Genomic DNA, 144,179 nt, shown 5'->3' with positions numbered 1-144,179 from the left:
ATTTGGTCTGGACATTTTTTTTTTTAATCCATCACTAAAGGAAAGCTCAACTATGAGAAGAGTATTTTTGTTTCTCTTTTCCTCACTTGTACATAAATTCTTGTTACAAAAGACTACTATTCCATTTCCTAAGATTTGCTAAAATCTGTTTTTTCCCCTTAAATATTACCCTGTTTTTGAATGGGACATTGTCTACCTATACATGAGAAATTATAGAAAAGTGGTTTGAGAGGTTAGAAGAGAGATCATCATGTTCAGTGGACACTGAAAAAGTATACCTAAAAGAGTCAAAACTTCTATTTGAACTTGAATATTTAATACAAATATAGCATTTGAGTTTGAGTATTCTTTTTTATTTTAGATAAACAATTTAGCTGTAACTAATACTATGGCACATAATTAAAATAAATGATTTAATGCTAACATTTGGAGTAAGATTCATAGTTTCATTTTTTATTTAGTGGTAAGACTATTAGAGTATGAATATTTATAAATTGTTATTTTGAAGTATACTAGTTTGAGAACTGAGTATTCTATTAAGCATTGCTACTCATTCAAATTTCTCACATGCTGCTTCTGTTTACTAAATGGTATCCTAACCTTGCAAATTCTAATGAATTTTTAATTGTGAAGTGGTAAAATGGCTTTCTGCTAACACTCAAAAGCCATCCATCATTAAATATATTTTATAAACCAGATCCCTTCATCTCCTGATCACCTGAAGCTTACCTACTCCTTTGACAACTTACCATTTAACTTGCTTGAAATAAAACAAGAAATACATTATTTTGTTTTTGAATTTCTTAGTACTTTAACTTAAATTGCAATTTCTCATTTACATACAGTAACAGCTTAATTGGATTGTTATCTTAGTTTCTCCCTGGAAATCCTCTCTGCATAAGAAACTACATTTTGTACTCACTGGTGTTGATCCTGTTTATTTGGAAACATATATCTATTTATTATTCATTGAAAAAGTGAATTTTGCATATTCTCATCTTTTAAGCTGAATCTTTGCAAATCATTTAAATATGTTTAAGATTCTGTCACTTTCCCAATTAAAAAAGTGCTGTTAGCTCTACCTAAAAGATATCCTAAGATTAGTTATGAATATAATTTTCCCACTTCTACATTTGAATAGTCTGCTTTATAAATTAGCATAGCACTAAGCACATAGGCAATCAGAGAATATATGCACTGTATAAGATCAAAGTATTTTTATTAATATGGTGTTTTGGATCTTGTGATTTTCAGATTTTAATTTAGAACATTATTATAAGAAAGGAAAAAACTGATTATGAAAAGGTAAAAAGTGAGAGAAATATTAAAATGAGAATAGTTTCAGACATTGGAAGAAGCACAAGAAAAGATTCCTAAATTCAATAAATTGCTCTGCATCTTGGAGTTAGATGATTCAACATTTTAATGTGAATTTCAGGTTAACAAATAACTATTCCTTAGAAATAATTTCAGTTAAAAGTAACAAATTTTGTGTATATTTAACCCTAAAAAGCATCAAATTTTAATTTATAATCAACAAGGACAACAGAATTTTTCCTATTTTATATGGATATGTATTAATCATCTACTGTAGTGGTGCGGGAGCCACAAACGGGTCATGGTGGAGAGGTCTGAGAGAATGTGGTCCACTGGAGAAGGGAATGGCAAAGCACTTCAGTATTCTTGCCTTAGATAGCACACTGAAAGGTGAACTCCCCAGTTTGGTAGGTGCCCATTATTCTACTAGAGATCAATACAGAAATAACTCCAGAAAAAAATAATTCCAGAAAGAAAGAATGAGCCAAAGCAAAAACAACACCCAGTTGTGATGTGACTGGTGATAGAGGAAAAGTCCAATGCTGTAAAGCACAATATTGCATAGGAACCTGGATTGTTAGGTCCATGAATCAAGGCAAATTAGAACTGGTCAAATAGGAGATGGCAAAGTGAACACTGACATTCTAGGAATTAGCGAGCTAAGATGGACTGGAATGAGTGAATTTAACTCAGATGACCATTATATGTACTATTGTGGGAAGGGATCCCTTAGAAGAAATGAAGTAGCCATCATATTCAGCAAAAGAGTCCAAAATGCAGTATTTGACTCAAACTCAAAGTGACAGAATGATCTTTGTTCATTTCCAAGGCAAATCATTCAATATCATGGTAATCCAAGTCTATGCCCTGACCAGTAATGCTGAAGAAGCTGAAGTTGAGTGATTCTATGAAGACCTACAAGACCTTTTAGAACTAACACCCCAAAAGATGTCCTTTTCATTATAAGGGACTGGAATGCAGAAGTAGGAAGTGAAGAAATACCTGGAGTAAGAGGTAAATTTGGCCTTGGACTACGGAATGAAACAGGGCAAGGGTAATAGAATTCTGTCAAGAGAACACACCAGGCATAGCAAACACCCTCTTCCAACAACAGAGGAGAAGGCTCTACACATGGACATCAACAGATGTCAATATCAAAATCCGATTGATTATATTTTTTGAAGCCAAAGATGGAGAAGCTGTATACAGTCAGCAAAAACAAAACCAGGAGCTGACTGTGGCGCAGATCATGAACTCCTTATTGCAAAATTCAGACTAAAATTGAAAAAGTGGGGAAAACCACTAGGCCATTCAGATATGACCTGAATAAAATCCCTTATAATTATACAGTGGAAGTGAAAAATAGATTTAAGGGCCTAGATCTGATAGATAGAGTACCTGATGAACTATGGTTGGTAGATTAGGACATTGTACAGGAGATGGGGATCAAGACCATCCCCAAGAAAAAGAAATGCAAAAAAGAAAAATGGCTGTCTATGGAGGCCTTACAAATAGCTGTGAAAAGAAAAGAAATGAAAAGCAAAGGAGAAAAGGAAAGATATAAGCATCTGAATGCAGTATTCCAAAGAATAGCAAGGAGAGATAAGAAAGCCTTCCTCAGTGATTAATGCAAAAAAAAAAAAAAAAAGAGGAAAACAATAGAACAGAAAAGACTAGAGATTTCTTCAAGAAAATTAGAGACACCAAGGGAATATTTCATTCAAAGATGGGCTCAATAAAGGACAGAAATTGTATGGACCTAACAGAAGCAGAAGATATTAAGAAGAGGTAGCAAGAATACACAGAAGAACTGTACAAAAATATCTTCATGACCAAGATAATCACGATGGTGTGATCACTCACCTAGAGCCAGACATCCTGGAATGTGAAGTAAAGTGGGCCTTAGAAAGCATCACTATGAACAAAGCTAGTGAAAGTGATGGCATTCCAGTTGAGCTATTTCAAATCCTAAAAGATGATGCTTTGAAAGTTCTGCACTCAATATGTCAGCAAATGTGGAAAACTCAACAGTGGCCATAGGACTGGAAAAGGTCAGTTTTCATTCCAATCCCAAAGAAAGGCAATGCCAAAGAATGCTCAAACTACTGCATAATTGCACTCATCTCACACGCTTGTAAAGTAATGCTCAAAATTCTCCAAGCCAGGCTTCAGCAATACGTGAACTGTAAACTTCCAGATCTTCATGCTGGTTTTAGAAAGGAAGAGGAACCAGAGATCAAATTGCCAACATCTGCTGCATCATGGAAAAAGCAAGAGAGTTCCAGAAAAACATCTATTTCTGCTTGATTGACTATTCCAAAGCCTTTGACTGTGTGGATCACAATAAACTGTGGAAAATTCTGAGAGAGATGGGAATACCAGACCACCTGATCTGCCTCTTGAGAAATCTGTATGCAGATCAGGAATCAACAGTTAGAACTGGACATGGAACAACAGACTGGTTCCAAATAGGAAAAGGAGTATGTCAATGCTCTATATTGTCAACCTGCTTATTTAACTTACATGCAGAGTACATCATGAGAAATGCTGGACTGGAAGAAACACAAGCTGGAATCAGGATTGCTGGGGGAAATATCAATAACCTCAGATATGCAGATGACACCACCCTTATAGCATAAAGTGAAGAGGAACTAAAAAGCCTCTTGATGAAAGTGAAAGAGGAGAGTGAAAAAGTTGGCTTAAAGCTCAGAAACATTCAGAAAATGAAGATCATGGCATCTTGTCCCATCACTTCATGGGAAATACATGGGGAAATAGTGGAAACAGTGGCTGACTGTATTTTTGGGGCTCCAAAATCATTGCAGATGGTGACTGCAGCCATGAACTTAAAAGACACTTACTCCTTGGCAGGAAAGTTATGACCAACCTTGATAGCATATTGAAAAGCAGAGACATTACTTTGCCAACAAAGGTCCATCTAGTCAAGGCTATGGTTTTTCCTGTGGTCATGTATGGATGTGAGAGTTGGACTGTGAAGAAAGCTGAGCACTGAAGAATGGATGCTTTTGAACTGTGGTGTTGGAGAAGACTCTTGAGAGTCCCTTGGACTGCAAGGAGATCTAACCAGTCCATTCGGAAGGAGATCAACCCTGGGTGTTCTTTGGAAGGAATGATGTTAAAGCTGAAACTGCAGTACATTGGCCACCTCATGGAAAGAGTGACTCATTGGAAGACTCTGATGCTGGGAGGGATTGGGGGCAGGAGGAAAAGGGGACGACAGAGGATGAGCTGGCTGGATGACATCACTGACTCGATGGACGTGAGTCTGAGTGAACTCCGGGAGTTGGTGATGGACAGGGAGGCCTGGAGTGCTGCAATTCATGAGGTCGCAATGAGTCGGACACAACTGATCGACTGAACTGAACTGAACTGAACTTAGAGCTTACTCCATGCCATTCAAGTTTTAAATGCTTAGATCGTTAATGTTTTAAAGTCATTCTGTTATCAGTAGGTATTACAATAAACGAAATACATCTTTCAATGATATCTATTTTAAAAATTTGAGAACACTATTACTTGACAGTTTTGTGTGGCATAATTTCATTTTTCCTTTTTTAATTGTTTCAGTCATGAACTGTCTGCTTGATATGTGCCTTAGTTGTTCATTGTGATTAATAATTTAAATGTTTTTGTTACAATTTTAGGTTAATAAGCAGTTGAAATGTTATGTGCTCTCTTGAAATTTTTTTATCCAGTGAGCCATGGCACCTGTGAATCTCTATCTATATCTGGTCTACTGTTTAAAATAAAATTCATCTTATTGTAATAAAAGGGCTTCCCTGGTGGCTCAGAATCTTCCTGCAATGCAGGAGACCTGTGGTTATCCCTGGATTGGGAAGACTCCCTGGAGAAGGGAATGGCTACCCACTCCAGTATTCTTGCCAGGAGAATTCCACAGGCAGAGGAGTATGACAGGCTGCAGTCCATGGGGTTGCAAAGAGTCGAATATGACTGAGCAACTAACACTTTCATTTATTTTATTATATATCTTGTAACAATATAAAGATTAAATCAAAGGACACTAAATCTACATAACAGCATACTGATACATTATCTTGCACCTTAAAATTTTTCTAGGAACCTCTGAAACGATGACATATAAGGGGTATCAGTTTGAGCTTAGTTCATTTTTTCAAATTCAATTAAAATTAACTGCATAAAAATAACATCTGTACAATAGATATATAAGAATATTTATGTAGCCTCTCTCTTTTTTTAAAACAATATTTCAGATCTCTACTCATTTTTTAACTGTAAAATGTGATTCCTGACAAGACACAATGTCCATGCCCATCTGTGTGTGTCACTACAAATGACTATTCATTTTTTGTTTTTTAGGTTCTTATATTTTCCTTTCTTCAGTTTAAAACACACACACACACACTTATGTTAATTTACCTACTTTAAAATTATTTACAGATATTTTGTAGTTACATTTAACAAGGGGAATTTTTTAGTGAAATATAAAATGCTTTCATATTAACTGACGTTTCTGAGTGATTTCTCAACTGACATTGAGGTGACAGTGTCAAAGGAAATGTGGCTTGTTGGAAATAATAGTGGCCTGGCAAGTCATTCTAACATCACAATAAAAAAGATATTTGAGATTTATTGAGCTATTAAAATTTTCTGAGTCTAGTTTATCACCTATAAAGTGCGGATAATTGTCACTACACCTGTCATATAAGATTGTTACAAAGATGATAAAGATGAATACAGAAACATTTTTCTACATAATCAAGTAATGAAGAAAATATAAGGAAAGGTACAGATGTAAGAAATCCCCACTGTACTGAGACTCAGTTAACTGACTAAAATATTAAGTTTATCATTAATATATTAACAGTTAATAATTATTATCTTAAAATAATACTGTTAATCTTTTATCTAAACTTTTTGTCACAAAATATTTAATTACACTAATTTATTTTTTTAATATTGTAAATTTAAAGTAATCAGTATCATGGGGCTTCCCTGGTGGCTTAGCAGTGAAGAATTGCCTAGAGTGCAGAAGAAATGAGTTCAGTCCTTGAGTCAGCAAGATCCCCTGGAGAAGGAAATAGCAATCCACTCCAATATTCTTGCCTGGGAAATTCCATAGACAGAGGAGTCTGGCAGGCTACAGATGAAGCACCTGCAAATGAGTCAGATACAACTTAGTGACTAAACAGCATCAATATCATATTTAATACATCAATATTCAGTTCAGTTCAGTTCAGTCGCTCAGTCGTGTCCGACACTTTGCAACCCCATGAATCGCAGCACGCCAGGCCTCCCTGTCCATCACCAACTCCCGGAGTTCACTCAGACTAACATCCATTGAGTTGATGATGCCATCCAGCCATCTCATTTTCTGTCATCGCTTTTTCTTCCTGCCCCCAATACCTCCCAGCATCAGGGTCTTTTCCAATATTAATAGATAGCAACAATATTACTTAAATATTTCATTAAGCTAGTTGAGAATAAAATAGGTATATTACTATTTATATAAATGCAAATGAGTAAAAGTGGTAATATATTAATTATCCATCTAAACAAAACAATTTAACTTTTAAGACAAATACAGCAATTCATTAGGAGAGGAAGAGAAGGACACTTCATTAGGAGGAGAAGGGGACCATGGCAGATGACATGATTGGATGGCATCACTGACTTGATGGACATGAATTTGAGCAAGCTCTGGGAGTTGGTGATGGAGAGGGAAGCGTGGCATGCTGCAGTTCATTGGGTTGCAAAAAGTTGGACACGAATCAATGACTGAACAGTACTGAACATTTCATAATTGAACAGATGGCTAAGATAAATTGAAGGATCATAGAAAAATAGAATGGATAAATTTATTTTACAGATATTTAAATATCTGAATTTCAGACAGTGTCATCTGTGCAAACAATAATTTGTAATAAAATAAAATATTCTTTAAATATTTCATTGAAATTTTAGTAGTAGTGGTTTTAGCTTTCCATGTTGTTATTTTAAAGTTTTCAATTTTCTTTCTATTGATGTTTTTTTTTTCTTTTTAGACACAATTTGATAGTTTAAATTATATGTTCATATACCCTAACCTTATAATTAAATCAAAGGATATCAATTCTAAGGAGTTATAGCTGTCAATTCACAGAGACACATAAACTCCCTTGATGCTGAACATGTACTCAGTAGTTTGCTCTTCCTCAGTAATACCAAATATGAGGAGAAGATAAAGGAAAAGTGACTGAAGTGACTTAGCACAGGACACAAAGGAGACTTCAGTTCCCCAAACTTCAATATGTACACAAGATTAACCTCACTTATCTTAACCAAGACTCTTGAGAAGTGGTTCATGGAGTGAGGTAATTTAGTGGGGATTAATGAGCTAGGAGGGCTTCCCAGGTGGCTCGTTGATAAAGAATCTGCCTGCCAATGCAGGAGAAATAGGACACAAGGGTTTTATCCCTTGTGGTTTTTATCCCTGGGTCAGGGAAATCCCCTGGAGTTGTTGTTGTTGCTTAGTCAGTAAGTCGTGTCCAACTCTGCGACCCCATGGACTGCAGCACACCAGTCTTCCCTGTCCTTCACTGTCTCCCAGAGTTTGCTCAAATTCATGTCCAGTGAATCAGTGATGCTATCTAACCATTTCCTCCTCTGTCGTCCCTTCCCCTCCTACCTGCAATCTTCCCCAGCATCAGGGTCTTTTCCAATGAGTAGGCTGTTCACATCAGATGGTCAGAAGACTGGAGCTTCAGCTTCAGCATCCATCCTTCCAATGAATATTCAGGTTTGAGTTCCTTTAGGATTGACTTGTTTGATCATGCTGTCCAAGGGACTCTCAAGGATCTTTTCCAGCGTCACAATTCAAAAGGATCAATTCTTCGGGCATTCAGCCTTCTTTATGGTCCAACTCTCTCATCAGTACCTGAGTAGGAAATGGCAGCCTACACCAGTATTCTTGCCCTGGGAAATTCCATGGATAGAGGAGCCCAGTGGGCTCCAGTCTACAAGGTCGGGAAGAGTCGGACATGACTAAAGGACTGAGTATGAACACATTCAATGAGCCAGGAAGAGGGAAATCTTATAAACCAAGAAAAACAAAAGAGGAGGGGTCATCTGTAATCTAACAAAACAAAATATATGAAAACAAAAGAAATGTTTTCTCATAGTGTTTTTCCTACATATATATTTTTTCTAAAACAGATTCTTTATATTACCCTGATTTCCACACCCATATATGATTAAATACTTCTGTGCCCCTATACATTTTTGTAAATCATGCTTTTAAATGATGATAGTTGCAATGGTTATTTAACTAAGCAGTTTTATATAATGTACTTAGCTTATTTCAAAGTATTTGCTATCACAAGAAATACTTATTTCAGTTCAGTTCAGTTCAGTTCAGTCACTCAGTCATGTCCAACTCTTTGCGACCCCATGTATTGCAGCACACCAGGCCTCCCTGTCCATCACTAACTCCCGGAGTTCACTCAAAGTCACGTCCATCGAGTCAGTGATGCAATCCAACCATCTCATCCTCTGTTGTCGCCTTCTCTTCCTGCCCCCAACCCCTCCCAGCATAAGAGTCTTCCAATGAGACAACTCTTCCCGTGAGGTGTCCAAAGTACTGGAGTTTCAACTTTAGCATCATTCTCTCCAAAGAACACAAGGGACTGATCTCTTTTAGAATGGACTCATTGGATCTCCTTGCAATCTAAGGGACTCTCAAGAGTCTTCTCCAACACCACAGTTCAAAAGCACCAGTTCTTTGGCACTCACTTTTCATCACAGTCCAACTCTCACATCCATACATGGCCACTGGAAAAACAAAAGCCTTGACTAGATGGACCTTTGTTGGCAGAGTATTGTCTCTGCTTTTGAATATGCTATCAAGGTTGGTCATAACTTTTTTGCCAAGGAGTAAGCGTCTTTTAGTTTCATGGCTGCCATCACCATCTGCAGTGATTTTGGAGCCCCAAAAAATACAGTCAGCCACTGTTTCCACTATTTCCCCATCTATTTCCCATGAAGAGATGCGACCAGATGCCATGATCTTAGTTTTCCGAATGTTGAGCTTTAAGCCAACTTTTTCACTCTCCTCTTTCACTTTCATCAAGAGGCTCTTTAGTTCCTCTTAACTTTCTGCCATAAGCGTGGTGTCATCTGCATATCTGAGGTTATTGATATTTCTCCCAGCAATCTTGATTCCATCTTGTGCTTCTTCCAGCCCAGCATTTCTCATGATGTACTCTGCATATAAGTTAAATAAGCAGGGTGACAATATACATTCTTGACATACTGCTTTTCCTATTTGGAACCAGTCTGTTGTTCCATGTCTAGTTCCAACTGTTGCCTCCTGACCTGCATATAGATTTCTCAAAAGGCAGGCCAGGTGGTCTGGTATTCCCATCTCTTTCAGAATTTTCCAGTTTATTGTAATTCACACAGTCAAAGGCTTTGGCATAGTCAATAAAGCAGAAATAGATGTTCTTCTGGAACTCTCTTGCTTTTTCAATGATTCATGAGTTATCTAGCCTAAAATTTTTATTCATCACCTTGCATAATTTGATACTAGATTTTCATCAGAGTACTACATAATTCATCTCATTACACTATCATCAGTTCAGTTCAGTCACTCAGTCATGTCTGACTCTTTGTGACCCCATGAACCACAGGACTCCAGGCCTCCCTGTCCATCACAAACTCCTGGAGTAAACCCAAACCCATGTCCATTGTGTTGGTGATACCATTCAACCATCTCATCCTCTGTCGTCCCCCTCTCCTCCTGACCTCAATCTTTCCCAGCATAAGGGTCCTTTCAAATGAGTCAGCTCTCTGCATCAGGTAGCCAAAGTATTGGAGTCTCAGCTTCAACATCAGTCCTTCCAATGAACATCCAGGACTGATCTCCTTTAGGATGGACTGGTTGGATCTCCTTGCAGTCCAAGGGACTCTCAAAATTCTTCTCAAACACCAGAGTTCAAAATCGTCAATTTTTCAGTGCTCAGCTTTCTTTATAGGTCAACTCTCACATCCATACATGACTACTGGAACAACAATAGCCTTTACTACATGGACCTTTGTTGGCAAAGTCATGTCTCTGCTTTTCAATATTCAGTATAGGTTGGCCATTACTTTCCTTCCAAGGAGTAAGTGTTTTTTAATTTCATGGCTCCAATCACCATCTGCAGTGATTTTGGAGCCCATAAAAATAAAGTCAGCCACTGTTTCCACTGTTTCCCCATCTATTTGCCATGAAATGATGGGACCAGATGCCATGATCTTAGTTTTCTGAATGTAGACACTATCATCATGGAACATTATTTGACAAAGAGTGGAGTGATTATCCATAATGTGCATATGCTTTATTCACAAGAAAATCCTCTGAATATTAGGTTGGTGTAAATGTAATTGCAGTTTATCCATTGTTGAAATTTGTTGTTTGATATGGAATACATTCTCAGTAAATGTGCTTGTGTTATGCATCATTTAATGCACATATCTCACTTTTAGTTTTTTTTACTAATGACATTACTCACTGTTTACTGTATATTAATAGTTCTTTTAAACTATGAAAATGATATTAAACAAAAAGCAAATATGAGTAATTTTCTTGAGTTCAAAATGTGTCATAAAGCAGTAGGAACAACTTGCAACACCAGTAATGATTTTTTTTAAACCATTTATCATTTATTATTATTATTTTTTTTACTTTAAATATTCTATTGGTTTTGCCAACAATGCCTTTGACCCCAAACAAACATACAGTTCAAGAAGTTTTGAGAAGGAGGCAACAACTTTGAACATGAGGAGCACAGTGGCCAGGCATCAGAAAGTGACAATGACCAACTGAGAGCAGTCATCAAATCTGATCCTCTTACATCTATGTGAGAAGTTGCTGAGGAACTCAACGCCAACCATTCTATGGTTGTTTGGCATTTGAAGCAAATTGGAAAGGTGAAAAGGATTGGTAAGTGGATGTCTCATGAGCTGACTACAAACAAACAAAAAAAAAATCAATGTTCTGAAGTGTCATCTTCTCATATTCTATACAACAACGAACGATTACTTGATCAGATTGTGACATGTGACTAAAAGTGGATTTTATACAACAGTTGGCGATGACCAACTCAGTGGTTGGACCAAGAAGAAGTTCCAAAGCACATAGCAAAGTCAAACTTTCATCCCAAAAAGGTCATGATCACTCTTTGGTGGTCTTTTGCCAGAGTGACATACTATAGCTTTCTGAATCCTGGCAAAACCATAACATCTGAGAAGTATGCTCAGCAAATCAAGGCAATGTACTGAAAACTGCAATGCCTGCAGCCATCATTGGTTAACAGGATGGGCCCAATTCTTCTCTATGACAACACCTAACTATACATCACACAATCAATGCTTCAAAAGTTGAGTGAATTGTTTTGCTATGAAGTTTTGCCTCATCTGCCATACTCATTCAGTCCAGTAGCTCAGTCATCTGAGTTGCCATATTCATCTGACCTCTCAGCAACTGACTACCACTTCTTCAAGCATTTCAACAACTTTTTGCAGAGAAAATCCTTCCACAACCAACAGGAGACAGAAAATGCTTTTCAAGAGTTCATTGAATCCACAAGCACAGATTTTTATGCTACAAGAATAAACAAGCTTAATTCTCATTGGCAAAAATGTGTTGATTTTTAATTTCTCCTGTTTTGATTAATAAAGATGTGTTTGATCCTAGTTATAATGATTTAAAATTAATGGTCTGAAACTGCAATTACTTTTGCACCAAACTAATATATTCTGAAGTGTAAGTGAAGTGAAAGTCCCTCAGTTGTGTCTGATTCTGCGATCTCAAGGACTATACAGTCCATGGAATTCTCCAGGCCAGAATATTGAAGTGGGTAGCTTTTCCCTTCTCCAGAGGATCTTTCCAACTCAGGGATCGAACCCAGGTCTCTCTCATTGCAGGCAGATTCTTTACCAGCTGAGCCAAAAGGGAAGCTCAAAACTCAGTTCCAGAGGCTGTGGTGGTGGTGGTGGTTTAGTCACTAAGTCATGTCCAACTGATTGTGACACCATGGACTATAGCCTTCCAGGCTCCTCTGTCCATGAGATTCTCCAGGCAAGAATACTGGAATGGATTGCCATTTCCTTCTCCAGGGGATCTTCCCAACCCAGGAATTGAACCTGAGTCTCCTGAGTTGCAAGCAGATTCTTTACCAATTGAGCTATGAGCAAAACCCAGGCAAATAAATAGATAAATAAATAAATAAAAAGTGAAAGTCGCTCAGTCCTGCCCCACTCTTTTTAACCCCATGGACTATACAAGTCCATGGAGTTATCCACGCCAGAATACTAGAGTAGGTTGCTTTTTCCCTTCTCCAGCAGATGTTCCCAACCCAGGAATCGAACCAAGGTCTCCTATATTGCATGTGGATTCTTTACCAAATGAGCTATGTATTTCTCCAGGGCAGTATACTGGAGTGGGTAGCCTTTCCCATCTCCAAGGGATTTTCCCAACCCAGGGATCAAACCCAGGTCTTCTGCATTGCAGGTGGATTCTTTACCAGCTGAGCTATCAGGGAAGCCTAATAACTTCTAGCTCTATTCAAATAACAAAAAGACTACCAGAGAATAACCTAATGCCATTTTTAACTAAATTAAATGAGTAATAGGCAATTTTACAGAGTTTGAAGAAATTAATTATAATACATATTTCATACTTAAAAGAGAGTTTTTAAAATCTCATAAATTAATAAGTACTAGCTTACTTTACATAATTACTATGAGCATCAGAGTAGTATTTAACCATTTGCTAGTTTTGTTACAGAATTTCTCATTTGATTATGCATTGCTGAGAATTATTTGATTTAATGTTTCCATCCTGTTTGTAATTTATGTCAAAACATCATTCTCTGTACATTAAACACTAGGTTAAAACTTTATTTTGTAAATGAGAAATAATCTTTCCATCATTTCAAAGTTCAGTTCAAACTCTTATTTTAGCTATGATTGCATAGTTTAAAAGATTCTGAAATATAATCCACAGAATATATGTTTAGCACAGTAATTTTGCCTATTTTCTCTTTAGTACAGACTGATTTATAAATTTTATTATTTACTTTATTAATATGATGCTTTGTTACAGTACTTTATAAAAGTATCACTTATACATTATTAGCAGATTTCATCCAGTATAAAAATAATTCACACTCTAACGAACATACATGTTTTTAAACATTTTCATGTTTGGCAACTATTCCTAAAATATTTATTTGTTTTAGAAACACTTAAATGTACTGGCACTTTTCAAGCCTCTACTTTTTTTTTTTTTTTTGCCTTGAATTGTCCCATTTATGTGACCTTCTATTAGCCTTTGAAAATACTCTATTGACACTCAGCTCACCACTGGGTTCCAATTTGTGATACACAGAGAGAACTCTAGGAGTTCATTTAGATGACAGAGAGAAACATGTTCTTTTTCTTTCACTGAATGTCACTTTAAGAACATAATAAGGGGAATGTCATTTTCAACATGTCCCTGAGTTCTTAAGAATTCTGCGTTCAGCTAAATCTAGCAAAAACCAGAAGACTAGATAGTTGATTTCTGCAAATTCACTCAAATGCACCAAGTAAATTTTGCATATTACATTTCTTCAATATCAACTGCTAGCTTTCTGAAGTGTGCAACTATTGAATTCATGTGTTTTCAGATCAACTGTAATTAACTTCTTTCAAGGTTCTTATTTACTTATTTTTATTTCCATGATTGTCTATTAAAATATAGTCTATATTTAGAGATAGCCCATTAACCTAATCAAAATAATTAGAAAACAATCATTTGTATAGACTTTATTCCTCAAAAACAAACTATATGTTGAAATGTTGGTTAAGAAAACATTTTAATAATACTTAATAATCTCCATACTTTCTTATAATTAATGAAGTTAATTGAATTTCTTCTCCAGTTTGGGTCAGTTTGCAATCAAATTGGATTTGAAACAGCCTTCTATAGTCTCACCCTGTATAGTATCTGACCTAAGGTGTCCTTGTAAAAAATGCCTATGGACAACAGTTTTGAGATTACATGTGGTCAATATGCAATCTTTGTAGCAGTAAGAGAAAGGTTCTTCCTCAGCAGTGAACTGGTGAGGTGAATAATTCAAGTAAGAACTGACATTGCTGGAGGCCAAATTGCTGAAATATTTCTCGATTAGAATTATAAGAGCATGAGGGATTTTTGGAGAGCAAATAAAGGTCATTTGGTCCATCAAGGCATATACTTTTTAGTACTCCATTTCCCCAAGGATGGCATCTAATTGTTTCTTGAATGACATTCCTGCTTTTTGCCTCAACAACTTTGCCTGCAGGCTCTTCTAAAGCATTTACTATTCTCTACATGAAAAGGTACTTTCTGAAATATGTGCTGAATTTATTTTTTAATTTCCATTTATGACTTCCTGTCCTATAATCTGCGTTGAAATGGAAATAATAATTTGGGTTGACATTATCTGCGGCAGTTAAGACTTTATATGCTTCAAATCAGACAGCTCCAACCCTGTCCTTAACATTATATGCCCAGATTTATGGTCATAACAACCAGCACTGCATAACAAACAGTGGTAGGGGTTCCAGTTACAGCACTTAATATTTCTAAAATTCATAACCTCTTGAGTATATGTTTTTCTCTGCACAATAGGGACTTATACCAAAAATGTCTAAAAAGTTGAATTCACTGATGTATATTCCCTGTCACTTGTTTATATATGAATATGTATTATGCATACACACATAGATATGCATATCTACACTAGTATATATATGTATGTGGGTATATATGTGTATGATACACACACACATACACAGCTGTGTATATATATTGTGTCTATATATATGTATAACATCCCCTGATTTTCTCCCAGAAGTTTAGTAATGAGAAAAGAGACTAGAACTTTAGTGCTATTATCTAAACAGATATTTGATTCTGTATTTTTTTCTTACCCAAGATTAAATAATGATTTTATTGTCTTTGACTAAATCTTCCCAACATAAAAATTGTAATAATTAAAATTCTTACAATTTTAGAAATATGCATGTAAAATGCATTATATTTTGAAGTAAATTGAGTGTAAATTAGAGTAATAGCTATTTTATAGAAACAAAGAAGCCTGAAAACTCACATTTAGTGTGTTTCTAGACATTAACTAACAACATGTTTGTTTTTGTAAATATTAAGAGAAGATCACTGCTTACTCAATATACACCTCCCTCTTAACATTAACTAAATTTTAGAAAACCAACCATTCTGTTTTACTGATACTTTTGTTAAGTCAAGCATTATCATCAAACCTCCAGTACAATGATATTTATATCTCGAGTGAGCAGTAATCCAGGTTAAGTCATTTAATTAAACTAAACATCTCCTGATATTATACTGGCTACAATAATTGGTTTCAGTTTATCCAATAAGACCAAAGGTCAGATTTTGTTCGAACTTGTGGAAAACAATTATTTGTTTTACTGTAGGACTGAAGAAGGAAACATGTAGCTTATAAATGGTGACAGCATATTGCCAATCCTGAAGGAACCCAGGGCACAGCTAATGCATGTATGAGCGAGCCAGAGACCCTCTCAAAGTGGAAAATGGAGGCTTGAAGCCCAGTATAAATGTCCATTTGTCATTTACATAACCAGTAAAATTGTATATTGTTTAAAAAAAAATCTAGTGGGGTTTTAATTGCAAAGGAAAGCACTCAAGTTGATAATTTAAATTTCATTTTTAAATTAAACTGTGCCACTTTTGCTCCTCTGGTTGTTACATATTTTTTTAAGTACTTCCTATCTGTTTGTGTCTGGATATCATTACTTGCCATCACTCTACCTCATGACATGTTTTGAAGGATCATCATAAAATCATTAGGAATAATTAAGATACTACCCTAACAACAATGTATAGGTAGGCAAGGCACACACACGCAAGTCATGCACTAATCTTGACCATTCTTTAAAAATTGTACAGGATGTTCAATATCAACCCAGTTATCCCAAATAAACTTATCTGTGGGATTGACTGTTCTTTTAGAATATACTGAAACAGAATGTCAGTTTAGACTTCTCACTTATATGTTATTTCTGATGTAGGACATAGGTGAAGAAAACTTTCACTTTTTATTATCAGAGATCTGGTCATTAGTTTTTTATTGTCACAAGAGGAGGAGAAATTTTCTATGATCATAAGAGATACTTTAATCATAAAGGAAGGGGAAAGTTATGAAAAGTGCTTTTTTTTTTTTCTTTCTTTCATCACAAGAGCAGCAGGACTCCTCCTTTATCATGAGCAAAGTGAATTTATTTTCCCATATCTCCTTTTGAAACAAGTTTTGGAATAAGAAGGTCATGAAGTTTAGGAAGGAAGACTGATTTTGAGACTGTTTAGAACTCCCATGCCTATTTTCTAAGGTGAAATAGGATTTGAATCTCTAAGATTGCTTATTTCAACTAAAAAAATCTACTTAACATCTTAATCCCCAATGGTCAAGTCATTTAAAAAAGTGAAAAAGACAGTGATTCATAAATTCATTTCCCCACTCTTGTTTTCTTTCGAATTCAGCAGGGTACTCTAAGGGGACTTGAATACTAGAGCTAGGATATTCTAATACCTTAAAACATGTGATATGTGCAGAGTAAACTAACATAGGACATCAGAGTAAAAAAAGGTGCTTCTGAAAATTAATCAGCAGTCATTGGTCTGAAATGACAAGTGAGAATTGGCTTCTTAGTAGATAAATTATACTTTATAACTTTTATCACACTGCATGAACTATGCAGACAATCCAACTGTGATAAATTTTACTCTACTCCCTAATATGGCACATCAGTAATTTTTTGAAACTAAAATAATAATAATATGACTTACTCAACCCTTTCATTAAAAATTATGCTATTTCTGTGAATAAATATAGGAATAAAGGGCTTCCTTGGTGGCTCAAACAGCAAAAAAAAATCTGCCTGCAATGCGGGAGACCCAGGTTCGATCTCTATGTCAGGAAGATCCCCTGGAAAAGGAATGATAACCCACTCCGATATTCTTGCCTGGAGAATTCCATGGACAGAGGAGCCTGGCAGACTACAGTCTGTGGTGTTGGAGAGTCGGACATGACTGAGCCACTAACATATTCACTTTTAGAAAGATAAGAACTGTGAATTCAGTAAATTTGCATCATACTAATTATTTTAATATTTAAAGGCATCAAGCTTTCACTTTCAAAATATTTTAAAATACATTTTTGCTGTACAAATAAAGCATAAAGTAGAAATAAACATGCACATTTCTGAAAGTTTTAAATATTATATATAGTATTCAACTGCTTCCAATGGCTAAAAATTTCATATACTTAACAGAGTGTCAGCATAAAGACCCTTTATTTGCTAATATGTTTGTAAAAGCCTAACATTATAAGTGTAATAAGAGAATTATATATATTCCTGCTTTTAATAATTCAATCTAAGCAGTCAGTTTATATTATTTGAAATAAATGATGATATATTTGCTCTTTAGGTGATAATTAGTTGAGCACAATTATAAATTGCTAATTTACAATGAAATATAAAGAACATTGCTATAAAATGAGGTTTCTGCTCACCACATATCACAGTTGTTCGCATAAATTACACCAGATTTCTAAAGCAAATAATTATCTGTAAGTAAATTGTACATTGGCTTGACACTGCCTCCCACAGAAGCTTGCGTATCTCTCATCAATCTCTTCCTTTTCCCTGGTCTATTCCCTTTCAACGAACACATTTAACAGCTGTGGATACAAACAAGGCACATTTGGCAAAAGTAGGAACCAGATGCCAAAGTCTGAATGTGCGTTCTATTCAAAGCACTGGGGCCCGTGGCTAACTCCTTGGTGTCACTTCTGTTGGCTCCTTTCTCAAATGAATACTGGCAGGCCTCAGAGGTGCATCTGGAGATATTGTTGATGTCATGCAGCTGTGGTCTGGCCTTGGCTACCTTACGAGATTGCAATCATTTTGAGGTGGTTTCCTCTTTCTCAGAGTATTCTGGTAGAAAGTCATTTTCAGATCAGTGTATACACTGTTTTGAAATATTACTGATGCTCATTGAAAATAAAATCCCCAAATTTAAGAACTTCAATATCTTGCTAAGAACAAAACATTACTATCTGAAACAGTTAAGACACATCATTACAAAGGTGTTTGAACAGTGTAAAATACAAATTAATATTATGACCTGCATATGAATGGCATCACCAACTCAATGGACATGAGTTTGAGTAAACTCTGGGAGTTGGTGATGGACTGGGAGGCCTGGCTTGCTGCGATTCATGGGGTTGCAAAGATTTGGACATAACTGAGTGACTGAACTGAACTGAACTGAATAAATTATTTAAGTTACCTGGGCAGGGGGTTAGCATCTTATCATAGATCAGATTTTCTTATGTCTAAGGTCAGCTTGCATGTATAGCCTTTATTTGGAGGTTGATCCCAGAGCAGAAGGAAGAAGTCATGAGTTTTGTGTATAGAAGAGGTGGCAAATCAAACAATAGGGTAGGCAACTCCTGATTAGTGGTGGATCCCCCAGGAATTTCTGAAGACCCTTTTGAAATATTTATTTCAGAGATGCTTCTCTGAGAGAAGAAAAGAAAAGGCATTGGTTTTTACTCCCCAGTGAACAAAAATAATTTCCTACCATCTCCTACCATCCTGGAACTTAGGTATTGTGCATGTGAGAGTGTTCATCATATTCCTACGGCCTTCCTTATTTTGTGGAATGGGAGAAGAAAGCAGTATTTTATATGACATGGACATATATGAAGGCACTGTAAAATCACAACCAAAGTGAAGTAGTTGGTTTCTGAAGTCAAAGGTGGGCATATGAGGTTTAAAGTGGTAAATAAGCAGCAAAACACACAGATTTTAATTTAATGTTCATTAATAAAAAATTTGGACCAGAAATCATACAGAAATAGTTCATACTTGACAAAAATATTTCTTTAAAGAACATTATTAATCAAAGTACATTTAGATTGCCTTGATTTATTTAAGACTATGTATATAGATTAAGGGGCTTCCCTACTGGCTCAGTGACAAAAGTCTGCCTGCAAAGCAGGAGACACTGGAGAAGCGGGTTTGATCTCTGGGTGGCGAAGATCCCCTGGAGAAGGAAATGGCAACTCACTCCAGTATTCTTGCTTGGAGAATGCCATGGACAAAGAAGCCTGGTGGGCTATAGTCCATTAGGTTGCAAAGAGATGTACACTACTGAAGCAACTGAGCATGCATGCATGCATCAAGAATCAACCTTAGTTCTTTAAGTATATTGTTACTGTATTTCTCAGAATAACTCTAAGAGTAGACATTCTTATCATTATTATTCCATTTTACAGTTGAGGAAACTAAGAATACTAAAAAGTAAGGCAGTTTTCTCAGTATCTACTCACATGATAAATTTCTTATGGCTTTCCCAAGAAGACCTAAAAATTAAACCACAGCAAAATCAAACAAACAGAAAAAATATAGATATTCATTTGTTTCTACATGAATGATGGGTGCTGCTAACTCACTAGAAAAGGAAGAATGAAGAAAAAAATAGACAAAAATAAAGGAAATAGATCATCAGTACTACAACCTACCATAACTTTATGTGTTGGAGAATAACTGATTCCTACAAACTATAACTTTAGGATTTCATTACATGTAAGTTTGGAAGCAAGAAAAGAACACAACTGACATTAAATATGCATTGATTTTGCATAGATAATTTGATTTATCTAGCATGGTGACATGTAGTATAAATTAAGGAGTTGTGGGTGTGTGTAGAAGAAGGCTAACAGTTGTCTTAGTCCAAGAGAAAGTGGAATTTGCAGAGGGGAAATCAACTAGTTCTACAGAGGATATCCTAGCCAGCTATGTTAGGGTTTCTGTGACTTAAAAAACTGAATGATGGAAATAAGAGAAACAACATAGCTAAAGTCAAATATGAGTTGGTGGGAATCAAAATTTGTCAAAGACATGATTGCAAAGATTTATTGACAAAAGAATTTATAAAATATACGCTGCTGCTGCTGCTACTAAGTCACTTCAGTCGTGTCTGACTCTATGTGACCACATAGATGGCAGCCCATCAGGCTCCTCTGTCCCTGGTATTCTCCAGGCAAGAATAATGGAGTGGGTTGCCATTTCTTTCTCAAGAAAATATATGAATATACATAATTTTAGGATGGTTCTTAGAGATCCAAGACTTATTTAGAGTAATAGAGACATTATATGAGAGTGAAAATTCCAGAGAAAATGTGTGATGCACACTATTTTTATTGTTTTAAACTTAGGTTGCTATAATTAAATCAGTTTGGATTTGTAAATGAATGAACAAATGAATCAATAAAATTAGTAATGGGTAGAAAAAATGAATGACTCTTAGAAAACCCAGGGGGATACTATGTATTAACTAAGCCACCCACCCCACACCCCCTAGAAAAAAGGAAAAAGAGTGTAATGTTCATTATACTGCAAGCCTTTTGATGTTTTTAAAGTTAATGGTTAAAGAGAAAATAGTTAAGATGAGAAAGACCATGTTTATAAATAGCATAGGAGACTCAGAGATGTTACTGATATAGAAAAAATAGTGGCATTGGCATCCAATCCTGTAGAAAACATCCAAAAATTATGGAAAATAATTCTTGATGTGAAGTAACTTGACCTCAAAAAACGATTCCATGACACAGAAAGAAGGAGCACTGGAATATAAAAAATGAAGAAGGCATATTGAGGAATATAATGGAATACTCTATCAAGTTGATTTTATGCTAACTCAGGAAAAGTGCTTTGCATGATTCATCTTCAGATCTCCCCAAATGCATTGCAGGAATACTTGAATAAAGCAACTTCTTAATTAGAGCAAAATACTTTTATTGCAATGTATTAAAGTGAGAAAAATACATAAAACATTTAGAGGTACTTCCAAAAGATGCATGAAGTGTTAACACACTGAGACAAAGATTATACCTAAAGAGGAGTAATATATTAAAATATAAGACAATATGCTAAGATTTATAGATGTTTGCCAGGTAAAATATGCATAATCCTTCAGTTGTGAATGCAAAATTTTAACTTATAAACAAATGAAATTTTGATATATAATCACTCGTTTTGTCCAATCTGCTAGGTAACATGACTACATGCATTTCAGTAGAATTTTTCAGTAAAAGTTAACAAAGAGGAAGCCATTCTATGTCCTATTGGAAAATGGTTTTGATGTTCTAAGACTTTTGTTTTAACATCATCCAGTCTGAACTTAAAAATACTAAGGATTTCAGGGCTCTGAGAAGTGTTAATAGGAAAGTATGAGTTGTTATTTTAACATTCGAAACAATAAAAATGTCTATTCTCAACTTGCTTTCAGGTTAATTAATATGCTGATATGACAGTAATATGTCATTTCTTTTTTATCATGAAGGAATTATTTTGAATATGAAACTACGTTTTACTGATTAAGAAAATATATGAAAATTAAAGAAGTTGTTACATGAAAAACACAAGATTATCGGTTTAAACCAGTAATTCTTAAGCTTAAAATTTCATTTTCTTATACATGTAGGCAATATACTAAAGAAGCATGGCTTTTAGAAAATGTTTCCACTAAATACCTTATTTAATACTTGAATTATAACTGTTAAATACCCTTGTTATTTAAAAAAAAGATTTATTTGAACACCAGCCCACAATGTAGTACTGTCTGCAGGTTGAAGAATTTTTTAAATTATATTTTATTTTTTAATATAACTGTATTTATTTTAATTAGAGGTTAATTATTTTACAATATTGTATTGGTTTTACCGTACATCAACATGAATCTGCCACAGGTATGGATTGGAAGAATCAATATAGTGAAAATAAGTATACTACCTTAAGCAATCTATAGATTCAATGCAATCCCTATCAAGCTACCAACGGTATTTTTCACAGAGTTAGAACAAATAATTTCAAGATTTGTATGGAAATACAAAAAACCTTGAATAGCCAAAGCAATCTTGAGAAAGAAGAATGGAACTGGAGGAATCAACCTGCCTGACTTCAGGCTCTACTACGAAGCCACAGTCATCAAGACTGTATGGTACTGGCACAAAGACAGAAATATACATCAATGGAACAAAATAGAAAGCCCAGAGATAAATCCACACACCTATGGACACCTTATCTTTGACAAAGGAGGAAAAAATATACAATTGATTAAAGACAATCTCTTTAACAAGTGGTTCTGTGAAAACTGGTCAACCACTTGTAAAAGAATGAAACTAGAACACTTAGTAACACTAATCACAAAAATAAACTCAAAATGGATTAAAGATCTAAATGTAAGACCAGAAACTATAAAACTCCTAGAGGAGAACATAGGGAAAACACTCTCTGACATAAATCACAGCATGATCCTTGTATGATCCACCTCCCAGAATATTGGAAATAAAAGCAAAAATAAACAAATGGGACCTAAGTAAACTTAAAAGCTTCTGTACAACAAAGGAAACTATAAGCAAGGTGAAAAGTTTGTTTGTTTTTTTTTTTAATATTTTAAAGACAAGATTTGTAGGTGGTTGCAAGCAATATTTTGGCAATTTTAAAATAGAAAACTTTTATCTTCTGACTACTAAATGGTCAAGAACTAAACACGAAGGGATGAAAAAAAGAGCAGCAGATGGGGAGGACATCAAGCCAATCATATTTAAGGAGCTGATTAAATATGCACTGAAAGCTCTTTCACAGCAGATCTAAAATGGAAAGCAATTATAATAATAAAATACCATAGCTGATAGCTCCTAAGGACCCTGGAAAATCAGGAAGCAGTAAGAATGTAATGTTAGCACCTTAATAGGCAATTTATGAGTAATTCAAGGACAGACTGTTTCTGTTTTTGGACTCAAGATTGAACACTGGATGAAATGGAAACCAATTGAGCAGTGGTATTAGTCTGTGCACTAACCACATGTTCAGATAGCTTTTATGGGACTGAAATTGGCAACAGGTTAAAGATGGAAGATTATTGCTTGTTAAAGATTTAGAAAATATAAAGTTGTGTTCCTCCAGGGAAAGGAAATTTGATTTGTGGAAAAACTAAGAGTTGCTGAACAAGTAGTGGGTCATTTCCACAGTTTCTTTATCAGTCTATGGTGGTAGAATTCAGACTTGTATTAAAAATTAAAGAAACAAATATATAGCTGTGTACTTTACAAGATACATTGAAGGAAAGGAAATAATTTTCATCTAATAAAAGCCTCAAAACCACATTCCAAATAATTTCCCAGTACTTACCTTTGATGTAAAATAATTCATATATTGTGTAGGTTTTAAAATATGCATAATGTGATTTGCTTTCAGTTTGAGTCCTAGTATATTTCTGAGAACAACACGGTAGGATATATGATCATAGTTAGATGAGATGGCTAATTTCATTGTTTAAGATACTTAATTTTTATAAATAAGTAAAGTAACAAAATATTCCTCTTTGTTAATTATTTAAAATAATTTTAACATATTTATTATAACAGCATTCCCTCAAAGTTCTTCTGGGAAATATCATTCAGAAGTCATACATTATTCAAATTGGTTGCACATCAGATGTTTTGAAGTATATTTTCTCAAGCTATTTATAATAAGGTTACACATTCATATTCATCTACATAGACTGAACATTCATATATGGAAATAAAACAATGTAATTGAAATTTAAACATTGTGATTGAAATAAACTTTGGGGAAAGTCAATTAAGAAAACATGTTCTGCCTCTTTGACTTAATACATACTAAACCTACAATATGTTAACTAAAAATTCTCTAGGAGTGGAATATCTGTCTATATACGAAGATTAAAATCCTAGTTTACCTGGTCGTTCATTTTATGTTGAGTACAAAAGTAATCACAGATGACTGTCGATTTTAAACCTGGAAGCTTGTCAATACATTTAGGTTAGTCAGAAATTGTATAGTATTTTTAGACATTCTAGATTATAATGAGAATAAAATGATCACTATACCCTCAATAAATACTGATATATTTGAGCATCTAGGCTTCTGAAACCTATATTGAACATTATCTAGGAACTATGAAAATTTTCTAGCTTCCTGTAAATGCTTTAAAATATATAATTAAAATTAAATATTGAAAAATATATATGATCTCAAAGATCATGAACAATGTTATCTTCACCTTAATACTTTAAATATTACTATTAATGCTTTCAATTGGAGAAAAACATGGATGGAAATGACAGAGTTTCATGTTTAGTCTTTCCATTTCTTTATAGTTTTTCTTTACAGAAGAAAAAATAAGTAGAAACAAGAAAGTCCATTTTTTGTCATGGTTCTGTTAAAATATCAATGTATAAGAATTTAGATAGCTTGATTGGACCTTGCCTTTCCCATTAGATTATCTAGATTTTTTTCAAATTTCTAAAATATAGACAATGTAATTAACCAGCTATGCTGGAGACAATTGCACCAATCTTAAAGGGGGATTATAGCATCACAGATATTTAAATGAGACAGAGTAATTTCTTTTTAGTTAACCCCTATCAGAGAAAATGGAATATGTAATTAGAAGTAAAATTTTGTTCTCTTTTTTAGCTAACATAAAAGTGTCAAAATAATCTCTCATTTATGAGTGCTAATTCCCATCCTACTCCCTTGAATTATTAGTACTAAAAATGTACTTGTCCCTTCCTCAAAAATTGTGTTTTTGTTTTCACAATGATTGCGGAGAGGATGTACTACTGGTGGTTGATTGTCTGCATTTTTACATTCTCTTCCATTATAGATATGATAAGATACTGAGTGTACTTACCTGGGCTATTAATAGGTCCTTGTTGGTTATCTATTTTAAATATAACAGTGCATATTTCAATCTAAAAACCCTAATTTATCCCTCACCACCATGTGAGGGAGTAGAGCATGAGTCTACTTCTGTTTTGTAAATAAATTCATTTGTATGATATTTTTAGATTCCACATATAAGTGATATCACAATATGTGTCTTTGTCTGGCTGATGTCACTTACTTTGATAATCTCTAGGTTCATCCATGTTGCTGCAAATGACTTTATTTTATTCCATTGTATAATAATATTTTATTATAAATATTGAACTATAAAAATGAAAGCTGGTGCTTTAAAAATATATCATTTGGAGTCTATTGAATTCATCCACAGATGTGTGAATAAAATGAAAATCGTTTTTGAAAGGCTCCCAAGGCAAGAATACTGGAGTGAATAGCCATTCCCTTCTCCAGGGATCTTACCAACTGAGGGAACAAACCCTGGTCTTCTGCATTGCAGGTGGAGTCTTCAGTGTCTGAGTTATCACAGAAGCAGCTTTCTGCATAGTACATCATGTTAAATGCCAGACTGGATGAACCACAAACTGGAATCAAGGTTCAGTTCAGTTCAGTTCAGTCACTCAGTCATGTCCAACTCTTTATGATCACATGAACCACAGCACACCAGGCCTCCCTGTCCATCATAAACTCCTGGAGTCCACTCAAACCCATGCCCATCGAGTCGGTGATGGCATCCAACCATCTCATTGTCTGTCATCCCCTTTTCCTCCTGCCCTCAGTCTTTCCCAGCATCAGAGTCTTTTCAAATGAGTCACCTCTTCACATCAGGTGGCCAAAGTATTGGAGTTCCAGCTCACCATCATTCCTTCCAATGAACACCCAGGACTGATCTCCTTTAGGATGAACTGGTTGGATCTCCTTGCAGTCCATGGGACTCTCAAGAGTCTTCAACACCACAGTTCAAAAGCATCAATTCTTTGACGCTCAGCTTTCTTCACAATCCAACTCTCACATCCATACACGACCACAGGAAAAACCATAGCCTTGACTATACAGACCTTTGTTGGCAAAGCAATGTCTCTGCTTTTGAATATGCTGTCTAAGTTGGTCAGAACTTTCCTTCCAAGGAGTAAGCGTCTTTTACTTTCATGGCTACAATTTCCACCTGCAGTAATTTTGGAGCCCCCCAAAATAAAGTCTGACACTGTTTCCACTGTTTCCCCATCTATTTGCCATGAAGTGATGGGACTGGATGGCATGATCTCAGTTTTCTGAATGTTGAGCTTTAAGGTTACTGGGCGATGTATGAGGAGGATAAAGCATCTCTCTGCAATGCAGGAGATCCGGATTCGATCCCTGGGTTGGAAAGATCCCCTGGCGAAGGAAATGGCAACCCACTCCAGTACTCTTGCCTGGAAAATCCCATGGACAGAGGAGCCTGGTGGGCTACAGTCCCTGGGTTCACAAAGAGTTGGACAAAATTGAGTGACTTCACTTATCACTTATATCAGTAACCTCAGGTATGTAGATGAGAGGATTTATCTGGTAAAAAAGTGAACAGGAACTAAAAAACCTCTTGATGACAGTGATGGAGAGGAGTGAAAAAGCTGGCTTAAAATTCAACATTCAAAAAACTTAGATCATGATAACCAGTGCCATGACTTCAAGGCAGACAGATGGGGAGAAAGTAGAAATGGCGGCACATGTTATATTCTTGGGCTCCAAAATCACTGCGGATGGTGACTGCAGCCACAAAGTTAAAAGACTCTTGCTCCTTGGGAGGAAAGCTATGACAAACCTAGACAGCGTTATTAAAAATGGAGGCATCACTTGGTCAACAAAGTTCCATATAGTCAATGCTATTGTTTTTCCAATAGTCATGTACAGATATGAGAGTTGAATCATAAAGCAGGCTGAACAGCACAGAAGCAATGCTTTCTAAATTTTGATGTTGGAGAAGACTCTTGAGAGGTCTTTAGACAGTGAGAGCCCAAACCAGTCAATCCTAAAGGAAATAAACACTGAATATTCATTGGAAGAACTGATGCTGAAGCTGAAGCTCTAATATTTTGGGCACCTAATGCGAAGAGCTGACTCATTGGAAAAGACCCTGATCCTGAGAAAGACTGAGGGTTGAAGGAGAATGGGGTGACAGAGGATGAGATGGTTGGATGGCATCATGGATGCAGTGAATATGAGTTTGAGCAAACTTCAGGGATATACTGAAGGACAGGGAAGCGTGTCTGCGTGACTGCAGTCCATGGGGTCACAAAGATTTGTACACAACTTAGAGATTAAACAACAACAACAAAATACATTTAGGCATTGCTTTAACTGTTTTGAATTTAACTTTGAAAACCAAATAAATCACAAAATATTTGAAAATCCAATCATTTAAGTCACTCACATTCACATTCACAGTTTCTGGGAAGTATACCGAAAAAGACTTTTCTTAGACTTATCAAGTGACTATTAATTTCATTTTGTTACTATCTCATTTTATTGGCACATTTTAAAAGAAGTCATACTCAAAATTTTTCTGAAAATTTGAAGAAAAAAGTTCTTTTTTGTATGTTTTTGACTAACTTCAAAAGTGGAGATTTAGCTCTTTAGAATTATGGAAAGTGTTTGTCATATAACATAATTTGCGTTAATAATTAAATAAACCAGACTTATTTTTACTATTAATATTTCTCCCTTTGAAGCATGTCTGTCTGGGTTAGGGAAGATGCTCTGATCACACATTATTTAAAATTGAAACTACATCTCTAGATAGCTAGGTCTTTAGAGTCCTTCTTTTATACTATACAGAATAATGATTATTTTATTTGTTATTAAATCTTGTATTATTAGGGACTAAAAGGACACATGAGAACCTTAACTTCTAATTTAATAGAAATATTTCATATACTCCCTGGTGGAGTTATTACTCCCTTGGTTACCAGTGAAACTTCTTAAATTAGGAAATCTCATATTCAAGGTCAGACTTATTAAATCCACAGAGTCTCTTAAACCAACTGAGTCCAATCTTTGAGGTCAGAGAATAAAATAAACATTTTGCAAATAGTTTTGGGTTGGAATAGTGATATATAACACCTCCAGTTCTTCTCTGCAGTTCCTGGACTCTTTCATTCTGGCTCCAGGGCAAACAGCATATCCTCCACTGGTTCTTAGGATATAGGGCTTAAAACCCAGCTCCTAAGTTTATTCTCACAGTAAGCAGAGAAAATAAGTACTGAGTAAGCTATTGAATAACTCTTAACACAGTTGCTATGGAAAGAGTTGCTATGAAGAAAGGCACCTATCAGTGGTGGCAGCCATGACAAAGATTTGGTGAAAGGAGACTATGGTCTTGAACTCTTGCCTAACCTATACTCTTGTCACCACGTCTACTTTGTCTATAAATTCATGTCTGCATGTTATGAGATAATTAGTGACTCCCAAAAACTTATATGTTGAAGTCCTAGTCTACAGTAACCTCAGAATGTGACTTTATTTGGAGATAGGACCTACAAGGAGGTTGCTGTTCAGTCTCTAAGTCATGTCCAACTCTTTGTAACACCATAGACTATAGTATGCCTAGTCTTCAGCAGTACATGAACTGAGAACCTCCAGATATACAAATTGGGTTTCAAAGATTCAGAGAAACCATAGATCAAATTGCCAACATTCATTGGATCATAGAAAAAGCAAGGGAGTTCCAGAAAAACATCTACTTCTGCTTCATTGAATGCACTACAATCTTTGACTGTGTGGATCACAAAAAACTGGAAAATGCTTAAAGAGATGGGAGTGCCAGACAACCTTACCTACAAAGAAATAATTAAGGTAAAGAAGGTCATATAGGTAGGCCATAATCTAATGCGATCAGTGTTTTTCTGTTTGTTTGTTTGTTTTTTAGAAAACAAGATTTGGATATAGATAAACACAGAGAGGAAACCATAAGAATACAAAGAAAACAGACATTTCCAAGCCAAGGAACAGCCTGAAGTAGAAATGATCCCAAATAACATCTTGATCTTGGACTTCCAGCCTCCAGAAATGAGAAAAAATGAATTTCAGTTGTTTAATTCTCCAAGTCTTTGGTGCTTTATTATGGCAGCCTTAGATGACTGTTATCCTGGGGGAGGAAGAGGTGAACTATATCCACAGGTTGTCATTGTCCATTTGACTTCAAAAGCCATCTCCTAGGGAGCCTTCTGTTATATGCCACCACATTCTCATATTCTGGGCTTGTTTTCAAAGATCTATCATTTTATCAGAACCCCTGATTCCATAAAAAATTATTGTGTTTTGGTTTCTTCTAACAGGGCACAGTTTCAAGTCAAGATTTATTTGACATAAAAGGAAGAATATTCTATACATCTGTGTCTCTTTTGCTGTCTCGCATACAGGGTTATCATTACCACCTTTCTAAATTTCATATATATGCGTTAGTATACTGTATTGGTGTTTTTCTTTCTGGCTTACTTCACTCTGTATAATCGGCTCCAGTTTCATCCACCTCATTAGAAATGATTCAAATGTATTCTTTTTAATGGCTGAGTAATACTCCATTGTGTATATGTACCACAGCTTTCTTATCCATTCATCTGCTGATGGACATCTAGGTTGCTTCCATGTCCTGGCCATTATAAACAGTGCTGCAATGAACATTGGGGTACACGTGTCTCTTTCAATTCTGGTTTCCTCGGCGTGTATGCCCAGCAGTGGGATTGCTGAGTCATAAGAAAGTTCTATTTCCAGTTTTTTAAGAAATCTCCACACTGTTCTCCATAGTGGCTGTAGTAATTTGCATTCCCACCAACAGTGTGGGAGAGAGAGAGGGTGGGATGATTTGGGAGAATGGCATTGAAACATGTATAATATCATATATGAGACGAATCACCAGTCCAGGTTTGATGCATGATACTGGATGCTTGGGGATGGTGCACTGGGACGACCCAGAGGGATGGTATGGGGAGGGAGGAGGGAGGGGGGTTCGGGATGGGGAACACATGTATACCTGTGGCATATTTATGTTGATGTATGGCAAAACCAATAAATATTGAAAAGTAATTAACTTCCAAGTAAAATAAATAAATTTATGTTAAAAAAAAATAAGGAAGAATATTGCTCCGGAGTCCTTGGGAACATTTACTCTAAGTTTCCTATTCACATCACTATTTATTTTGGTTGTACAGGTAAAATTACACATCTGATTCATTCCAAGAGAATAGATGATCAATAAGCCACTAGATCAGAGCTTTTTAAATATCATTCTGGCCTGATACCTATTACATTAACTTTCCCTTCTTGTTCTTCTCATTAAATTATCTTCTGCCTCCATGAGAGCCTAATCCAATGACAGCATCTCTCCTTTTATTAATACCATGTGGAAAAGATCTATTACATTGATTTTCTAGAAATACTGGTACAATCCTCAACTATATGATTCTCCAGTGTATTTCTCCTTGTGAAGATTTTTCTCTAGCCTTTTTTTTCCTTTTTTTTTTAATACATGTTTGGGTGTCAGTTGCTCAGTTATGTCTGATTCTTTGCAACCTCATGGACTGTAGCCCCCCAAGCTCCTCCCCCATGGAATTCTCCAGGCAAGAATATTGTAGTGGTCTGCCATTTCCCTCTCCTTTGAATACATGTGTGATGCTATATATTTTATAGGTTAAAAATGTGATAGTGTTTATATTGTCCTAGGTCTTTGAACCTTTCTGCTACATCACACCAAGACAGGACAAGCTCCAGAAAAAAATTGAACTGAATGAACTCAGAGGCCTCCAAAATTGGCTTAATATTCTCCTATCCATGAGACAATGCAGCATGCACATAAGCACAAGCCCATTTTAAACCATCCAATTCAGTTACTCATCATTGAGGTTTCTCCACTGATGATCACATGATCACTGATTCACTGCATGAATTAATAAACTGCTTCTTTTTATTTTGTTGATTTGTGTTTTGTTAATCTAATATGCAGGGTCCTATCTGGAGAACCTCTGAGAGCAGAGGGAAAAAGTATTCCCTCCACTACAAAGGTAAGAGCAACAGTTAAATATATCTCAATGTTAAGTTCAAAATAGTTATGTTTTCTTTTATTGGTATTAATATAATAAAGTTAGTAATCATTTCCACATGTATTTCCTATAATTTTATTGACTGTAGATATAGATATTGATATCTATTATATATATCTGTATATCATATCTATCAGTCTATCTGTCAATCAAGTTGTTGGTATAATTTTTCTGAATTTGACTTCATGATCAACTATTCAAAAAATACTTGACAAACCTAGAAAGCATATTAGTTCGCTGACTAGGGGTCATTACTGTGCCCTTGGCAGTGGAAGCTCAGTGGAGCCTAAACCACTAGACCTCCTGAGTGTTCCCAAGAATATGTTTTAAATATAGTTGACCCACTGGGGTTTCTCTTGGCCAGCTCTAACTGTAAATGCTCTTACATGGCCTGCTAAAAATATGGGAATTAGTGTATGGTAGGTATGTTGCTCTTTCACCTACTTATCTCTTTAAGCAAGGATGTTTTGCCTAGTTTTAGAAAATGTAGTCCACAGACAGCTTTTAGCTATTAGTTTCTTCAGTGATAGCTCAAATGTGTAGTCACGTTTCCCTAGGTTCCACTATTCCAGGAGAGGCCTTCCTCTGATGGTCTGATGGCTGAATGAAGACAGGTACAGATAATGGGCCAATTTTTCCTAACAAATGATAACTTCAACAGGCAACATTTACCCCAGAATACATTGCTGGATTGACCAAGACTTTATCAGGCTTTTATAGTGTTCTCCATCTGCCTAATCCTTCTTTCTTTCACAAGTATTGATCCTTAATATAAATCCCAGACCCCAAACTCTAACTTCTTTTCTGAAGAACTCAACCTGAAGCACAATAGACATTGATCCCTTGTTGACGAGAGGCTGAGTCATTCCAGCCTCTCACAGTATCCAACAGGAAAGCTACTTAGACCAAGAAAATTACTAACTGGGGATCTAGAATCCCTGGTTTAGGAAGGCAATGATGACTGCCAATCATGGCCTTGGGAACAACTGCACCATAAAAAGTACTGTAAATCATCTTACTAACAATCCTCTTACAATGCTTGTTTTCTACTACTGTAAAAAAAGGTGAAAGTAAAATTCATTTTATACATATTCCCTCATGTGATCATTGATGAGAAACAAGTTCCAAGACAGAAAAAACATTGGGTTAGCTTGAAAGGTATTTGTAAAGGTTTCAAATTATGAGAGGAAAAATCAATGGCTTAATCACTGTACTTAACCATGACATTTTTTCTAGTTTATAAATATTTAGTTTCACTTTGTAGTACATTTATTAATTCAGTATTATCTTTTCTACAAATTAATACAATTTGAGTGAAGATAGGAACTATATTTCTCAAATGGTGCCCAAAGTAATTTATAACACTAGAGAAAAGTAGAAGTATGAGAAAGGTTTGGCAAATTAATGAGAGTCTTGATAGGAGTATTCTTGTGGACTATTTTCAATTTAGTAAGGTATTTCCAAGTTTATACTAATAAATAATTTCTATTTATTTAAAGTGTTGAGAAAGAACAAAAGAGACATAACATGTGCATTTGTTTCTGAAAAAAAAAAAAAAATCGATAATTTGCTAATGTAACACATGTCCAGAGAACACACTGATTATCTTTCAAGGGCGTTGCACTTCAAATGACATGACCTTTAGCCTGTGAACCTGAAATGATCACTCTTTTGAACAGCATGGGCATTGATATCATGTTCTCCCACTTGAAGGCACATTAACCAGAATGATTCATCCATTCATTTCATTATTATTTATGCATGTGTGTGTTCAAACTTTTGTTGGTTGTTTCCTTACCATTGACTATGACCCAGACAGTTCTGTTAGTATGAATATTTTCATGAACAAAACAAAACAAAACAGAATGCAGTCACTTTGTTTCTGCTTTAAGTAAAGTCATTCTCGGTTTTGTTTTGTTATTTTATCAATAAAATGATTAAATATGTGATTTTTAAAAAAGAAGTTGATCCAATATCTTCAGGTAGTTATTCTGTACAAGAGTTTGTTTCAGTTTCAACTTCTGCTTATCCAAATATTAAACTCTTAAGTCTCTGGTCTTATCACTGTGAATCATGAAATTATTTCATACTATAAACATCAGAAGAATGAAAACAGAAAACAACAGGTGAGAGTGAAATGCATTTATTCATCTAGTACAGAGCCAGGGAAGTAAATCCAGATACAAATGTTTCCCGGTGGGAGGAAAGAGCATCCAAAGATGGAGACAGGGCTTTCCTGATGGCCCAGTGATAAAGGATCCACCTACCAACACAGGAGACACAGGTTTGATCCCTGGTCTGGGAAGATCCCACATGTCACAGAACAACTAAACTTGAGCAGCCCATGTGCTCTAGAGCCTGTGGTCCACAGTGAGAGAAGCCATCACAGTGAAAAACCCATGCACTGCAACTAGAGAAAAGCCCACACAACAACTAAGAGCCAGCACAGCAATTAAATAAATAAATAAAAGTATTAAACAAGCAAAGCAGAAATAGGAGTGTGGCAGGTAGACTTTAAAATGGCCCTGTGATCTCTACCTCTTACTGTTAATGAATTCATATAATTATCACCTCCCTATGCTACTTGACCTGACTTTAAGCTTAGGCAGGACCGTGATTAACCAACACTATGGCAAAGGGCTACCTTAAGTAAGATTCTGTCTTGCTAGCAGGTTCTTTCTAGTTTCTCTCTCTCTGCCTTTGTTGGAAATAAGAAAGCTGCCATTAATCTTAAAGTCACAAAGAACTGAAGGCAGGCTTCCCTGATGGCTCAAACAGTAAAGAATCTGCCTTCCATTGCAGCAGATGAGGGTTCCTTCCATGGATCAGGAAGATCCCCTGAAAAAGGGAATGGTAACCCACTCCAGCATTCTTGCCTGGAGAAGTTCACGGACAGACCCTGGTAGACTATGGTCCATGAAGTTGGAAAGAGACATGACTGGGCAACTAAGATGCAGACACAACAGTCATAGGTGTGGCAAAGCAAAAGTTTTCCTTGTCAACCCTACAGATGAGATGCCAGAGCTGATGTCACCTGCTTTGCAATTCTGTGAAAACCTCTGCAGAGAATAGCTATGCCATGCCCAAACGCTGACCCAAAGAAACTGTAATAATACATGTTTGGGGACTTTCATGGGACTTTACCTGCATTCCAATGCAAGGGATGTGGGTTCAATCCCTGGTTGGGGAACTATGATCCCATATACTTTGGGACAACTAAGCCCATGCTCAACAACGAGAGAAAAGACCACTTGCTGGAACGAGAACCCAGCTCACCCAAAAAATAAAAACTAAATGAAAAATATTTGTCATGTGTGTTAAGTTGCTTTAGCCATATCCAACTCTTTGTGACCCCATAGACTGTAGCCTTCCAGGATCCTCTGTACATGGGGATTATACAGGCAAAAATACTGGAGTGGGTTGCTAGTCCACTGGATCTTCCCAACCCAGGGATGGAACCCGCATCTCTTACGTCTCTTGCATTGGTAGGTGAATTCTTTACCACTAGCACTACTTGGGAAGCCCAAATGAAAAACACTTATGTGTTATTTTAAGACGCTGATTTGGTGGTAGTTTATTATGTATGACAATTTTTTGGCTCTCACCAGACTAGCCACAAAGAAGAGAGAATCAGTTCTAATGAGATGGATGAAACTGGAGCCGATTATACAGCATGAAGTAAGCCAGAAAGAAAAACACCAATACAGTATACTAACACATATATATGGAATTTAGAAAGATGGCAATGATGACCCTATATGCAAGACGGCAAAAGAGACACAGATGTGTAGAGTGGACTTTTGGACTCTGAGGGAGAGGGAGAGGGTGGGATGATTTGGGAGAATGGCATTGAAACATGTATACTACCCTGTAAGAAATGAATCGCCAGTCTATGTCCAATGGAGGATACAGGATGCTTGGGGCTGGTGCACGGGGATGACTCAGAGAGATGTTGTGGGGAGGGAGGTGGGAGGGGGGGTTCATATTTGGGAATGCATGTATACCCGTGGTGGATTGATGTCAATGTATGGCAAAACCAATACAGTATTGTAAAGTAAAATAAAGTTAAAAAAAAAAAAAAAGAGTAAATGAGACCTATTCCATGCATTGAAATCTGAATCTAAGTAACGATTGGTAATGAGAAAAAAGAAGTGCCTTCTCTCCAGGGCAGACGTTTGCCCACAGAAGCAGTATCTCACCATTATAAACCCACATTATTGTTGTTCAGTTGCTCAGGCATGTCCAAATCTTTGCCACCCCATAGACTGCAGTATGCCAGGCTTCCCTGTCCTTCACCATCTCCCAGAGCTTGCTCAAAATCATGTCCATTGAGTTGATGATGTCATCCAACCATCTCATTCTCTGATGTCCCTTTCTCCTCCTGCCTTCAATCTTTCCCACAATAAGGGTCTTTTCCAATGAGTTGGCTCTTCACATCAGGTAGCCAAAGCATTGGAGCTTCAGCCACAGCAACAGTCCTTCTAATGAATATTCAGGATTGATTTCCTTTAAGATTGACTGATTTGATCTCCTTGCAATCCAAGGGACTCTCAAGAGTCTTCTCCCACACCACAGCTCAAAGGTATAAATTCTTTGGCACTCAGTCTTCTTTATGGTCCAACTTTCAACATCCATATATGACTACTGGAAAAATCACAGCTTTGACTAGATGGACCTTTATTGGAAAAGTGATATCTCTGGTTTTTAATACACTGTCTAGGTTTGTCATAGCATTTTTTCCCAAGGAGCAAGAGTCTTTTAATTTCAAGGGTGAAGTCATCATCTGCAGTGATTTTGGAGCCCAAGAAAATAAAGTCTGTCACTATTTCCATTGTTTCCACATCTAATTACCATGAAGTGATTGAACCAGATGCCATGATCTTCATTTTTTGAATGTTGAGTTTTAAGCCAGCTTTTTCCACTCTCCTCTTTCACCTTCATCAAAAGGCTCTTTAGTTTTTCTTTTCTTTCTGCCATAATGGTGGTGCCATCTGCATATCTGAGGTTATATATTTCTCCCAGCAGTCCTGATTTCAGCTTGTGCTTCATCCAGCCTGGGAGTTCACATGATGTACTCTGCATGTAAGTTAAATAAGCAGGGTGACATTATACAGCCTTAATGTACTCCTTTCCAAATTTGGAGATAGTCCATTGTGTCCTTGTCTTGTTCTAACTGTTGCTTCTTGACCTTCATACAGGTTTCTCAGGAGGCAGCTAAGGTGGTCTCTGGTATTCCCACCTCTTTAAGAATTTCCCAAAATTTGTCGTGATCCACACAGTCAAAGGCTTTAGCATAGTCAATGAAGCAGAAGTGGATAATTTTTGGAAATCTCTTGCTTTTTCTATGAACCAGCAGATGTTGGCAATTTGATCTCTGGTTCTTCTGCCTTTTCTAAATCCAGCTTGAACATCTGGAGGTTCTTGGTTCACTAACTGTTGAAGCCTGGCTTGAGAATTTTGAGCTTTACTTTGCTAGCATGCAAAATGAGTGCAATAAATCTAAGTAGGCCATTCATATTCCTTCAAATGCTTACATGGTTTTCAGTTTCTTTTTATAACAAAATCATCAGAAAGTTTCACAAAAACCTGTATGGAGCTCTCTTCTTACCTTATCAAGCAACCTTTGTACTTCAGCCACGTTTCTGAGAAAAACATTCATACTTGACTCCCCACAAGATCTCACACTTCTAATGTCTTGAACTACGTTCTCTTCACATTGCCTAATAAAATTTTTACTGACTTTTTATACCTTTTAAACAACCATGACTTTCTGACAGGTACTTTTTTTACTTTAGAGACTAGGTCACATACTTTTACTTATTACCTCATTTGTCTCTATGATATCTCTACATGTTATCTCACTCTATAAAATCTAGTATCTCCTTACACATCCCAGAGGGTAGGCATGTGAGTGTAGAAGTTGAAAACATAAAAGAAAAGAAACAAAGTCTTGAAGACTATCTGCTCGCAGAATTTAAATATACAAGCATGATTGCTTATATTGGCTAAATATTCATTCTCAAGTACTAAATAATGACAAGGAGAGCACTTTTCAGAGTGACAAACAAATCTGAAGTCATTGGGAGAGTTGGAAGTGGTAAACTTCCAAAGACTTCTGGTAGCAACTCAAATATATTGATGTTTCACAATCCATTTAATGTGGCAATCAATATAGGCTTGTCAGTAGAAAAATATCTTAAATCATTCAAAATATTTCAGGTTGCTTTAACATGTGTCAAGGACATTATATTCAAGGAAATATAAAACACATATTACAATAGTCTGGTTTTCTTCTAGCATGCTGAACTATTACATGCTTAAAATACAGCATTTTTTGATAGCTACAGATTTGAATGATTCAGGGAAGTATTTTTTCCCCCTGAGATTTGTGTTTTTCTTTTGTTTTTCTTAAGTGCATTGAATAAAAATGCTCTCTCCATCTCACAAATATTGTTTAATATGTACTATATTCTAAGAATTGTATTTTTAATTTAATTAGAGATAATAATTTCACAATAATAGTATACCCACTGTGGTGAAAGTCAAGTGTTAAGAAAGTGTCAACTGTTTCCAAAGTACACACTAACAACTGTTACCTAAGAATATCACCACTGACAAGTCATCTTTCTCTTGACAGTGTATTCATTTTATAAAGCCTATTGACTAGCTACTATTTGCTACATTTCTAAGCTGGAAAGAGTAGCTATTCAACAGCTATGCCTTAAATAATTTTCTTTCCTTTTATACTCAGTTTAGGCTGAAGTGTATGGTTCTTCCTGACTTGATCTTGAAATATGCTGAAACAGCATAAGTCAGCATTTATTGAACGTTTTCTGATCTCACCATGCAATAAAAGAATTCTTTTTAAACAGACTGCTATATGTATTATTTATTTTTATATTTTATGTTACCTTCCAGAAAAAAAAAAAAAAACAACTCCAATCATGTGTACCTGAAATTTTAAACAGGTAAAATACAAAATCAGTAAATAAAAATCAAGATGGGATTATGAATAAGGAAAAATATATGTACTGAGGGAAAAAAAAAGAAAAGAAATAAGATTAAAAGGAGAAAAAAGTGTAGTCTTGAAATAAATGAGTGAATGTTTAGATTTTGTTCAAAAATACTTGTTAACATAGCCTACCTTTTGGCATTTTTGCAGAGCAAGTACATGGCTATTTTCAGATAATATATCCAATAAATTCCAAAATAATCAACATTTTTATATAATGTTCAACATCCCTTTCAAGACTTTGTAATATTCATTATTTTTAGATCTCTATTGTCCACATTTGAAAGATATGTGTACTGTTTCCAAAGTTCATAATCAGACATGCTGTCCTGGCAGTCCTAGAATCCTATGACCTCTGAAGTTTTAAATTCTTGATAAGAAAACAGAGATTAAAAATGTTATAACTGTATTTATAAACACTATAGGAATATTTGGATCTAAATCTAGAAGATGTTTTCTTATTTCTGCCATAACAAATTACCACAGGTTTGGTGACTTAATCTTTCTTTGAGGCTCAGAGAGTAAAGTGTCTGCCTGTAATACAGGAGACCTGGGTTCAATCCCTGGGTCGGGAAGATCCCCTGGAGAAGGAAATGGCAACCCACTCTGGTACTTTTCCCTGGAAAATCCCATGGACCGTGAAGCCTGATAGGCTATAGTCCATGCAGTCACAAAAGTCAGACAGGACTGAGCGACTTCACTTTCATTTGGTGACTTAAACAGTACCCTCAACAGTTTTCAGAAGTCCAATGAACTCATGCTGGAACTCAGCTTAGTCACCCAAGACTGAAATCAAGAGATCCACAGGACTGTGTTCCTTTCTGCAGGGTCTGGGGAAGAAAATGCTTCCTGATTACTGCAGATTATTATCAGATTTCAGTTAAATGCTGAAATGGAACTGAGGTGGGACTGAGGTCCTGAAATTATCTTACTGGTCATTGACAGGGTGTCCTGAGTTTTGGGGGGCTGCCTTCATTCCCTGTGTGACAGCTGTTTTCATCTCAGAACTTCAAAGGTATGTCAGGTCCTTGAATACTTGATATCTCACTGATCTCTCTTTCAGCTTCATCTGGCCTCTGCCTCCTCTCCTGTAGCATCTCTCAGACTGACCCTTCTGCCTCTATCATTCATCTTTTAAGGACCCTTGTGGCTACTTAGGGGGCATGGAAAATCCAAGATAACCTGTTTAAACTTCAGCTGATTTTCAATTTTTTTCCTAAATGCAAAATCTCTTTTGTCACGTAACTACTTTGTTCCAGGGATTAGAGTGTGTACATCTTCAAAGTGGGGCATATTTTGTCCTACACACATATATACCCTCATGAATATCATCTATTTGTATAGTATCTAGATAGGTAGATAAAATATTCTACACATCAGCCAAACTTAACATTATTAAGCATTGTTTTTAAACCAAAAGAAGATGTCACTGCTTTTAATGAAAATATTTTAAAGTGAAAATAGTTGCCATTTTAAAGAAGTACTTGGTTATTATTAACTGTAATTTACTCCTGATCATAAATCTGAGTTGAGGGCTTTTCTTTGCAGGTGTGCAGAATCGTACTTATCGTCCTAAGAATCCTAGACTATTGCTATCAGCAATATGACTTTCTCCCAGAAAACTTTATACCTGCTCTCTAATACTTAATTTACATATTTTAAAATACTTTCACTATGAATTTATTGAAAATATTACTCTAGATTACTAGTGATATACAATGTAATGTTATGATTAATTTAATTTTAATAAATATTTAATATTCAAAATGCATGTAATCATTGAATGTGAACAAAATGTATGTAAAATATACATTTGTGATCTGAAGTATTGGAGACAATACAATAAAAAGTTCTCTCAGTGAGATTACATTTTAGAATTATTATCAAAAACTAAATTAAAATACTAACAAAAGTTAATGGCTGAGAATTTTCATTACATTCATGAATGTAATGTTATCTGATATAGGCCTTCAATAATGGATACAAGGAAAAATACACAAGTGATATGAATGGACATTCTTTGAATGGAATCTAAAATGTGGAGCTGCCAGAGTGTAATGTCTAAATTTGCCATTGATTAGAAAGTAGATTCAAGTAATATTTGGCAACTGAAACTTTAACCTCATATCAGAGTATGTAAGCATTCTCTGTGCATTTTCACTGTCACTCCTCTTTATAAAGTCAACCTACCAATTGGAGAAGGGAAAGGCTATGCACTCCAATATTCTGGCCAAGAGAATCCATGGACTATATAGTCTATGTGGTCGCAAACAGTTGGACACGACTGAGTGACTTTCACTTCACTTCACCAAGTGGAAGTATCTCCTCTGCCTCAGAAACCTATCTCTGTGTTCTTTCTTCTACCCTTACTACAACATTCAAGACCTTGCTCTTTGCAACTTGCCTTCTTTTTTATCTGGTCATTGATTGCTCTCTGCAAGATAGTCTTTTTCCTTTGGTTTTCAAATATTTGGGAGTCCAGTATCTGCTTGTTCCATCATCATCATGATGTGCCTATTGTTGTTGTTCAGTTACCACATTGTGTCTGATTCTTCTCAATCTCATGGACTGTAGCATGCCAGGCTTCCCTGTCCCTCACCATACCCCAGAGTTTCTCAAACTCATGTCCATTGCATTGGTGATGCCATCCAACTATCTCAATCTCATCCTCTGTCACTCCCTTCTCCTTCTGCCTTCAAAATCATTCCCAGCATCAGAGTGTTTTCCAGTGATTCAGCTCTTTGCATCAGGTAGCCAATGTACTGGAGCTTCAGCTTCAGCATCAGTCCTTCCAATGAGTGTTCCAGGTTGATTTCCTTTAGGATTGACTGGTTTGATCTCCTTGCTGTTCAAGGGATTCTCAAGAGTCTTCTCCAGCACCACAGTTCAAAAGTATCAGTTCTTTGGTGCTCTGCCTTTTTTATGGTCCAGCTCTCACAACCATACGTGACTACTGGAAAGACCATATCCTTGACTATATGGACTGTTGGCAAAGCAATGTCTTTTTTTAACACACTGTCTAGGTTTGTCATAGCTTTCCTGCCAAGAAGCAGTCGTCTTCTAATTTAATGGCTGCAGTCACCATTTGCAGTGATTTTAGAGCTCAAGAAGAGGAAATCTGTCACTGCTTCCACTTTTTCCCCTTCTATTTGCCATGAAATGATGGGACCGGATGTCCTGATCTTGGTTTTTTTAGTATTGAGTTTTAAACCAACCTTTTCACTCTCTTCCTTCACACTCAACAAGAGGTTCTTTAGTTTCTCTTCGTTTTCTGCTGTTAGAGTGGTAACACCCGCATATCTGAGATTGTTGATATTTCTTCCGGCAGTGTTGATTCCATCTTGTAACTCATCCAGCCTGGCATTTCTCATGATGTGCTCTGCATATCAGAGTTTTATCAGAACTCTCCATTATGACCCTCTGTCTTGAGTGGCCTACAGGGCATGGCTCATTTCTTCACTGAGTTATGCAAGCCGCTTTGCCGCAACAATGCAGTGATCCATGAGGGGCATGTGCTTATAAAAACACTGTATTCGCTGAGATCAAAATTATTTGATTTAAACTTTTTGATTCTCCTAATTTGTATCACAATTTAAGGTGGTCACTCTCTAACTTTTCTATTCATTTAATTGTTTCAATCCCATACTGAAATGATTTCTACAAATCTAAAGCTTCACTTGAAATCATTGTAATTAACTTTTGAACAAAAAGCTATGACCAAAGGTGTGCAGATTCATCTGATAGAAAGTATCTTTGCCTAAACCATCCAGCACAGCAGGATTTGCAAGTGTGATATTGCTCATAAAAGGGGCTTGCAAATGGAGGCAAGTGGTTGAAATTTACAGCATAACAGTTAAACATTTCACCAGCTTGGCCAATTGACAGTGTACTTGATAAATGTTTAATGATGATGAAGAATATTGGGTCTAGACTATTTTTTTGACTATCCAACACCACACTGAATTTTTGTTTGAGAGTGGAGCAGAGGAAAAAAAAAATTGTGAATGGGAAGAAAACAGTTGAAAAATAATAATGTCCCTTTTTCAAAGAAGCTTCTTTTGGCAAACTACAACACATTTTTAATAGATTGTTTCATAGTCAAGTGGCTTTTGTGCACAGGAAGGTATCCTTATAATTATTTTCTTGGTGAATACATTAATCTTATGAATTAATTCCATACCAAGTAACCAGTCATGAGATAATTTTTAAAATACAGTTCCATTTTATGTGACAGGTTTATGATATATAAGACTTACTTATGGATTTTAATTTTTAAAATACAGATCTTTCCCTGAACTGAGGTCCTTATATTTGCTTTCACAGTATTACCTGACCCATTGTGCTATATTCATGATATAATAATCTGATCTGTTTTTTTAAATGCTTTATTATAATTAGAAGTATCATCTAGGCTCTCCTAGGGAATTGAGGCTTATCTATGGAGTTATCTTTCTTCTAGGCACTTGGTTATTTTATCATTTTTGAACATTTGTACTCTTTCTGCTTCTTTCTACATAGACAAGTGGTTTACATATGAGAGGTTGTAACCAAAGTCAAAGGAAACTGCCCATCTTGGCACATTACTTTTTTTGTTTAAAATATTACTAAGTTTACTAATATTTAACACTGCTCCTCTTTTCTACTTTCAAAGACTAAAATGCATAGATACATTTAAGCAGATTCTTCAGTCATTTAGAACTCAGTCTTAATGCTGTTACATGGATATTTGCTTTCTGGCAACAACAAGATGTCCCAGATACAGCTAGTGTCTTTTCTGCCTCAAGTCATAAAAATGCTCTCCAAAGATTAATATTAGTTATTTACAAATTGACATTGACTGATTCTTTTTAAGGTTATATTATTAGCTCATAATAAGAACAAAAATATGCTTGCCAACTTGTATAATAATAATTATAATAATAAGCAAGAAAAATATAAAAATCCTTTTTAGACCTCTTGTGCTTTAGGCACACTCTAAATGCTTTTAAGATACATTCAGATTTTTTAAAATTTATTTATGGATTTATTTTTGGCTGTGCCATTTGGCTTGCAGGATCTTAGTTCCCTGACCAGAGACTGAACCTTGGGCCATGGTAGTGAATGTGCCAAGCTCTAACAATGAATCTCCAGGGAATTCCCAAGTACATTCACGTTTGGATCTCAAAACAACCAATTAGGTAGTTTTAAAAGGGACTCAAGAACTGCCTGAAAAAAGTTATTCAGTTAATTAAGGTAGAAACATCACAATATTTATTGAACAGTGTTTCTGAAATTCTTAAAGTGTTTAGGAAGACTAAAGTTAGTAATTAATTAATAAATTTTTTCATAAATTTAAAATTTTGTACACTGATGTGTTTCAATAGTATTTGAAAAGCTGATCATTTAAGGCCTGAAATTAACTAACTATTGATATCAAACCTAGCCTCTAAAATTTTAATTTTCCCTTTTCAAGTCTCGCAGTATGCCACAAGTTATCACTACTTCATCAAATAAATGATTAATTTTACCTAAATGCTATTCAAACTTTTCAAAATATGAGCTACTGTGGGCAACTTTCATCACCCTGCCACACACATACACACCCACAAACAACAGTAACATATCTATATACCTAGGGTTCCAAATTTTACTCTTCCTTCATATTGACAAGAAGGAAAAACTACTAGATTCAGAAACAAAGAAAGCAAAAAAGGGCTGAATTTTATTTTTGCTTTTAAATATAGTTGTTATTATTTATTTATTTTGGCTGTTATTTGTCTTTCTTATCTCTCAGGCTTTCTCTAGTTGCAGGAGAACGAGCGCTTCTTTTTGTTGCGGTTCAGGGGCTCATTATCTTTTTTTGTACAGTTCTTCTGTATGTTCTTGCCACCTCTTCTTAATATCTTCTGCTTTTGTTAGGTCCATACCATTTCTGTCCTTTATCAAGCCCATCTTTGCGTGAAATGTTCCCTTGGTATCTCTAAGTTTCTTGAAGAGATCTGTAGTCTTTCCCATTCTGTTCTTTTCCTCTATTTCTTTACATCGATCACTGAAGAAGGCTTTCTTATCTCTTCTTGCTAGTCTTCGGAGCTCTGCATTCAGATGCTTATATCTTTCCTTTTCTCCTTTGCTTTTCTCCTCTCTTCTTTTCACAGCTATTTGTAAGGCCTCCCCAGACATCCATTTTGCTTTTTTGCATTTCTTTTCCATGTGGTTTCAGTGTGTCTGCCCTCTGATGCCCTCTTGCAACACCTACCATCTTACTTGGGTTTCTCTTACCTTGGGCGTGGGGTATCTCTTCATGGCTGCTCCAGCAAAGCAGAGCCATTGCTCCTTACCTTGGATGAGGGGTATCTTCTCACTGTCACCCTTCCTGACCTTCAACGTGAGATAGCTCCTCAAGGCCCTCCTGTGCCCGTGCAGCTATCATTCCTTGGACATGGGGTTGCTCCTCCCGGCCGCCGCCCCAGCCTCGGACGCGGGGTGGCTCCTCCCTGCAGATGCCCCTGTCCTGGGACGAGAGGTAACTCCTCTTGGCCGCCACCCTTTGGGCTTGGGGTCCTCCCAGCTTCTGCCCCTTACCGCGGACGTGGGGTAGCTCCTCTCGCCACACTTAGTGTGCTGGTCGCAGTTGCCTACGCTTAGATCTTGACAACACAGATAATCACGATGGTGTGATCACTCATCTAGAGCCATACATCCTGGAATGTAAAGTCAAGTGGGCCTTGGAAAGCATCACTAAGAAAAAAGCTAGTGGAAGCTAGATGGAATTCCAGTTGAGCTATTTCAAATCCTGAAAGATGATGCTGTGAAAGTGCTCCACTCAATATGCCAGCAAATTTGGAAAACTCAGCCACGGCCACAGGACTGGAAAAGGTCAGTTTTCATTCCAATCCCAAAGAAAGGCAATGCCAAAGAATGCTCAAACTATTACACAGTTGCACTCATCTCACATGCTAGTAAAGTAATGCTCAAAATTCTCCAAGCCAGGCTTCAACAATACGTAAACCATGAACTTCCTGATGTTCAAGCTGGTTTCAGAAAAGGCAGAGGAACCAGAGATCAAATTGCCAACATCTGCTGGATCTGGAAAAAGCAAGAGAGTTCCAAAAAAAAAAAAATCTATTTCTGCCTTATAGACTATTTCAAAGCCTTTGACTGTGTGTATCACAATAAACTGTGGAAAATTCTGAGAGAGATGGGAATACCAGACAATCTGACCTGCCTCTTGAGAAATCTGTATGCAGGTCAGGAAGCAACAGTTAGAACTGGACATGGAACAACAGACTGGTTCCAACTAGGAAAAGGAATATGTCAAGGCTGTATATTGTCACCCTGCTTATTTAACTTCTATGCAGAGTACATCATGAGAAAAGCTGGACTGGAAGAAACACAAGCTGGAATCAAGATTGCTGGGAGAAATATCAACCTCAGATATGCAGATGACACCACCCTTATGGCAGAAAGTGAAGAGGAACTTGAAAGCCTCTTGATGAAAGTGAAAGAGGAGAGTGAAAAAGTTGGATTAAAACTCAACATTCAGAAAACAATGATCATGGCATCTAGTCCCATCACTTTATGGGAAATAGATGGGGAAACAGTTGAAACAGCGTCAGACTATTTTTGGGGGCTCCAAAATCACTGCAGATGGTGATTGCAGCCATGAAATTAAAAGATGCGTACTCCTTGGAAGAAAAGTTATGACCAACCTTGATAGCATGTTGAAAGGCAGAGACATTACTTTGCCAACAAAGGTCCATCTAGTCAAGGTTATGGTTTTTCCAGTAGTCATATATGGATGAGAGAGTTGGACTGTGAAGAAAGCTGAGCACCGAATAATTGATGCTTTTGAACTGTGGTGTTGGAGAAGACTCTTAAGAGTCCCTTGGACTGCAAGGAGATCCAACCAGTCCATTCTAAAGGAGATCAGCCCTGGGTTTTCTTTGGAAGGAATGATGCTAAAGCTGAAGCTCCAGTACTTTGGCCACCTCATGCAAAGAGTTGACTCATTGGAAAAGACTCTGATGCTGGGAGGGATTAGAGGCAGGAGGAGGAGGGGACGACAGAGGATGAGATGACTGGATGGTATCACTGACTCGATGGATGTGAATCTGAGTGAACTCCGGGAGTTGATGATCGAAAGGGAGGCCTGGTGTTCTGTGATTCATGGGGTCGCAAAGAGTCGGACATGACTGAGTGACTGAACTGAACTAAACTGGTGCTAATATCATTAATGATGACTGCCTAGGTGAGGGTGGAAATCAAAATTCATTTAAGAAACCATGGCAAAACTAAAACCCTTTGCTGCACAGATATAGTCAAGAACCAGCAGCATGGTCATCACTTACAGTCATGCTAGCAATGCAGAATCTCAGAATCCGACTAGATTTAGTGACTCAGAACGTGTATCATGACAGTAATTCTAAGCAATTATTGTACACATTAGGTCGAGAAGTACTGAAATGTTATTCATTGTATTTAAATTTGTAACATGTCAATTTCCATAATTACAAAGCATAGAATTTATAATTAAAAATCAATAGAGATCTTTAATTCAAAAACTGAAATACTTTATGGGAAAATTGAGGCCCAGAAGTATTAGGTGGTTACTGCAAAGCCACGTTGCTATTTAGTTGTAACTGCTTTAATAATTGGAGAAGGCAATGGCAACCCACTCCAGTACTCTTGCCTGGAGAATAATGGGTTTTCCCAAGGTAGTTTCAGATTTTTAGCTTTAATGTTTGGAAAGCATTGTACTATTCGGCTTGAATCTTAGTCTTATGCTAATTATATGTCATCTGACTTACATATAAGTAGAAAAGAGAATTCTTGTCACGATTTATAAAATAGAGGAACCCAGAAGAAATATTGACTGATATTTTTAAACTAATATACAAATGCATTACATATATCTACATGAATTAGTTCGCTAGGTCTGCCATAACAAATGGGGTAGAATAAACAAAAGAAATGTATCGTCTCATAGCTCTGGAGGCTAGAAGGCTGAGATCAAAGTGTCATCAGGGTTGGTTTTTCTGAGATTCTGGAGAAGAATGTCTTAAATGTCTTGCTACTAGCTTCTGGTGTTTTGCTGGCAGTCTTCTGTGCTCCTTGACTAACAGAAGTATCAGCTCCATCTCTGACTTCATCTTCACATGGTTCTCCTTGTGTATGTATGTCTCTGACTCTAAATTTCCCCTTTTTGACAAGGACACCAGTCACATAGGATGATGACACCCCCCACAATAATTTCATCTTAATTAATTGCATCTGCAACAATGTTATTTCCAAATAAGTTTACCTTCTGTGGTACTCAGGGTAAGTTCAACATATGAATTTTAAGGGGACTTGACCCAAAACAACAGGTTTTAAGCCTCCTTAAGAAGGGGGTGGGCATAATTGAATTCAAAATTTGAAATACTTTATTAGAGGCTGCTAAATTAAACTGGAATTGTGAAAGTCTTTTTTTTTAATGAGGAACTTTCTTTCTTATGTGGAAAGAAGCATTCAGAATATAAAACTGATTTTTACAGAAACTTTTAAAAACATGTCTCAATTTTTTCTTAAAATATCTTTATTTATGTTTGTAAAAGAACAATATATAATCAAGCAACTGAAAAGCAATTGTCATATAATTATTTGAAATTCAAGTTTTTATAATAATTTTAGCATATTTTTAATCTGAAGCCTCAAAATCCATTACTCTAAAATGTCTTTTTTTCTACAATAATTTTGATTATAAGGACGCTCATTTCTCTGGGTAATACCTTCCTAAGTCAAAGTTCATATGCTTGGAGAGGAACAGAGAAAACACCTGCTAATCAATGAATAGATGGTATTACAATGTACACATTTTCCAAAAGGATTTTCAGAGGCCAAATATACTCTCTCCTCTTCCTTTTCACCAATGTCTTAATGTTTTTATTCAGTTGCCAAGTCGTGTCCAACCTTCTGCAACCTCATGAACTACAGCACGCCAGGCTTCCCTGTGCGTCACTATCTCCTTGTTCATAAACTCAAGTCCGTTGAATCAATGGTTCCATCCAACTATCTTATCCTCTGTCACCCCCTTCTCCTCTTGCCCTCAATCTTTTCCAGCATCAGGATCTTTTCCAGTGAACTGGCTCTTCGTGTCAGGTGGCCAAAGTATTGGAGCTTCAGCTTCAGCATCAGTCCTTCCAATGAATGTTCAGGGTCAATATCCTTTGGGATTGACTGATTTGATCTTCTTGGTGTCCAAGGGACTCTCAAGAGTCTTCTACAGCACCCAGTTTGAAAGCAATGTCTAATCAAAATCTAAATTGATATTCTGCCTCTTCCCAAATTCTCCACATAGCCACTCTAGATCTGTCATTGTTACTTCTTCTCTTTAATCAGTTTTTTATCCCTCAAGTTTTTCTCTGTACTACAAATAAGTTTGTTTTCCAAACCATAAGTATGATTATGTCACCCTCCTGGTAATATCTTTCAAGAGCCTACAGCATACCCTTTACAAATGTAGCCTATGATACTGAACTGCCAGCATTGGAATCTTAGCTTTAATGTTAATTAGCTGAGTGAATCTGACTTCATAGAAATTTATTTTTACTTATCATTATTAATTTCCTCACCTGTAAAGCAGTAGTAATTGAAAGTATCACCTTCTTGATGGGTTTATTATTAAGAATAAGACAGACATGCAATATGTATAAAAGACATGAATGAATTACAGAAATGTCATCAATCATTTTCACCATTACTGAAAAAGTTGCCTTAAAACTTTTTCATGTAAAAGTTGCCTTAAAAAAAGAATGTAATCAAGAAATTTTTGGCTCTTAAGGCAACAATTTAGCAACAGACCTCATTGTGAAGGCACAATTCCTATGTTTATTTATGGTGATCCTAGTGTCACCGTTTTTTAATCCTAATTATTACTAGCACACACTTTCACTGTAAAAAGCAATAAAGCACATGGTGACCTAATTTAAATACTCAATTGCTCTTTCCACAAGGATTTGATATACATGTATTTAAGTCACAAAACCTTAGCTAGGGATGACATACGAGTAACAGTTTTAAAGCAAGTCCACCTCATCTGCTCCATTCATCTTCAGATCCATCCCTCTATTCCAATGTGGAAGTATGCTGCTCCCCATACTGTTTATGGAAATGGCAACTGATTTCATTATCACAATAATCCTAAAATGTAATATGTGCTATTTTAATCTCCAGTTTACAGAGAAGAACACTGAGAGTTTAAATATCTTGGGTCTCACTGGTAGTCATTTGCAAAGCCAGCATCTGCTCCTGGGTGGTTAACACCTGAGTCCATACAGACAGTAAGTATTCTACTTCACTATACTATTTATTCTATACCGAATAATGTTCTCCACCTAAAAGTGATGGTCAGGAATGTCAGGATAAATGCTTTCCAATGACCAAGGGCCTCTCCAAGCTTTTCACTTTCTTGATCCTAGTTGTGGGGATTTCCTCAGATGTCAAGTAGCTTCTGTAATATTTATCTCTTCAGTTGGCAGAAGTTGTTTATTTCATTCTCTTTTCAAAATTGATGAATTCTTTTTAAAATTCCTTAGCAGTATAAGAGAAACATACAATATGATGACATTAATAAATACCAATGTTCTATGTTTCTCTGTGAACAGCTCATCTGGTAGGTGTTTCATCTCTTCCTTGGCTGCTTTATAAAATCTGAGACCTGACTGACCTTGCCATCTAGCATCATTCACAGTTTTTTTCTGAAAGTATGGAAAAGTCTAGCTATAAATCAGTAAACCAAACTAAAATGTAAACTATTTACATGATTTTCACCTTTTGTCCTGTTTCTGCTTATGCATTCACCCTCTTTTCTCACAATGACTTTTCTGTGTGTCCCCTCAGAAATCTCTTTTCAGTTCCTTGATGGCAGTGTTCTATCTCTAGCCTCCGATAGCTTGAACCTACTGTTCTCTATCCCTGTAGAACTCTTCTCCACATTCTTTGCCTGGCTAACTCCTTTTTTTATCTTGAGTTTGGTGTATGTGCAGTTTATTTTGTAGATCCTTTAGGTGACTCCAAGTTGCCAAGTAAGTCAACAGATCCACAGAACATGACTCTTCTATAGGACTGATACTTCCCAGGTGCTTAAGAGTAATCGCCTACTAACTTATTTTACTCTCTTTTATGTATTCTATGCTTCACTGGGAATAGTCATGCCATGTTTTCCACTGAAATAGCTCCTAGTAGTATATTAACTAATGGTCAATAGATGTATTAGAATACATGGCTTATTCTAATTCTTTTATATGTCATATAGGTATATATATATAAATGATCTCAGTATTTAAGCTATGTATACACAAGAATATAGTATAAGAATAATCAATGGAAAAAAGATATTCAGGTAGTCTGAGATTAAAATAAAATACAATATTAATTTAAGTGAAAATATCACCACGAAAATGATTAAAATAGTGTGACTCATAATGGTCCTGCTAACATAAACAGGGGCGGTAGCTGCTACTTTCATTTAGCTATAGAAAGAGAAGATGTAAGAAGATGACATCTGATTAAGGCTTTCTAAAGAGTCCTAGTTTAGTTATTCCCTCCCACTACTCCTTCCCCAATCTAAAACTGCCAGTTTACTTGACCTACAATTAAGGCAACACAAAAAGTGGCACTGAGGAATGGAAGTAAGAGACACATTATTACAAATCTAGGAAGAATTAGAAAAGTGTGGTATAGAAACAGCAGGTAATAGTTCAAGAGTTGGCCTCTTGTGATATCTGTGCTTTTAATCTAGTTTTAATTTTATTCAAAAAGTGAACATTCAGAGAATGAGAGTGGGTAGGAAGAAAAAAATGAAAGCTTTAAATTTTGGACAAGACCAAGTTATACTGTAAGAATGACAAATTGATAGTGAATACTGTATGTTTGACAAATATAATAAAACATAATCCTATAATTCCCAAGGCTTCCCTGGTGGTTCAGTATTAAAGAATTTATCTGCCAGTGCAGGAGACATGAGTTCAATCCCTGAATTGGGAAGATCCCCTGGAGAAGGAAATGGCAACCCTCTCCAGTATTCTTGGGAAATCCTATGGACAGAGGAGCCTGGCAAGCTACAGTTCATAAAGTCACAAGAGTCGTACATGGCTCAGCTATTAAACAACAACAAACTTCCTAATTTTATATGGCTTGGAAAATATCTGTTATATAGTTTGAAAGCCATTAAACAATAATAAAATTATCTCATTAATTACACATAATAACACTATGTGTAATACATTAATATCAACATTCATAATGGTTTTTATGTTATGTAAAAGTATATATTAATCTCACTCTAAAAGGAACATAATCCTCATTGTTTAAGTCATTTTCTGGCCAGGTTTGGAAATAGATAATAGCTGCTATCTACTTATTTTATCTTTATTAGTGTTATCTTTTAAAAATTATGAGTATTCTGAGGCTTAGGTTGATTATGTGAAAAATTTTTAAAAAAAGATAATATAGTCAAAATTTAAACCCAATTCTGTTTGTTCTCTTAGCCATTAAATTATAAGGTGTTTGGAGTTTTTCAAAAATAAGTTGAAAAATGGATGTATAAATATTTTCCATTAGCACATTTCTTACAAGGGTTCCCATTTTACTTACAACCACATTTTTTTCTCACCAATTAATTTCAGTAATTTGAATTAATCTATATTTTTCCAATATAAAATATTAACTGCAAAGCAAAATGTAAGGCCTATCAGATGATATTGAAATGATTTATCTCAAGATAAACACTGTTGAGACATAGAATCACAGCAATATTAAATATCTAGGATCTTAATTTTCAGTAATTGTTTAAAATGTGATACCCACTTTGGAAATATTTTTAAAAATAGATCAATACATCAGGTTATGACAATGTTCCACACCCAGCTGTGACAACAGGGTAAAGGGGAAGTCCTTTGTGGGTGTCTTATTTTCTTGAAGAAACTCAAATTTCAAAAAAAAATTTTTTTAATCAAAATAAATGATTATTAGAGAAGTTCATAATAAAATGATTAAACAAAGATTTCCTTTTCAATCCAACTTCATGCTTACTGATAGGCAAATATGATATTTTTATTAATACTTGCATTATTTTTTGATAATAGCAACTTTACTGGTGTGTTCCCAACCAGTAGAAATATTTAATAATGGTTTTGGTATTTAAATTCAAATGCTTCCAAAATAAGAATACTAGCCACTGGCACAAAATTAAATTATTTTAACATTAGTTAATTACAGATTACACATATCCCTAGCCTCCATCTCACTTTCTTCGACAATAATATGTAAAGAAAAATTTACCTTACTAGCTCCTAGCTCAGTTGTAGAGAAAGGGATTGGTTTCTATTGTAAGAATATCCTCAAGCAAGTCTCTTTGGATCTTCTCTCTAAAGGAATAGCTAGCTATGAGACAAAGTCCACCCAGAGGAGCACAGTCTCCTGTGGGTTTACAGTCACTTCTGCCAATCTGTTCTACCTCTGAGTTATCAGTCAATTATGTAGACATCAATTGTCACAAATTAACTTGCAAAGCCATAATGAAAAGAGAGGAAGAAAGAATATATTCATCCACTTTTCTCTTTTCTTTTTTCTGTTCTCCTTCCTTCTTTCCTTTCTATTTTCCTTCAATTTTTATTCTAATTTTTCTTCTTTCATTTTCTCTTGTTTGTTTCTTTTTCCTCTTTTATTTATCCTTGGTCTCTGGTCAATTTCTCTTGCTGTTTTGCATTGGTTGGTCAGAAACCTGATTATAAATTACATGTCTACTAAATATTAGGTCATATGAGAAGAGAAAGAAAATGGAAATTTAAATTAAAATACAGATACAGTCTGTTCATTTGGATGTTTTTTCCCCTTCTTTTTCCAAATATATGTTCTTATATTGCAAACAGATAAAAAATAAATAAATAAATGTTATGGTCATGAGGCATAAAGGACCTGTATTCTTTTTTTTTTTTTTTTTCCAATCATGCTAGTCAGAGAACTGACATTTGAAGGCACAGCATTTTGGGGTACCTCCCCCCAAAACTACAAGAGATAATGTTGATCTTTTAGATTTTGTGATCAGGATGTATAGTTATTTTTAAATTATTTGAAATTGGTAGATTAAGTTTAATTTACATATGATCAAACGTAGGTTATAAGTAACAAAACAGATATTAAATAGGCCTCTATATATGTCTTTTATTTCAGTTCATCAGTTAATAGGGTGATACACTGTCTAATAATATTTTCTTATTATCTCTATGCTAAAAAGTGCATATTTAATAAGATTGTGCTATTTTTCTATAATGCTGAGATTAATATAATGTACTCTGGAGAAGCCTTACACAAATCTATATCTTATTCTAGCTACAGTGCAAAGGGTGTTTTTCAGTGAAGGAAATGATTAAGCAAATGTGTTGAGAATTATAGCTGCTTGAGAATAGATTTTTACTTTTTGTTGTTATTATTTGTTGGTTTTAATGTAGGTCTTTGCACTCACTAAAAAAGAAAATCTTGAGAGTAAAAGAGAAGATATAATACACATTCAAAAAACAAAAGTCATTATGCAAAGGCATTGGCTTTTAAATACATAGGAGACAACATATTTCCCAAATAAAAATGTAAAATCAAATGCCTCCCATAGCTATTTTCAGAAATGTCTTCTGTCAGGACTTTGAAACAAAATATTCATAATGGCAAATTAAATTGAATGTATCAATAGATAGATCTTCATAAGAATTAGAAAATAAATTCAATCTCTTGTAGAGGGTTGCAAAAATATGTCACATGCTTTATTTGAAAAGCTCTTAATTTTTTTATTAGTACATTTTTAAAGACTGAATTATACATATTGTTTATTTTGAAAGACTATAGTAAGTTTGTGTGTGTGTGTGTGTGTGTGTGTGTGTGTGTTTTCAGAAAAGAGACTAGCTTCAAATTATAATTATACATCAATGTCCCTATGATCTTAATTTAGTAAAATATAACCCTCCTTTCCTAATTTTAAACTTGGTAAAATCAATTTCCCCTGGTCCTTACTGACTCATTTTTTAAAATGTATTGTTTGCTAGCTTAAATTTTCAAATAACTTTATTTTATTTTCATGTGGTAGCAAAGTTATTTTTAAGAAGCTATGGATTTAGTCTACTGACTCCTAAATAATGAGCATAAGCTTATTCTTTTCCTGTAAACAGATCATTAAAATAAAATTGAGTTTCCACTTTAACAATATTAGCTAAGTCAACAGTATTATACAAGTTGATAGTGTTTTAGGAGGTTATGATCTAAAACTTATAACTAGCTGAGGTCTTATAGAAAAGAATTAATAAATTAATTGTTTTGGTAATTAGGCTTTTTTGTAATTACATATATATATATATATATAATATATGTAACCACATATGTATATTTGTATTATATCCTCAGATATTTTTAATCTTATTGCTGAAGGTTTGTTCACTTTTACCAACTTCTCCCTATTTTCCCAACACCCCTGGACACCGCTTCTCTATTTTGTTTCTATGAGTTTGGCATTTAAGAAAAATATTCTACCTATAAGGAATACCAAGAAATAATTGTCTTTTAGTTTCTGATAATTCCATAGGGTTTCCTCGGCACTAGAATGGTAGATGCTTCCTATAGTTATCTTTCGGTTGGCCCAGAGTTTTTTTGGTGGTTATATGATACAGAGTCCAAACCATACTATTTTCTCATGGAACATAAATTCCTAGTAAATCATGCAAATGACAAACTACTTAAATATACATACAATCAAGAATAAATTAGAAGTGCTTAAAGCCAGATTGAAGGGTGTATGGGTACTAAGTCTCTTCAGTTGTGTCTGACTCTGTGACCACATGGTATGTAGCCCTCCAGGCTCCTCTGTCCATGGAATTCTCCAGGCAAGAATACAGAAGGGGTTGCCATTTCCTCCTCCAGGGGATCTTCCCAACCCAGGGATCAAACTTGTGTCTCTTACATCTCCTGCACTGGCATTGTCAAGCAGGTTCTTTACCACTAGCACCACCTGGAAAGCCACTGAATCCAAATTAACTATGTATGTTTTAGATCTTAAGTTGGAAATGGTAGTATGCTGTGATTCAGAATGTTTATAAATAATGCCACTCCTCATCATAGTAAATTATGCTGGTCATGTTTCTAGTTGTCCTTTCTTTTGATCACAAATGTCATATTAATATCCTGGTAATGTCTGCAAAACAGACTTCCTGATTTATAAACCAAACTTTTGCCAATTTATTGTTACTAAATCTATGGCCCTATTATTCTGTAAATGGGTAAGTAGTCCTTTCAGTAAGCACATACTGAAACAAAGATATATAAGCCAATTACTTGCCTAGTTTTCTACCCATCCTTTATCCTTCACAAAATGGTTGTCTCTTCACTTGGAAAAAGGCTCTTGAATTAGCAAACATTAGGAAACTCTATGCCAGATCTGCTTGAATATAAAGCTCAGGGTTTTATGACAGTTGGCAGATGGACTAAAACAGGAGTGTGTATATAACCAGGGGTTTGATTTGGGAATAGGGTCAAGTGTTTACAGGCAGGTAGAAGAGCATGCTTCCAAACAGAGTTGAGAACTAAAAATGATTTACAGATATAAAAACAGACGGCATTATTACCATAATTGAACGTTTCAGACCAAAATCAAATACCCATATGTCTTAATGAACAGGGTCATGGAATGCAAGCAGGAAAAGTCTAAAAGATTGAGTAATTGTTCCAGAATGGCAATTAGCATCACAGAAGTCAGATAATTTGTATTATGTTATGCTTACAGTGAGAATGGAATTTCAATGGAGAAAACTAAGCAGTAAAACTTAAGGGTAGATAAAAGTTTTATCAGGATTTGAGTATAAAAACAGAGCCCAGTTACAGTCAGAACTTTATTATACTCATTTGTTATTTGACAATGTGAATAGACTGTGTCTCATTGAATGAATATGATTTTATTGCACACAGACCTTCTTTGGCACTCTGCGACTGAGATGTCACAGATTCTGTAAAGGTTCAGAAATGTGACCATGGACATTGATCTTTTAATTTTCTTTTGACCTAATCATCATGGAGGGAACCAAACAAATTATCTCTCCTGTTTGTGAGGCCAAAAGTGATATTAAACCAAGCTGTTACAGGGTCAGACATTTCTTTCCTCAGAAGGTATACCTTCTTTCAGATTTTTCGTAACTTCTCAAAGATTAAAAAAACAAAAAAAAGCATATCAGAAAAATAAGTACAATGAACAGCCACATCCAGTTAATATCCAAATGTGTCTGCATGTGTGCTAAGTCATTTCACTCATGTCTGACTCTTTGCTTCCCTATGGACTGTGGCCCTTTAGGCTCCTCTATCCATAGGATTCTCCAGGCAAAAATGATAGAGTGGGTTCCCCTGCCCTCCTCTAGGGGATCTTCCTGACCCAGGGATAAAACCTGCATCTCTTACATCTCCTACATTGGCAGGTGGGTTCTTTATCACTAGTGCCACCTGGGAAGCCCACCAGATATTTCTGTGTGTCACTCAGTCATGTTCAACTCTTTGTGACACCATGGATTGTAGTCTGCCAGACTCTTCTGTCAATGGGGATTCTCCAGGCAAGAATACTGGAGTGGGTTGGCATGATCTCCTCCAAGTGATCTTCCCAACCCAGAGACTGAATCCAGGCCTCCTGCACTGCAGATGGATTCTTTACTGTCTGAGCTATCAAGGAAGCCCCCAAGACATGCCTACTTCCTACATATTTCTGATCAATACCAAGTCTCTTTGTTGTAGATCCCATAGCTGGGAAATTAAGTGTATTCAGTTGTTCTCTACGTTAAATTCATATGCTAGCACATTTTGATACCATACTTAATTTTCCTATTGCCTACACACGTAGATAACTCCACTAAGGGCTAAATTCTGATCTATAATTTATTGAGATTCCTAACTATAAACATTGCCATAACTTCTGTAGACTATAAAATATAAATAAACTGAAGCCCTTGATTTCACAAAGTTTAGGCTCTAGTGAATAATGATAGGTATTCTTGACAGAGAAACTAAGGAAACAAGCCAGGGATTCAAGCACAGAGAAAAATAGACATGAGATTTCAGAAAGAATTATTCCTGGCTGTCTCCTTTATCCCCTATGACTTAATCTTCATTTTTTCCAGTTCAATCTACATATATATTTTCTTTGACCAGTTTATGTTACACAGTTTTAGGAAAGTGGGATAAATCAGAGATGAAAAAGTTTATTTTGAGCTCTTGCTAGATATCTTTACTCAATGAAAGTGAAAGTGTTAGTTGCTCAGTTGTTTCTGACTCTATGCAACCTCATGAACTGTAGCCCACCAAGCTCCTCTGTCCATGGAATTCTCCAGAAACGAATACTAGAATGTGTAGCCACTCCCTTCTCCAGAGGATCTTTCCAATCCAGGGACTGAATCCATGTCTCCTGTCTTGCATGTGGTGATTTTACCATCTGAACTACCAGGGAAGCCCAACTTCAGGGTGTTGCAAACTGAGTTAATCACTACACCTTCTTTCGATTCCTCAAACCAGTATTTTTTTTTTTTTTCTTGCATTCCCTCACCTCAGTCAGTGTTCCCATGTTTATCCACTTGAAATCTTTGAGACATCTTAGATCAATCCAGGTCCCTGATTTTCCAAACGTTGCTACCCAGGTTGTTTCCAATTAAAATACTGTTCTGTTCATTCTTTTTTTTCCTGCATCGCCATTGTTCTCTCTTTTTGTAAAGCTATTGTTTTCAGTTGGCTTCATAATGTTCTCCTCCTCTTATTTCACTTTTTCCAATCAATATGAAACAACAAAAGTTTCTGTTATGTTTTCTTTTCTTTTTTTTAATGAAATATTTTCCCCCAGAACTTCTCATTTATAAATGCATAAAACCCTCCACATATGAATCATTGTGATATGGCTTGGACCAGCTATCCAATCTGATCTCCTCCAATACCTCTATTACACTTATTTGGCAATATGTAACTACAAACTTGTTATGAACTCATTCGTATGTCAGACCTTTGCACATTCGCTAGAATATGCTCAGATTTGGTGTTCAGTCAGAGAATTTACTCCTCTCTGTGAAGTTTTCCTTTAACTCCCTCAAGCAGGGATGTGATTTCTGTTTTCACTCTTTTTGTATGTATTTAAATTTTATCAATGTTGTTGTTCAGATGCTAAGTTGTGTCAGACTCTTTGAGACCCCATGGACTGCTCACACCAGACTTCCCTGTCCTTCAGTATCTCCTGGAGTTTACTCAATCTCATGTACATTGAATGGGTGATGCTATCCAACCATCTCATCCTCTGTCTCACAGAGAATTAAATCAATAATCACACTGATTTCTTTTTTTAATATTTATTTGGCTGCATCATGTCTTAGTTGTGGCGTATGGGTTTCTCTAGTTGTGGTGAATAGGTTTTTCTCTAGTTGCAATGCGCAGGCTCAGTAGTTGCTGCACCCAGGCTCAGTAGTTGCAGTGCTTGGGAATAGTTGCCCCAAGGCATGTGGGATCTTAGTTACCAGACCAAGGAACGAACTGATGTTCCTTGTATTGCAAGGTTCATTGCTAACCACGGGGCCATGGGCCAAATTGGTTTAATATAGTGTCACTGGACTTCCCTGGTGGCCCTGTGGTTAGCAATGAACCTTGCAATACAAGGAACATCAGTTCGTTCCCTGGTCTGGTAACTAAGATCCCACATACCAAATCATGTGTATTTTGGAGAAGGAAATGGCATCCCACTGCAGTACTCTTGCCTGGAAAATCCCATGGATGGAGGAGCCTGGTGGGCTGCAGTCCATGGGGTCGATAAGAGTCGGACACAACTGAGCCACTTCACTTTCACTTTTCATTCTCATGCATTGGAGAAGGAAATGGCAACCCACTCCAGTGGTCTTGCCTTGAGAAATCCCAGGGACAGGGGAGGCTGGTGGGCTGCCATCTATGGGGTCCAACAGAGTCAGACACAACTGAAGCGACTTAGCAGCAGAAGCAGCAGCATCAAGCCTGTTAGTTAAATGGTGTTTATCAAAACATTCAGTTCAGTTCAGTCGATCAGTCATGTCCGACTTTGCGACCCCATGAATTGCAGCACACCAGGCCTCCCTGTCCATCACCAACTCCTGGAGTTCACTCAGTCTCACATCCATCAACTCAGTGATGACATCCAGCCACCTCATCCTCTGTCGTCCCCTTCTCCTCCTGTCCCAATCCCTCCCAGCATCATAGTCTTTTCCAATGAGTCAACTCTTTGCATGAGGTGGCCAACGTACTGGAGTTTCAGCTTTAGCATCATTACTTCTAAAGAAATCCCAGGGCTAATCTCCTTCAGAATGAATCTCCTTGCAGTCCAAGGGACTCTCAAGAGTCTTCTCCAACACCACAGTTCAAAAGCATCAATTCTTTGGTGCTCAGACTTCTTCACATTCCAACTCTCACAGTCATGTATGGATGTGACTACTGGAAAAACCATAGCCTTGACTAGACGGACCTTAGTCAGCAAAGTAATATCTCTACTTTTGAATATGCTATGTAGGTTGCTCATAACTTTTCTTGCAAGGAGTAAGCGTCTCTTAATTTCATGGCTGCAATCACCATCTGCAGTGATTTTGGAGCCCCCCAAAATAAAGTCAGCCACTGTTTCTACTGTTTCCCCATCTATTTCCCATGAAGTGATGGGGCCGGATGCCATGATTTTCGTTTTCTGAATGTTGAGCTTTAAGCCAACATTTTCACTCTCCTCTTTCACTTTCATCAAGAGGCTTTTTATTTCTTCTTCACTTTCTGCCATAAGGGTGGTGTCATTTGCATATCTGAGGTTATTGATATTTCTCCCGGCAATCTTGATTCCAGCTTGTGTTTCTTCCAGTCCAGCGTTTCTCATGATGTACTCTGCATAGAAGTTAAACAAGCAGGGTGACAATATACAGCCTTGACGTACTCCTTTTCCTATTTGGAACCAGTCTGTTGTTCCATGTACAGTTCTAACTGTTGCTTCCTGACCTGCATACAGATTTCTCAAGAGGCAGGTCAGGTGGTCTGGTATTCCCATCTCTCTCAGAATTTTCCACAGTTTATTGTGATACACACAGTCAAAGATTTTGAAATAGTCTATAAAGCAGAAATAGATGTTTTTCTGGAACTCTCTTGCTTTTTCCATGATCCAGCAGATTTTGGCAATTTGATCTCTGGTTCCTCTGCCTTTTCTAAATCCAGCTTGAACATCAGGAAATTCATGGTTCACGTATTGCTGAAGCCTCGCTTGGAGAATTTTGAACATCACTTTACCAGCATGTGAGTTGAGAGCAGTTGTGCAGTAGTTTGAGCATTCTTTGGCATTGCCTTTCTTTGGGATTGGAATGAAAACTGACCTTTTCCAGTCCTGTGGCCACTGCTGAGTTTTCCAAATTTGCTGGCATATTGAGTGCAGCACTTTCACAGTATCATCTTTCAGGATTTGAAAGAGCTCAACTGGAATGCCATCACCTCCACTAGCTTTGTTCATAGTGATGCTTCCTAAGGCCCACTTGACTTTACATTCCAGGATGTCTGGCTCTAGATTCGTGATCACATCATCATGATTATCAAAGTCGTGAAGATCTTTTTTGTACTGTTCTTCGGTGTATTCTTGCCATCTCTTCTTAATGTCTTCTGCTTCTGTTAGGTCCATACCATTTCTATCCTTTTTCGAGCCCATCTTTGCATGAAATGTTCCCTTGGTATCTCTAATTTTCTTGAAGTGATCTCTACTCTTTCCCATTCCGTTGTTTTCCTCTATTTCTTTGCATTCATCGCTGAAGAAGGCTTTCTTATCTCTTCTTCCTATTCTTTGGAGCTCTGCATTCAGATGCTTACATCTTTCCTTTTCTCCTTTGCTTTTCGCCTCTCTTCTTTTCACAGGTATTGGTAAGGCCTCCCCAGACAGCCATTTTGCTTTTTTGCATTTCTTTTCCATGGGGATGGTCTTGATCCCTGTCTCCTGTGCAATGTCACGAACCTCAATCCATAGTTCATCAGGCACTCTATCTATCATATCTAGACCCTTAAATCTATTTCTCACTTCCACTGTATAATCACAAAGGATTTGATTTAGGTCATACCTGAATGGTCTAACGGTTTTCCCTACTTTATTCAATTTAAGTCTGAATTAGGTAATTAGGAGCTCATGATCTGAGCCACAGTCAGCTCCTGGTCTTGTTTTGTTGACTATACAGAGCTTCTCCATCTTTGACTGCAAAGAATATAATCAATCTGATATGGTGTTGATCATCTGGTGACATCCATGTGTAGAGTCTTCACTTGTGTTTGGAAGAGAATGTTTGCTATGACCAGTGCATTTTCTTGGCAAAACTCTAGTAGTCTTTGCCCTGCTTCATTCCACATTCCAAGGCCAAATTTGCCTGTTACTCCAGGTGTTTCTTGACTTCCTACTTTTGCATTCCAGTCCCCTATAATGAAAAGGGCATCTTTTGGGGGTGTTATTTCTAAAAGGTCTTGGAGGTCTTCATAGAACCGTTCAACTTCAGCTTCTTCAGCATTACTGGTTGGGATATAGACTTGGATTACTGTGATAGTGAGTGGTTTGCCTTAGAAACGAACAGAGATCATTCTCTCATTTTTGAGATTGCATCCAAGTACTGCATTTCAGACTCGTTTGTTGACCATGTGGCTACTCCATTTCTTCTGAGGAATTCCTTCCTGCAGTAGTAGATATAATGGTCATCTGAGTTACATTCACCCATTCCAGTCCATTTGAGTTCGCTGATTCTTAAAATGTCGACATTCACTCTTGCCATCTCTTGTCTGACCACTTCCAATTTGCCTTGATTCATAGACCTGACATTCCAGGTTCCTATGCAATGTTGCTCTTTATAGCATTGGACCTTGCTTCTTTCACCAGTCACATCCACAGCTGGGCATTGTTTTTGCTTTGTCTCCATCCCTTCATTCTTTTTGGAGTTATTTCTCCACTGATCTCCAGTAGCATATTGGGCACCTACTGACCTGGGGAGTTCCTCTTTCAGTATCCTATCATTTTGCCTTTTCATATTGTTCATGGGGTCCTCAAGGCAAGAATACTGAAGTGGTTTGCCATTGCTTTCTCCAGTGGACCACATTCTGTCAGACCTCTCCATCATGACCCACCCATCTTGGTTTGCCCCTTGGGCATGGCTTAGTTTCATTGAGTTAGAGATGGCTGTGGTCCTAGTGTGATTAGATTGACTCATTTTCTGTGAGTATGGTTTCTGGGTGTCTGCCCTCTGATGCCCTCTTGCAACACCTACCATCTTACTTGGGTTTCTCTTACCTTTAGCATGGGGTATCTCTTCATGGCTGCTCTAGCAAAGCACAGCCGCTGCTCTTTACCTTCAATGAGGGGTATCTCCTCACCACCGTCCTTCCTGACCTTCGACGTAGGATAGCTCCTCTAGGCCCTCCTGCGTCAGTGCAGCCACCGTTCCTTGGACATGAGGTAGGTCCTCTTGGCCGTACTTAGTGTGCTGGTCACAACCGCCTGGGCTTAGTGCACCGGTCGAAGCTGCCTGCGCTTAGTGTGCAGGTCGCAAATAGCTAAATGTTTCTGATAGATTTTAAATTAGTGACCTTATCTCTCTTCTTTATAGAAACATAATAATTTTAATTTTGTGAAGATAGTCAGTGGAATGGAGTAGTCACATCACATTCCCCAATCAGGAATTGGGAAAAGAAAATTCTGTGAATCAGAATGAGCTAATTTATACCAGGCTGACAACTCTGCTCCCACCTCCACGTTTCTGTAGTTTAATCATTAAACTTACCTTTCACTCTTCAACTTAGCTCTTAATATGAGTGTCCTTCTATGCCAACTCTCTTCTGTGAGACTTCTCAGCAATCCATATTGATGGAGTCTCCACTGTACAGATTCTCTGTTTCCACAATCAGTATGAAAAAGAAAAGAGAATGGAGAATTGTCCATTAATTCTGTATTTCACTGGCTTATTTTTCATTTACAAAAGTGAGTCTTACAGCTACCCTAAACTTTAAGGGGACAGAGAAATGTAATCATCTCATATGTCTAGGAGGAAGGAAAGCAAGAAATATTGCTTTCTACCATAATGATATAGGTGCTAAGTAATCAACAACCATTATTTAAAAAAATATTTAATATTAAATATTTGCATGCCATTTTAATGTATTACAGTGAAACCATTTAATAATTAACCATATATTAAAGTGATATAGTAAAAAGAAAAATATGGTTGACTCTTCCATGTTTCTAATTAGATCATGTTTATTAAGGCTAGGTAAGATCAAAAAAGAAATACTATAACTTAACATGACAGGAGAGCTTTCTTTCCAAAGACTGGCAAATTTGTGGCTAAAACATCTGAGCGTTATGGAAACTATATTTATAACTATATTGTAAATGTATGTATTAAATTTTCGTATCAGTTTATATAATCATTAAGCATATTTTTTTTTCAATTTATAAAACTGAGTTTGAAAATGTACTTGTATGGTTGGATCATATAATTGTTATTTAGATGTGTATCCTTGCTAAGTCGCTTCAGTCATGTCTGACTCTTTGTGATCCTATGGACAGTAACCTGCCAGGCTCCTCTGTCCATGGGTTTCTCCAGGCAAGAATACTGGAGTGTCCTCCTCCAGGGGATCTTGCCACCCAGGTATTAAACCTGTGTCTCTTATGTCTCCTGCATTAGTAGGTGGGTTGTTTATTACTAGCAACACCTGGGAAGCCCTGTTATTTAGATGTGGGAGAGTTTAATCATTATAAAATGTTAATCCTTGCAAGCATAATTTTATAACCATAAATCTTGCATTCATGTTTCTACACTTAAGATATTGAATTTTAAAGCAGTTATTATTACTACATGAATTAATATGCAAATAGTATATTATTTCTCATTGATGGAGTTCTTTCTACATTTTGGTGTATGCTTTTAGTAATTATGTCTTAAGAACTATTTCAGCTCTCTTTGTGACTATATTGAAGTTGCCCTTTTGTATAACTAAAAACAAAACAATTTTTTTTTTTTTTGTCAGTAGCACTCTAGGTTGTCCAGCAGTCAATCTTTTGTTGATTTTATATTTGGTATTAATTTATTTGAATAACTACTAAACCGTCCCATATCCTCAAATACTTTGATTTGTTAGAATGATAGCAGATGTTCTGTTGAGAAAATCCCTGCAGTTTTGTTTCTGCCTCTCCTCCCTTTATTAGTCACACATCAAATACGACAGTTAACTAACTTTCTCAGAAGGTGACTTGAATTTTCTCTTCCCAGCTGCTTCTAAACAGTTCTTTATTCACCTCCCCCTCCCCCAAAGATAGAGGATTAACAATTTTCTCTTACTCTGCTCTATATCTTCCAATTAAGGATATTCATTGGTAAGGGCCATCATACATCATAATTCAACTCTGCATTTCAAGCTGAGAGATATCTATAGTAAAGTTATAAGATCTCTTCTTTAGGAATACTGAGAATTTGAAGAGTCTCTAGAGAAACAAAATTGAAAAATTCTTTTAGAGGGATTCTTTGCATGTTCTCTTATTCTGTCTATTATGTGTTAATCTTTTTCAATTTTCTCCTTAGTTAGCATTTCATTTTCAGCATGTTATTAGGCTGCAAAATGATAACTCTATAGGCCCCTGAAGGTGTTAGTTGCTCGGTCATGTCCAACTTGTTGCAACCCCATAGATTGTAGCCTGCGATGCTCCTCTGTCCATGGGATTTCCCAGGCAAGAATACTGGATTGGTACCCATACCCTTCTCCAGGGGATCTTCCTAACCCAGGGATCGAACCTGGGTCTCCTGCATTGCAGGCAGATTCTTTACTGTCTAAGCCGCCAGGGAAGCCCTTTACAGGTCCCTGCTGATGCTGCTCAGTTGCTTCAGTCATGTCCAACTCTGTGCGACCCCATAGATGGCAGCCCACCAGGTGCCCCCATCCCTGGGATTCTCCAGGCACGAATACTGGAGTGGGTTGCCATTTCCTTCTCCAATGCATGAAAGTGAAAAGTGAAAGTGAAGTCGCTCAGTCGTGTATGACTCTGAGGAACCCCATGGACTGAAGACTTCCAGGCTCCTCAGTCCATGGGATTTGCCAGACAAGAACACTGGAGTGGGTTGCCATTGCCTTCTCCATTACAGGTCCCTAGCCAGCCTAAATGTAATAAAATCTTTAATGTATGATAGCTCTAGATCCCATCAAATATTGGTAAACTCTAGTAGCACCTTGGAGACCTCTGAGAGAGATGTGCGATGTGGACTCTTATCAGATACCATCAATGCACTTTCACATGTTACTGTAGAAGGACTCTTGTTTTGAAACATTGTTATTCAAAAACAACAACAACTAAAATCATTAAATACCTGTTTAGAAAAGACCTGTTTAGAGATTCATTTAATTTGTAATACTTCTTTTTAAAATTTCATGAATTGCCTAAGCATGCATCAGATATAAGTTGCTTATTCTTAAATTTACCCTGATACTTTAAAAGAGGATGCTGTAATATTTCTATATGCTCATTTTTTGTTGATTAAATGCTTTTGCACATATTAGATGATACAGAGTAGAAATAGGTTTTATTTGAAAAAATTAATATGGGCATGAGTACATTGTGTATGCTTTTGTATTCATAAATTGATTACCTTTATTGAAGATACGTGATTTTTTTCTCTTTTCTTTGTTAATATTTACTAAAAAAAATGTTCAACTGATGGCTTCTATAATTATTATCCAAATTACTATTAAATTCTCTCAACAGAATTTCTTAAGGGATGCTGGAAAAACATATTAACAGAAAAATTGCCATCGAAAATGTCCAACTGATGAGGTAATTTTACTTATTGCAAGGCATCATGTCAATGATTATTTTAAGATGCTAGTAAAGGAAACCAAGGGGTTTCCCAGATTGCACTAGTTGTAAAGGACCAGCCTGCCAATGCAAGAGATGTAAGAGACTTGAGTTCAGTTCCTAGTTTGGGAAGATCCCTTGAAGGAGGGCATGGCAACCCATTGCTGTATTCTTGTCTGGAGAACCTCAAGGATAGGGGAGCCTAGCAGACTACAGTCCATAGGTACACAAAGAGTTGAACACAACTGAAGTGACTTAACACACACAAAAGAAAACCAAAGGGGCAACATGCATACATATGTATAAACAAAGTTTTATATTTTCATTTAGTGTACAGAAATCTTCCAAGTTCCCACTTTACCAGTGGATTGTGAGTGGTTAAGGTGACCTGGATTAGATTTTACACCAGTGATCTGTGTTCATAATCAAAAGTTAATATCCCACTGCAACAAATTTAACTAGTGAAAGAAAACATTTATTTTAATGAAGTTCAATGATAATTTTAGAAGTAATAAGCAGTAATTACCATTTATTCAACATTTGCCCTGACACTTTATTTACATTTACTTTATGTGATAATTACTGCTGTGCATAATCTTTATATACAGAAATATTTAAAATAATTTCACATTGTCTGCCTAAGAAGGGCTATGAATAAATACTTCAGTATAGTGAAAATCAGTAATTAAGCCTCCACGGAAAGCAGAGGAGGGGATGCATTACCTTTTGTAGTAATTTCTTTCTTTTATCAATACAGCACACTGGTAGCTAACATGGCACAATGTGAAAGTAGTACAATACTTTGCGTTTTTGTTTTTTTTTTTCCAATTCTGAAATATTTCATGCTTACCAGAGAATCAAATTTGTATTTTGATTTTCCATTTTCTTCATTGTCTTGGGGCTAGTGCACTGGGATGACCCAGAGGGTTAGTACAGGGAGGGAGGTGAGAGGTGGGGTTCATGATGGGGAACATGTGTACACCTGTGGCAGATTCATGTTGATGTATGGCAAAACCAATACAATATTGTAAAGTAATTAGCCTCCAATTAAAATAAATAAATTTTAATTAATAAAATAAAAATAACTTTTGAGTATTATTTCAATTAATGTTTTCAACTTTTGGTTGGTGGTTTTGGTGGTAATAATATCAGGCTGCAGATAATACACTTTCTGTGATGAAAGCCTGTTCTATTTTTATATTTTATTCATTTTCCTAAGAAAACTATTATGACTTGGCTAGCAATGATTGCAAGTAAAATTTTCTTATAAATATTTCAAGACAAGACACATTTTATAAGGCTTCCATGGGATATCTTTGTCATTGTTGATCTGTTGACCTTCACTGTGGTCTCCTTAAATTTATTTAAGAACTAAAATTATCTAATATGTCATGAACTTTAATTTATTACATTTGCTATTTATTTTGACACTTGCTATTATTTTCATTGAAACTGCATCTATATAGACCACTAGCTTGACTAGGATGACTGAATTTAGTGACTGCCATTCAGCTAATAGTTGTTCAATAAATCAGAATGTTTGTATTGCTTGCATGTGTGCAAATTAAGCTACTATGCACTGTAGTCTTTTGCCAAAAAAAGTTTGATAAATAATTATATTTGAATGGCTGAGATCCAGTTTTTCAGATAATATGAAATTCTTGTGATCTGGAAGCTGAAAAATGGCAAATATGATTTCAGAAAGTACACTCATACTGCGATTCTTATTCTCAACAGTTCATATTTTTTCAAAAGTGATATAAAGAAAAGAAGTTAGGAATGTATGATTTTCTTCCTAAATAAAAATGTACTGATTTTAGAGTTTTTAAAAACAATTCCAGCTGGATCTGAGTCAGCATCAGGCACTCTCCAGTTTGGCACAGGCCAGCAAAGTTGGCACCCTTTATTCTGCTAAGGCCCAGAGCTTGACAAGTGCTTTTGGATGGAGGTACAGTGGCACAGCTGTTTGGGGGGACCTTATGGGGAATGTGTCTAAAATATTTTTCTAGACAATGTTAGCTACCACTTCTCTTTTTCTTTTTCATAAATATTTATCAAAGTAGGAACAAATATAAAACAATAAAGTGATACTGCTGGAATTAATTACATTTATTATCATTATAATTAAAAATAGTAATATCAATATCAGAAAAAGGATAAAAAGTAATATCAATAAGAAGTCATGTAAAGAGGAAGGTGTGTGTATGTGTTTGAAGCATTAAATACATTTTTCAGCATTTAGTTTTTTCACCAGCATTTCTAGCTAAAGTTAAGGTCATGCTTATTCACTTTGTACAAAACCAAAGTAAAACGGCAGAGTAATGTCCATTTTATACTTAAAATTTCAGAGTTGCAAAAACAGTTGAAAAAAAATCCAACCAGTTATGACTTATTAATAATTTTTAAAAGGAATATCAGACACTTGAACATATTTGTTCAACAATAGGTAAATTTTAATTGGATGTGTGGCTTCCCTAGCAGCTCAGATGTAAAGAATCTGCCTGCAATGCAAGAGATGTAGACATGATACATGGGTTCAATCACTGGGTTAGGAAGATCCTCTGGAAGAAGAAATGGCAACCCAATCCAGTATTCTTACTTCAAAAATCCCAATCCATGGGGTTGCAAAAGTTAGACATTACTGGATGATTGAGCACAACAAATGGAAGTGTGTGAGCAAAAATTACTTTATAGTATTTTCAATCTATTTCCTAAAGTTTCTTGGGAAAATAAATTGGAGAATGATAGAAAATATAAATTGAAAAAAATTTTCAATATTAATAATTTTTCCAAGTTGTTTGAATATAATCAATGACGATTAAGGTTGCCTTACTTTTTAAATGGCAGTTAAAGATTTTCAACTTTGATTTTTTTAACAATTCATAATATATGAAATGAGAATTAAAAGTATATAAACTTATCTGCCCAAAGAAAAAGAAGTTGTAATATATTTATTTAAAACTCTTTGACATAAAAATATTAATAGGTTTTTTTAGTGCATTAGAAGAATGTCAAATGTAGCAGAATATAATTTGTATGGTAGTTGAATTAGCATATGTAGACCCTATATCAAAGGGTCTACATTAGTCACTGGAGATATAAAGATGAGAAGGACTGTGTGCTTGCCCCCACTGAGATTACATTCTAGTGAGAACCAGTGAAATTAGCCTTGAGAGAAAATGCTATGATTGTGAAAATAAAATTATACCATAGTAGTGTTAGCATTAAGAAAGATAAAAATCTGAAAATAAGGGGGATTTAGCCAGAGACAGACTCAAAGATAAAAATCAACTTCAGAGAAAATAAACATATGTATGGCTAACTACAAAATTACCCTGACCTTCCTTTCAGCCCACATTCAAAACCTTTGCTATGCAAAGTTGCAGAACCCTCTCACTTTGACTCTGAGCCACTCAGTTACCATTCATGTGACTTACTTTTACCTGTGGGCTATCAGCAAGCTAGTTGTAAGCAGAGACTTGAAAAGGCCCTAGCCTTTTCCCATTTTGCTCTTGCTTTCTGAAATTTAGACACACACAAAAAGAGCAACTATCAGAATGAAAGAGGAAGGGAGGAACATGTAGAAGAAATTCTTCATTCCAGTGTATCAGTTTCCTGGTTGGCTTAGGGCAGCAGAGATTTATTCCTCAAAATTTATTACTCTGAAATCACTGTCACTAGGCCAAAATCAAGGTGTTGGCAGAGTCACAGATCCTCCAAGTGCTGTAAAAGAGAATTTATTCCAGCTTCTTCCAGCTTCTGGTGGCTTCCAGCATTCCTTGGTTTGCAGTCATGTCACTCCTATCTCTACCACCATGGTCACATTCTCTTCTCTGTATTCTTTGATAACCTTACCCTGCCTCTCTCTTATAAGGATACCTGTGGTTTCATTGAGGGCCCTGACAGATAATCCAAGGATTATTTGGATTTGATAATTTGATTATCCAAGGATTTGATAATCCATCTCACAATCCTTAAATTAATCATATCTGCAAAGATCCTTCCCAAATATTTACAGCTTCTAGGGATTATCAGATATACTTTAGCATTTTTTTTTTTTTTTTAAGATTCTACCACAGTCTTTCCTTTGGTCTAAAGGATTTATATCCATGACATATGGAAAATACATTTATCACTTTCCAGCACTCCCAAATCTCATAATTGATTAAAGTATAGGTCAATTTCAAGATCTACCAGCATACCATTAGATTAAAAAGTATCAAATCTCACAGTTTATATCATTTAAATCAGATATGTGTGAGACTATGTATGATTCATCAAGGAGAAAAAAATCCCTCTCTATCTGTGGACACATGAAACTAGAAAGCAAATTAGATGTTCTGAAATACAAAGTAAGAGGAGCAGGAATAGGAAAATAGTTATAGACGTTCTATTCCAAAATGGAGAAAAAGGAAGGAAGGAGATCACTATTCCGAAGCAACTTAAACTTGCTAGCAGGACAAATCTACTAGATTTCAAGGCCTCAGAATAAACTTGTGAGGCTCAATGTTGCAGCCTCTGGGCTCAAGGCTCTGACCTCCAGGCCTATGGCTTTGCCTTCTCTTTTATAAGGAGATGTGAGATCAAATTGCCAACATCGGTTGAATCATAGAAAAAGCAAAAGAATTCCAAAAGATATCTACTTCTGCTTCATTGACTATGCTGAAACCTTTGACTGTGATCACAACAAATCGTTGAAAATTGGGAATACCAGATCACCTTACCTGTCTCCTGAGAAACCTGTATGCAGGTCAAGAAGTAGTAATTAGAACTGGACATAGAACAATGGACTGATTCCAAATTAGGAAAGAAGTATATCAAGGCTGTATATTTTCACCCTGATTATTTAACTTATATGCAGAGTACATCATGGGAAATGCCAAGCTGGAATTAAGGTTGCAGGGAGAAATATCAATAACCTCAGATATGCAGATGATACCAATTTAATGGCAGAAACTGAAGAGGAACTAAAAAGCCTCTTGATGAAGGTGAAAGAGGAGAGCGAAAAAGCTGCCTTAAAATTCAACATTCATAAAACTAAGATCATAGCATCTGATCCCATCACTTCATGGCAAATAGATAGGGAAACGATGGAATCAGTGACAGCCTTTATTTTCTTGGGCTCCGAAATCACTGCAGATGGTGACTGCAGCTATGAATTAAAAGATGCTTGCTCCTTGGAAGAGAAGCTGTGACAAACCTAGACAGTGTATTGAAAAGCAGGGGAATCACTTTGCCAACAAAGGTCTGTCTAGTCAAAGCTATGATTTTTCCAGTAGTCATGTGTGGATATGAGAGTTGCACCAAAAAGAAGTCTGAGTGCCTGAATTTAAGTTTTGGAACTGTGGTGTTGGAGAAGACTCTTTAGTGTTCCTTGGACTGCAAGGAGATCAAACCAGTCAATTCTAAACAAAATCAATCCTAATTATTCATTAGAAGTATTGATGCTGAGGCTGAAACTCTAATACTTGGCCAGCTGTGTGAAGAACTGACTCAGAAAACCCTGATGCTTGGAAAGACTGAAAGCAGGAGGAGAAGGGAAGAACAGAGGATGAGAGGTTGGATGTCATCATCACTGACTCAATGGACGTGAGTTTGAGCAAGCTCTGGGAGGTGGTGAAGGAGATGGAAGGCTGGCATGCTTCAGTCCACAGGGTCACACATATTCAGACATAACTGAATGACTGAACAACAACAACAAGATTGGATTTTAGGCCTATCATGCAGGTAGTCCAGGATAGTCTCTCCATTTCGAGATTCTTGGTCATATCAAGATCCTTAACATAATTGTATCTGCAAAGATTCTTTCTTGATACGGTGATTTACAAGTATCAGGGATTAGGACCTTATATTTCTTGGAGTGTCCTTTTTCAGCCCACTGTGTGCAGTCATCTTACCCAAGGCTGACCTAATAGACTTGAATTTAATCGATCCAGTACAGATCAGTAAGTACATGCAAACTAAGACCAGCCTCAGTCACAGTCTCATAGACTCAAGAACAAATAAATGTTTAATGGAGACCATGAAAAGTTGATACCCTAGTTGTTCTACCAGTTAAATAATCAGGGTGACAATATACAGCCTTGACATACTTCTTTCCTAACTTGGAACCAGTCCATTGTTATATGTACTGCTCTAATTATTACTTCTAACCTGCATTCAGGTTTCTCAGGAGGCAGGTAAGTGGTCTGGTATTCCCAATTTTTAGCAGTTTGTTGTGATCACAGTCAAAGGTTTTAGCATAGTCAGTGAAGTAGAAGTAGATATCTTTTGGAATTCTCTTGCTTTTTCTATGATGAACCGATGTTAGAAATTTGATCTCACATCTCCTTATAAAAGAGAAAGCAGAGCCATAGACCTGGAGGGCAAACTCCAAAACATAGTGGAGGACAGGGAAGCCTGGCATGCTGTAGTACATAGGGTTGCAAAGAGACATGACTTAGAAACTGAACAACAGCAGCCAAGGCCAATATAGATCAGTAAGTACATGCAACTAAGACCAGTCTCAGTCACAGTCTCATAGACTCAAGAACAAAGAAATGTTTAATGGAGGCCATGAAGAGTTGATATCTTAGTTGTTCTACCAGCTTCTCAGAAAGAACAGTTGAAACACTGTGATGAACTGTGCACTGTGGAGTTCTTAATCTACAAACTGCAATCCCTCAGGCAGTGCTCTCTGACTTCTCTGTTTGACATCTGAAAGATACAAAGTTCTTGTTTTTCTGAAGCTTTGAGTGTCTGAGATTAGGCTAGTGTTGAATTCATTCTGGTTTTAGAACTGGACATGGAACAACAGACTGGTTCCAAATACGAAAAGGAGTACATCAAGGCTGTATACTGTCAACCTGCTTATTTAACTTATAAGCAGAGTATATCATGAGAAACGCTGTAGAAGAAGCACAAGCTAGAATCAAGATTGCCAGGCAAAATATCAATAACCTCAGATACGCAGATGACACCATCCTTATGGCAGAAGGTGAAGAGGAACTAAAAAGCCTCTTGATGAAAGTGAAAGAGGAGAGTGAAAAAGTTGGTTAAAGCTCAACATTCAGTAAACGATGATCATGGCATCTGGTCTCATCACTTCATGGGAAATAGATGGGGAAACAGTGGAAACAGTGTCAGACTTTATGTTGGGGGGGCTCTAAAATCATTGCAGATGGTGACTGCAGCCATGAAATTAAAACATGCTTACTCCTTGGAAGAAAACTTATGATCAAACTTTATAGCATTTTGAAAAGCAGAGACAACTTTGCCAACAAAGGTCCATCTAGTTAAGGCTATGGTTGTTCCAGTGGTCATGTATGGATGTGAGATTTGGACTGTGAAGAAGGCTGAGCACCAAAGAATTGATGCTTTTGAACTGTGGTGTTGGAGAAGACTCTTGAGCGTTCCTTGGACTGCGAGGAGATCCAACCTGTCCATTCTAAAGGAGTTCAGCCCTGGGATTACTTTGGAAAGAATGATGCTAAAGCTGAAGCTCCAGTACTTTGGCCACCTCATGGGAAGAGTTGACTCATTGGAAAAAGATTCTGATGCTGGCAAGGATTAGGGGCAGGAGGAGAAGCGGATGACAGAGGATGAGATGGCTGGATGGTATCAATGACTAGATGGACTTGAGTTTGAGTGAACTCCGGGAGTTGGTGATGGACAGGGAGGCCTGGCGTGCTGCAATTCATGGGGTCGCAAAGAGTCGGACACGAATGAGCAACTGAACTGAAATGAATGTTTCTTTTGCTTCAAATGCCTCAATGCTTTTCCGTTGTACTGGTAATAATTATAAATTTTAAATGCCGTAATGTGGCTGAACTGAGAAACCAGTTTCCTTCAGAAAGCAGTGCTTTTGGTGGGAAGAATAAATCTTTTCATACTTCAACATTTTCTAATTACTTATTTATTGTATACTGATGTATGGCTTTAGGAAGCCAGCATCTCAAATGAAAGCTTTTAAAAGTTTTTTTTATTTTTTTTCTCCCTCAGCATTATGAGGAAAAATATGTTTCCAGAATTCATGAGAAGGCCAAGGCATCCTAAAACCAAGTGGAGCCCTGTGGGACTCCCAGGCACAGAGACCTCCTCTCCCACATTTCTTGTATGCCTGACTCCAGCCATTCTAAACTTCTCTGAGTTATAAGGGCTTCCCTGGTGATTCATTCAGTGCAGGAGACCCGAGTTTGATTCTTGGGTCAGGAAGATCCCCTGGAGAAGGAGATGGAAACCAACTCCAGTATCCCTGCCTGGAAAATCCCATGTACAGAGAAGCCTGGCATGCTACAGTCCATGGGGTCATAACAATGAGACTAAACCATCATTGAACAGTTGCTTATCAAGGGAGAAACAGCCAAGAAACCACCTGAAGCAAGATTAAAATGACAAGAGAAGTGCATTAAAATTAGCTAACTGACCCCCTGAGATGAGATTAAGGGAGTGCAAATCCTGCTTACCCACTGCAGTATTCTTGGGTTTCCCTTGTCACTCAGTGGTAAAGAATCTGCCTGCAATGCAGGAGACCTGGGTTCAATCCCTGGGTTGGGGCAATCCCCTGGAGGAGGGAAAGGCCACCCACTCCAGTATTCTGGCCTGGAGAATTTCATGGACTATCCATGGGGTTGCAAGGACATGACTGAGCAACTTTAACAACCCTCTTACACCCTAATCTCATCAGAGACTCTACCTTTGACTCAGTGTTATGAAAACCTTCATCAGTGTCTCTGGGGTGGAAACACAGGTTTTCAAGGCAGCCTTTGTTTGGCAAAGCAGTAAAGCTATCTTTTTCTGTTTCACCCAAAGCTCTATCTCCAGGTATTTGATTGGTGTACAGATATCGAGGATTATAATAAAAGCCCGCAAGGCTCCTGTGTCCATGGAATTCTCCAGGCAAGAATAGTGGAATTGAACCTGGGTCTCCAACATTACAGGCAGGTTCTTTACCATCTGAGCCACGAGGGAAGCCAATAAAGTTTGAGTTAGATATATAGAGGATCTGTGTAACATTAATTAAAAGCAAGGCAGAGATTTTGTTGCTGACCATGGCTGATATGGAACAGACAAGTCAATTTATTTACATGCTATTCCTTGACTGCTTGCCAGAAGAAGATGCCCTTCAGGATATATTTTTGAGGTGTTTCTTTTTTCTTTAAACTTATGTTTAGCTCTCATTTCCAACAATTTAATGAAGAACTAATAAAATGATAGACTTTAACTTAAAAGACAGGAGGAAAAAGAGACAAGCTAGGGGGTCCAGTTTTCAGGGTATTGAAATAATACATGTCAGACACATTGGAGGATATAAAGAAGACTATACTAGATGATTCAAGTATTACTCAGGCTACAGAGTTGACAACATTTAAAAATTAAGAAGAGAGGAAATTACAGATAATTAGCTTCATTTCAAAATTTAAGAAACCTAAATAAAGGAAAATAACAGAATGGGAAAGACTAGAGATCTCTTCAAGAAAATTAGAGACACCAAGGGAACATTTCATGCAAAGATGGGCTCGATAAAGGACAGAAATGGTCTGGACCTAACAGAAGCAGAAGATATTAAGAAGAGGTGGCAAGAATACACAGAAGAACTGTACAAAAAAGATCTTCACGACCCAGATAATCATGGTGCTGTGATCACTAATCTAGAGCCAGACATGCTGGAAAGTGAAAAGCAAGAGAGTTCCAGAAAAACATCTATTTCTGCTTTATTGACTATGCTAAAGCCTTTGACTGTGTGGATCACAATAATCTGTTGAAAATTCTGAGAGAGATGGGAATACCAGACCACCTGACCTGCCTCTTGAGAAACTTGTATGCAAGTCAAGAAGCAGCAGTTAGAACTGGACATGGAAGAACAGACTGGTTCCAAATAGGAAAAGGAGTACCTCAAGGCTGTATATTGTCACCCTGCTTATTTAACTTCTATGCAGAGTACATCATGAGAAACGCTGGGCTGGAAGAAACACAAGCTGGAATCAAGATTGCCAGGAGAAATATCAATACCTCAGATATGCAGATGACACCACCCTTATGGCAGAAAGTGAAGAGGAATTAAAGAGCCTCTTGATGAAAGTGAAAGTGGAGAGTGAAAATGTTGGCCTAAAGCTCAACATTCAGAAAACGAAGATCATGGCATCCGGTCCCATCACTTCATGGGGAATACATGGGGAAACAGTGGAAATAGTGTCAAACTTTATTTTTTGGGGCTCCAAAATCACTGCAGCTAGTGACTGCAGCCATGAAATTAAAAGACGTTTACTCCTTGGAAGAAAAGCTATGACCAACCTAGATAGCATACTTAATAGCAGAGACTTGACTTTGCTGAATAAGGTCCGTCTAGTCAAGGCTACGGTTTTTCCTGTGGTCATGTATGGATGTGAGAGTTGGACTGTGAAGAGGTCTGAGCGCCGAAGAATTGATGCTTTTGAACTGTGGTGTTGGAGAAGACTCTTGAGAGTCCCTTGGACTGCAAGAAGATCCAACCCATCCATTCTGAAGAAGATCAACCCTGGGATTTCTTTGGAAGGAATGATGCTAAAGCTGAAACTCCAGTACTTTGGCCACCTCATGCAAAGAGTTGACTCATTGGAAAAGACTGTGATGCTGGGAGGGATTAGGGGCAGGAGGAGAAGGGGACAACACAGGATTAAATGGCTGGATGGCATCACGGACTCGATGGATGTGAGTCTGAGTGAACTCCAGGAGTTGGTGATTGACAAGGAGGCCTGGCGTGCTGTGATTCATGGGGTTGCAAAGAGTAGGACACGACTGAGCAATTGAACTGAACTGAACTGAATTGAATATATGGAATGCAATATTAAATATGAGAAGAACACATTTTTCAAAACAAGATAAAAACAAAGAGTTAAGTTTTGTGTATGCTAGGTTTAGAGCACCCATAGATTTAAATAACCAATAGACTACCAGTTATATATGCTTAAGAAAGAGATATAGGGTGCAAAACGTTTCGGAATTCATCATTAGATGGAGGATAGTGATGTATAGGACTGAACGAGCCTATTCAGGAAAATGTGTGAAGTACATCAAGATAGATTCTGATAAACATTAAATATAACAGGATACGGATAAGAAAAATCATCCTTAGAAAAGAGTGAGAAGGAGTATAAGACAGATGGAAAGAAAGTTATATGTGTGTATTTTCAAAATATCTGAGGGAAGATATTTTTAAAGAAAGAAATGTCCACAGTTGTCTTGATCAGTGATCCTAATTTGGTTGCCAAGACAGGCCAGCAATTATTCTGTTTCCTTAGACTATTCTTAGCCCATTTTTTACCCCTAACACCTAATTCAAACATTTATAACCACCTTGAACTTATTATGTATATAATTATATGCATCTCATATCTCATTCTCAAGAAGACTTTGTCTCTTAGCTCACAGGATTTTTTTTTTTTTTTCAGAGAAATTGTTTCAGTTTTTTGTCACCAGTGAGGTTCTTTGTGTCAGTTTGTCTTGTTGGTTATTTATTAGAGATCACCATCTGTTGAAGGAGGAGGTTGAAAGCAAGACTGAAATGAAAGAGAATTAGAAGTGTGATCTTAGACAGTCCTGTGGGAAACTGGAATATGTATGCTACAACAAAGTTGTCCTGTATTTGCCTCAGTCAAACATTGATGTGGGCTATCCTGGGAAGGCCACTTCCTTAAGCAAGAGGAGGTGGGTCTCTGGAGCTGGGACAGAAGGGGAACCAAATAGCTGTGTTAATCAATACTTCCTTGAAGACAGGCCTGTGTTTTAATGGGCATATTAACATACCATAACACTTAAATGCACATCTCTCTTTCCTTCTTAACATTATATAGATTCCCTATCACTTCAGTATTCCTGCCTTGAGAACCCCATGAACAGTAGGAAAAGGCAAAATGATAGGATACCAAAAGGGGAACTCACCAGGTCAGTAGGTGCCCAAGATGCTACTGGAGATCAGTGGAGAAATAACTCCAAAAAGAATGAAGGGATGGAGACAAAGCAAAAACAATACCCAGTTGTGGATGTGACTGGTGGTAGAAGCAAGATCCGATGCTGTAAAGAGCAATATTGCATAGGAACCTGGAATGTCAGGTCCATGAATCAAGGCAAATTGGAAGTGGTCAAACAAGAGATGGCAAGAGTGAACGTCGACATTCTAGGAATCAGAGAACTATAATGGACTGGAATGGGTGAATGTAACTCAGATGACCATTATATCTACTACTGCATGCAGGAATCCCTCAGAAGAAATGGAGTAGCCATCATGGTCAACAGAGAAGTCTGAAATGCAGTACTTGGATGCAATCTCAAAAACAACAGAATGATCTCTGTTCGTCTCCAAGGCAAACCATTCAATATCACAGTTATCCAAGTCTATGCCCCAACCAGTAAAGTTGAAAAAACTGAAGTTGAACGGTTCTATGAAGACCTACAAGATGTTTTAGAACTAACACCCAAAATAGATGTCCTTTTCACTGGAATGCAAGAGTAGGAAGTCAAGAAACACCTGGAGTAACAGGCAAATTTGGCCTTGGAATGCGGAATGAAGCAGGGCAAAGACTAATAGAGTTTTGGCAAGAAAATGCACTGGTCATAGCAAACACCCTCTTCCAAAAACACAAGAGAAGACTCTACACATTGACATCACCAGATGGTAAACGCTGAAATTAGATTGATTATATTCTTCACAGCCAAAGATGGAGAAGCTCTATACAATCAACAAAAACGAGACCAGGAGCTGACTGTTGCTCAGATCATGAACTCCTTATTGCCAAATTCAGACTGAAATTGAAGAAAGTAGGGAAAACCACTAGACCATTTCAGGTATGACCTAAATCATATCCCTTATGATTATACAGTGGAAGTAAGAAATAGATTTAAGGGTCTAGATCTGATAGGTAGGGTGCCTGATGAACTATGGAATGAGGTTTGTGACATTGTACAGGAGATAGGGATCAAGACCATCTCCAGGGAAAAGAAATGCGAAAAAGCAAAATGGCTGTCTGGGGAGGCCTTACCAATACCTGTGAAAAGAAGAGAGGTGAAAACCAAAGGAGAAAAGGAAAGATATAAGCGTCTGAATGCAGAGTTCCAAAGAATAGGAAGAAGAGATAAGAAAGCCTTCTTCAGCGATCAATTCAAAGAAACAGAAGAAAAGAACAGAATGGGAAAGACTAGAGATCTCTTCAAGAAAATTAGAGATACCAAGGGAACATTTCATGCAAAGATGGGCTCGATAAAGGACAGAAATGGTCTGGAACTAACAGAAGCAGAAGACATTAAGAACAGGTGGATAGAATACACAGAAGAACTGTATAAAAAAGATCTTCATGACCCAGATAATCATGATGATGTGATCACGAATCTAGAGCCAGACATCTTGGAATGTGAAGTCAAGTGGGCCTTAAAAAGCATCACTATGAACAAAGCTAGTGGAGGTGATGGAATTCGAGTTGAGGTGATGGAATTAGAGTTGAGATGTTTCAAATCCTGAAAGATGATGCTGTGAAAGTGCTGCACTCAGTATGCCAGCAAATTGGGAAAACTCGGCAGTGGCCACTGGACTGGAAAATGTCAGTTTTCATTCCAGTTCCAAAGAAAGGCAATGCCAAAGAATGCTCAAACTACCTCACAGTTGCACTCATCTTACATGCTAGTAAAGTAATGCTCAAAATTCTCCAAGCCAGGCTTCAGCAATATGTGAACCGTGAACTCCCTGATGTTCAAGCTGGTTTTTAGAAAAGTCAGAGGAACCGGAGATCAAATTGCCAACATCCACTGAGTCATGGAAAAAGCAAGAGAGTTCCAGAAAAATATCTATTTCTGCTTTACTGACTATGCCAAAGCCTTTGACTGTGCGATCACAATAAAATGTGGAAAATTCTGAGAGAGATGGGAATACCAGACCACCTGACCTGCCTCTTGAGAAATCTGTATGCAGATCAGGAAGCAAGAGATAGAACTAGACATGGAACAACCGATTGGTTCCAAATGGTGAAAGGAGTACATCAAGGCTGTTTTTTGTCACCCTGCTTATTTAACTTCTATGCAGAGTATATCATGAGAAACCTTGGACTGGAAGAAACACAAGCTGGAATCAAGATTGCCAGGAGAAATATCAATAACCTCAAATATGCAGATGATACCACCCTTATGGCAGAAAGTGAAGAGGAACTAAAAAGCCTCTTGATGAAAGTGAAAGAGAGTGAAAAAGTTGGCTTTAAGCTCAACATTCAGAAAACGAAGATCATGGCATCCAGTCCCATCACTTCATGGGAAATAGATGGGGCAACAGTGGAAACAGTGTCAGACTTCATTTTTGGGGGCTCCAAAATCACTACAGATGGTGAGTGCAGCCATGAAATTAAGAGACGCTTACTCCTTGGAAGAAAAGTTATGACCAATCTAGATAGTATATTCAAAAGAAGAGACATTATATTGTCGACTAAGGTCCGTCTAGTCAAGGCTATGATTTTTCCTGTGGTCAGGTACGGATGTGAGAGTTGGACTGTAAAGAAACCTGAGCACCGAAGAATTGATGCTTTTGAACTGTGGTGTTGGAGAAGACTCTTGAGAGTCCCTTGGACTGCAAGGAAATCCAACCAGTCCTTTCTGACGGAGATCAACACTGGGATTTCTTTGGAAAGAATGATGCTAAAGCTGAATCTTCAGTACTTTGGCCACCTGATGCGCAGAGTTGACTCATTGGAAAAGACCCTGATGCTGGGATGGATGTGGGGCAGGAGGAGTAGGGGACTACCCAGGATGAGATGGCTGGATGGCATCACTGACTCGAGGGATGTGAGTCTGAGTGAACTCCGGGAGTTGGTGATGGACAGGGAGGCCTGGCGTGCTGTGATTCATGGGGTCGCAAAGAGCTGGACACGACTGAGCTACTGAACTGATCTTAAGCTACTTTCGTTTCTGTCAGCTTTGAACTTTCAAGTTTCTTTCAATTCAGTTCAGTTGCTCAGTCATGTCTGAATCTTTGTGACCCCATGAATCACAGCACGCCAGGCCTTCCTGTCCGTCACCAACTCCCGGAGTTCTTTCAGACTCATGTCCATTGAGTCATTGATGCCTCCAGCTGTCTCATACTCTGTCTTCCCCTACTCCTCCTGCCCCCAATGCCTCCCAGAATCACAGTCTTTTACAATGAGTCAACTCTTCGCATGAAGTGGCCCAAGTACTGGAGTTTCAGCTTTAGCATCAGTCCTTCCAAAGAAATCCCAGGGATGATTGCCTTCAGAATGGACTGGTTGGATCTCCTTGCAGTCCAAGGGACTCTCAAGAGTCTTCTCCAACACCACAGTTCAAAAGCATCAATTCTTTGGCTCTCAGCTTTCTTCACAGTCCAACTCTCACATCCATACATGACCACAGGAAAAACCATAGCCTTGACTAGACGGACCTTTGTTGGCAAAGTAGTGTCTCTGCTTTTGAATATACTATCTAGGTTAGTCATAACTTTTCTTCCAAGGAGTAAGCGTCTTTTAATTTCATGGCTGCAATCACCATCTGCAGTGATTTTGGAGCCCCCAAAAATAAAGTCTGACACTGTTTCCACTGTTTCCCCATCTATTTCCCATGAAGTGATGGGACCGGATGCCTTGATCTTCGTTTTCTGAATGGTGAGCTATAAGCCAACTTTTTCACTCTCTTCTTTCACTTTCAGCCAGAGGCTTTTTAGTTCCTTTCACTTTCTGCCATAAGGGTGGTGTCATCTGCATATCTAAGGTTATTGATATTTCTGCCAGCAATCTTTATTCCAGCTTGTGCTTCATCCAGCCCAGCATTTCTCATGATGTACTCTGCATGTAAGTTAAATAAGCAGGATGACAATATACAGCCTTGATGTACACCTTTTCCTATTTGGAACCAGGCTGTTGCTCCATGTCCAGTTCTAACTGTTGCTTCCTGACCTGCATACAGATTTCTCAAGAGGCAGGTTAGGTGGTCTAGTATTCCCATCTCTCTCAGAATTTTCCACAGTTTATTGTGATACACATAGTCAAAGGCTTTGGCATAGTCAATAAAGCAGAAATAGATGTTTTTCTGGAACTCTCTTGCTTTTTCCATGATCCAGTGAATGTTGGTAATTTGATCTCTGGTTCCTCTGCCTTTTCTAAATCCAGCTTGAACATCAGGAAGTTCACGGTTCATGTATTGCTGAAGCCTGGCTTGGAGCATTTTGAGTATTACTTTATTAGCCTGTGAGATGAATGCAATTGTGCAGTAGTTTGCGCATTCTTTGGCATTGCCTTTCATGGGATTGGAATGAAAACTGCCCTTTGCCAGTCCTGTGGCCACTGCCGAGTTATCCCAATTTGCTGGCATATTGAGTGCAGCACTTTCACAGCATCATCATTCAGCATTTGAAAGAGCTAAACTGGAATGACATCACCTACACTAGCTTTGTTCATAGTGGTGCTTTCTAGGGTCCACTTGACTTCACATTCCAGGATGTCTGGCTCTAGATGAGTGATCACACCATCATGATTATCTGGGTCCTGAAGATCTTTTTGTCCAGTTCTTCTGTGTATTCTTCCCACCTCTTCTTAATATATTCTGCTTCTGTTAAGTCCAGACCATTTCTGTCCTTTATCAAGCCCGTCTTTGCATGAAATATTCCCTTGGTGTCTTTAATTTTCTTGAAGCAATCTCTAGTCTTTCCCATTCTGTTGTTTTCCTCTATTTCTTTGCATTAATCGCTGAAGAAGGGTTTCTTATCTTACTTGACATTTTTTGGAACTCTACATTCAGATGCTTATATTTTTCCTTTTCTCCTTTGCTTTTCACCTCTCTTTTCACAGGTATTGGTAAGGCCTCCCCAGACAGCCATTTTGCTTTTTTGCATTACTTTTCCATGGGGATGGTCTTAATCTCTGTCTCCTGTACAATGTCATGAACCTCATTCCATAGTTCACCAGGCACTCTACCTATCAGATCTCAGCCCTTAAATCTATTTCTCACTTCCACTGTATAATCATAAGGGATTTGACTTAAGTCATACCTGAATGGTCTAGCGGTTTTCCCTACTTTCTTCAATTTCAGTCTGAATTTGGCAATAAGGAGTTCATGATCTGAGCAACAGTCAGCTCCTGGTCTCGTTTTTGTTGATTGTATAGAGCTTTTCCATCTTTGGCTGTAAAGAATATAATCAATCTGATTTCAGTGTTGACCATCTGGTGATGTCTACGTGTAGAGTCTTCTCTTGTGTTTTTGGAAGAGGGTGTTTGCTATGACCAGTGCATTTTCTTGCCAAAACTCTATTAGTCTTTGCCCTGCTTCATTCTGCATTCCAAGGCCAAATTTGCCTGTTACTCCAGGTGTTTCTTGACTTCCTACTCTTGCATTCCAGTCCCCTATAATAAAAGGACATCTATTTTGGGTGTTAGTTCTAAAACATCTTGTAGGTCTTCATAGAACCGTTCAGCTTCAGCTCCTCAGCGTTACTGGTTGGGGCTTACACTTGGATTACCATGATATTGAATGGTTTGCGTTGGAAACGAACATAGATCATTCTGTCATTTTTGAGATTGCATCCAAGCATTGCATTTTGGACTTTTTTGTTGACCATGATGGTTACTCCATTTATTCTAAGGGATTCCTACCTGCAATAGTAGATATATTGGTCATCTGAGTTAAATTCATGCATTGCTGTCCATTATAGTTCGCTGATTCCTAGAATGTCGACATTCACTCTTGCCATCTCTTGTTTGACCACTTCCAATTTGTCCTGATTCATGGACCTGACATTCCAGGTTCCTATGCAATATTGCTCTTTACAGCATTGGATCTTGCTTCTATCACCAGTTACATCCACAGCTGGGCATTGTTTTTGTTTTGTCTCTATCCCTTCATTCTTTTTGGAGTTATTTCTCATACTGATCTCCAGTAGCATCTTGGGCACCTACTGACCTGGGGAGTTCTTCTTTCAGTATCCTATCATTTTGCTTTTTCATGCTGTTCATGGGGTTCTCAAAGCAAAAATACTGAAGTGGTTTGCCATTCCCTTCTCCAGTGGATCACATTCTGTCAGACCTCTCCATCATGACCCGCCCGTCTTGGATTGCCTTGTGGGCATGGCTTAGTTTCCTTGAGTTAGATAAGGTTGTGGTCCTCCTGTGATTAGATTGACTAGTTTGCTGTGAGTGTGGTTTCAGTGTCTCTGCCCTCTGATGCCATCTTGCAACACCTACCATCTTACTTGGGTTTCCCTTACCTTGGGCGTGGGGTATCTCTTCATGGCTGCTCCAGCAAAGTATAGACGCTCCCTACCTTGGACGAAGGGTATCTCCTCACTGCCACCTTTTCTGACCTTTAACGTGGGATAGCTCCTCTAGGCCCTCCTGCAACCATTCAGCCAGTGCTCCTTGGAGATTGGGTTGCTCCTCCTGGCCGCCACCCCTGGCCTCGGTTTTGTATAAGCTCTTTTTAAAATGCATTTAGTAATCTAGAGCCAGAAATCCTGGAATGTGAAGTCAAGTGGGCCTTAGAAAGCATCACTTCAAACAAAGCTAGTGGAGGTGATGGAAGTTCAGTTGAGCTATTTCAAATTCTGAAAGATGATGCTGTGACAGTGCTGGACTCAATATGCCAGCAAATTGGGAAAACTCAGCAGTGGCCACAGGACTGGAAAAGGTCAGTTTTCATTCCAATCCCCAAAAAGGCAACGCCAAAGAATGCTCAAACTACCGCACAATTGCACTCATCTCACATGCTAGTAAAGTAATGCTCAAAATTCTCCAAGCCAGGCTTCAGCAATACGTGAACTGTGAACTTCCTGATGTTCAAGCTGGTTTTAGGAAAGGCAAAGGAACCAGAGATCTAATTGCCAACATTCGCTGGATCATGGAAAAAACAAGAGATTTCCAGAAAAACGTCTATTTCTTCTTTATTCACTATGCCAAAGCCTTTGACTGTGTGTATCACAATAAACTGTGGAAAATTCTGAAAGAGATGGGAACACCAGACCACCTGACCTGCCTCTTGAGATATCTGTATGCAGGTCAGGAAGCAACAGTTAGAACTGGACATGGAACAACCGACTGGTTCCAGATAGGAAAAGGTGTACATCAAGGCTGTATATTGTCATCCTGCTTATTTAACTTACATGCAGAGTACATCATGAGAAATGCTGGACTGGAAGAAACACAAGCTGGAATCAAGATTGCCGGGAGAAATATCAATAACCTCAGATATGCAGATGACACCACCCTTATGGCAGAAAGTGAAGAGGAGGTAAAAAGCCTCTTGATGAAAGTGAAAGAGGAGAGTGAAAAAGTTGGCTTAAAGCTCACCATTCAGAAAACGAAGATCAAGGCATCCGGTCTCATCACTTCATGGGAAATAGATGGGGAAACAGTGGAAACAGTGGCAGACTTCATTTTTTGGGGCTCCAAAATCACTGCAGATGGTGACTGCAGCCATGAAATTAAAAGATGCTTACTCCTTGGAAGAAAAGTTATGACCAATCTAGATAGCATATGCAAAACAGGGACATTACTTTGCTGACTAACATCCGTCCAGTCAAGGCTATGATTTTTCCTGTGGTCATGTATGGATGTGAGAGTTGGACTGTGAAGAAAGCTGAGCACCGAAGAATTGATGCTTTTGAACTGTGGTGTTGGAGAAGACTCTTGAGAGTCCCTTGGACTGCGAGGGGATCCAACAAGTCCATTCTGAAGGAAATCAACCCTGGGATTTCTTTGGAGGGAATGATGCTGAAGCTGAAACTCCAGTACGTTGGCCACCTCATGCGAAGAGTTGACTCATTGGAAAAGACTCTGATGCTGGCAGGGATTGGGGGCAGTAGGAGAAGGGGATGACCGAGGATGGGATGACTGGATGGCATCACAAACTCAATGGACATGAGTCTGAGGGAACTCCGGGAGATGGTGATGGACAGGGATGCATGTCGTGCTGGGATTCATGGGGTCACAAAAAGTCGGACACGACTGAGTGACCTAACTGAACTGAACTGAGGTGTCATGTGGCTTCCCTGGTGGCTCTGAGATTAAAGTATCTATCTGCAATGCAGGAGACCTGCGTTCGATCCCTGGGTTGGGAATATCCCCTGGAAAAAGAAATGGCAACCCACTCCGGTATTCTCGCCTGGAGAGTCTCATGGACAGAGGAGCATGGTGGTCTACAGTCCACGAGGTCACAAAAGTCTGACACGACTGGGCGACTTCTCTTCACTTCAGTAGGTGTCATATATGAAAAAAAATTTTTTTTCAAAAGTAAACTTCTTTTATCTACATTTCCCACTCTAGCCACACTTACCTTTTACCTAGAATAAAAAATAAAACTATTACATGACCTTCAAAGTTGTGTAGATGATCATTTTTCATGATTCTCTCTCTAACCCCACCCTCCCCTTTTGCCTAGTACTCATTTCTGCTCCTGTCATATTGGCTTTTATTTGTTGTTATTTATTTGTTTCATTTTGTTTAATAGTTTGCCTTTCTTTTTTCTTTACTGGATGTTTTTTCCCGAGATATTTGCATATTACTTAGTTTCCTCTTTTCTCCAGGTTGAAGGAAGACCTCATCACTACCTTCCCCCAGGGGATTCTTAATCCCTTTACTTTTAAAATTAATCTTGCTCTGAAATTATTTATTATTTGTTTTATTATGTATTACTTTTCTTTCCCTTTATTGATTGCAAGTTCCTCAAGGAAAAAAAAATGTACTACCAACAGTAATATGCATTACAACATGAAGGCACATCCTTCAAAGAGAAACACACAGAGCTAAAGGGGAGAATCAGACTACAGTGCTTGCAGCTCTTGAAAAGAACATGTAACCATCTGGTGCCATACTAAATGCTGAAAGCTGACACTGTATGTCTTGACTTCATGTCTGTAGCCTCCCTGGTGGAGGTCATAATGAGAATTATCATGAGGACTGATAAAATTTAATAAAGAAGTAGTGGCACATAGACTTCCCTGGTGGCTCAGATGGTAGAAAATCTACCTGCAATGCAAAAGACCCAGGTTTGATTCTTGCATCTGAAAGATCCCTTGGAGAAGGGAGTGGAAACCCACTACAGTATCCATACCTGCGAAATCCCATGGACAGAGAACCATGGTGGGTCCTTGGAATTGCAAAAAGTTGGACACAGCTGAGCACAGCACATTGGAAGAAAGACTCAGATGGTTAGATAGCATCAGTGACTCAATGGACATGAATTTGCACAAACTCTGGGAGATAGTAGAGGACAGAGGAGCCTGCTGGGCTAAAGTCCATGGGGTTGCAAAGAGTTCAACACAACTTAGCAACTGAACAACAACAGTGAAGTGTATCTTTCTTGTTTTGCCAGACAAAGAGAGACCTACCATGCTTCTGCCTCAAAAAATTATGTGTGTCAAACCCAGAATACTTGATGAGGGTTTTTATGATGGGGTTTCAAAAATGGGGTCTCTGACAAGAACAGGTTGTAAGCAGGGTTTTCACCTCCTTGATCTCATTTCAGGTGATCAGTCTACTAATCCTGATGAGTTTCTCTGGTCCTTTTAATCTTGCTTCAGTTGGTTTCTTGATTGTTCCTCCCTTGATCTCAAGGAAGGGAGGAACAGTCAAGAAATCCACCCTTTGGAAATCATAGAAAGCCATAATGGCTGGAGTCTTGCCTATATGGAACGGGGGCAGAAAGACCTTGGTGCCTCAGAGCCCCACAGGGCCTCGCTCAGTTTCTCTGTGAAGAGAACCCAAAGTGATACTGCCAACAGAAATAGCTGGACAATACAGATGATTATCACAAGATCTATATGGCAGGTAACACAACATCTCATAGCTTTAAGATAAGAGTTTGAGCTATTGCTTAGCTCAATTAGAAAGCTAAAAAAAGAAAGAAATATTTTTTCTTCTTTCTCTATCTTCTCCACACAACTCACACTAACACTTCTGGAAAGCAGAATAAGTAAGGAGAGGGGGATAAAATTCAAGTGCATGTTTCAAAAGGAAACTATTTGTTTTGAAATCCCACTGACAGTCTCATTTCAGGCTGGTGGTGAAAAATATATGTGATATGAAATCATCCTGGTAATAATTCCCACCCCACATCCAACAAGAAGGTAGCAATTTGAATAATTGTTCTTGAAGCTGGCTAAGATAAACAATCTTCTGCATGGCTTTAGAAAGAGAATTAAAGGTTACCTAACTCACACCATTTTTACCAATGACATAATTTGATTATGGGGTATATAAATATGTGATATTAAAAACATTCATGGTGATCTGATGGATCAAAAAAATCTGAAACTTCAAAGGTGTTATTGAGAGCAGAAGATGTTACAGAGGATGATAGTAAATAGTAATCTAATACTGAATAAGAAAAAAAAAATGCTGAATTAAAAGTATAGCCAAGCAGTTCAAGATATATTCATGTTTTTTTGATGGCATCAATTCTTCATGTTTTGTCAAAAGGCTCAAAATGATACAAGATTTCATCTAAGCAAGGGATATAGAATATACAAATATTTTAGTTTAGAAAGTAAAACACTGCATCTTACAAACATTATATTTTAGAAATGTTTCCATAAAATTAAGGGAAGAATTATTTCAAAGGTAAAGAGCTAATTACAAATGTGCTTCAGTAAGAAGCCTTTTTTTCCTGAAAACTCCAAATAAATTATTCTACTCTTTAAATATCTTGTCCAATAATTAATTATTTATCTGTAAAACAAAATCTGTGTGCTTAAAAATGACTTCATATTTTGCCAATAATATTCGTTAAAAGTTATTGAAAACACATTTCCATCTCATTTTAAAACATTTTGCCATAAAGCTAAAGCATGTTGATTAGCAACAATTACAGATATTTCTTCAAGCCTCTGCCATTTGGGCAAATGAAATTAAGTCCCTTGTGGAAGTGTGAACTCTTCTAATAAAGTTTCATTTCTTCTACTCTAGCCTGGTTACATAAGAATCATTCTTATAATTTGATTTCTAAGACCACAGAATATTTTCCCACCACAGTATGGATTTTATTAATATTTTATTTATTTCAATAATTTTTAAATTAGAATAGAGTTACTTTACAATGTTGGATAGCAAAGTCCATTCTAAGGGAAATCAGTTCTATTTGCAATTTTTTAAGGAATCTCCACACTGTTCTCCATAGTGGCTGTATTAATTTGCATTCCCACCAACAGTTTAAGAGGGTTCCTTTTTCTCCACACCCTCTCCAGCATTTATTGCTTGCAGACTTTTGAATCGTAGCCATTCTGACTGGTGTGAAGTGATACCTCATTGTGGTCTTGATTTGCATTTCTCTAATAATGAGTGATGTTGAGCATCTTTTCATGTGTTTGTTAGCCATCCGTATGTCTTCTTTGGAGAAATGTCTATTTAGTTCTTTGGCCCATTTTTTGATTGGGTCATTTATTTTTCTGGAATTGAGCTGCCTAAGTTGCTTGTATATTTTTGAGATTAGTTGTTTGTCAGTTGCTTCATTTGCTATTATTTTCTCCCATTCAGAAGGCTGTCTTTTCACCTTGCTGATATTTTCCTTTGTTGTGCAGAAGCTTTTAATTTTAATTAGATCCCATTAGTTTATTTTTGCTTTTATTTCCAGTATTCTGGGAGGTGGATCATAGAGGATCCTGCTGTGATTTATGTTGGAGAGTGTTTTACCTATGTTCTCCTCTAGGAGTTTTATAGTTTCTGGTCTTAAGTTTAGATCTTTAATCCATTTTGAGTTTATTTTTGTGTGCGGTGTTAGAAAGTGTTCTAGTTTCATTCTTTTACAAGTGGTTGACCAGTTTTCCCAGCACCACTTGTTAAAGAGATTGTCTTTACTCCATTGTATATTCTTGCCTCCTTTGTCAAAGATAAGGTGTCCATATGTGTGTGGATTTATCTCTGGGCTTTCTATTTTGTTCCATTGATCTATATGTCTGTCTTTGTGCCAGTACCATACTGTCTTGATGACTGTGGCTTTGTAGTAGAGCCTGAAGTCAGGCAAGTTGATTCCTCCAGTTCCATTCTTCTTTCTCAAGATTGCTTTGGCTATTCGAGGTTTTTGTATTTCCATACAAATCTTGAAATTATTTGTTCTAGCTCTGAAAAATACCGCTGGTAGCTTGATAGGGATTGCATTGAATCTGTAAATTGCTTTGTGTAGTATACTCATGTTCACTATATTGATTCTTCCAATCCATGAACATGGTATATTTCTCCATCTATTAGTGTCCTCTTTGATTTCTTTCATCAGTGTATTATAGTTTTCTGTATATAGGTCTTTAGTTTCTTTAGGTAGACATATTCCTAAGTATTTTATTCTTTTCGTTGCAATTGTGAATGAAATTGTTTCCTTAATTTCTTTTTCTACTTTCTCATATTAGTGTATAAGAATGCAAGGGATTTCTGTGTATTGATTTTGTATCCTGCGACTTTACTATATTCATTGATTAGCTCTAGTAATTTTCTGGAGGAGTCTTTAGGGTTTTCTATGTAGAAGATCATGCCATCTGCAAACAGTGAAAGTTTTACTTCTTCTTTTCCAATTTGGATTCCTTTTATTTCTTTTCCTGCTCTGATTGCTGTGGCCAAAACTTCCAGAACTATGTTGAATATTAGCGGTGAAAGTGGGCACCCGTATCTTGTTCCTGACTTTAGGGGAAATGCTTTCAATTTTTCACCATTGAGAATAATATTTGCTGTGGGTTTGTCATATATGGCTTTTATTATGTTGAGGTATGTTCCTTCTATTCCTGCCTTCTGTAGAGTTTTTATCATAAACTGATGTTGAATTTTGTCAAAGGCCTTCTCTGCATCTATTGAGATAATCATATGGATTTTATTTTTCAATTTGTTAATGTGGTGAATTACATTGATTGATTTGCAGATATTGAAGAATCCTTGCATCCCTGGGATAAAGCCCACTTGGTCATGGTGGTAATGATGACCCTGTATGCAAGACAGCAAAAGAGACACAGATGTGTAGAGCAGACTTTTGGACTCCGAGGGAGAGGGAGAGGGTGGGATGATTTGGGAGAATGACATTGAAATTTGTTTACTATCATGTAAGAAATGAATTGCCTGTCTATGTTCAATGCAGGATACAGGATGCTTGGGGCTGGTGCACGGGGATGATCCAGAGAGATGATATGGGGTGGGAGGTGGGAGGGGGGTTCATGTTTGGGAACTCATGTACACCCGTGGCAGATTCATGTCAATGTATGGCAAAACCAATACAGTATTGTAAAGTAAAACAAAGTAAAAATAAAAATTAGAAAATAAATTAATTAATTAATTAAAAAAATAAATAAAGGAAATTAGTCCTGGGTGTTCATTGGAAGGACTTATGCTAAAGCTGAAACTCCAGTACTTTGGCTACCTCATGCGAAGAGTTGACTCATTGGAAAAGACTCTGATGTTGAGAGGGATTGGGGGCAGGAGGAGAATGGGACGACAGAGGATGAGATGGCTGGATGGTATCACTGACTCGATGGACATGAGTCTGAGTGAACTCCAGGAGTTGGTGACGGACAGGGAGCCCTGGCATGCTGTGATTCATGGGGTTGGAAAGAGTCGGGCACGACTGAGTGACTGAACTGAACTGAACTGATAGCAAAGTGAATTGGCTATTGTTGTTAGTTGCTCAGTTGTGTCTGAATCTTTGTGACCCCATTGACTACAGCATGCCAGGCTTCCCTGTCCTTCATCATCTCATGGAGCTTGCTCAAACTCATGTCCATTGAGTTGGTGATGCCATCCAACCATCTCCTCCTCTGTCGTCCCATTCTCCTCCTACCTTCAATCTTTCCCAGCATCAGGGTCTTTTCTAATGAGTCGGCTCTTTGCATCAGGTGGCCAAAGTATTGGAGCTTCAGCATCAGTTTTTCTAATGAATATTCAGGATTAATTTCTTTTAGAATTGGCTGGTTTGATCTCCTTGCAGTCCAAGGGACTCTCAAGAATCTTCTCCAATACCACATTTCAAAAGCATCAATTCTTCAGGCACTCAGCCTTCTTTTTAGTTTAACTGCCACATCTATACATGACTACTGGAAAATCCATAGCTTTGACTAGACGTACCTTTGTCAGCAAAGTAATGTCTCTGCTTTTCAATATGTACTCTAGGTTGGTCATATCTTTTCTTCCAAGGAGCAAGCATCTTTTAATTCGTGGCTGCAGTCATCATCTGCAGTGATTTTGGAGCCCAAGGAAGTAAAGTCTGTCACGGTTTCCACTGTTTCTCTATCCATTTGCTATGAAGTGATGGGATCAGACGCCATGATCTTAGATTTTTGAGTGTTGAGTTTGAAGCCAGCTTTTCACACTCCACTTTCACCTTCGTCAAGAGGCTCTTTAGTTCCTCTTCACTTTCTGCCATGAGGGTGGTGTCATCTGCATATCTGAGGTTATTGATGTTCCTCCCAGCAGTCTTGATTCCAGCTTGTGCTTCATCCAACCCTGCATTTTGCATCATGTACTCTGCATAGAAGTTAAATAAGCAGGGTGACAATATACAGCCTTGACTTACTCCTTTCCCAATTTTGAATTGCCTAAACCATATATATATATATATATATCTCCTCCTTTTGTATTTCCCTCGCACCCACCACTCATCCCACCCATCTAGGTCATCACAGAGCACTGAGCTAAGCCCACTGGGCTTTTCAGTAGGTTCCCACTATCTGGTTTACACACGGTAGTTCATATAGATCACTCCAGTCTCCCAGTTCATCTGCCCTTCCTCCTCTCATGCCCACATGTCCATTCTCTATGTCTGTGTCTCTATTCCTGCCCTACAAATAGGTTCATTTGTACCATTTTTCTATTAGCAATAATTGTGCTTCAGATAAGCCTTATTGGCTATGATACTGCCACTGTGCAAAGCTGTACCATTTTTCTAGTTTCCACATATATGCATTAATATACTCAATTCAGTTCAGTTTAGTCAATCAGTCGTGTCCGACTCTTTGCAACCCCATGAATCGCAGCACGCCAGGCCTCCCTGTACATCACCAACTCCCGGAGTTCACTCAGACTCACATCCATCGAGTCCGTGATGACATCCAGCCATTTCATCCTCTGTCATCCCCTTCGCCTCCCACCCCAAATCCCTCCCAGCATCACAGTCTTTTCCAATGAGTCAACTCTTCACATGAAGTGGCCAAAGTACTGGAGTTTCAGCTTTAGCATAAGTCCTTCCAATGAACACTCAGGACTGATCTCCTTCAGAATGGACTGGTTGGATCTCCTTGCAGTCCAAGGGACTCTTAAGAGTCTTCTCCAACACCACAGTTCAATTAATATATTACATTTATTTTTTCTTTCTGACTTACTTCACTCTGTATGACAGACTATGGGTCCATTCACATCTCTACAAATGACCCAGTTTCATTCCTTTTTGTGACTGAGCAATATTCCATTGTGGGAATCCCTGGTGGCTCAGTGGTAAAGAATCTGCCTACAAAGCTAGCAGTAAGGCAGGAAAGATGAGTTCGATATTAGGTTGGGAAGCTCCCCTGGAAAAGGAAATGGTAACCCACTCCAGCATTCTTGTCTGGGAATTCCATGGACAGAGGAGCCTAGTGGGCTTCAGTCCATGGGGTCACAAGAGTCAGCCAAACTTAGTGATTAAACCACCAACCACCACCCACCACCAATATTCCATTGTATATATGTACCACATCTTCTTTATCTACTCATCTTTCAATAGACTTTTAGATTCCTTCCATGTCCTGGTTATTGTAAATAGAGCTGCAATGAATATTGTGGTGCACATACCTTTTTGAATTATGTTTTTTTCAGGGTATATGCCCAGAAGTGGGATTGCTGTTTTATAGGGTAGTTCCATTTTTAGTTTTTTAAGGAATCTCCATACTGTTGTCCATATTGGCTCTACCAATTTCATTCCCACCAACAATGAAAGGGGGTTCCCTTTTCTCTACATGCTCTCCAGCATTTATTATTTGTAGATCTTATGATGATGGCCATTCTGACCAGTGTGAGGTAACACCTCATTATATAGTTTTGATCTGTATTTCTTTAATAATTAGTGATGTTGAGCATCTTTTTATGTTCCTCTTGTCCATCCATACATCTTCTTTGAAGAGAACATTTCTTTTTACATTCATATAAATAACTCATGAAAATGATTTTAATTTTGCACTTGATGTTATAAATCATTAAAAAGGAAAAAAATATAAAGAAAACATATCTTATAGAAATCTATACTGAATAAGGTATAATAATTCTTGTGTCTCCCACAATTCAAGTCATAATAACCTATAATAACCGGAAATTAGAGCCAGATGTTATATTTGAGAATTAGGTACCAAAATTTAAGGGGGAAACATTTACTCTTAAAAACTTGTTCAGAAGAATTTTAGGAACCTTTGAAAAATGGAATCTGTTTGAGGCAAGAGAAATTGGACAGCTGGGAACCGGCCAGATAGCAGTACATGGAATTAGCAGCATGGAGAAACATTTGCCCAGACAGCAGCCTGAGATTGCCTGAAGGTTTGGTTGTCACAATGCTAATGAACTATTGTGAAGAATATTTCTGAGAAAGATGAGGGAAAAAATAGTTTATCAGTCCAAAACAGTACAACTTTGAATGATACCTATTTGTGAAAAATGATTTATCTCCCATTCAATATCAGACACCCAGTATACTACATCCTAATAAAACAGCAAAAGAGCAAAACCAGCTAAGCAAAGCAAACAAATAAAATAACACATATTTTAATGTGTCAAAGTTCTTAAACACTGAAACACATTTTCTTGAGCTTTGTTTCTGCTTTTCAAGGCATTTTTTATTCAAAAGTTATCATCCTTTCTTTTATCTTTTCAGGAAAATCTTTTTCAAATGAATCTTAGCAAGAGTGATAAAAGAAAAAAAAAAGAGTTTGCTACATGTTGGTTTTCTGTGAAAGATTTTCACTCTGTTCTTGATCTGAAAGAACAATTTTGAATAACCTAGGGTTCATAAGAAAAGACAGGGGGAGAAAAAAAAAAGAGCTTGGAACTATCAGTATGGCTCTATATTCAAATATGTGAAAGGAAAGAAAAGCATATGGCTATGACTGAGAGACCTCAGAGCAGAACACTTAAGGAAATCAGCATGAAAAATAAAGTGCCCATTACCAAGGGATGATTTACTGTATAATTTATGGAAGGGTAGAGTAGGTTTGAAACTGCACTTAGCACCTGGATGCCATGAAATATAAATTGAGATGAAATGTGTTCATGAAAGTCCATTAATAAGAGGTATGATGTTGGTTTCCTTTCTATTTTGTTTCAGTTTAACAGAAAGCAGCAGTAACCCTAGGCAAAATTCAACAGCTTCTACCCGATTGTTTCTTAGACTCATAAGATCTTGGCTTATCTGGTATTGCCTGTCTTTTTCTATGTGCCTCTTTGTCTCCCTCTCTCTCTTTTTTTTTTTTTTTTTTTAATCTCTGTCTGTCTGTCTCTCTCATCATTCAACCTTCCTGATAGATGAAAACCTCAGGCGTCAAAGTATACATTTTAGAGATTTTTGCTTATTTATTCAATGATTCTATCAATATATTATCTAACTACTATGTACCAGGCATATATTTGGCACTTGAGATATGTCAGTAACTGACCTGAAACTTTCTTTCATGGAGTTAACAATCCAAAATGGGAAGTTGCAGAGTGGTTGGTTCAGTGTATTAATCAAAGTTCTGCAGGGAAACAGAATCAATAACACATGTACATATACAGATACTTGTTTTATGAAATAGACTCATGTGCTTATGGAGGCTGGCAAGTCCAGGATCATCAGAGTAGTCTGATCCCAAAGACCCTGGGATGAGTCAGCATGGAAGTTCAAGTCTGAAGGTTGTCTCCTGGCAGAATTTCTTCTTGCTTAGGTAGGTTGGTTTTTGTTCTTTTAAATCCTTCAGCAAATTAGATGAGGCCCACCCACATTATGGATGGTAATCTGCTTTACTGGTGGTCCACCAATTTACATTTTAACCTCATCCAAAAAACACCCTCACAGAAATATCCAAAATAAAAATTTGACCAAATATCCAGACACTATGGACCAGTCATGTTGACACATAAAATTAGCCATCATATTCAGAAAGCAGGGGGTTTGGGGGTGAGAATACTGTGGTAATAAAGGAAGAATCAAATGAGGACAATAAAAGACTTTAGAGCTTGCTCATGGTAAGAATGTAGCCTTTGTACCTTGTGGTTTGTTTGGTTTTAATTTATTATTATTGTTATTGGGCTTCCTTGGTGGCTCAAATGGTAAAGACTCTGCCTGCAATGTGGGAGGCCTGGGTTCAGTCCCTGGGTTGGGAAGATCTCTTGGAGGAGGGCGTGGCAAACCCACTTCGGTATGCATACCTGGAGAATCCCCATGGACAGAGGATGCCTGGTGGGCTACAGTCCATGGGGATGCAGAGTCAGACACGACTGAGTGACTAAGTACACACACATTCTTTTTATTATTAGCCTCCTCAGGTCTCATTTGTGGCACATGGAATCTTTGTTGTGGCACATGGGCTCTCTAGTTGTGGCACGTAGGTCAATAGTTGTGACACATGGGCTTAGGTGCTCCGCTGCATGTGGGATCTTAGTTTCCTCCACCAGGGATACATTGGAAGGCAGCTATCAATAACTGGACCACCAGAGAGATCCCTTCCCTTGTATATTTTTATTACTTATTTATTTATCTTTAGTTGCACTGGGTCTTTGTTTCTCTGTGGGCTTTTCTCTAGTTGCCACAAGTGGGGGTACAGGATCTCAGCACATGGGCTTCAGTAGTTGCAGCACATGGGCTTAGTAGTCACAGCATGTGGGCTCTAGGATACACAGTCTTCAGTAGTTGTGGCACATGGTACATGGGCTTAGTTGCTCTGTGATATGTGGAATCATCTCAGATCAGAGATCAAGCCCATATCCCCTGCATTGACAGGCAGATTCTTATCCACTATACCACCAGAGAAGTACCCTCCCTTGTGTTTTAACAGAAATTCAATGGCAGGCAAAAGAATAAGGGTGCATTATAGTGGGAAAAAGGAAACTCTTCACATATACCCTGATCTGAAGCTGTTGAAATGGAGAAGCTGTACCAATGGAGCATCCTATGTAGTTGGTTAGGGCTGCATATTTGGCTTTCTTTAGTTGGTCCTAAGTTGAAATAGGGACAAAAATTAAGAAAGCTGTCAGTTACTAATCGTCTTGACCATTTGAGGCCTTTTGTAATAGATATTGTTTGGTTTTCTGGAGAGAGTAGTTACTAGAGATAGCCGTCTGTTTTCCTACCAGGCTGACTTACAGCAGGCTGACTTCCTGGGCTGTTTACTGTAAGTATGGGGGCTGGTTTCCTGAACAGTTTGTTGAAGACTGTAAGTCAGAGTTGTTTTTATATATGGTCTTGTCATCACCTGCATTTGTATTTTTAGTCTCTCAACACAGATCATAAACAACATAACAAGTAAGCAAACTGCATAGTATATGAGAAGGTATAAATGTCACAGAGAAAATCTAGAACCATGTATGGAAGTTTGAAATGCAAAATGGGGAAAACATGAGATAGTTTGCTTTATTAAATTGACCATGAGGAGCAATATTCATTTAGAAGGTGAAATTTAAGTAAAACACTTGAAGATAGTGGATTAGCCAAGCAAAGATCTTAAGGACAATAACCATATTGAACTCCTGATGCTGAGTTGTTCTAGCGGATGGATATTCAATGTTTATTTTTGTTGTTGCTCTTCAGCCATCCATGCATGGTTTCATAATCTTTGGTCCATGCACACTATGAAGGATCAAGTCTATAAGAGTCCAGATTAGGAAAAGGGAGAGGAGATTTTTGTAGAGACTTTGGAGGGTGTCTTTAGTGAGCTGTCAGTCCAAGCAAGATTAATGTTTCAAAGGGTAGGAATGGTTTTCTACTCTTTCCCTCAAGCCCAGCAAGTGGTGTTTCAAGAGACCTACTCAGACTTCAGATGTTCCATTCAGGATATTTGAAGGGCAGCATCAGAAAGATGAACTGCTTTCCCATTAAAGAAATAACTACATTTGTATTCATAACTACATTCATGTCATATTCATATTAAAGAAAATTAGGGTTAGGGTTAGGTTAGATTAGGTTAATAGGCAAAAGAATGTGTGAGCTTTTGGTGTGGGATAGATTTGAACCACAAAAGAGAGGGAACTGCTCTGAGATATTTTAAGTTCTATAGTGGTGTAGTAGTGAAAGTTTTAGTCGCTCAGTCATGTCTGACTTTGAGACCCCATGAACTGTAGCCCACCAGGTTCCTCTATCCATGCAATTCTCCAGGTAAGTGGGTTGACATTCTGTTCTCCAGGGCATCCTCCTGACCCAGGGATTGAACCCTTTCCTCCTTCGTTGCAGGCAGATTCTTTACCACCTGAACCACCAGGGCAGCTGAGAGGCTTTCATGGGAAGGTTGATGGGACTCCATTGAACAGATCATACCAGCTTTAATAAGCACAGAATCATAACCCCACCCCCACCCGCTTCACCCCCCCCCCCCCCCCCCCCACACACACACACATATACCCATCTTGCAACAGGGCTCATTTAGGAAAGAACATCTCTTCCTCCATACCATTCAACGTGACTGGGCTCCAACTGCAGATGTATGGGTAACCACAGCTAATAATCAGAGAAGAGGATAAAACAGAAAGAAAGGTGTGTGTTTTGTTTTTCTTTTTTTGGTACCACCTATGCTTTTCCTTACTCCAGATGCCACAGGAAACAAAACTGCACTGGCCACTGAGGAAGAGAAAAAGATCAAGTTTGCCGTTTAAGGTTAATATAAAACCATCTAGACACTATTTGAAAGTCATGGAGACTGACCAGGTTTTAAACCACAGGAAGATGAGTTCAACCCTCTAAAGGATAGATTTTGAAGTGTTAATGGGAAATTAAAGTAAGTTGTATTCATTGATTTTACTGGATTCCTTTTGCTTTATTTATGTATTTATATTTTTGCATCTGCTTGAATACCTCAGGGTTGGTGGCTTAGAATCATTTCTGCTTAAGTGATGTCTGTTGGCTGGAATTTCATAGCATGCAGATAATTCTGGTTTAGGTCTAAAATCCATCCAGAACAATAAAAGAAGTTTGGAGTCTGTGCTGGTCAGCCCCTGAGATGGCCCATTAAGGTTCTTATCCCTTTTTGTTTCCATTACATCCTTGTTTAAATTTCCTCCCACCCTGAAAGAGGCTCACTCTGAATAATGTCCAAAAGAATTTAATAGAAAAGAGTGTGTGCAACCTCCAATGGTCATAAAGTACATTCTGGCTTTCACTTGCTCTGGAGGAAGCTGGCCACCACGTTAAAAGGCTTCTGGAGACATCCACATAGAAAGGAACTGAGGCTTCCTACCAGTAACCAGCCCAGGCATGTGTGTGAGCCATCCTAGAATGGATCATTCCTCCCAGTTACACCCTAGGATGACTATACTCTGTACAACTGACTTTTGCAGCATGTGATGTTTAGTTTCATGTGTCAATTGCCTGGGCTCAGGAATACCCAAATAGTTGGTAAAACAACATTTCTGTGTGTCTGTGAGAGTATTTCCAGAAGAGATTAACATTCAGATTGGTGAACTGAGTGAAGCAGATGGTCCTTCCTAATGCAGGCAGCACTGTCCAATCTGTCAAGGGTCCAAATAATAGAACAAAAAGATGGAAGGGGGTGAATTCATTTGAATACCCTGAAAAAAGTAAATCATAGTGTAAATTATAATAGAAGAAAACACTGAATATATTGACATGCTTATAATTTTTATATGAAATATGAAATTCTCAATATCAATTTTTATATGGGATAGTCTGCTTAAGCATTAATATTTTGAGATGCCAAATAATTGACTAATAAAATTGGATTTTTCTTTGCTTATTACACTGAGAAGAAGATAGAATTTGGAATGTAAGATTGTCATTCCAATTTTGCTCAATTATAGTTTCAGTTATCTGTGGGTAACCTAGAAAGTTTCTGATTTTCATAGTGGTTTGTGTTTTTGCTAAGGTGAGGCAAAAATTTTAATTGCTTGTGTTACAAAGCTGATGTACAGGAGAAAACCACATAGGAAGTAAGAGAACACATTCTACAGGGTATATCACCATCTCTATCTGCTCTTTTGGCCTCTATTAATTATAAAGTATACAGTACTTTTGGTAATGAGGTTGGAGAATCTCAAAGGTTTTAAGAACATATCGTGTTCTGTAAAAATCTATCTCAGACTCAGTTTCCTGCTCTGAGATAATTTGAATATTAGTTAGACCTAATTTCAGAAAATTCATATCAGGTGAGAAAAAAGATAATACATATGAAAAACCAACCAATAATCTCCAATTGCTTTACAAATCCCTATAATCATACTATGATGTAGAAACACAGAAATAACCACACAGTGATGTAACTTCAAATTACATTTTAAACTCTTTTGTGAACTATTTGTAAGTAAATGTTAATTCAAAAAAAAAAAAAGATTTTCAATTAATTAAAGTGTATTTACAGAGTACCAATACACTACCAAGATGGGAAGTTGAAACAAGAAAAAACTGTAAAATAAAATGCTATTTTATTAAAGCTAGAATCTATTATAAATATCAGTTCACTTCAGTCGCTCAGTCATGTCCGACTTTTTGTGACTTCATGAATGGCAGCACGCCAGGCCTCCCTGTCCATCACCAACTTCCAGAGTTCACTCAGACTCACGTCCATCGAGTCCGTGATGCCATCCAGCCATTTAATCCTCTGTCGTCCCCTTCTCCTCCTGCTACCAATTCCTCCCAGCATCAGAGTCTTTTCCAATGAGTCGACTCTTCACATGAGATGGCCAAAGTACTGGAGTTTCAGCTTTAGCATCATTCCTTCCAAGGAAATCCCAAGGCTGATCTCCTTTAGGATGGACTGGTTGGATCTCCTTGCAGTCCAAGGGACTCTCAAGGGTCTTCTCCAACACCACAGTTCAAAAGCATCAATTCTTCGGTGCTCAGCCTTCTTCACAGTCCAACTCTCACATCCATACAGGACCACAGGAAAAACCACAGCCTTGACTAGACGGACCTTAGTCGGCAAAGTAATGTCTCTGCTTTTGAGTATACTATCTAGGTTGGTCATAACTTTTCTTGAGGGGAGTAAGTGTCTTTTAATTTCACAGCTACAATCACCATCTGCAGTGATTTTGGAGCCCCCCAAAATGAAGTCTGACACTGTTTCCACTGTTTCCCCTTCTGTTTCCCATGAAGTGATGGGACCGGATGCCATGATCTTCATTTTCTGAATGCTGAGCTTTAAGCCAACTTTTTCACTCTCCCCTTTCACTTTCATCAAGAGGCTTTTTAGTTCCTCTTCACTTTCTGCCATAAGGGTGGTGTCATCTGCATATCTGAGGTTATTGATATTTCTCCCGGCAATCTTGATTCCAACTTGTGCTTCATCCAGCCCAGCGTTTCTCATGATGTACTCTACATATAAGTTAAATCAGCAGGATGACCATATACAGACTTGACGTACTCCTTTTCCTATTCGGAACCAGTCTGTTGTTCCATGTCCAGGTCTAACTGTTGCTTCCTGACCTGCATACAGATTTCTCAAGAGGCAGGTCAGGTGGTCTGATATTCCCATCTCTCTCAGAATTTTCCACAGTTTATTGTGATCCACACGGTCAAAGGCTTTGGCATAGTCAGTAAAGCAGGAATAGATGTTTTTTTGGAACTCTCTTGCTTTTTCATGATCCAGCGGATGTTGGCAATTTCATCTCTGGTTCCTCTGCCTTTTGTAAAAACCAGCTTGACATCAGGAAGTTCACGGTTCACGTATTGCTGAAGCCTGGCTTGGAGAATTTTGAGCATTACTTTACTAGCATGTGAGATGAGTGCAATTGTGCAGTAGTTTGAGCATTCTTTGCCATTGCCTTTCTTTAGGATTGGAATGAAAACTGACCTTTTCCAGTCGTGTGGCCACGGCAGTTTTCCAAATTTGCTGGCATATTGAGTGCAGCACTTTCACAGCATCATCTTTCAGGATTTGAAACAGCTCCACTGGAATTCCATCACCTCCACTAGCTTTATTCATAGTGATACTTTCTAAGGCCCACTTGACTTCACATTCCAGGATGTCTGGCTCTAGATTAGAGGTCACACCATCATGATTACCTGGGTCGTGAAGATCTTTTTTGTACAGTTCTTCTGTGTATTCTTGCCACCTCATCTTAATGTCTTCTGCTTCTGTTAGTTCCAGACCATTTCTGTCCTTTATCAAGCCCATCTTTGCATAAGATTTTCCCTTGGTATCTCTAATTTTCTTGAAGAGATCTCTTGTCTTTCCCATTCTGTTGTTTTCCTCTATTTCTTTCATAGATCACTGAAGAAGGCTTTCTTATCTCTTCTTACTATTCTCTGGAACTCTGCATTCAGATGCTTATATCTTTCCTTTTCTCCTTTGCTTTTCACCTCTCTTCTTTTCACATCTGTTTGTAAGGCTTCCCCAGACAGCCATTTTTCTTCTTTGCATTTCTTTTCCATGGGGATGGTCTTGATCCGTGTCTCCTATACAATGTCATGAACCTCATTCCATAGTTCACCAGGCACTCTATCTATCAGATCTAGACCCTTAAATCTATTTCTCACTTCCACTGTATAATCATAAGGGATTTGATTGAGGTCATACCTGAATGGTCTAGCCGTTTTCCCTACTTTCTTCAATTTGAGTCTGAATTTGGTATATAAGGATCGCATGATCTGAGCCACAGTCAGCTCCTGGTCTTGTTTTTGTTGACTGTACAGAGCTTCTCCATCTTTGGATGCAAATAATACAATCTATCTGATTTTGGTGTTGATCATCTGGTGATGTCCATGTGTAGAGTCTTGTCTTGTGTTGTTGGAAGAGGGTGTTTGCTATGACCAGTGCATTTTCTTGGCAAAACTCTAGTAGTCTTTGCCCTGCTTCTTTCCACATTCCAAGGCCAAATTTGCCTGTTACTCCAGGTGTTTCTTGACTTCCTCCTTTTGCATTCCAGTCCCCTATAATGAAAAGGACATCTTTTAAGGGTGTTAGTTCTAAAAGGTCTTGTAGGTCTGCATAGAACCGTTCAACTTCAGCTTCTTCAGCATTACTGGTTGGGGCATAGACTTGGATTACCGTGATATTGAATGGTTTGCCTTGGAGATGAACAGAGATCATTCTGTCGTTTTTGAGATTGCATCCAAGTACTGTATTTTGGACTTTTTTGTTGACCATGATGGCTACTCCATTTCTTCTGAGGGATTCCTGCCCTCAGTAGTATATATAATGGTCATCTGAGTTACATTCACCCATTCCAGTCCATTTTAGTTCACTGATTCCTAGAATGTCAACGTTCACTCTTGCCATCTTTTGTTTGACCACTTCCAATTTGCCTTGATTCATGGACCTGACATTCCAGGTTCCTATGCAATATTGCTCTTTACAGCATCAGACCTTACTTCTATCACCGGTTACATCCACAGTTGGGCATTGTTTTTGCTTTGTCTCCATCCCTTCCTTCTTTCTGGAGTTATTTCTCCACTGATCTCCAGTAGCATCTTGGGCACCTACTGACCTGGGGAGTTCCTCTTTCAGTATCCTATCATTTTGCCTTTACATGCTGTTCATGGGGTTCTCAAGGCAAGAATACTGAAGTGGTTTGCCATTCCCTTCTCCAGTGGACCACATTCTGTCATACCTCTCCACCATGTCCCACCTGTCTTGGTTTGCCCTTTGGCTTCGTTGAGCTAGACAAGGCTGTGGGTCCTAGTGTGATTAAACTGACTAGATTTCTGTGAGTATGGTTTCAGTGTGTCTGCCCTCTGATGGCGTCTTGCAATACCTACCATCTTACTTGGGTTTCTCTTACCTTGGACGTGGGGTATCTCTTCACAGCTGCTCCAGCAAAGCATAGCCACTGCTCCTTACCTTGGACAAGAGATATCTCTTTACCACAGTCATTCCTGACCTTCAACGTGGGATAGCTCCTCTAGGCCCTCCTGTGCCAGCACAGCCACCACTCCTCAGGTTTCTCCTTCCAGCTGCCTCCCCTGGCCTCTGGCGCAGGGTTACTCCTCCCGGCCACCGCCCCTGGCCTCCAGCATGGGGTGGCTCCTCCTATATGCCGCCCCTGGCCGCGGGCATGACGTAGCTCCTCCTGGCTGCCCCTGACCTCAGACGCAAGGTAACTCTTCTTGTCTGCCGCCCCTGGCCTCGGATGCGGGATGTCTCTTCCTGGCCGCCACTGACCTCAGACACTGGATAGCTGCTCTCAGCCACTGCCCCTGGCCTTGGACACTGAGTAGCTCCTCTCAGCCACCACCCCTGACATCGGACGTGGGGTCTCCCCCCGGCCACCACTGACCTTGGATGCAGGGTAGCTCCTCTCAGCCACCACCCCTGACCTCGGACGTGTGGTGTCTCCTCCTGGCCTCCAGTGACCTCGGACATGGGGCAGCTCCTCTCGGCCGCTGCCCCTGACCTTGGACTTGGTTAGCTCCTCTTGGCCGCTCCTGCGCTGTCGCAGCCTGGCACTCTCGGCCACTACCCCTGACCTCGGGTGTGGGGTAACTCCTCTCGGCCATGCTTAGTTTGCCAGGTCACAGCCGCTTTAAGTAATATTTCCCATATAAGCCTGATTTAAGATGCCAGTAATAATGCCTCAGTTTTCTTAAAAATTAACACATTTATAATTATATAGATTAAATTTTTTATTTATTTATTTTTGTATATGGTTCATTTATTTTTTGCCTAGTAGTTTGTTTGTTTTTTTTTTTAAATTTTACTTTATTTTACTTTACAATACTGTATTGGTTTTGCCATACATCAACATGAATCCACCACGGGTGTACGTGAGTTCCAAATCCTGAACCCCCCTCTCACCTCCCTCCCCATACCATCTCTCTGGGTCATCCCAGTGCACCAGCCCCAAGCATCCTGTATCCTGTATCGAACATAGACTGGCGTTTCATTTCTGACATGATATTATACATGTTTCAGTGCCATTCTCCCAAATCATCCCACCCTCTCCCTCTCCCACAGAGTCCAAAAGTCTGTTCTATACATCTCTGTCTTTTTTGCTGTCTCACATACAGGGTTATTGTTATCATCTTTCTAAATTACATATATATGTATTAGTATACTGTATTGGTGTTTTTCTTTCTGGCTTACTTCACTCCGTATAATAGGCTCCAGTTTCATTCACCTCATTAGAACTGATTCAAATGTATTCTTTTTAATGGCTAAGTAATACTCCATTGAGTATATGTACCACAGCATTCTTATCCATTCATCTGCTGATGGACATCTAAGTTGCTTCCATGTCCTGGCTATTAAAAACAGTGCTGAGATGAATACTGGGGTACATGTGTCTCTTTCAATTCTGATTTCCTTGGTGTGTATGCCCAGTAGTGGGATTGCTGGGTCATAAGACAGTTCTATTTGCAGTTTTTTAAGGAATCTCCACACTGTTTTCCACAGTGGCTGTACTAGTTTGCATTCCCACTAACAGTTTAAGAGGGTTCCCTTTTCTCCACACCCTCTCCAGCATTTATTGCTTGTAGACTTTTGGATTGCTGCCATTGTGACTGGTGTGAAGTGGTAACTCATCAAGACCATCAAGTGGTCTTGATTTGCATTTCTCTGATAATGAGTGATGTTGAGCATTTTTTCATGTGTTTGTTAGCCAACTGTATGTCTTCTTTGGAGAAATGTCTATTTAGTTCTTTGGCCCATTTTTTGATTGGGTTATTTATTTTTCTGGAATTGAGCTGCATGAGTTGCTTGTATATTTTTGAGATTATTTGTTTGTCAGTTGCTCATTTGCTATTATTTTCTCCCATTCTGAAGGCTGTCTTTTCACCTTGCTTATAGTTTCCTTTGTTGTGCAGAAGATTTTATTTTAATTAGGTTCCATTTGTTTATTTTTGCTTTCATGTCTAATATTATGGGAGGTGGGTCATAGAGGATCCTGCTATGATTTATGTCAGAGAGTGTTTTACCTAAGTTCTCCTCTAGGAGTTTTATAGTTTCTGGTCTTACATTTAGATCTTTAATCCATTTTGAGTTTATTTTTGTGTATAGTGTTAGAAAGTGATCTAGTTTCATTCTTCTACAAGTGGTTGATCAGTTTTCCCAGCACCACTTGTTAAAGAGATTGTCTTTAATCCATTGTATATTCTTGCCTTCTTTGTCAAAGATAAGGTGTCCATAGGTGTATGGCTTTATCTCTGGGCTTTCTATTTTGTTCCATTGACCTATATTTCTGTCATTGTACTGGTACCATACTGTCTTGATGACTGTGGCTTTGTGGTAGAGCCTGAAGTCAGGCAGGTTGATTCTTCCTGTTCCATTCTTCTTTCTCAAGATTGCTTTGGCTATTCGAGGATTTTTGTATTTCCATGCAAATTGTGAAATTATTTGTTCTAGTTCTGTGAAAAATACCGTTGGTAGCTTGATAGGGATTGCATTGAATCTGTAGTTTGCTTTGGGTAGTTTCACTATATTGATTCTTCCAATCCATGAACATGGTATATTTCTCCATCTATTAGTGTCCTCTTTGATTTCTTTCACCAGTGTTTTATAGTTTTCTATATATAGGTCTTTAGTTTCTTTAGGTAGACATATTCCTAAGTATTTTATTCTTTTTGTTGCAATGCTGAATGGAATTATTTCCTTAATTTCTTTTTCTACTTTCTCATTATCAGTGTATAGGAAGGCAAAGGATTTCTGTGTGTTGATTTTATATCTTGCAACTTCACTGTATTCATTGATTAGCTCTAGTAATTTTCTGGAGGAGTCTTTAGGGTTTTCTATGTAGAGGATCATGTCATCTGCAAACAGTGAGAGTTTTACTTCTTCTTTTCCAATTTGGATTCCTTTTATTTCTTTTTCTGCTCTGATTGCTGTGGCCAAAACTTCCAGAACTATGTTGAATAGTAGCAGTGAAAGTGGGCACCCTTGTCTTGTTCCTGACTTTAGGGGAAATGCTTTCAGTTTTTCACCGTTGAGGATAATCTTTGCTGTGGGTTTGTCATATATGGCTTTTATTATGTTGAGGTATGTTCCTTCTATTCCTGCTTTCTGGAGACTTTTTATCTTAAATGGATGCTGAATTTTGTCAAAGGCTTTCTCTGCATCTATTGAGATAATCATATGGATTTTATTTTTCAATTTGTTAATGTGGTGAATTACATTGATTGATTTGTGGATATTGAAGAATCCTTGCATCCCTGGGATAAAGCCCACTTGGTCATGGTGTATGATCTTTTTAATGTGTTGTTGGAGGCTAACTGCTAGAATTTTAAAGTAGTAGCTACAAATATGAGTCAATCTCAGAGTAGCAAACACCTTTTAACATATATTTTTGGCTTTTATCCATTTCTTTTTTTTTTTAGATAAACAGTTTTTTTCTAATGGTTATATCTGTAACAAATCAAGTTTTTGTGTTTTTTTTTTTAAAGAAATCTTCATATTAATATGTATTTTTCCCTTCTGAGTAAAATCAACATTTTTGAAATATATACTGTGTCTTAAATTCTAAACAGATAATGGAGATGGTGTGAACAACTTTACCATGTAATTTTAAATTAAAAAAAAAAAATTCTTGTAAAAACACAATTTACCAAAAGTGACACAATAATAAATTGAAGTCCAGTATAATCCTATGGTGGAGAAGGCAATGGCACCCCACTCCAGTACTCCTGCCTGGAAAATCCCATGGACGGAGGAGCCTGGTAGACTGCCATCCATGGGGTCGCAAAGAGTTGAACACGGCTGAATGACTTCACTTTCACTTTTCACTTTCATGGATTGGAGAAGGAAATGGCAACCCACTCCAGTGTTCTTGCCTGGAGAATCCCAGGGATGGCAGAGCCTGGTGGACTGCCACCTATGGGGTTGCACAGAGTCAGACATGACTGAAGTGACTTAGCAGCATAATCCTATGGCCTTCCCAAGAGGCACTAGTGGTAAAGAACATGCCTGTCAATGCAGGAGACTAAGACACATGGGTACGATTAATGGGTCAGGAAGATTCCCCTGCAGGAAGCCATGGCAACCCATTCCAATATTCCTGCCTAGAGAATCCCAAGGACAGAGGAGCCCTGTGGGCTATGGGCCATGGGGTCACAGAGTCAGACATGACTGAAGTGACATAGCCTGCATGCACACATATAATCCTATACCCAATATGAAAAAGCAAACTTGAGTTTAAAAGTTTCCCACAAAGCAATTGCCAAAGCAATTGGTTTTGTTTGTTGAATTTATCCCTTCACTTAAGAAAGAGTGTACGCTTAATTTGAAATAATTCTTCTATATATTAATATTTATTAGCTAATTTTTGAGACCAATATAACCTTGACAGCAAATATTAATAAGAGCACAGCAAGGAAGGATAATTGCTGGACCATTTCACTTGTAAACATAACATATGAAAACTTAAAAGTGAAAGTGAAAGTGAAGTCACTCAGTCGTGTCCGACTCTTTGCGACCCCGTGGACTGTAGCCCACCCAGCTCCTCCGCCCATGGGATTCTCCAGGCAAGAAGACTGGAGTGGGTTGCCATTTCCTTCTCCGGGGGATCTTCCTGACCCAGGGATTGAACCCAGGTCTCCCGCATTGCAAGCAGACTCTTTAACCTCTCAGCCACCAGGGAAGCCCAAGAAAACTTAAAAATAGTAATAAAGATTCAAATCCAGAATATTGTAAGATGTTCAATACTTCATAACTAAGTTGGGATTACCTGAGAAATGCATATTGTTTTCAGTAAAATCAATCAAGTGAATTTGTACATCCACAGAATAAATAAAAATTCTTAATAGATGTTTCAAAAGTGTTTTATAAAGTTCATAATATAACACTATGTATGCTATATATTATACAATATATGCATATGTATAATGTGTTATAAAATTTGTAACATAAAATCTAAAGACAAAGATGATGTATATGCAAACTGACATACATTTTAAATCTGATAATATCTACTCAATTCTTTCCTCCTAAGAATAGGAATGAGATAAATATACTTGTTATCATTATTTCAATACAAAATTTACATGAGATCTTGAAGGATACAACAGGCAAGGGAAAAATAAAATTAAAAAACACATAAGTCTGGAATGAATGCATAAATTTGTCATTATTATGATCAAATGATTTTTCATTTACACAATCCAGAAAAACCTGGAATAAATATAATTTAAAAGTAAATTCAACAACTTCTCTGATATAATATAATTTAAAATTAATGAATTCCTAAATAGCACCCACATTAAGTAATTTTTTAAAATTTAAATTATATAAAGTAACATCAGATACATCAAATAGACTTTTTTTTTTAATATTTGTTTATTTTTGGCTGTGCTTGGTCTTGGTTGCTACAAGGGCATTTTTCTAGTTGGAGAGAGAGCTAGGGCTACTCTTTAGCTGTGGTACACTAGCTTCTCATTGTGGTGGCTTCTCATCGCGGAGCATAGGCCCTAGGCATGTAAGCTTCAGTAACTGTGGCTCCAAAGCTCTAGGGCATAGGCTCAGTAGTTGAGGCACATGGGCTTAGTTATTCCATGGCATGTGAGATCTTCCCAGATCAGGGATTGGACCTGCATCTCCTGTCTTGGCAGGCAGATCCTTTACCACTGAGCCACCAGGGAATCCTCAAATAGACTTATGACTTCCAACTACAGTAGAGTGGACTATGTCAAATTATCTCTTCTAAACACAATAATAAATGTAAAGACTGGAAAATATACCCAGTCAAATTCCATAACTTCTCATCTCTGGAAATCAAATAAGGTAAAACTGTAATAAGTGTTCATTCAAGAAAAACTATTAAATGATGGATAAGAACAACTATGGTTTTTCCAGTAGTCATGTGTGGATTTGAGAGTTGGACTATAAAGAAAGCTGAACACCAAAGAATAGATGCTTTTGAACTGTGGTGTTGGAGAAGACTCTTGAGAGTCCCTTGGACTGCAAGGAGATCAAAACAGTCTACCCTAAAGGAGATCAGTCCAGAGTGTTCATTGGAAGAACTGATGTTGAAGTTGAAACTCCAATACTTTGGCTACCTGATGCAAAGAACTGGCTCCTTGGAAGAGACCCTAATGCTGGGAAAGATTGAAGGTGGGAGGATAAGGGGGCAACAGAGGATGAGATGGTTGGATGGCATCATTGACTTGGTGGAAATAAGTTTGAGTAAGCTCAGAGAGTTGGTGATGGACTGAGAAGCCTGGCATGCTGCAGTCCATGAGTTGTAAAGTTGAACATGACTGAGCGACTGAACTGAACTGAACTGAAAAACAATGGGAGTCTGTAGCCTTACCCAACCTCTGCCCTGTCAAGCTTGATTTTGTAATATTACTATATTTAGGCTGAGAAAGGGAAAAATAAGTTTCTCTGCCTAAGGGTAGACTTGATTTGAGGCAGAAGGTGAATACTCAGGCCTGACTGTGTCATCTGTAAATGTAGCAAACTCCATAGGCAACACTGGAGAAATCTTATGATTGTTACTCAGGGATTAGCATCCCTGTTGGGACAGCAAAAAAGCTAGCCAGAAAGTTAGTGGGGAATCTTTGAAATTAGAGAGCCATAAAAGGTTATATACCTTTTCAGATGTTGTAATCTAAGTGAGAAACTATGTACATGTGTATGGGAGATCAGGGATGGTTCTAGGGAAAAAAAAAAAAATGCTTAGCAAGTGTCTCAGTGCTTTTTAACTCACACACAGATTTATTGTCAGAAATTGAAGAGAAATTCAAGTTGTTTAAGTACATTCTTTCCAATTCTACATTAACCACTGAACTGTGTAGAAAAAGCAGACGCACCAAGGAAGTCAGGATAACAACAAAAAAAAAGGAAGTGATATAACCAGCCATACATTTCAGTGAGGAAAATTCATAGGTTTAATCCAAGCAAGTTACCAAAATAGAATTTTTAAAATACATAAATAAGTTAGTAAAACAAAAATTTAAAATGAAGCAACAACTACCCTCAAGGGGGAGGGGTAGCAAAATTTGGAGTTGTAACAAAATAATATATGAAGTATCCAATTGTCAACACAAGATATGCAAAGAAATAAAAAGTATGGCATATACTCAGGAGAAATGTATTGAGTAAGAACTCTGAGTGGATCCATATGTTACATTTATTAAACAAAACTTCTGACTCTGATATTGCAAATAAATTCAAGAAATTAAACTGTGTTTAAGTAAACAATGAAAATTAACAGTATAATACCTCAAATAGGGTATATTAAGACAAAAATAGAAACTGTAGAAAAGAACCAAATGAAATACCTAGAATTAAAAAGCACAAGTATATTTATTTATTTGGCTGTGCTTGGTCTTTTGGAGAAGGGAATGGCAATCCACTCCAGTACTCTTGCCTGCAAAATCCCATGGACGGAGGAGCATGGTAGGCTGCAGTCCATGGGGTCGCAAAAAGTCGGACACGACTGAGTGACTTCACTTTCACTTTTCACTTTCATGCATTGGAGAAGGAAATGGCAACCCACTCCAGTGTTCTTGCCTGCAGAATCCCAGGGATGGGGGAGCCTGGTGGGCTGCCGTCTATGGGTCGTACAGAGTCAGACACAACTGAAGCGACTTAGTAGCAGCAGCTGGGTCTTTGCTGTTGTGTGGGGTTTTCTCTAGCTCTGGAGCATGGAGCCTACTCTCTAGTTGTGGTGTGCAGGCTTCTCATTGCTATGGCTTCTCTTGTTTCAGAGCTTGGGCTCTAGCACATGCAGGGTTCAGTAGTTGTGGTGCGTGGGCTCAGTAGTTAAGGCTCCCGGGCCTAAAGCACAGATTCAATAGCTGTGGTACACAGGCTTAGCTGCCCTACAGCACAAGGGATCTTTCCAGGCCAGGGATCAAACCTGTATCCTCTGCATTGGCAGGCAGATTCTTCACCACTGAGCTACCAGGGAAGCCCCAAAGTACACATTCAATCAAGGGAAAAGGGAAGAAAACTTTTACAGACAAGTAGAAGGATGACAAGCCTGAAATCAATTGATATTAGTTTCCTAGAGCTCCTGGAAGAAATAACAGCAAAATAAGTAGCTTAAAACAATAGAAATTTATTCTTTCACTGTTCAAAATTCTGGACATGTGGAAGTTCAAAATCAAGAGGATGGCAACTGCTCTTGTTCTGCTTTATTTTCTTATTATGATTATAGTAAGTATTGTCAACACATATAATAAATAATCTATTAGGAATAAAAATGTTTTATTTGAGTTAACTGAAGACTATAGCCCAAGAGACACAGTTTCAAGAAGCACCTGAATGGTATTCTTCTAGACTACAAAATGGAGGAGGCTTATGTAGATAAAACCCACAAAGTAACATAGATTGTTTGTCAAGAATTAGTATTGGAGCTGGCAAGAATAAGGTGCTTGATATCAAGAGTTGATTAGGAGAAAAAAAAAATGACAAGGATCCAAAATGATTGAATAATTATAAGACTTTAAGACTATAAAATTGCAGCTCTCAGCTGCTAGCCCATATTGAGAATGGCTGATGTTGTCCTTGAGTTTCATACTATTCAGAAAATTCAAGTACTCAGTGATGCAATTATGGTCTGAAACCATATACACAATGGCCACTTGATTCCATTTTGAATGCTTGAACCATGGTTACTCCAGATTGATTATTAAATACATTCATTTCTTTAATGGTTACAGCAGTATACAATGCATATTTATAGGCCATAAGACCGGCTATTCTATTTAGCATAAGGTTCAAATTATGTATAAGCCATTACCTCAACATGTGAAAATTCCTCCCATCAACACCCTCAAAATTTTTAAGTGTATTCTGCATGGATTCATCTTTTTCTGTAAAGACTATGAACTCCTTATGGGAAAAATAACTCCTGTTTTTTACTCATTGCTTATAAAGCTAAAGAAAAGAAAAATAAAAGTCTATGGTAGATATTAAATATTTGTTGAATAAATGCTTCTATGTATGCATAAATGCATTTTGGGATATATTTGTCTAATACTATATAATTCACAAAGATTTGATTCAAAAAGAGCAAACAAATTAATAGATTTTTAATCCACCTCATTTAACAGGACATGCAAAACAGACCTCAGAATCAGTTTGCAATAGGGATGAGGAAATAAGTAGTTTTCACTGTGGTAAGTTCAATATACTGTTAGTCATTCAGTTGATGGTGAGACAGAGGTAAAGAATCTGCCTGTCAATCAATTCAGGAGACTCAGAAGACGTAGGTTTGATTCCTTGGTCAGGAGATACCATAGAGGAGGAAATAGAAACCCACTCCAGTTTTCTTGCCTGGACAGTCCCATGGACAGAGGAGCCTGAAGGGCTAGGGGTCACAAAGAGTTAGACATGAATGGGCACACACAAGGTGTTTCAACTGTTTCCCTTTATGTACTCATCTTTTTAAAATTTCTTTTAAAAGCTTTTCATATCTTCATTGCTTTCTAATCACAATTCCTGAGATACAGATTAAATTTTTTTGTTTCCAATAAGGTATTACTTATAACTAATAGTATCTTTCAAACAATAAGTTGACTTAAACAAATACACAAATAATGTAAGATAACCACCATGAATCTAAATAAATTATATGAATAAGAGTGATGTGCTTATATTATAGACAGAGTATAGAAACACTGAAAAGCATATTTCAATAGACTATTACACTCAAATATAGAAAGTTGAATGTCATTTTAGAATGAGCATAGATTTTGATGACCAGTGGAAAATAACGTCAAACATTTACTGGGGAATTAAGAAACATTAAATATTTTCCTTAGCAATTAATAGAGATAGTTTATTTAAGTGTTAAAACTCTGTCATATGAACACCAGCTATGTTTTGCAGATGAAGAAACAAAAGCACAAAAATATGTATAAAACTTGTCTGAGTTCTCATGGCTGGGAAGTAGTTGGAACAAATTTTGGAACCAAGTCACAGGATCCCAAGGGCCATGTTTTTCATCATTGTGGGGTTTTTCGTTTGTTTTTATAGGAGGATTTTTTTTTTTTCTTTTTTTAGAGTATAATTGCTTTACAATGTTGTGTTAGTTTCTGCAATACAATGAAATGAATCAACTATCTGTATACATATATCACCTCATCACTGTGTTTTAATGGCTGCTTCACTTCAACTTATCAGATTTTTTCCTCCACAACTACTTATTTGCTAGATAACTGAAGGTACATTATAAACTCCACAAGTAGGCATGATGCTTTTGGAAATTAAATAAAGGTATGTATTTAAATCTAGTTTTTCAGAGACACTCAAGAAATGTTAGTCTCTTCTCTTTCTTAAACTCAAGGATGAGAGCGCCTCTTATTTCACATTCTGTTTCTGTCTGGATCAAGTTTCCTGTGGGCTGTCAGAGCTGCTAAATCAGATATCTTTTCATACATGCCACTTAGAAGAGTCAGGAACACTGTCTTCCTGCAGTTCTTGGGCCCTTTAAATACAGAGCAAGAGCCTCTCACTGGTCTCTCTGTGCAGCAGCTCACTGTCAGCATTTCATTGCTGTCTGACCGGCACCAGAGCCTGGAGCTCATTGATAATACAAAGAGAGAAATGTCTGCTCTCTGACAGACACTGATGGCAGGGGCTGCCACTCCCAGCGGGCTGTGACTTGGGCCACAACCAAACAGAGCATGCCACAGGCTGAATCCACTTTGATGAAATAGGATTCTTTCTTCTGTTGGAGGGTTCATTGGACTTATTTAAATTAGGTTGTGATTCTCACTGGAACAGACCAATCTTGGTAACTAGCAATAGTTTGCATTATTCTTCTGACATGCAAGAGATTATATAGGAATTTTATCCACAACTACTACTGCAGTGTGACTTTAGTCAGAACTTCATTCTGCAATATTTTATTCTAGTTTTTAAAACCACTGTTTCACTTGGAGTCTTATTGCTAATTAAAAGAACTATTTCAAAATCTCAGACTCTTCTTTATCCCATAATTTCATACTTCTCTATACTGAGCTTCTTTAAAACAAAACAAAACAAAACTTTGGTTTCACCAACATGTCCTTCTACTGATTTTTTTTTTTTTTTCTTTTCTGTTTTCCCCCTGAAGCTCTAGGTTGTTTTAGGGATATATAGAGCATATGGAACAAAAAGAGACAAATCATATTTGATATGGTAGCTCATTTTGCAGATGAGAGAATGGTTAACATTGATTAACCCTCTTTGTTAGTGAAGGGTAAAAACAAGGATGTAAATATTTTTCCCTTTAATCTAGCACTTTGAAATTTGTCACACAGTCACATACAAATGAAATGAAAGGGAGAATTTCTGATGGTAAATTAGCATATTAAACTCTACTTATGTAGTATCATGAAGCTTCCCTGGTGGCTCAGAAGTTAAAGCATCTGCCCGCAATGCAGGAGACCTGGGTTCGATCCCTGGGTCAGGAAGATCCCTTGGAGAAGGAAATGGCAACCCAGTCCAGTATTCTTGCCTGGAGAATCCCATGGGTGGAGGAGCCAGGTGGGCTACAGTCCACGGGGTCGCAAAGAGTCGGACACGACTGAGCGATTTCACTTCACTTCACTTATGTAGTATCATATACACTCATGTAATCATAACTTTTGTCCCTATACTAGCCAGATTTTGTAATAGATTAAAAATAGTATTCACCAAGCTTTGTAGAGGGCTTCCCTAGTAGATCAGTGGTAAAGAATTTGCTTACCAAAACTCAGGAGACACGGGTTCAATTCCTGGGTGGAGAAAATGCCCTAGAGGAGGAAATGGCAACCCACTCCAGTATTCTTGCCTAGGAAATCCCTTGGACAGAGACGCCTGATGGGCTATAATCCATGGCACTGCAGAAGAGTCAGACAAGACTAAGTGGCTAAAAACTAGGAAAGCTTTTGTGGAACAGGAATTTATTCCTGTTTAATAAAGGAAATGCTGAATTACAGAGCCAAATAAAAACTGGAGATGTATTTTCATGTTTTTCATTTTAATTTCAAAGGTTTTTTTTTTTTTATTTCAAATATGTAAGGGAGCCTGTGAAATGATACTTTAACTTATATAAAGATATAAACTGATATTATATCTTTATATATAAACTGGTATTATATAAAACTCACAAAAATGACAGAAAAAGTTTCAGTTTCTATAACTAAAAGTGCTTTATTGATTTATAGATAAATTTTTATGTCATTCTCTGATAAGGAAAAACTCCTCAAAATGAGAAGGAACATAATCATGAATAAAATTTTGAGTGCTAGTGTCAGATTCTGTTCTAAATATAGAAGGAAATTTAGCAACAGAGAATTTAAGTTGTGTATTGAAATAGACAATGCTAGCATGCAACTACTACTCAAACAACGGAAACAAAATTCTGAGAATACAATATATGCATGGTGTGGAAAGATGCTCAACCTTATCAATTTTCAAAAAAATTCAGATTGAATCAAGGAAATGACATTTTATATACAGCAGATTAACCAAGCTTTAAAATGTCAATATTGGCAAGGATGTGGAAAAATCCAAACTCTTCAGCATTGGTGTAAACACAAAGTCAGACTCAACTTAGTGACTGAACAAAAGCACCCTGATAAGCAACTTGGCAGCATTAATTAATTTATGTTAAGCATACATGCCCATGGAAATTTGTATCAGACCATTAAGTATACTCTGGTTAAAAATAAAGTGAGAGTTTTAGCAACATTATTTTCCATAGGTGAACATATATATCAAATGTCCTTCAATCTTATTCTTTATTATGATAATATCTGGAAATGTGGGCTCCCTTATCATGATGAGGTTGATGTTGACAATAGGCATAAAATGATAAGCTAAATGCAAGCTTTCTATTGTATTTGAAATCATTCATTTCTTTTAAAATACAGAAAAATGTGGCAAATTTATACAAGTCAAAAAAAATCAACTATTTTTTCATTTGTATTAAGCTGCCATCTTTTAAGTATCAATGATTTGGGGATATAGAACACAGTTCTTAAATGCTCATAAATTTTGAATGAGATATTTTGTTTCTAAAATCAATTATATCTAGTCCTCTTTCCTCTCTTTTATTAAATGTAGGAATAGGTTGAATTTCCTCTTTATCCAAGAGGCTTTATCTATCAAGTATTTTCCTATGATAGTTGTAGAAAGTATGTTTCAGAATTTCATTTTAACATGTAACATTTATCAGTTTAGTGATTTTAAATTGTTCTTCCACTTAAAGTCAGTATTTTTTCTTGAAAATCAAATGTTCCTTTGAAAATGCAGATGGAAAAAGTATAGTATAGTGTTATGCATTAACATCAAATATTAAACATTTTCTAAAACATGATCAAAAGCTATTAAAATATCTATCTGTTAGTAATAAAGAATCATTTTAAGGTTGTGAAAATCTTATTTTTATAATTTTAAAATTACTCTGCTTAGTAACACACATATTGACTCTTAGCCTAGGGGCATATATTCTTTTGTTAATAGATGGCAAACTTTTCAAAATATGTGATTACTACTATGTATGAAATAAAATTTGAAAATTTTCTCAAATGCTATTTTGTTTAAAATTTTTTACTATATTTTTGTGAATGTAAATATGGTATACAATTTTTTTTTCTATGTAAACAACAGGGAAACTCATTGTATTGGTAATGATCTGCTATTTTCAGATTTCTTTTCAATAATACTGTCTGTACACTGGGATTTTGCTTTAGAAATAAAAATGTTATTGAATACATTATTCAGTACTTCTGCAAGATGAATTAGTTCTAGAAATCTGCTGTACAACATAGTAACTCTAGTCAACAATACTGTATTGTGCATTTGACAATTTATTAAAGCAGATGTCATGTTAAGTCTTGTGCTATCTCTTGTACACACACACACATACACACAAAGGCTCACAAAGATACAAGGAAACTTTTGGAAATGATGTATATGTCTCTTACTTTCATTGAAGTAATGGTTTTATTAACGTGGATACATTAAAGAAACAGTTTTTGTCTAAAACTTATACCTCAGTAAAGCTCTTTTTCTTTTTTACTTAGAAAAAACTGTGTATGAATATGAGTATTTTAGACTTTTCCTCAGATTTTTATAAAACTTAAAAAAAATCGGAACGTGCACGAACTTCCTGTAATATTGTGTAAATGCATTAAAATAAGAATATATATTATTTAAGAGTTTATCTTCATTATTAAAATAGAAAAATAGTTACAGTGAGCAGTGTTAAAGTCAATTTCTTTAAATTTATATTAAATATTTTAATTACTGTCTCTAATCCTATTAATAGGGGCTTCCCTGGTGGCTCAGATGGTAAAGACTTTGCCTGCAGTGAAGAAGACCCTGGTTCAATCCCTGGGTCAGAAATATCCCTAGAGAAGGGAATGGCAACACACCTCAGTATTCTTGCCTTGAAAATTTCATGGACAGAGGAGCCTGGTAGGCTACACTTCATGGAGTCGCAAAAAGTCAGACACAACTGAGTGCCTAACACTTATCACTTACCACTATAGATCATTATAGCCATATTGAACCAAATGACTATCCTTTTTTTAAAAAAAATGTTATATGCTCAATGTAGTGCTAAGTTCTTAAAATAAGTTACCTATTTCAATTCACCCAACAACCATCTAAATTAATACTGCAACTACTCTCACTTTACAGATAAAAAAATTAGGATTTAGAGATGTGTGTATATTTCCCAGTTCACACAGTCACAAATTTCACAGCCATTCTTGCCATAAAAACTGACTGCTTTGCCTGAGCTTTTAACTACCAGGCTGCATCTTTACTGGTGAAAGAACAGGTGGTGTAGATCTACTGTTTCATATAGTTATTAAGAAATAATGTGCATCATATAACATCTATGAAAATGCTCAAAGCATTTTTAATTCCACAAAGTCAGGTAAAAAGCAAAGGATAGGTAAATTTAGAAAGGTAACATGCAACAATCTGGAAAAATATATAATGCTTTTGTAGATTATTAGCATAAATGACATAGAACATTTGGTATTGATAACATTTAGAAAGTCCTTTTAAACAAAGGCAAAAATAAGTAACTGCAGCATTTCATCCGTAACCAGATGGCCAGGCATAGCAAGTCAGTAGTATGTAAATAACTGCATTGTAAGAATACATAAAAAAACGCCTAGCTACTCCACATCTACTTTATACATAGATGGTTCCCATGTAGACAAGACAAAAATATATACTTTTTATTGTGGCTAATGCAGTCCCCAGAGTTGCTAGCACCATTTTGAAGTTCATTTATGTAAAGATACAAAAACAGATGGGTCAGGAACATCTGGATCCTGTGCTAAAATCAACTGTGAAATATAGTGCATATGCAATTCAAACCACACATAAAATAAAATGGGAAAATATAGTCAACTGTTAAGTTACTGAAAAGTCAGCACCGTTATTCTCCATCTTGAGGCAGATAGCAAATATCTTTTCCTGTAGTACTATATTAGCAAACATTACAGAGAGAGTAATTTACATCCTCCAAGTCAGCCAATGTCATATAACAACAAACACATAATTTTGAAAAGAACACAAGAACATATTTTCATATGGACATAAGTTTATTAGTGACAGTTATATCTATCCTAATGAAAAACTTATCAAAATATTTGCCTTAAAATAACATTTCTGATGTATTGAAGAAAGGTTACCAGCCAAAACTGGTCATCCACAGCTAATTATATGGCTTTTGTCTTTGTGCATATATTATGATTGGCAAGCTGCCAATGGACATGTGTAAATAATGAACAAAGTGATGAATTTAAAAATTCTAAACCATTGGACCTGGCTGCTGTCTTAACGACAGAATATTAACTTCCACACCTGGTCCCCATTCTGATAATACTGAAGTATCTTCATCACATTTATTTACATTGTCTGCTCTCAAATATTAACATGAGTAATATAAAGGAGGATTATAATCTTCTGGAAAAAATAGAAAGATTACTTTGGCTGAAGAGTTGTTTGCTTTAATAAAGTTCTGCCTTTTTTAAATTGCTTCTAATATTGTTCACTTTAACCTATTTCTTTAATTCACTTTATCTCAGCCCTCACTCATGCTCTCTGTATCTAGTTTATTTCCACTGGTTTATCCAAACTTTCGCTCCTCCATTTTTAAGTTAGGAGCCATGTTGTCTCCTCCTTTGTATGATTCCCTAAAAGCAGCTAGCTTAATTGTATGCTCACAATGAGTATTCAGATTTCTCCTTTAACTGATCACCTAGTTACATCATAACCTAAGACAGAAACAATGGTTCGATTTTCCTTTTGTAATAACTTTTCATGTACTTTTAAGTATTTAATCGACTCTGTAGAATCTTTTTTTTAATAAGACTAATAATATTGCCCCAATTATTTGTGCTTTTAAATTCATTTAAAGATAGGTGTAGTTGCATTTTGCCAAAATTTATTAATTCTGCAAGTTAATTCCTTCTCTAAAGTTACATTTCTTTTTTCTATTAAAAAGAATACCTAAATATGGAAGGAATTTAATTTTCATGGTTTCTTGTATTATTCAAAAGATATCTCCCATTATTTAACCTTTATTATATTCTTGATCTTTTTCTGCTTATGTATAATAAAACTTTAGATACATTTGACATTTATAGAATATTTGGTTTAGCTTTTGCTATAAATGTTCACAATAGATTTCAAACTGTAAAATTTACTTTTAAGTAAACTTTGAAAAACTTAAAGGACAAATATTCAGTTAGAGAAGCATATTACAGATATGAATATTATATATCTCCTGTTTTAACTTTTAACAGGGAAGACACAAATGCCACAACTGCCATCACTGTAAGTTTCTATGTCCATACTAGGGCCTTCTGATAGTATAGAGTATTTTCAAATTAGAGTCAAGTTTGGTCTTAAAATCTTTCCTATAATATGACTAAAATGGCTACCAATGAATTGGATTTTGTGTCTTAAAGCCAGTTGTTTATTGGTTGTAAATTGGTTTTCTTAGTAATCATTCAGGGAGTTTGTCATAATATACACTTCTAGGTCTGCTCCCTGGAGATTTTGATTCAGTGGATCTGATATCTGCATTTTGATTAAAATCCCCAGTTAATCCTTAAAGTGTCAGGTTGACATACATTAAGGTTGACATTTAGGAATATATGGCTTGAGACCATTTAATGATCTTCCCTTTGTGTTTTTACTTTTTACTTATATATTCATACATTGAGTTATTATTTGTGCTTATTTACTTAAGTAAAACTATGGACTGAATGTCTATCCACAGAATCTACATGTTGAAACCCTAATCTTCAGTGTAATTTATCTGGAGATGGGGATTCTAAGGAAATAATTAAGATTGGGACTTGATATGATAAGAATAGTATTCTTATAGGAACAGTACCTGAATGTCCATTGTTTTTCTCAGGGTGTCTGCACCTAGAGCAGAGGACATGAGGACATGACAATAAGACAGTCATCTGCAACCAGGAAGAGAGCCTCACCAGAAACAAATCATGTGGGCACCTTGATCTCAGACTTCCAGTCTCCAGGATTGTGAGGAAACAAATATCTGGTATTTAAGCCACATGGTATATAGTATTTTACTGTGGCAAGCTAATTAATACAGGTTATAAATGGCAGTGTTTTCTATTAATCTTTGCTTTTTAATCATCATATTTGCAGTAAAGATTTTTCTCATTTCAGGAAGGCTTCCCCTTGACCTTCATTTAAAAATCCAGAGGGGTGAAGCATAACAAAAAAAATGAAAAACAAGACAACTATATCTGTCAGATGTTAGCCAAACAAATAGTTATTGAATGAATATAGTCAAAACGTACAAATTTCAAACAGAACCTGACATGGAACAGCTGACTTGTTCAAAATTGGGAAAAGAGTACATCAAGATTGTATGTTGTCACCCTGCTTATTTAACTTATATGCAGAGTACATCAGGCAAAATGCCAGACTGGGTGAATCACAAGATGGAATCAAAATTTCTGGAAGAAATAACAACCTCAGATATACAGATGATAGCACTGTAATGGCAGAAAGGGAAGAGGAACTAAAGACTCTCTTGATGTGGGTAAAGGAGGAGAGTGAAAAAGCTGGCTTAAAACTCAACATTCAAAAAACTAAGATCATGGCATCCAGTCCCATCATTGCATGGCAAATAGATGGGGAAAAAGAGGAAACAGTGACAGATTTTATATTTGGGGGCTCCAAAATTACTGTGGATGGTGACTTCATCCATGCAATTAAATGCTCTTTGGAAGAAAAGCAATGGTAAACCTAGATAGCAATCTCACTTTGCAAACAAAGGTCTGCATAGTCAAAGTCATGATTTTTCCAGTAGTCATATATGTGTATGAGAGTTGGACCATAAACAAGGCTGAGTGCCAAAGAATTGATGGTTTTGAACTGTAGTGTTGGAGAAGACTTTTGAGAGTCCCTTGGACAGCAAGGAAATCTAACATGTTCATCCTAAAGGAAATCAGTCCTGAATATTCATTGGAAGGACTGATGCTGAAGCTGAAGCTCCAATACTTTGGCCACCTGATGCAAAGAGCTGACTCACTGGAAAAGATCTTGATGCTGGAAAAGGTTGAGGGGAGGAGGAGAAGAGGGTGATAGAGGATGAGATGGTTGGATGGCATCACCAATCCAGTGGACAAGAGTTTGAGCAAACTCTGGAAGACGGTGGAAAACAGGGAAGCCTGGCATGCTGCAGTCCATCAGATTGCAAAGAATTGGACATGACTCAGCGAATGAACAATAGTAGCGTAATGTAATGTATGGCATGATGGCTATAATTAACAGTGCCATGGTATATTTAAAGTTGATAAGGGTGGATTCTAATAGTTTTTCATCACAAGGAAAAAAATGTAGCTATGTAGATGATATATAGGTGATCAGATCAGTTCAGTGGCTCAGTCATGTCTCCCTCTTTGCAACCCCATGAATTGCAGCATGCCAGGCCTCCCTGTCCATCACCAACTCCCGGAGTTCACACAAACTCATGTCCATAGAGTTGGTGATGACATCCAGCCATCTCATCCTCTGTCGTCCCCTTCTCCTCCTGTCCCCAATCCCTCTCAGCACCAGGTGATAGATGTTTGCTAAACCTACTCTGGTAATCATTTCACAATATAATGTCAAGTCATTAAGCCATATACCTTTAACTTATTCAAGGTTGTATGTCAAAAGTGAAAGAGAAAGTTGCTCAGTCATGTCTGACTCTTTGCCACACCATGGACTATAGAGTCCATGGAATTCTCCAGGCCAGATTACTGGAGTGGATACCTATCTCTTCTCCAGGGGATCTTCCCAACCCAGGGATTGAACCAAGTCTCCCACATTGCAGGCAAATTCTTTAACAGCTGAGTCACAAGGGAAGCTCAAGAATACTGGAGTGGGTAGCCTATCCTTTTACAGCAGATCTTTCCAACCTGGGGGTCTCCTGCATTGCAGGAAGATTCTTTACCAACTGAGCTTTCTGGGAAACCTTGGTGGCTCAGATGGTAAAGAATCCACCTGCAGTCCAGGAAACTCAGGTCCAATCCCTGGGTTGGGATCCCTGTATATCAATCCCTGTATGTCACTTATATCTCAATAAAATTGGAAAATAAAAGAAATGTATTAAGTAGTAAGAGAAGCAGATTTATATATATATATATATATATATATATATATATATATATATATATATATATATATAAATGAATTAGATATCAGAAATGAACAGGAGTTGGGAGATAGTATGAGCGGAAAAAAAAAATTTCTGGAATGGGGAAGTTGGTAATTCAAAACAAAAGTCTATACTGCTGAACAACTAAGAGCTACAGGAAAATGCAAGAATTTAGGCATATCTGTCAACTGAAGAAAATTGGGGTGGGAGAAGTAAGGATGTCTAAGTAAAACCTGTGGAAACTGCCAGCTCTTGGGAAGCTTTTATTAATTAATTAATTTATTTTTAACCTTCTAAATCTCATATGAGTTTTACTCTTGATCATCTATAATCCAAAACCCTGGAGAGGAGATTCATGGAAACAACGCACAACCTTAGCTACATGGACAAAACACAAAACAGTGCAGGAACAAACAAAGAAACTGGAATTTGGCATTCTTACAGGTACAGGTTAATTTTCTTCTGTGATTCTTCACAGTAAAATAGAGTGTAATAATAAAGCACTGACTTGGGAGTCAGAAAAATGGAGGATAATGTTCTTTATTCCCTGAATAGCTGTGTACCACAATGCAAGTCTTTCAACATTTTCAGATTAAACATTTTCTTATATGAAATGAGGTTATTAAATTAATGATGACTGAGGTTCTTTCCTGGCCTAAAATTGTATTATTATCTTTGTTATTGTTCTTTGTCTCTTTGTTGACAATAGCAAAGGAAGTCTAAAAATATGGTTAACTGTGGGAGTCTTCAATGTATTAGAGGCCTGAGACAATCAAATGCAAAGTACATTGTTTATCTTTGGTGCTTGTATATTACATGCTCTTCAAAGTCTTACATTATCCCTCTTTATCCCAAAGAAGATTTGCTTTACTAACTCATTCATGCTTCTACTTCTTCCTCTGCAAAATCTAGACCATTCCTGACTGTGATGTTCATTAATATACACCCAGTTTTAAAACCTGCATTTATAAAAGTTTTTACAGGGTAATAGAATTTAGAAGATAACCTTTTGCTCCCATTAGAATAAAACAAAAAAAATAGTATACTTTCTTTTAAAGTATCATATTATGTTTAAAATACTTTCTAATTATTTTATTAAAATTATTTTAATTAAAAATTTATTGTTATGAGGGAGAATAGACAAATCCCTTACAAATGAATACCAGATTCATGAAGACACTCCATCCTCAAGAAGGTGGAGGTAGTCTTCCCTCTCTTGAGTGTTGGTTCTGTTTTGTGACCTGCTTTGAAACTGCAGAGTATTAAAAAGAGGGGCAGGAGTAACTTTCCAGTGCGGAAAATGGGCAGACATTGCTTCCAGTGAGTAACTTTTAACATTATCAACAATGAGCCGTGTTGGTGGCTTGTACTTCCAGGATATGTGGAACATGATACTTTACCTCTGTGGTCTTCCTCCCAGTCATATAGCCCTAGTTTAAATGCCAATGGGAAACATCATATAAACTCCAATTAAATTACATTGTACCAAATACCTTACCAGTACTTCTTAAATATGTTAAGTTATAAAGGAAAAAAAAAAAAGAAAATTCTGAGAAATGTCACAGCCAAAAAAGCCTAAGGAGACATAATGATTAAATATAATCTGTTCTGGATGGGCTCCGGGAACAGAATAAGAACATTAGGAGCAAACTTGTGAAGTCTGAATTAAGTGTGGAATTTAGTTAATAGTAATATCCCAACTTTGGCTCCAGGATTGTATCAAGCATATCATAAAAATATAAGATGTTAAAGACAAATGTGATGAAGGGACTATGAGAACTGTGTAGTGTTTGCAATTTAAAGCTAAAGTTTATGAAAAACATAGACTGTTAGAAAAGATGTGTAGTTATTTTATTTTTATTCACTGAAAAAATATTAAATGCTTGCATTTATACAAGCACACACATTTAGATTTGATTCTTAAACAAACAAATAAAACAAAACTCATCACTTGCAAGTACTGGGCCTATATTGTTTTATAGTCATAGTTAATTAGAGAGGACTGTGTTTTTCCAGTAAACATGACATGCACCAAGCAGTTCACCAACGTTTCCGTTCAACCTATCCATCTCATTTCATTTGTCTTTCTATTCTTCAGTCATTTACATTTGCAACTATAATCAAGGTGGAGAAATAGTATGTTAAACCAAAAATAGAATATAGTCTCATAAAAACTGTAAAAGTGTTTTATGTCTTGTGAAGAAAGAAGCAATTAACTCCTTCAAATTCCAATTTCTTGATTGTGCTGAAATATGCTTCACTGAAATATCATTCTTAGATACAAATGAGAATGTGTAAGGAAGTAATGTGTGATTAGGGCAGGATAGGCTGAGATGATAGCAGATCTTTAAAAGCTGGATATCTAAAGGTTAGCTAGAGCTCAGTCATAAAATAATGCTTCCTAAGCTTGGTCAATTGGCAAATCACCTGAGAATTTATTAAAAACAGATTTCTGAGGACAGTGTTTCTCAAAGTAAGGTCCAATTAATAGTAGAGCATCACTGGGAATTTTTGAGACATTCAAATTCTTTAACCCTATCCCAGGTCACAAACGCTGGAGAAGGAACTCAGAAGTCAGTCCTGGAAGCCTTTTCTGGTAGTTTTGATTTCAGGCTAAACTTTGAGAATCATTTCCCGAAAGATTTGTTTTAGTTATCTGAGACAGAGCTTTATTTTATCTAGTATTTATTTAGGACAAATCTGATAAAGTGTGTGGCAAATATTGCACATGTAAAGATGAAAATGGTGTGAAGAGATATGTGGATCCATCATCCTATTGGTTAGCTCCTAGAACACAATACATTTACTTTGGTGAAGAAATCTGAAAGAGTAATAATCAAAGAACAAGAGACTACATCTACATATAGTGCCTATCAGTTGATACTTGATATAAATTGCTCTAGTCAGCGGTGACTTCTATATCTTGTTTTTTAATAGCTCAGTTGGTAAAGAATCCTCCTGCAATGCAGGAGACCCCGGTTTGATTCCTGGGTCAGGAAGATCTACTGGAGAAGGGATAGGCTACCCATTCCAGTATTCTTTGGCTTCCTTATGGTTCTTCTGGTAAAGAATCTGCCTGAAATGCGGGAGACCTGCTTTGATCCCTGGGTTGGGAACATTGCTTGGAGATGGAAAAGGCTACCCACTCTAGTATTCTGGCCTGGAGAAGTCCATGTACTGTATACGCCACGGGGTCACAAAGAGTCAGACATGACTAAGCAACTTTCACGTTCACTGTGAGTCATTATGCAGTAAGTGTGAAGAAGTATCTGTCCATTTCTCATGCCATCTTATGTCTGTGAATAGAAAAAAACTCTTTGGGCAAATTTCTGTGAAAGTTTTGGGAAGTTTCTATTGGCATTAATATGTACCTTTTAAATTTACATATATACAGCTATTTTATTTATGACAGGATAATTGGTATGCATTAAGGCAAGAACTATGACTGTGAATTCTGACCTAGGAACTTTATACAAAGTTAATTATTTCTTCTTATGAGTATTATTTCAATAATTAAGAAATTTCATTAACAAATTACAATAGAGTAATGGTTAAATTTCTTCTATATTGAAGTATTACCATAGTTGTAATTTAAAAAATCAAAATTAAGAAGCATTTTTTTCTTCAGAAATTTTGTAATAAAAACATATGGATATTTTTAAAATATTAATCTTAAGTCAATCTTATTAAAAGATGGAATTTTCTGGAATACTTTAACTTACATTGGTGGCTTGACCTATTCATTTTTCTCTATTTAGAGATGAAAATAGATCTTTGCAATGTTACCATGAGCAGTTGTATTTGGATGCTGTTGTGACAGACTGTGCAGAAGCATGGCTAAGAGGAGCTACCCTTCGCCCAGGTCAGGGGTGGCGGCCGAGAGGAAGTGCCCCACATCCGAGGTCGGGGCGGTGGACAAGAGGAGCAACCCCTCGTTCAAGGAGCAGCAGCTGCATGGGCACAGGAGGGCCTAGAGGAGCTACTCCATGTTCAAGGTCAGGAGGGGCAGCCGTGAGATGATACCGCTCATTCAAGGTAAGGAGCAGTGGCTGTGCTTTGCTGGAGCAGCCCTGAAGAGATACCCCATGTCCAAGGTAAGAGAAACCCAAGTAAGGTGGTAGGTATTGCAAGAGAGCATCAGAGGGCAGACACACTGAAACCATAATCACACAAAACTAGCCAATCTGATCACATGGACCACAGCCTTGTCTAACTTAATGAAACTAAGCCATGCTGTGTGGGGCCACCCAAGATAGGTGGGTCATGGTGGAGAGGTATGACAGAATGTGATCCACTGGAGAAGGCAATGGCAAACCGCTTCAGTATTCTTGCCTTGAGAACCCCATGAACAGTATGAAAAGGCAAAATGATAGGACACTGAAAGGTGAACTCTTGAGGTCAGTAGTTGCCCGATATGCTACTGGAGATCAGTGGAGAAATAACTCCAGAAAGAATGAAGGGATGGAGACAAAGCATTACCCAGTTGTGGCTGTGACTGGTGATGGAAGCAAGGTCTGAGACTGTAAAGAGCAATATTGCATAGGAACCTGGAATGTCAGGTCCATGAATCAAGGCAAAGTGTCAAACAGGAGATGGCAAGAGTGAACTTCGACATTCTAGGAATCAGCGAACTAAAATGGAGTGGAATGGGAAAATTTAACTCTGATGATCATTATATCTACTACTGTGGGCAGGAATCCCTTAGAAGAAATGGAGTAGCCATCATGGTCAACAAGAGTGTGAAATGCAGTACTTAAATGCAATCTCAAAAATGAAAGAATGATCTCTTGTTCGTTTCCAAGGCACACCATTCAATATCACGGTAATCCAAGTCTATTCCCCAACCAGTAATGCTGAAGAAGCTGAAGTTGAATGATTCTGTGGAGGCCTACAAGACCTTTTAGAACTTACACCCAAAAAAGATGTCCTTTTCATTATAGGGGACTTTTCCTACTGGAAAAGTAGGAAGTCAAGAAACACCTGGAATAACAGGCAAATTTGGCCTTAGAATACAGAATGAAACAGAGCAAAGACTAATAGAGTATCACCAAGAGAACACACTGGTCATAGCAAACACCCGCTTCCAGCAACACAAGAGAAGACTCTACACATGGACATCACCAGATGGTCAACACTGAAATCAGATTGATTATATTCTTTGCAGCCAAAGATGGAGAAGCTCTGAACAGTCAACAAAAACAAGACTGGGGGCTGACTGTGGCTCAGATCATGCTCTCCTTATTGCCAAATTCAGACTTAAATTGAAAAGAGCAGGGAAAACCATTAGACCATTCAGGTATGACCTAAATCAAATCACTTATGATTATACAGTGGAAGTGAGAAATAGATTTAAGGGACTAGATCTGATAGACAGAGTGATTGATGAACTATGGATGGAGGTTCGTGACATTGTACAGGAGACAGGGATCAAAACCATCCCCAGGGAAAAGAAATGTAAAAAAGCAAAATGGCTGTCTGGGGAGGCCTTACAAATAGCTGTGAAAAGAAGCAAAGTGAAAAGCAAAGGAGAAAAGGAAAGATATAAGCATCTGAATGCAGAGTTTCAACGAATAGCAAGGAGAGATAAGAAAGCCTTCTGAAGCAATCAATGCAAAGAAATAGAGGAAAAGAACAGAATGGAAGAGACTAGAGATCTCTTCAAGAAAATTAGAGATACCAAGGGAACATTTCATGCATTGATGGGCTCGATAAAAGACAAAAATAGTATGGACCTAAAAGAAGCAGAAGATATTAAGAACAGGTGTCAAGAATACACAGCAGAATTGTACAAAAATCTCCACAACCAAGATAATCACGATGATGTGACCACTCACCTAGAGCTAGACATCCTGGAATGTGAAGTCAAGTGGGCCTTAGAAAGCATCACTACGAACAATCTAGTGGAGGTGATGGAATTCCAGTTGAGCTATTTCAAATCCTGAAGGATGATGCTGTGAAAGTGCTGCACTCAATATGCCAGCAAATTTGGAAAACTCAGCAGTGGCCACAGGACTGGAAAAGGTCAGTTTTCATTCCAATCCCAAAGAAAGGCAATGCCAAAGAATGCTCAAAATACCACAGAGTTGCACTCATCTCACACACTGCTGCTGCTGCTAAGTCACTTCAGTCGTGTCTGACTCTGTGTGACTTCATAGACAGCAGCCCACCAGGCTCCTGCATCCCTGGGATTCTCCAGGCAAGAACACTGGAGTGGGTTGCCATTTGCTCGTCCAATGCATGAAAGTGAAAAGTGAAAGTGAAGTTGCTCAGTCGTGTCTGACCCTCAGTGACCCCATGGACTGCAGCCTTCCAGGCTTCTCCGTCCATGGGATTTTCCAGGCAGGATTAATGGAGTTGAGTGTCATTGCCTTCTCCGCATCTCACACGCTAGTAAAGTAATACTCAAAATTCTCCAAGCCAGTCTTCAGCAATACGTGAACCATAAACTTCCAAATGTCCAAGCTGGTTTTAGAAAAGGTAGAGGAACCAGAGATCAAATTGCCAACATCCGCTGAATCATGGAAAAAGCAAGACAATTCCAGAAAAATATTTATTTCTGCTTTATTGACTATGCCAAAGCCTTTGACTGTGTGGATCACAATAAACTGTGGAAAATTCTGAAAGAGATGGAAATACCAGATCACCTGACCTGCCTCTTGAGAAATCTGTATGCAGGTCAGGAAGCAACAGTTAGGACTGGACATGGACAACAGACTGGTTCCAAATAGGAAAAGGAGTATGTCAAGGCTGTATATTGTCACCCTGCTTATTTAACTTATATGCAGAGTACATCATGAGAAACGCTGGGCTGGAAGAAGCATAAGATGGAATCAAGATTTCTGGGAAAAATATCAATAACTTCAGATATGCAGATGACACCACCCTTATGGCAGAAAGTGAAGGGGAACTAAAAAGCCTCTTGCTGAAAGTGAAAGAGGAGAGTGAAAATGTTGGCTTAAAGCTCAACATTCAGAAAACAAGGATTATGGCATCTGGTCCTATATCTTCATGGGAAATAGATGGGGAAACAGTGGAAACAGTTTCAGACTTTATTTTTCTGGGCTCCAAAATCACTGCAGATGGTGATTGCAGCCATGAAATTAAAAGATACTTACTCCTTGGAAGGAAAGTTATATCCAAACTAGATAGCATATTCAAAAGCAGAGACCTTACTTTGCCAGCAAATGTCTTTCTAGTCAAGCCTATGGTTTTTCCATCATTTATGGATGTGATAGTTGGACTGTGAAGAAAGCTGTGCACCGGAGAATTTGAAGCTTTTGAATGGTGGTGTTGGAGAATACTCCTGAGAGTCCCTTGGACTGCAAGGAGATCCAAACAGTCCATCCTAAAGGAAATCAGTCCTGGATGTTCATTGGAAGGACTGATGCTAAAGCTGAAACTCCAATACATTGGCCATCTCATGTGAAGAATTTGCTCATTGGAAAAGACTCTGATGCTGGGAGGGATTGGGAGCAGGAGGAGAAGGGGACGACAGAGGATGAGATGGCTTGAAGGCATCACCGACTCTATGGATATGAGTTGGAGTGAACTCTGGGAGTTGGTGATTGACAGGGAGGCCCGGTGTGCTGAGAATCATGCGGTCGCAAAGAGTCGGATAGGACTGAGCAACTGAACTGTACTGAACTGAACTGATGAGAACTCTGACAGCTTAAGCAGCAGTGGTTGCAGTTGGCTTCCAGGTGCTGTTTCCTCCCTGACATTTGAAAAGAGAATTAAGCCACTTTAGATTAGACTATACAGGAGACGCAAATGCTTAGGGCAAAGCAGTGAGGTGATAAGCAAGATTAGACAACTTTCTGCTAATGAATATCTAGTTCTAGTGTAATTCCTTAATAAAAATTAAAAGTAGGTGACAATATCTTTTACTTAAAACTAAACTAAACAGTTTTTCTGATTGTAATCTTATTACACAAATGTTGTTTGCTCAATATGGAGCTTAGGGAACCAGGTGGGTTTTTATAGCTTTTAAAAATAATATCCCCCAGCCCCCCCCGCCCCACACAATTACTTAATTTAGGATCAAAATATAAGTAAATTAGTAATATTCTTGTACTTGCTATATCTTTTTATCTGTTAAATCATGGTCTATTTCCAATCAGAATATACTTTTAAAAACTAAACTGAAAAATATCCTGTCCATGGGTTTTTATTTGGGGAATGATCATTATTCTGGCATTCAAAATAAGGAAAGCAGTTTAAATAACAATATAACCATATATAGGAGACAATATCAGACAACATCATGCAGGATTACCAATCACTTGTATCCATATTCTTATTATCTTCTTTGACCTTCAATTTAAAAGTGTTTCTTTTTTTTCTTTTAATCTTTTGGTTTTTCTTTATTTCTTTCAGACCAAAACTATATTTGCTTTGATCCTCCCTGAGCTGATAAATATTTTCCCTCTTTTTTGTTTTTCTTTCTTTCTTTTCTGAGGTCCTACAGATTGTCTTGTTACAATGTTTAACAGCAATGGAGCTTTTTTGCATTCATCTTTGCCTTTGTGTTATTGTGAAGGTCAAAATCTGTCAGGCTGCAGCACAGTGTACTCTTAATAAGGCTTTCTTTTGCTTCTTTCACCCTCAGGCACAGCGCATAATTCCTCATGAGTGTCTTCTGTCACAAAGAAATACCAGGACTCAAAAGTACTTGAAATGAGGGGTTTGGTGGCTTAGTGGATAAAACCCCTGACCCTTTACCTCAGAGAACATGGCTTAAATTCAGACTTTCAATGTAAGTGAAAAGAGATTTTGGAGTTACTGATATTGCCTGTGCAGAATGTTCTAGAATAAGACACAAAACAACTATAACAAAAAAATCTCAAGACTAAATTGACTTGAAGCATCACTCATCTTTGAGGCACATAGCTTTCAAATTTAAAATTAGGGTTGCTTTGTAATCCTGCATTATTATTGACTCTGCTTTTCAGAGTCTTCATCTCTGAGCCCTTACTAATTTCTTTAGTCTCACTAGAAAATAGGAAAATTGTAATTAAAACCAAGATCTCTATGTACTTTAAAAAGGAAACCATCATATCAAAGACCAGTATTTTTCAAGTGTACCACTTTAAGAGTGCTATCCTTTATCCAAGGTGAAGAGAAGAGGTGTATTTCTCATAGGAAATGGACATCTGCCAACAAATATGTAAAAGTTTTCCTGTGAGAGAAGCGTTGTCTATAATTGATTTCTTTGGTGGTGTCTGGGTTTTCTCAATTTCATCTAGGCTTTGCATGTGCCCTGATAGAGATGAAAAATAATTATATTAGCGTACAATGCATAGTGCAACCTCTTCAGCTCTGTGTGAGAGAATCTATGTATTAGCATTTGCAGATCCTGAACATAATACAGCAAAGATGACATTTGCATATGCAATCTGTAGTGGAGCCTTGAAAATAGGTCAGTCCTCTCTTTACATGAGAATGATAACAAAGAAACCTGGAGTGATGTTGAAAGGTAGGTTAAAATGGTGATGTCATGTGCTGTATTTAAACACAAGTATTAATCATACTTTTTTCTTATGACTATATTAATGCTATCATAGTAATGTTGTATGTTGGCTACAAATTAAATACATTCAACTATTGAATAATTGGTATAAAATTTTATGACATATATTTGTGTGAATAATTTTTAAAAATAAAGTTTTCACAGAGCTTGGAATCAACTTCATGAGATTAAGCAAAATATTTTTGTCTTTTACTGTCTCATTTAAAGCCTCCTTTGCATTAATGAGCAAGACATAGGCATGGAGGTAGAACTATACATTTTACCTACCTTTCTTTTTGAGGAAGAAATGTTGTACTTATCCATAAAATATTTAGCTGAAACACAAGGACTTGGTTAAGAGGGAAATAACAAAAGTAGAAAATGTTTTTAATAGGCAGTGTTGTAAGAAACTGTTTTCATTGGTTAGTAAGTTAATAATATTGAAAAGTGTATTTCAAGTTGAAAGATGAGATTCATTGAAGAAGTCACTCAAGTAAGCTGAAGGTTATTTGAAGAAAATCATCCCAAGTTAGAAATCTCTTATAATCAATTCTACATCTGTCTATTAGAAGCAACAACCATCATCCTTTGAACTGTTCAGTCTTTTTGCAGCTGTGTACAAAATGTTTTCATGTGTCTTTCACTCATAGTGTGCCAGAAGGACCTGGTTTAAACTTGCTAAAAAATTTGTGTTCTATGATGTTGAATTGCTACATGAAACAACCTTGGTGGAAGATTTAACAGCACGGAAATTGTCAAAAAAACTAAACCTTTAATTCAACTCCTCTACTTTCTTATTTATTTATTTATTTTAGTATTTATTTATTTGGTTGTATTGGGTCTTATTTGTTGCATGCAGGATCTTTCATTGTGGTGTGTGGACTCTCTAGTTGTGGTGTAGCACCCATCTAAATCTGGGCTTCCCTGGTGGCTCAGATGGTAAAGAATCTGCATGCTGTTGAGGAGACCCAGATTTCATCCATGGGTCAGGAAGATCTCCTGGGGAAGGGAATGGTTACACACTCACTCCAGTCTTCTTGCTTGGAGAATTCCCTGGACAGAGGAGCGGCTGGACTATAGTCTGTGGGGTCACAAAGAGTCGGACACAACTGAATAACTGACACTTCAGCTTCAGCTTTCAGCTCTTGACCAAGTCCAAAGGTTAGAGCACCAGTAGAGGTGATGACATAAGTTCTAGGCTGAAGGTAGGAGAAGATCAGTACCTTAGCTCAAGCACTGGGGCAGGAAGAGTCCCCTCTTACCCATCCATTTGTTCTATTTAGGCCCTCGGTTGAATGAGACTCATCCATGCTAAGGAGCACAATTTGATTTACTCAGTCTGCCTGTTCAGATGTGAATCTCATAGACACACCCAGAATAATGTTTAACACAGTATCTGAGCGTCCAATAGCTCAGTCAAGTTGACACAACAAATTAAGTATTAAGAGGATTTATAAAAATCCTTCCCTCATAAATCTGATTGAGTAATTATAAACTGATTTTCACTATGAAGTAATGAATGGTTTTCCATTGGGTCACATTCCTTCCCCATGATTTAGTTTAAACCCAAAGTTAATTAAAATACTATGTACTTTTATTTATTGGTATATATTAATGTACATGGTCTTTCTCCTTAAAAGAATAAATTTTAATATCTCAACCTTTTAAAGATTCAATGGAAAAAACCCAACAAACCCAAATAATTTATTGCAAATAGAAGAACAGTGGGATTAAAAATAATTTCATAAAATTGGTGACATATTATTGTATAGCTAACCTCTTCTGATATCTTTTTTTATCTGCATGACTGTTTTAAAATGATTTAAAATGTTATAATTTTCAAAACTTTCATTATATACTAGTCATTGTATCTGTCTGGATATCAGCTCCATAAGCACAACTAATCTCGCTTCTACAATGTTCTGATAGTAGAATTTTCACATTGAAAAATAATTGATTGCTTTTTCATTCAAAGCCATTGTTTCCAAGTGAACATCATGCCGTATTTTCCTATCTATGTCTTATATCAAGTAGAATACTGAGAAATAGAAAGCTCTTAATTGACATTTGAAGAAAAAAGCAAAAGGAATGAGTTTTTAAATCTGAAAAAAAAATTGTTAATTCAGTAGTTTTCATATTCTTTTCAAAATAATACTATCCTTTATCAATTAATAAGTAGCATAGTTCTGAGATAGGAAAGAAGGGGTTAGGGCACAAATTTAAAAAATGACACAGGCTTTGAGAAAAATAGGATATGAAAAAAAGGGGTTGGAACTAACCAGGCCCAATGCTGTGTACCTTCCAATTGGAACATAACATTTTCCTTTCAATGCTATGTACCAATGTTTATTATTAATATTATTATTTTAATTGGAAGATAATTAATTTACAATATTGTAGTTGTTTTTGCCATACATTGACATGAATCAGCCATGGGTGTACATGTGTCCATTGTCCTGAACCTCCCTCCCCATCCCATCCCAGAGGGTCATCCCAGTGCACTGGCCCTGAACTCTCTGTCTCATGTCTCATGCATCAGACCTGGATGGGTAATCTGTTTCACATATGGTAATATACCTGTTTCAATGCTAGTCTTTCAAATCATTGTACCCTCACCTTCTCCAACAGAGTCCAAAAGCCTGTTCTTTATATCAGTGTCTCTTTTTCTGTCTAGCATATAGGGTCATTGGAGAAGGCAATGGCAACCCACTCCAGTTCTCTTGCCTGGAAAATCTCAGGGATGGTGGAGCCTGGTGGGCTGCCATATATGGGGTTGCACAGAGTTGGACACAACTGAAGTGACTTAGCAGCAGCATATAGGGTTATCATTATGATCTTTTTAAATTCCATATATGTGTTAATATACAGTATTGGCATTTTACTTTCTGACTTACTTCACTGTGTATAACAGGCTGCTGTTACATCCACCTCATTAGAAGTGATTAAAATGCATTCTTTTTAATAGCTGAGTAATATTCCATTCTGTATATGTGCCACAGCTTTCTTATCCATTTATCTACTGATGGACATCTAGGTTGTGTCCATGTTCTGGCTATTGTAAACAGTGTTGCAATGAACATTGGGGTACACATGTCTCTTTCAGTTCTGGTTTCCTTGGTGTGTATGCACAGCAATGAGATTGCTGGTTCATATGACAGTTCTATTTCCAATTTTTTTTAAGGAATCTCCACACTGTTCTCCATAGTGGCTATAATAGTTTGCATTCCCACCAACAATGTAAGCGGGTTCCCTTTTCTCTGCACCTTCTCCAGCATTTATTGTTGGAGACTTTTTGATAGCAGCCATTCTGACCAGAGTGAGATGGCATCTCATTGTGGTTTTGATTTGCATTTCTCTGATAATGAGTGATGTTGAGCATTTTTTCATGTGTTTGTTAGCCATCTGTATATATTCTTTGGATAAATGTCTGTTTAGGTCTTTGGCCCATTTTTTGGTTGGGTCATTTATTTTTCCAGTGTTGAGTTGCATGAGCTGCTTGTATATTTTGGAGATTAATTCTTTGTCAGTTGCTTCATTTGCTATTACTTTCTACATTTTGAAGGCTGTCTTTTCACCTAGCTTTTAGTTTCCTTTGTTGTGCAAAAGCTTTTAAGTTTAATTAGGTCTTTTTTTTTTTTTAATCTTTGATTTTATTTCCATTACTCTGGGAGGTGGGTCATAGAGGATCCTGCTGTGATTTATGTCAGAGAGTGTTTTGCCTATGTTTTCCTCTAGGAGTTTTATAGTTTCTGGTCTTACATTTAGATCCTTAAATTTTGAGTTTATTTTGTGTATGGTGTTAGAAAGTGTTCTAGATTCATTCTTTTACAAGTGGTTGACCAATTTTCCCAGCACCACTTGTTAAAGAGATTGTCTTTTCACCATCGTATATTATTGCCTCTTTTGTCAAAGATAAGGTGTCTATAGGTGTGTGGATTTATCTCTGGGCTTTTTACTTTGTTCCATTTATCTATATTTCTGTCTTTGTGCCAGTACCCTACTGTCTTGATGACTGTAGCTTTTTAGTAGAGCCTGAAGTCAGTCAGGTTGATTCCTCCAGTTCCACTCTTCTTTCTCAAGATTACTTTGGCTATTCGAGGGTTTTTTTGTATTTCCATACAAATTGTGAAATTGTGTTCTAGTTCTGTGAAAAATACCATTGGTAGCTTGGTAGGGATTGCATTAACTCTATAGATTGCTTTGGGTAGTATACTCATTTTCACTATATTGAGTCTTCTGACATATGAACATGGTGTATTTATTCATCTTTTGTGTTATCTTTGAAATGTTTCACCAGTGTTTTATAGTTTTCTACATATAGATCTTTTTTTCTTTAAGTATATTTATTCCTAAGTATTTTATTCATTTCGTTGCAATGGTGAATGGAATTGTTTCCTTAATTTCTCTTTCTGTTTTCTCATTGTTAGTGTATAGGAATACAAGGGATTTCTGTGTGTTAATTTTATATCCTGCTCTAGTAATTTTCTGGTGGTGTCTTTAGGGTTTTCTATGTGGAGAATCATGTTATCTGCAAGCAGTGAGAGTCTTACTTTTTTCTTTTCCAATCGGGATTCCTTTTATTGCTTTTTCTTATCTTCTGTGGCTAATATTTTCAAAACTATGTTGAATAGTAGTGGTAAGAGTGGGCACTCTTGTCTTGTTTCTGACTTTAGGGGGAATGCTTTCATTTTTTCACCATTGAGGATAATGTTTGTTGTGGGTTTAACATATATGGTTTTTATTTTTGAGGTATGTTCATCCTATGCCTGCCTTCTGGAGGATTTTTATCATAAACGGATGTTGAATTTTGTGAAAGGCTTTCTCTTCATCAATTGTGATAATCATATATTTTTAATCTTTCAATTTGTTAATATGATGTATCACATTGATTGATTTGCAAATATTGAAGAACCTTTGCATCCCTGGGATAAAGCCCCTTGGTCATGATGGATGATCTTTTTAATATGTTGTTGGATTGTTTGCTAGAATATTGTTAAGGATTTTTGCATGTATGTTCATCAGTGATATTGGCCTGATGATTTCTTTTTTTGTGGCATCTTTGTTTGGTTTTGGTGTTAGGGTGACGGTGGCCTCATAGAATGAGTATGGCAGTTTATATTCCTCTGCAATTTTCAGGAAGAGTTTGAGTAGAATAGGTGTTAGCTCTTCTCTAAATTTTTGGTAGAATTCACCTGTGAAGTCATCTGTTCCTGGGCTTTTGTTTGTTGGAAGATTTTTTATTACAGTTTTGATTTCCATGCTTGTGATGGGTGTGTTAAGATTTTCTATTTCTCCCTGTTTCAGTTTTGGAAGGTTATACTTTTCTAAGAACTGGTCCAGTTCTTCCAAGTTGTCCATTTTATTATCACATAGTTGCTGATAGTAGTCTCTTATGATCTTTTATATTTCTGTGTTGTCTGTTGTGATTTCTCTAGTTTCATTTCTAATTTTGTTGATTTGATTCTTCTCCCTTTTTTTCTTGATGAGTCTGGCTAACGAGTCTGGTTTTATTAATCTTCTCAAAGAACCAGCTTTTAGCTTTGTTAATTTTTGCTATAGTGTCCTTTGTTTATTTTTCATTTATTTCCTGTCCTAATTTTTATTTCTTTCCTTCCACTAACCCTGGGGTTCTTTATTTCTTCTTTTTCTAGTTGCTTTAGGTGTAAAGTTAGGTTATTTATTTGATTTTTCTCTTGTTTCTTGAGGTAAGCTTGTATTGATATAAACCTTGCCCTTAGCACTACTTTTACTGAATCCCATAGGTTTGGGGTTGTTGCATTTTCAATTTCATTTGCTTCTATGCATATTTTGATTTCTTTTTTTGATTTCTTCTGTGATTTGTTGGTTATTCAGAAGTGTGCTGTTTAGCCTCCATATGTTTGTATTTTTAACAGTTTTTTTCTTGGAGTTGACATCTAACCTTACCACATTGTGATCAGAAAGCATGCTTGAAATGATTTCAGTTTTCTTGAATTTATCAAGGCTAGATTTATGGCATAGGATGTGATCTATACTGGAGAATGTTTCCTGTGCACTTGAGAGAAAGGTGAAATTCATTGTTTTGTGATGCAATGTTCTATAGCTTATCAATTAGGTCTAACTTGTCCATTGCATCATTTAAAGTTTGTGTTTCCATGCTAATTTTCTGTTTGATCTAACCATAGGTGTGAGTGGGGGATTAAAGTCTCCCACTATTATTGTGTTACTGTTAATTTACCCTTTCATACGTGTTAGCATTTGCCTTACATATTGTGGTGCTCCTATGTTGGTTGCATATATATTTATAATTGTTATATCTTCTTCTTGGATTGATCCTTTGATGATTATGTCGTATCCTTCTTTGTCTCTTTTCATGGCCTTTATTTCAATGTCTATTTTATCTGAGAAAAGTATTGCTACTCCTGCTTTATTTTGGTCTCCATTTGCATGAAATATCTTTTTCCAGCCCTACACTTTCAGTCTGTAGGTGTCCCTTGTTTTGAGGTGGATCTCTTGTAGACAGTATATATAGGGGTCTTGTTTTTGTATCCATTCAGCCAGTCTCTGTCTTTTGGTTGGGGCATTCAACCCATTTACATTTAAGGTAATTATTGATAAGTATGATCCCGTTGCCATTTACTTTGTTGTTTTGGGTTTGAGTTTATAAACCTTCTCTGTGTTTCCTGTCTAGAGAAGATCCTTTAGCATTTGTTGAACAGCTGGTTTGGTGGTGCTGAATTCTCCCAGCTTTTGCTTGTCTCTAAAGCTTTTTATTTCTCCTTCATATTTGAATGAGATCCTTGCTGGGTATAGTAATCTGGGTTGTAGGTTTTTCTCTTTCATCATGTTATGTCCTGGCATTCCCTTCTGGCCTGAAGGGAAAGATCAGCTGTTATCCTTATGGGACTCCCCTTGTGTGTTATTTGTTGTTTTTTCCCTTGCTGTTTTTAATATTTGTTCTTTATATTTGATCTTCATTAATTTGATTAATATGTGTCTTGGAGTGTTTTCCTTTGGGCTTATCCTGTTTGGTACTCTCTGGGTTTCTTGGACTACGGTGGCTATTTCTTTCCCCATTTTAGGGAAGTTTTCAACTATTATCTCCTCAAGTATTTTCTCATGGTCTTTTTGTCTTCCTCTGGGATTCCTATGATTCAAATGTTGGGGTGTTTAACATTGTCCCACAGGTCTCTGAGGTTGTCCTCATTTCTTTTAATTCTGTTTCTTTTTTCTTTCTTTCTTTTTTTCCTCTCTGCTTCATTTATTTCCACCATTCTATCTTCCACTGCCCTTATCCTATCTTCTGCCTCATTTATTCTATTGTTGGTTCCCTTCAGAGTGCTTTCCATCTCAGTTATTGCATTATTCATGATTGATTGACTCTTTTTTATTTATTCTAGGTCCTTGTTAAACATTTCATGCATCTTCTCAATCCTTGTTTCTAGTCTATTTATCTGTAACTTCATTTTGTTTTCAATATTTTGGATCATCTTTACTATTATTCTGAATTCTTTTTCAGGTAGGTTCCCTATCTCCTCTTTTGTTTGATTTGCTGGGCATTTATCATGTTTCTTTACCTGCTGAATATTTCTCTGTCGTTTCATTTTGTTTAGATTGCTGGGTTTGGGGTGACCTTTCTGTATTCTGCTATTTTGTGCTTTCTGTTTATTGTGGAGGTTGCTCCCTGTGGGTGGGGTTGGACTAGTGGCTTGTCAAGGTTTCCTGGTGGGGGAAGCTTGTTCTGTGTTCTAGTGGGTGGAGCTGGACTTCTCTCTGGAGTGCAATGAAGTGTCCAGTAGTGAGTTTTGGGGTGTCTATGTGTTTGTGTGACTTTGGTCAGCCTGTCATTTAATACTCAGGACTGTGTTCCAGCATTGCTGGAGAATTAGCATGGTATGTCTTGCTCTGGAACTTATAGGCTCTTGGGTGCAGCTTGGTTTCAGTATAGGTAAGGAGGTTTTTGTATGAGCTCTTGTTGATTAATGTTCCCTGGAGTAAGGAGTTTTGGTGTTCTCAAGATTTGGATTTAAGCCTCCTGCCTTTGGCTTTCAGTCTGATTCTTACAGTATCCTCAAGAGTTCTCCATCCATTCAGCACCAATGATAAAACATCTAGACTAATGGTGAAAAGAGTTTCCACAGTGAGGGACATCCAGAGAGGTTGACAGAATTACATGGAGATGAGAAGAAGGAGGAGGGAGATAGAGGTGACCATGAGGAGAAGAGGGGAAGTCAAAAGGGAGGAACACAATCTAGCCAGTAATCAATTTTCTGTATACTTTACACTATCTGGAACACCTAGAGAGGTTCACGAAGTTACACAGAGAAGGGAAGAGAGAGGAAGGAGATAGAGGTGACGAGGAGGAGAAGATGCTAAGCTAGTAAGTCACTTAAGTCGTGTCCGACTCTGCACAACCCCACAGATGGCAGCCCACCAGGCTCCCCCGTTCCTGGGATTCTCCAGGCAAGAATACTGGAGTGGGTTGCCATTTCCTTCTCCAATGCATGAAAGTGAAAAGTGAAAGTGAAGTCGCTCAGTCATGTCTGACTCTTGGCGATCCCATGGACTGCAGCCCACCGGGCTCCTCCGTCCATGGGATTTTCCAGGCAAGAGTACCAGGGTGGGTTGCCATTGCCTTCTCCGAGGAGGAGAAGAGGGGGAGTAAAAAGGGAAGAGACTAATCGAGTGAGTAATCAGTTCCTCAAGGGTTCTCCACAGCCCTGAACACCCAGAGAGATTCACAGAATTAACTAGAGAAGAGAAGGGGGAGGGATAAGATAGAGGTGACCTGGGGAAGAAAGGGAGAATCAAAAGGTGAGAGAGCAGTCAAATCAGCAATCACACCTGTAAACAAAAATGAGGACTGAAAATTAGATTCTTAAAGATAAAAAATTGATTATAAATCCTAAAAAGCAAAGATAAAAAATCTAGAGCAGAGGTTAGACTCTCAAAACTACAATATTAAAAAATTTAAAAAAAAATCAGTCACAAAAATTAAAAAATAAATATATATATGAATTTGCTTTAAAAATAGGGTCTTTTTTTTTTTTTTTTTTTAAGGTAGTCAGTTCAGTCAAGTTCAGTCGCTCAGTCATGTCCAACTCTTTGCGACCCCATGAATTGCAGCATGCCAGGCCTCCCTGTCCATCATCAACTCCAGGAGTTCATTCAAACTCATGTCCATCAAGTCAGTGATGTCATCCAGCCATCTCATCCTCTGTCATCCCCTTCTCCTTCTGCCCCCAATTCCTCCCAGCATCAGGATCTTTTCCAATGAGTCAACTCTTCGCATGAGGTGGCCAAAGTACTGAAGTTTTAGCTTCAGCATCATTCCCTCAAAAGAAATACCAGGGCTGATCTCCTTCAGAATGGATTGGTTAGATCTCTGCAGTCCGACGGACTCTCAAGAGCGTTCTCCAACACCACAGTTCAAATGCATCAATTCTTCAGTGCTCAGCTTTCTTCACAGTCCAACTCTCACATTCATACATGACCACAGGAAAAACCATAGCCTTGACTAGACGGACCTTTGTTGGCAAAGTAATGTCTCTGCTTTTGAATACACTATCTACGTTGGTCATAACTTTCCTTCCAAGGAATAAGCATCTTTTAATTTCATGGCTGCAATCACCATCTGCAGTGATTTTGGACCTCCCCCTAAAAACGTCTGCCACTGTTTCCACTGTTTCCCCACATATTTGACATGAAGTGATGGGACCGGATGCCATGATCTTCGTTTTCTGAATGTTGAGCATTAAGCCAACTTTCTCACTCTCCACTTTCACCAAGGGCTTTTTAGTTCATCTTCACTTTCTGCCATAAGATTGGTGTGATCTGCATATCTGAAGTTATTGATATTTCTCCCAGAAATCTTGATTCCAGCTTGTGCTTCTTCCAGCCGAGCTTTTCTCACAATGTACTCTGCATATAAGTTAAATAAACAGGGTGACAATATACAGCCTTGACGTACTCCATTTCCTATATGGAACCAGTTTGTTGTTCCATGTCCAGTTCTAACTGTTGCTTCCTGACCTGCATATAGGTTTCTCAAGAGGCAGATCAGGTGGTCTGGTATTCCCATCTCTTTCAGAATTGTCCACAGTTTATTGTGATCCACACAGTCAAAGGCTTTGGCTTAGTCAATAAAGCAGAAGTTGATGTTCTTCTGGAACTCTCTTGCTTTTTCTATGATCCAGCGGATGTTGGCAATTTGATCTCTGGTTCCTCTGACTTTTCTAAAACCAGCTTCAACATCAGGAAGTTCACAGTTCACATATTGCTGAAGCCTGGCTTGGAGAATTTTGAGTTTTTACTAGCATGTGAGATGAGTGCAATTGTGCGGTACTTTGAGCATTACTTGGCATTGCCTTCTTTGGTATTGGAATGAAAACTGACCTTTTCCAGTCCTGTAGCCAGTGCTAAATTTTCCAATTTGCTGGCATATTGAGTGTAGCAGTTTCACAGCATCATCTTTCAGGATTGGAAAAACTCAACTAGAATTCCATCACCTCCACTAGCTTTGTTTGTAGTGATGCTTTCTAAGGCCCACTTGACTTTACAGTCCAGGATGTCTGGCTCTAGGTGAGTGATCACACCATCATGATTATCTTGGTCATGAAAATCTTTTTTGTACAGTTCTTCTGGGTATTCTTGCCACCTCTTCTTAATATTGTCTGCTTCAGTTAGGTCCATACCATTTCTGTCCTTTATTGAGCCCATCTTTGCATGAAATGTTCCCTTGGTATCTCTAATTTTCTTGAAGAGATCTCTAGTCTTTCCTATTCTGTTGTTTTCCTCTATTTCTTTGCATTGATCGCTGAGAAAGGCTTTCTTATCTCTCCTTGCATTCCTTTGGAAATCTGCACTCAGATGCTTATATCTTTCCTTTTCTACTTTGCCTTTTGCTTCTTTTCTTTTCACAGCTATTTGTAAGGCCTCCTCAGACAGCCATTTTGCTTTTTTGCATTTCTTTTCCATGGGGATGTTCTTG

The sequence above is a fragment of the Budorcas taxicolor genome, chromosome 1 (genome assembly GCF_023091745.1).
Source record: "Budorcas taxicolor isolate Tak-1 chromosome 1, Takin1.1, whole genome shotgun sequence".
NCBI classification, from domain to species: domain Eukaryota; kingdom Metazoa; phylum Chordata; class Mammalia; order Artiodactyla; family Bovidae; genus Budorcas; species Budorcas taxicolor.
This window is presented reverse-complemented; position numbering follows the sequence as displayed.